Source organism: Mustela lutreola, chromosome 3 (assembly GCF_030435805.1).
Source record: "Mustela lutreola isolate mMusLut2 chromosome 3, mMusLut2.pri, whole genome shotgun sequence".
NCBI classification, from domain to species: Eukaryota; Metazoa; Chordata; class Mammalia; order Carnivora; family Mustelidae; genus Mustela; species Mustela lutreola.
Genome location: NC_081292.1, coordinates 34,366,406 through 34,504,155, shown reverse-complemented (window position 1 = coordinate 34,504,155; position 137,750 = coordinate 34,366,406). Strand labels below are relative to the sequence as shown.

At 46.0% G+C, this 137,750-nt stretch overlaps 1 protein-coding gene and 1 pseudogene across 1 annotated transcript; both read left to right on the top strand.

The window, feature by feature from the left end:
- The first annotated feature begins 44,604 nt into the window (after positions 1 to 44,604).
- BAALC (BAALC binder of MAP3K1 and KLF4) lies at positions 44,605 to 134,429 on the top strand. The gene is made up of 3 exons (XM_059165873.1): positions 44,605 to 44,920; positions 120,269 to 120,435; positions 133,103 to 134,429. Exons 1-3 carry the CDS (start codon positions 44,761 to 44,763, stop codon positions 133,211 to 133,213), a joined length of 438 nt encoding a protein of 145 aa, XP_059021856.1. The 5' UTR covers positions 44,605 to 44,760; the 3' UTR covers positions 133,214 to 134,429.
- Positions 134,430 to 136,042: 1,613 nt separating this feature from the next.
- LOC131826520 (ubiquitin-conjugating enzyme E2 N-like) lies at positions 136,043 to 137,260 on the top strand (annotated as a pseudogene).
- Positions 137,261 to 137,750: the final 490 nt, after the last annotated feature.

Below are 137,750 nucleotides of genomic sequence, written 5' to 3'. Positions count from 1 at the left end.
ATAGTATTCTGATTCGGGATATTTTGTTATAAATTAATGTTACTAATATAAAGTTCTCAGAAAGTTCTAGGTAACTTCTATTCATTGTGACTTACTCCAGACTGTGTGTCTGTGTGCATAGAAGCAATATTTAGAACCCAAACACTGGTGCTAGCCAGTGATGTTTTCCCCAAAGACAAAATGAAAAAAGTAAGGCTACATCGACATGTCTGTCCATCTGTGTGCACCTATGTTCATTTATTCAGCAAATTGAGCACGTACTATGAATCAGGCATAGTTTCAGTTACTGGGGGTGTGATGCTGAGCAGTTAAAAGGCACAGTGAGATGTGGGAAATGAGAAAAAAATACTGTAATTAGTGACCTGTGAAATCAGATGTCTGAAAACATCCCTGAGGATATCTTTCCAGAAAGTCAACCTGTAATATCAGTGAGTGAAGAATAGACTTTGTTTACACCCCCCTCCCCAGCCCCGAATACAACCCTACAGTTGGCCTGGTTCAGCACTGTCCAAAACAATTTTCCATGATGATGGACATTCTGTATCTCTGCCACCCACTGTGGTAGCCTCTGCCACATGGGGCCGTAGTCCACTTGAAATGTCTCTGCTGTGATTGAGGAAGTGCGTTCTTAATCTTTAATTAATGCAAATAACTACCTGTGGCCAGTGGCTACTGCACTGGCCAGCACAGGCCTAGCTGGTCATAAGTTTGAGTCGTGAGCTGCCTTGCCTTTGAGTTCCCAATATGCCCCATGTCCTTTGGCTTTTTATGTTCCCGTAACTGGAAGAGCCAGCCTGGCTTCTGTTCACCCTGACTGCCAGATTTGATTTCCCTGCCAGCCTGAGACACGAGGACGGGATTGCTTTCTGAGTCACTGTTGATGGGGCTCAGATTGCTACACAGACAGCTTTCACTTCAGTCACAAGAGACGACTACATACACTTTGTGCCTTTATGTGCATGAGGGTAAACTGGTTGCAATATTGAAAGACCAAAAGCTGTTTCTGATGGGAAATATTGAATCCGCAGAATTGGAAACACAGCTGTGTGGTTCTGAAGGGGATGTAATTTCTCCCATCAGTCAGTGCTCCCTGAGCACTCACTGTGTGCACGGCATTCGCTCGCCAAGCTCTGTAGGGAGACTTCAAGGAGATGCTCAGCACACGTTCTTGAACGACATCTGTTCGGTCTCTGTTGACTCCCTTAGGAATTTAAGAAGTTCATAGACTAGGGAAGAGGTCCAAGCTAGAAGCTCTTACTAGAAACTTCTCTAGCAAGAAGAGTGACAATTTACAGGGAATCTCGGAAAGGGGAGAGTTGTATGTGAAAGGATAGGACCCATCTGCGGGTTGTTTTCGTCGGTGGTGTGTTGGCCCGGATCTTGCCTCTGGCGGCGCTCTGCAGGACAGCTGGCCTAAGGAGGTGGGGGCGTGGTCAAAAGCCAGCCCCTCTCCCAACCCTGGGCTCCGCCTCTGCTGTGTGCTCATTGTCTCTCCCACATTGCCTCATTGCGGCCAGGCACTCAGGCCTTCTGGAGCTCCTCTCCTGTCTGCCCTTCCCAGGCCTTTCTCTCCCCAGCTTGTTTTGAGAGCCTCCTAACTGGCCTTGTTTTCTCTCTACTAACCTTCCTATCACCTGGCACCGCTGCCAGAGGCCTGTCAGGTCACTGCTCACAAAGCCTGAAGAGCTCCTCCTCATTTACCCACAGAAGAAAGTCCCTTTGTTCAAACTGGGCTGTTCCCTTCTTTTTAATTTAGCCTCTCTGTGTGTTTTCTGAAAGGATATTGTTCAATGTTTGTTTTTAATTCTGTCTGCAGTTTCTTCAATGGGGGAATTTAGACCATGGGTAATTGTTCTGAGTGCTCTAACGGTCTGCCTTTCTCTTCTGGCCCCTTGGAGCAGACCCTATCTGCTGGGCCGGGTCCGACTGGGATCTAGGCAGCCTCCCACCCTGGGTCTGACTCCATTTCCTCATTTACAGCAGAGGGGTGAGGGTGACGGTGCAGGAATATTGTGAGGGTTCAACCTCATGGTGGGTTCAGATTTTTTGACAAGATACATGCCTCGAAGAGGGGGTTCAACATGCTAATGGCCACTTTTGTTAGTAGTTATTTTTTATACTGCTTGATTTTTGTTTCTCTTTTGTTTCTTGGTTTCTCTAGCTTATGCGAATTGAAATTAGTTTCCCTTTAACTATATCAATTTAGAAGGCAAATTCCTTCATTAAAAACCCACCAGGATAATAGCTATGATGGGCAGATTCCAAGGGGTGTGTGTGTGTGTGTGTTTCCCCAAAAGAATTGAAAACAGAGATTCACACAAAAGCTTGTACATGGGGGCGCCTGGGTGGCTCAGTGGGTTAAAGCCTCTGTTTTCAGCTCAGGTCATGATCCCAGGGTCCTGGGATCCAGCTCCACATTGTGCTCTCTGCTCAGCAGGGAGCCTGCTTCCCCTTCTCTCTCTGCCTGCCTCTCTGCCTACTTGTGATCTCTGTCTGTCAAATAAATAAATAAAATCTTAAAAAAAAAAAAAAAAGTGGCCTGAACTCTTGTGAGCCCATTTAAAAAAAAAAAAAAAAAGGAAAAAAGCTTGCACATGAAAGTGTGTAGCAGAATTATTTATAATAACCGAAAAGTGGAGACCCAAGTGGCCATCCACCTATGATGAATAAATGGGTAAACAAAAGATGGTATGTCCCTACAAGGGAATATTACTCAGCCATGAAAAGGAATGCAGTCCCGATCCATGCCACAACATGGCTGAACCTTGAGGACATTGTGCTGAGTGAAAGAAGCCAGGGAGAAGGTCACACAGTGTCTGATTCCCATCACATGAGATGGTAGGATTAGGCAAATCCAAAGATACACAAAACAGATGAGTGGTTGGTGGGGAGCAGAGAGGGAAGGAATTTAGAGCAGCTGTTAATGGATGCAGGGTCTCTTTTTGGAGGAATAAACATGTTCTGGGATTAGATAATGGTGATGACTGGACAACCTTGTAGATATACCAAAAGTCACTGAATTATCAAGAATAAATTATGATCTATGTATTATTTTTCAAAAAACCTACGAAGCACAAACTCAAATTTTTAACAAATTTTCTCAATTTTTGGCTCATACGTTTATGTCAATGTAGTTTTTAAAATTAATTTGAATTCCCTTTGCTGTTTTAGGGTTTTACTCCTTTCCGTAGCCTCTCTATTCACGGGGAGGTTTTATGGTCTCCTTTCTGTTAATCTCGGTTTATCTTTAGTGCTTTCCTTCGTTCCACTCTTTATCCAGTGAGACGAGGCTGCAGCAGCCGCCAGAGCCCTCCTCTGTTTCCAGGGCGGGTACACAGCTGCTTCAGGGAACTCTGATGTCACGGGACACCGTGTCAGCGCTCAGCCCGCCTTTCCAGTAGTCTCCAAGGAAAAGGTCCATTCACTGGCCTGGTTTAGCGTACATGTGCCTGATGACTTGTCTAGATAAAAGAATCCTTTCTTCCTTCACTCCTTTCTTCAACAGCCAGTTACTGATGCGTTCGGGGGCGCTGTGAGTTCCTGAGGGTACAGTCCTCATTCCCCCCGCCCACTCTTGTTGCTCAGTACCAGTTGCCGGAGCAGGAACAGGAGCAGGAGTGAGCAGGGAGGGGAGCTCACCTGCTGGTGGCTGGTGCCAACAGACCCGGCCACCTCTGAATGTGGGAGGTGAGAGTGACCTGGTGGGGAGGGGGTCAGGAGAGCTACAGCAGATGGTGGGGGGGGAGAAGCTGGCCAGAACAGGGGGAGAGTATCCCTGGCTGAAGAAACAGCAGATGCAAAGTGCCCCATGAGAGAACTAGCTCAGAGAGTCGACATGGCTGGTCATCGCGGCGGAAGCTTCCCGAGCCAAGGGGGTGTCAAAAGGGCAACACGTGCAGGCAGAGCAGGGAGTACAAATGTGGTGAACTGAGACTTTGTTCTACAAGGGAACCCCTTGTAAGGTCTAATTGACGTTTCTCAAGGATCACGCCAGCAGCAGGCTTACTCATGTGTTTCTCCTGTCATGTTTGGCACATTCATAGCAGGTTGCTGGGTCATCCTGTGGGGGGGCCTGTGGGGGTGTTTGCCACACCAGAGAGGTACCCGACGCTGCCCCCAAAAGCTCTTCACCTTGGCACTCTCTCTCTCTCTCTCTTTTTTAAGATTGATTTTATTTGACAGCAAGAGAGAGAGAGATCACAAGTAGGCAGAGAGGCAGGCAGAGAGAGAGGGAGAAGCAGGTTCCCCGCTAAGGAAGGAGCCCGATGGGGGGCTCGATCCCAGGACCCTGAGATCATGACCTGAGCCAAAGGGAGAGGCTTCACCCACTGAGCCACCCAGGCACCCCTTGTCACTGTCTTTTTCTTTTTTAAACCACTTTTTTTTTTTCTTTTAAGGTTTTATTTATTTCTTTGGCAGAGACAGATCACAAGTAGGCAGAGAGGCAGGCAGAGAGAGGAGGAAGCAGGCTCCCTGCCAAGCAAAGAGCCTGATGGGGGGCTCGATTCCAGGACCCTGAGATTCCAGGACCTGAGCCAAAGGCAGAGGCTTTAACCCACTGAGCCACCCAGGCGCCCCTTGTCACTCTCTTAAGAGTGTTTCGTAAACATACTTAATACTCTCCTGTGAATGTCCGTGAAGATACCAGGACCTAACAATTTATACACTTACTACTGATTTTTTTTTTTCAGCTTCCCTGATGTCTTCAGAATCACGGTCATTGCATGTTTATAAAATAAGTTGGCATTTTAAATCATCTTTGATACATAACTGGCTAACTGGGCACCTGGTAACTAGCAGCAGAGTCATCCTCTGCTGAGAGCCAACATGACAGCAGAGCTTTTGGGGATGGAAGGGTTGCTCTGGGTTCTAATTGATTTTTTCCAATATTTGAATTTCTTGCTTCCACACTCCTTCAAGGGGAACATTGTCTTCTTTTTTTTTTTTTTTTTTTTTTTAAGATTTTATTCATTTCTTTTAGAGAGAGCACGAGCAGGGGGATGGTGAGGGAGAGACTATCGGGGAGGCTTCACGCTGAGCACAGAGCTCCATGTGGGGCTCTGTCTCAGGACCCTCAGATCTCCACCGGAGCAGAAACCCAGAGTCCGATGCTTAACAGACTGAGCCACCCAGGTGCCTCAGAAAAGTTGTCTTTTTGTTGGCTTCAGACTGCTCGGGCCTTTTCCTGGGAGACCAGAGGCTGTGATCGCCATCCACTAACTTAATGTAGGAAGTGAAAATCTATCACGTGATTTGCCACCGCTCTATCTTCCGTCTTTCCTCTGCCTCTTCAGTCATTCAAGGCATTCGTTTGGCTACAGCAGATCCCCCACATTCCTCAGGGGAACTGGTGCATCTCTGGAGAGACGGGAGCCCTGCGCGTGGACCGCTTGGGAAGTGTGCGTGTTGGTTCTGGAACGGGGCCTGTGTCGTAGGTACTTACGCTGAAAGGAAGTGTCAAATTTTCCATAGTCCGAGCTTTCCAGAACTTAGTTGGCTGCTTGCCCCTGAGTGAGAATTTATTTTCTAAAATAAATGATTTGGAACGCTCTTATCTTGCCACCCAGACACAGAGCTACAGTTCCTACTGCCTGGGAAAGTGAACTCCCCAGCTGTGCTACGGTGCCCGGCGTCGTCCTGGTTTCATCAGCTTCCAAAAACTCATTAAAACCCCACATTAAAATTGTAGGGCAACAGCAACGTTGATTAGACTTCTCTTCCCCCTCCCCTGCCTTTGATGCCACTGGTTTTTTTGGTGTTTGTTTGTTTGTTTGTTGCTTTTTTAATTGTTTTTGTTGTTTTCTGGTTTTACCCCCTATTCTTTCTTCTTAATTGTGTTTGGTCAAAATCTTTCTTTTAACATTTGGGCTCCCTTTGGACTGTCCCACTTTGGTAATTCCTCTGCTTATTCTTTCTTCTGTCTTCGCTCTTCGGTTCAGAATACCCCTTTCCCATGAACCTGCTTCTTCCTCCTACAAGGATTGCCGTTGAAAAGAAAGCTGAGTTGCCTGGAACTTCATGTCGCTATACAGCCATTTCACATCCTTTCATAAGCCGAGGGAATGAATGATAAGATCATGCATTAGGTGGTGTATTCGTCAGGGTCTCCAGAGAAACAGAACCAATGTGATATACAGGTGATCCTTGAAAAATGCAGGGGTTGGAGCCACTGACCCCCTGTCCTATACAGCTGGAAATCTGTGCATAGCTTTTTTTTTTCTTTTTTTTGTAAGATAATTTATTTGCAAGTGAGAGATGGGGGCAGAGCAGGGAGGAGCAGAGGGAGAGGGATAAGCAGACTCCACAGGGAGCACAGAGCCAGATGCAGGCCTCGATCCCACAACCCTGAGATCATGACCTGAGCCAAAACCAGGAGTCAGAGGCTTAACTGACTGAGCCACCCAAGTGCCCCCTGCATATAACCTTGACTCCCCAAAAAGTTAGTAGTCTACTGTTGATCAGAAACCTGTTGATAACATAAACAGTTGACTAACACTTTTTTTTAATGTTACATGGATTATGTACTATATTCCTTACAATAAAGTAAGCTAGGGGAAACCTTACTAAGAAAATTATAAGGAAAATATATTTATAATACTGTACTATAAAAAAATCCATGTAAGTGGATCTATGCAGTCCAAATCAACTGTGTGTGTGCATATACAAAAGGGATTTATCATAATGCGTTGGTCCACAGGATTATGGAATCTGGAAAGTACAGAATCTAGAGGATCCACGTCCCAGTTTGAGTCCAGAGGCCAGAAGTGCTGTAGAACCAGAGCTGCTGTCCTAGCTGGAAGGCCATGAGGCAGGAGAATTCTGTCTGACTTGGGGCAGGTCAGCCTTTTGTTCCATTCAGGCCTTCAACTGATTGGGTGAGACCCACCCACACTAGGGAGAGCAATCTGCTTTACACAAGTGCACCGACTAAAAGGCTAATCTCGGGCAGAAACACCCAGTATTGTGTTTGACCAACCGTGGGCACCCTGTGGGCGCTGTCAGATTGACACTAAAATTAACCATCATGGCAGCTCCTGGGTGGGGGAGCTGTATGTTGTTGGACACATACAGAAGCTGCCTCTGGTCAGAGCTGGGACATCACTTTGTAGTTTGACACCACTCTGCTCTTACATTTCTGGTCATGCACCCTCTTACCGTGTTTTATACACGCTCTTTTTACTGGTCGCTGGTCAATGGCCTCTCGTGCATCACAGGAATTGCTCTAAGTTTCCTCATTTTTCAAGGTCTTTTCCTAACTCCTGCCCCTCTGTTCCCTGCATGAGATCTGGCCCCTTCTTTCATGGACGGGAGACACACACTTGGACAGGTCTGTTACTTTGCCCAAGGTCACAGGGCTATTGAATGGGCAAACTCAGATGGAACTTGAGGCAATGGGCCTTGTCAGTCCTGGGAGCCCCCAGGGCACAAGGCATTATGCCAAGTGCTAAATGACCTTGTTTCCTTAATGTCTCCAGCTTTGATGCCTCCGTCCTTCCCATTTCTGGAAGGGTGTGCCCTGTTCCAAGCAGTATTTCCCTGCCCCTCCACATTCAGCACTGCTCAGATCTTACTGTCTAGTGCCCACTTCTCAGTGCACAGACTCTGGCACTCCTATACGTTTCTCCCCTGTTTATTTTTCCCCTTTATATTTGAGGCATTAAAAATATAATTCTGTTTCATCCTTAAAAATTCTCCCTTGACCCTGTGTCCCTCTCAAGTTACTACTGATCCTTTCTCTTCCTTTTACTCCCCATTCTTTATTTTTAACTCCAAACAGTCCTCAGCCTGCTGAGAACCAAGCTGCGGCCACTTTCTGCCCATCCACTGAAACTATTCTTGGCAAAGTCGTGGAAAGCATCGTGTTCCGTCCCGTGTCGTGGACGCTCTGCTTGACTCCATAGCATCTGTCACTGCTGACCATTTCTTCCCCCAGGAATTCTCATTCCTTCTCTGCTCTTCCTCTGCTTCCCCCACCTTCTGCCCAACCCCTCCACCACGGTTCTCATGCTTGGCTGCACGACCATCACCCCAAGGGTACCCCAGTTGGTGCCCCCACCCCGGGGATGCTGGTCTAGGTAGGCCCCATGTTTTTGCATCTAACCGGATTCCAGGTGATGCTGCGGCTGCTCTAGAGACCACACTTTGATACTGACTTTGCAGGTTTTCCAGAACATTCTCTCATTGTGAGTTCTCCTAAGTGTCATCCAATCTCACGCATTCTGGTGTCATTGATTTTCTGAAGTTCAGTCTTTCATTTCCACATCTTGGGGGTATAGCTCAGTGGTAGAGCATTTGACTGCATTTCCACATCTTTCTGGTCTGGGAGGTAGATGTGCCTTGAGATTGTCTTTGGTATTTCTTGGAAGGGCACTTTTGGCATTTGGGATATAACCGTTCTCTGCTGAGTAGGACAGTCCTTTGGCAGGAAGGATGTTTGGTTCCACCCAGTCACTGGAACCACTTAGACAACTCCCACCCCTGCCCATTTCCAAATGCCCCCAGGGCTGTGCTGCTGCCCCTGGTTGGGAAGCGCTAGGTTCCCCCAACCTGCACCTCCTGTATTCTAGCCCAAGCCTCATCAATCAAGCAGAGACCTCATGCTTCTACCTCAGCCTTCCTCCCTTTTAATTGGTTATCAAATTCCATCCATTTATTTCTAAAATAGCTCTTTCTTTTTTTCTTAAAGATTTTTTTTTTATTTGACAGACAGAGATCACAAGTAGGCAGAGAGGCAGGCAGAGAGAGAGAGGAGGAAGCAGGCTCCCTGCCGAGCAGAGAGCCCGATGCGGGATTCGATCCCAGGACCCTGAGATCATGACCTGAGCCGAAGGCAGCGGCTTAACCCACTGAGCCACCCAGGCACCCCTAAAATAGCTCTTAATTCTGCTCCCTCTTCTGTGGTGAAAAGCTCAGGTTTTAACATCTGGCTCCTTGACAGGAGTTCAAATTAAAATCCTAACTTGGCCATTTAGGAGCTGTGTGACCTTAGGCAAGCTAACTATCCTCTCTAAGTCTGTCTCTTCAATCCATAAAAATAAGGTAACTCCTTCATAGGGTTATTGTGGGAATTGGTGGCAAGTACCAAGCACTTTCCCCAGACACAGACAGGACACTCAGCAAATAATGGCTCTCTCTACAGGCCTGGTAATTTCCACCTTAGACTGGTGCAGGGCCCCCCCCCTGCCTGCCTCCAGTCTCCGAGCCCCAGCCCTTGCTTGGTGCTGCCCAAGGAGCTCTTAAAACATAGCCCGGCCAGGCCGCTCTCCGCTTAGGAATCTTCGTGGATACCCATTGCACATACAGTTAAGCTCCTAAGCATGGCCTACAAAGCCTCTTGGAAATACGATTCCAACCCCATTTTCCAGCCTTACTCTTGTCTGTCAACCTGCTTCTTCTGCTCACCACCTCCCCCCCACCCCACCCCAGCTTGTGTCCCCTCTCTCTCTCTCTCTTTCTCTCTGAAGGACTCACTGCCTCCAGGCCGCCTTCACATCTGCATGTTTCTCTTTTGCCTAGGAAGGGCCTGCTCCGTCTAGGCCTGCTCAAATGAACCTCTCTCTTGCCCTGTGAAGTCTTTCCCCTGTGCCTCCTTTGGCCCTCGGCCCCCGCTGTGGGATGCGTGTATTCTGGCATGTGTGTTGTCTTCAGCCCATTTCCGGTCTCTCCTGCACTTGCTGAGCATGGTGTGGTAGAAGGAGCTCGGGCGCTTTCCCACGACACACACCGCGGGCTGCATCCTGACTCAGCCTCTGCGGGGGCGTGCGACGTTGGCACGAAGCCCCTTTGTTCGTGAGTAGTGTTTGCGTTCTCCTCTCGGCCTCCCTGGCTCGGGTGAGATCACATCATTAAGGCACCTGTTGCAGTTCTCAGTGGGGAATCGGTGGGCAAAACGCCCCTGCGCCTCTCCGCTGCCCCTAGGCCTTTCCCGTCCGGGAGGCGCTAGCCAGGGCCATTCCAGTTGTATTAGTTTTCTGTCACTGCCATAACCAATTACTGCAGACTCAGCAGTTTTGACAACCCAGGTTGATCATCTTACAGTTCAGTAGGTCAAAAGTCGGCCGCAGCCTCACCTACCTAGTGAAAGCAAAACGTCTGCAGGGCTGTGTCTTGGAGGCTCTGGGGGGTAATCAGTTTCCTCGCCCCCTTTGTGTCGGCAGAATCTCCTTCCACGAGGTTGTACAACTAAGATTCCCATTTTCTTGCTGGCTGTTGACTGGGGCCCCCCCTGGAGCAGATAGCAGTCTGTCTCAGGTCCCTGCGTGGGGCTCCCTAGAGCTCAGTGCCAGCCACGGGACAGCACAGCTTCTCACTGCCCCTACCCCTGACCCATCATATCCATAAAGGCCCTTGTGCCCTGTAAGAAAACATATCCACAGTCCCAGGGACTATGGTGCAGACATTTTGAGGGGCCCTTATTCTGCCTGGGACACCTGTCATCCCTCTTAACTCCCTAGAATATCACTGTGAATGTTGTTCCCCTTCGTGACGATCCCGTGGTCATTGTCTGCCAAAGAATCCTTTGTTCTGCAGTATCAGACAGTTCGTCCTCCACACGGTGAGCAAGGTGTCTGTTGATCATTTTTCATAGCCCTGATCTGGTCCTCCTCCTTTGGGTAATGATACCCCGGTCCTCCAGCCCCTGTTCTCGGTGTGTGTGAGGCGCTGCAGAGCCGGCCGGCCAGCTGATGACACAGCTTAAGAGCCATGGGGTCAGGGATGGGGACCTGCCCCACCTCAGGCCCCTGAGACACTGACCTGGGACATTTGCTGGAACCATTGGTCAGGAGGCCTTTCTCCTTCCAGTGGGACAGATGACTGGATAGAATGGCCGCCCGTAGACAGAGGTGATTATCTTGACATGAGCAGGAGAGGGAAGAGCCTGCCAGAAAATGAGGCCAGCCTGGAAAATCAAAGCAGACTGAAAAAATGGAAACCAATAGATTTCAGCTGACCTAGTTTGAGACCCTGGATTTAGAATTTTCTGAAGCCTGATGTGTACCTGGACTTTTAAGTTATAACATATCAATAAATTCCCTTTTTTGGCCTTAGCAGGGTTCAGTGGGATTTGTGAACACCTTGTGTCCTGAGTATAACCGAGATGTAAAGGGAAATCAGCTGAAGAGCACATAGGAAAGATTTTCCTCTCCACTAAAAAAAAATATACACCAGAAGAATCTTCCTCTCCTGTCTCCTTGCATTATATCTTTGGATGCAGTTGTATGAGATATGATGCTTGGAGCTATGGCAGCCATCTTGCATCCATGAGGTGACAAGCCTAAAAAAAAAAAAAAGAAAGAAAGAAAGAAAGGGAAGAAAGAAAAAAAAAAAAAAAAACAAAAGAAAACAAAACTGCCCAGTCTTCTGAGGTAAGAGAAGAAAAAGCCTGGATTTTAAATAACATTATGTTGCCAAGCGAACCTTAAGATTTCTTTCTTAGGACTTTGTAGAAGATGATTAGTTGTCTCTGTTGTTATGTTATCTTTAGACAGATGCGTTACTTTCAGCCAGAAGTATTGTAACAGGAAGTCAATTAGAAGAACATCCAGTGAGCTCCCCAGCCCTGGTGTGTCTGGTGGCCAGTGGGGTAGAGGCTGAGGATGGTGACTTAGCTCCTCAACCAAAGGCCCTGTCAGGTACAAGGGCCCCATGTCTTGGGTTCTTCTCCCTATTCCTGTTGCCCTCCTACTCTCTGCCCCCCAAAGCCTGGAGAATCTTTTTCTAATCTGAGTGTATGTAAATCTGGCCTATGTTCACCCTGATTTTTCTGTACTCTGAATTTTCTCAGGGTCTAGGCTTTTAAAGCTAAAAATATTCCTTTACTCTCCTCCCACTGTAGCATTTTTCACTTTACAAAATGGTCTAGATACTTAAATGGGGGGGGGGGAAACCTGTAAAAGGATGTGTATGTGTTGTAGGGGAAGGCAGAACTGGGGTGGAGCGAAGTGGTGGACAGGATGTGGCACGTGAAGGAAGGATAAAAAAACAAACAGAAAACAGTATTAGTTAATATTTTAAGGCTTGTACCCATTTTAAAAAACTCTATTTTTTTTTAAACGATTTTATTTATTTGACAGACAGATCACAAGTAGGCAGAGAGGCAGGCAGAGAGAGAGAGAGAGAGGAGGAAGCAGGCTCCCCGCTGAGCAGAGAGCCCTATGCGGGGCTCGAGTCCAGGACCCTGGGATCATGACCTGAGCCGAAGGCAGAGGCTTTAACCCACTGAGCCACCCAGGCATCCCAAAACTCTAGCCTTTTTAGAGATGCTTGTGATAAACACTCATAGTATTAGTATTTCAAGGAGGACATGGGTTAAAAAAAATCACGAATAATATTTTATTATTATTTTTTTAAGATTTTATTTATTTATTTCACAGAGAGAGAGATCACAAGTAGGCAGAGAAGCAGGCAGAGAGAGGAGGAAGCAGACAGAGAGAGGGGGAAGCAGGCTCCCCGCTGAGCAGAGAGCCAGACGTGGGGCTCGATCCCAGGACCCTGAGATCATGACCCGAGCTGAAGGCAGAGGCTTAAACCACTGAGCCACCCAGGCGCCCCACGAATAATATTTTAAAACTCTTCAACTTTGTTCTTTTGTAATCTCTCAAAAAGACAAAGTGACCTTCAAATCTGATACATAATTTTCATCCATTTAGGAGGTATTTTCAGAGCCAAGATCTAGGTGCTAGGGATAGAGCAGTCAGTGTACAGGAAGAACGAAGTCTCTGCCCTCAAGGAGTTGACATGTAGTCGGGGAGGACAGGCCACAGGCAATAAAAGAAAACGGAGAGTCTAAGAGGATGATAAGCACGATGGAGATCGGGGGAGGGATTTGTAGTTTTCAGTAGGAGGTCGGGGTTCCTGAGAAAGAGAGATGTGAACAAAGGAGATAAGGAGGCAGCCAGCTCTAGGGATGCCGGGGGTGGGAGCCTCCCAGCAGAGGGAGCAGCTCAGGCAGGAGATTCAGGCAGGAGATGGCTCAGCCGGGATGAAGACAGTTCAGGTCCATGCGGCAGGAACGGAGGGATGGAGGGTGAAAGTAGGAACAGACCCGGCTCAGAGCTCACGGGAGCCAGACGGGGGAGGGCCCCGCTTCGGAGCGGTGCCTCTTTCCTGATGCCCTTAGGAATGCCTGGCTGGCAGTTGCCGTGTCCTGTAATCGGTTGTCAGGGGTCCCCACCTGCCTGGGTTGTCCTGTGCCGGGATAGACAGCAAAGCGGAGGAGGACTCCCTTTCAAATTACCTGCAAGTCATCCAGCGCATGTGCATGGATTTCTGGAAAATCCTGAAAATTCAAAAGGCATACCCTCACCTACCAGGCCGTGGAATTTTGTTTGGCTTCATTTGGACTCAGGCCCTGGTACATTTTTGTCAGCGACATTTCCCCCTCCCCAAAGGCAAGAGTGACACTGAATATTTGGGACTCTCTTAAAGGAAGCTGAAGTTTGCATTTTTAAAAACTTGTTAAAATAACATTTGATCAATGTATTACAACATTTGTTCATGTATTATCAGTTATTTTAAAAGTGCACTTGGCCCCTCCAGCACCTTCAACTCTCTCGAAGCATCCATTACCTACATGAGCTCCCTTCGGGTGACTCTTCAACCTCCCTCTCAGGGGAACAGATTGTGCAGGTAACCCTGCTGCCTTCTACCTGGTTTGTTTCTCCCTTTGCACTTTTCTTCCTTGGGTCTTTCTCATGGGCATGTCGGTGGCAGCTGGGGGGGTCTGACTGAAGAAGATGGGTTCAGGGCTGGGGGTGGGCAGTGCTCCTTCTGGCCCAGACTCCCCACCGAGCATGGAGCCAGAGTTGGATCGCACGACCCTGAGGTCATGACCTGAGTAGAAACCAAGAGTCAGATGCTTAACTGACTGAACCACCCAGCCACCCCTCAAGCCTAATATCTTTTCCCACCGTTTATTACTGACCCATCATGGAATCTCTCGTCAAACTTTGACCTGGTGTAAAATCCTGGAGCTGACAGGGCTTCTGTAGGGCAGCCTGTGTCTGCCCCTATCAGGAACACTTGCGCCTTCACGTGGTCTTGGCAGATGGATAAGGAACTTGTGATTCCCCCACAGTCTCTCAACTCGGCTACAAGTCTCGTGTTCTGGTTAGACATGCCCACCAGTGGCTCGTGGACTACATACCGAACCTGGGTATTCTTGAAGGGAGGTCCGAGTGCACTGACCAGGACGATGCTATCATTCATTCTTTTCCTGAGGAGATGTTTATTCAGCGCCTGCTGTGTGTTGGTCACAGGAGCTGCAGGAGATAGAAAGCCAAAGAAAAAGATTCCAACCCTGGAGAAACTCATGGGCTTTTTCTTTAGCGGTATTGCAAGGATCCAAAATATCATTTACTTTCCAGTTCAGGGGTCCCTTTTGGATCTTCCCTTGTGGACTGAGGATCTTTATGTTCTGCTGGGGCCAGAGGATGTGATGGCCATTGCTTAGGGTAGGTAAGCTGGTGATGATCTAGAAAGCTGAGGCCCAGAGAAGGCACGTGTGACCTCAGGTCACCTGGTGGTCTGGTGATGGTGTTGGGGAGGGAGACCGGGCATTGCAGGCTGGGGAGCAGGGCGGGGGAATGTTTGGGGGGGGGGATGCCTGAATTCCGAAACAGAAGAAAGGCTGCATTTCTGTGAAGCAGGAGCATCTCAGAGGAGATGGGAAGGGAGAGATTCCAAGTTTGCAGATATTTGGGAAAAGAGAAAGATCTCTCCTTTCCTAGCCCTCTCACCTGCCATGCTTCCTCACCCCGGGACCTGGAGGGAATGCAGACTTCTGTCCATTCTGGGGCCTCAGGACAGAACTAAAGAGTTAATGTAATGTATGTAATGTGCTGAGAACCATGTCTGGCCCAGAGTGAGTGCTCTATGAATCTGTCTATTGTTGTGATTCTGTTATTTTAGTCCCCAAATGATCAGACGGGTGGACCTAGACTTTTCATGTGAGCAGTCTCTCATCCTCGGTGGGAGCGCTGGTCTGAATTCTAGGCAGGCCACTTTTGGGCCCATCTCTGCACCAACCCATGCTAAGGTCATGTGACTAGATCCCTCTGCTGCCTCTTTAGAACTTCCTTTCTGAAATGTCAGAGGCTGGGAGATGCTCCCAAGCCCCATTCCTTCCTCAGGGACAATGGGGTGTCTGCCATGAGTAGTTCTGGTTGGCATCCATGGAGCAAAGAACCCCCAAAACACCTCGGTTCCAGAGGTCCAGCGAGGGGAAGCTTGACTCTGTGAGAAGACGAGGAGGACGGAGCTTCCTGTCTGGAGAGGGGGCTCTGGACTATTCAAGAAGCATCGAGAAATCCCAACTCACCTCACTCTTGGCGAGCATGCCCCATTGTTATGCAGGGGTGGCGGTTCTCAAGTTCTTAGCAGTGTGGGAACTGTTCACGTGGGTTAGCCAGCCCTCCTGAGACGGCAGGAGTCCTTGGAGGCTCCCAACAGTTTGTCTGGAAGTTGGATAAAAAACAAAACAAAGCAAAACAACAAACCAGGTAGTTGGGGGCTCCCCTGACAGTAGGTGGCTCCAGTCACCCATAGGACAAATGTAAAATAAACATTTTATTATAGGAGCTTGTTCTGGTAGCATGTTGGACAGAGTTTAAGACGCATGCTTAAATATCCTTCCCTAAAGAGATCTTAAGGGACTCTCATTGCAGAAACTGCTTAAAAGTATGACTGGGCCATTATGTACAGTACCCAGTATCTAGCAGATAGGTAGCATGAGGTAATTATTGAAAATGTGTAACATTATCATCAGCATTTACGAGAGTTTAATAAGTGCCAGACTCTGTGCTTAGTTATCTCCTGTCACCTTCACGGCAGCCCTGTGATGATGATAATCTCAAGTGACCAGGTAGAGAGCCACAGTCACCTGTCCAAAGCCACGCAAGCTGGCTTCAGCCCCCAAACTGTGTACTTAGAACCATTCGAACTCACTGCTTGGGAAATCGTTGTTTTCCTTATGAATAGTCACAAGGGTTCTGGAAACCAGTCACTCTTGTGAGAGGAAAGCTCTTGTTTTGGACTTTGAGGGGCAGGGACAGAATATTTATCATAGTCTGAGGTATAAGGAAGAAGCGGAAACTGGTCTCCTGTCTTCTGAAATCACATGTCAAGTGGTCAGATCATTTCAGCTGAAGTGGATTTTTGTCCCTGTTCACTGGGCCCCGCCGCTGGTGCCCTTTGGGGGTCCATGCTGTCAGACCCAAAGCCCCTTTCTCCTCTCTTCCTGGTTCAGGATTCGGCCAGCCCCAGATTGGCTACCCCAGGGGGAGCCCCTCAGCCGCCCCCACACTGAGCCTTCTTGCGTGGGAAGTGGGGGACCACACGGCTGCCCTCAGAGCTCGAGTCGGAAAGGTCAGGTGTTGCACAAACGTGCCACGTCGCGTCACTGTTGTCAGGAGGTTGCAGAGGGAGCATTTAAGCACTGGACAGAGACGTGGCTGGGAGCAAGACCCACTCAGGCATCCTCTAAGGCTGTCTGAGTGCGAGAACAGGCGCGCTGCTGAGGGGACAGAGCTCCACAGAGAGGTATTTTTGAGACTGATGCAAAATCCCAGGCAGTGACGTGCCAGTGACTCAGCCCAGTAGGTGGAAGTGATTTTAAATAATGACAGTATCAACCGTCTTCCTCCTCCCGCGGTGTCACACATCACCAAACACGAACTCTCAGCCCTGCACACCCCCGCTGAGTCAGCCGCTCTGTGGGAGACGGAAAAGCCTGGAAGGACCCAAGTGCATCTCAGCGTGTCCCCCTGAGCCGCAGGGGTGAAGGCCGGCATCTGTTGAGCGGTGACCTTCCCATCCCCCGAAACAAGCCCAGATAAACAAGGGGTGACAAAAAGGTGACTCTGTACACCCCCCAAGTCTCAACCGTCCTCTCAGAGTGAAGTGAGCTCTAATTACAGCTGCCACCATGGGGCAAGAGGCCCCTGCAGATAATTAGAATGGGAAGCCGCCTAAATTCAGTTAAAGACATTTAGAAATCGTTAGCATTGGAGGGAAGAAGACACTGCAGTAATTGGATTGACTGCGTCAGATGTCTCTTTGGAGACAGAACAATAGGGGGATCAGCTCAGGAAAGGGGGTGCAGGTCATGCCGGGTTTGCATCTGATGAGTTCCTCCTGTGACCTGCATAGAGGCTGATTCCTTGAGCTCAGATGGTACCCAGCCCCCAGCCCTGGTTTCCTTAACCTTGGGCGCCCCCAGAGGCAAGGAGTCCATCAGGGACTTTGCTGGGACTTCTGGAGGATCCCAGGGACCCAACAAAAATCAAAGCCCCTGGACTGGGGCGGGGGGAAGGAGGGGAGGGTGGTTTCTTAGGCACAACCTCCTAAGGAATAAGAATGAGATAGGAAGGGTTGGAGAGAAGAGTCCGGCGACAGAGTCCAGCATGGCAAAGGTTGCTGGGGTTTGAAGCCTTTAGCTGCATCCCTCCGCTTTATGGGGGCCAAAGTCAGAGGCTCCAGCCTGGGAGTGGGGACCAAAACTGATTTATTCCGGGTACATCATTTTAAGGAACATCCAGGGTGTACTGTCAGGACCAATAGAAATTAAAAGCAGGTTCAATTCTTTCTGCTAAAAATAAACGAAAAGATTTGCTTTTCTCTCGCTCTCTTTTTTTCTCAACCATTGACTTTAGGAAACTTGCCACCGTAAGTACCTTCTTTTGTCTTTGAAAGATACACAGATGGTTTGGAAGACGAGATGGGTGTTCTGTCAGCGCTATGGCCCAGGAGTGTTATTCTCCAGGGCCTGGGCATTATCTCTTCGAAACATGAACATCAAGGGAGACAGTGTGCTGTCTCTGAGCTTAGGTGGGAGGGTAAGAGCCTAACTCCAGTGAGCACGTCCCTCTGAGCTGCAAAATAACCTCCTTTTATGAGGTAGGAGAAGGTGGTCTGTCCTCTGGGTAAAGCCCTTTAGCTAGCGCAAAAGGTCCTCGATGACCAGGTAAAGTCAGAATGAACCGTGTGTGACTAGTGGTGCTCTGAAGTCTCCTCACTTGAGGACTAAAAGTGGTTCATCTTGAGACAATGTATGAAACGGTGGAGTCTGTGTGGGTCCGTGACAGGGTGAGCCAGCTTGCTTTCTCTGCCATTCCTAGTGGGTTGTCTAGGCTGCCCTTCCCACTCTGGCTTAGTGCTTATTCAGTAATAAAACTGATTTTGTTTTCCATACTCCCTTTGTGGAGAGCATTTCTGGGTTGAGAGAAGATTTTGGTTTTGAGTGTATTTCTTCAACCAGTCTCCCCTCATGTCTGTTCCGTGTCTGGCCACCCCCACTTTGTCCATATTTATAAGTACAAGATATGTCAACCTTGGCCTTTTATAGCTGAAGTTCTCTAAAAGGACCTAAACGTTTGCTAGAAGATGATTTTAAAGCTCAGTGAAGGAAGGAGCTGATAGAAATACTTTCCTTTGGTGGTGGTCGCAGAAGAGGCTCATTGTCCAAGTTCACGGGACTGGAGAAAGGTAAGGAAGAGTTAACTCCCTGTTACTCCAGGACACTCCAGATCTGTGGCCGTGTCCCCCAGCCCCCAGGATCCCACACCACTTGATTTGCACTGTGTTATATTATAATTTTCTTTTCTTTTCTTTTTTTTTTAAGATTTTTTTTATTTATTTGACAGACAGAGATTACAAGTAGGCAGAGAGGCAGGCAGAGAGAGGAGGAAGCAGGCTCTCTGCTCAGCAGAGAGGGGCTCGATCCCAGGACCCTGGGATCATGACCTGAGCCGAAGGCAGAGGTTTTAACCCACTGAGCCACCCAGGCACCCCTATAATTTTCTTTTCGAATCATCTGCTATATTCACATATCCCCCAAGTTCCTGCATCATCACATTTGATGAATTCTTAAAAATGCAACTTGCGGGGCACCTGGGCGGCTCAGCTGGTTAAGGTCATGATCCCAGGGTCCCTTGATCAAGCCCCACATAGGGATCCCCACTCCCCACGGGAAATCTGCTTCTTCCTCTGCCGGGACCTCCCCCACGCTCGCTCCCTCTCTGTCAAATACATAAATAAGATCTATAAAAATGGTAATTTGCTCTCCTTCTAGACGCATGTGTAAGAGAAAGAAGAGCGTATTTCCCCTGAAGGGCTTGTACAGTAATGTTCGTGACGGCCAGAACCTGGGAACAACTGGAACGCCTATCAGCAGGTGAATGGAGAAGCCAGTTGCGATGTATCTGTACAATGGGCTACCCCTCAGCCACTGCACTCAACCCCTGGTCCCTGCAGTGACTTCAGTGACTCTCAGAAACATGCCGCTGAGCTAGAGAAGAGCGCACACCATGTGATTTCACCTCCACGGTGTTCTGTAATGAGCAAAACCGATCTCTAGCGATGGAAACCAGCTCAGGGCACGCCTGGGTTGGGAGGGGGAGGGAGAGGCTGACTGTAAGTGGGCACCTGGGGAACTTTTGGGGATGGTGGATATGTTCTATTTCTTGATTAGGGTGAAGGAGGCACAGGTATATCCCTTTGTCAAAACTTGAACTATAAGCATAAAACGGCTGTCATTAACTCTAAATTCTGTCAAGTTTATTCAAAAAATAAATTTTTCTTTGTGCCCCAACTGCAGTTTGCCTTCCCAGCAGCGATGACCGACCCGGTTCCCAGGATGCCGGGACGCTACCCCTCTGCGGGACAGGCTCGGAGCCCACGATGAGGTTGTGCGATCGATGCACAGTTGCGAACAGAGGCGAGCTAACAGGACCGCGCCCCTGGTAGGGGTGTATTCCCCAAGCTCCTCTCCAGGGGCAGCTGTGCTGTCAGGAGAGCCCATGACCCACCACGGGAGGGTTTCTGATGGAGACTGTGTTCTTGCGGGAAGGAAAGGCAGTGGTTCCCACCTGTGGCACTGAGGGGAATAGTAAGAGCTCTCTTCCCCACGAGAGGGGGGAGCAGAAAACTCTCTCTCTTTCAATATTACATTAAAAAAAAAAAAGAATTTATTTATTTATTTGGCAGACAGAGACAACAAGAGAGGGAACACAAGCAAGGGGAAGGGAAAAGGGAGAAGCAGGCTTCCCGCTGAGCAGGGAGCCCGATGTGGGGCTCAATCCCAGGACACGGGGATCATGACCTGAGCCGAAAGCTGATGCTAACGACTGAGCCACCCAGGCGCCTCAGATTTCTTTCTTTCTTTCTTCTTCTTTTCTTTGGAAATGTCATTTCAGCTCCTCTGCACTGACTCATTTGAGAGACATACCAATCAGGTTTTATAGGGTTAATTAAGTCAAATCCTTCCTCAGACCAAGACAGTGTAGGCACAGGGGCGTCACCTGACTCTCGCCCATCCATGGTCACTAAATGCAGAGGGAAAACCCACCTCGCTCTTCATCCGTGAGCCAGGCCAAGCAAAGACAGGCGATGTGGCCCTTCTCTGATTGGTTTTCCCACCCTCGAGGGTCAGGCGGGGAAAAAGAGCCTGAATTGTAATTTGTTGTTTTAAAATAGACATCACCAGGCTGGGAGATACCAGAATGGGATCCTACGGAGGTTTTTAAAGAGGCTTCTGTGAATTTGTCAGATTTCCATCCGCCTAAGGAAGGCTTGGGGGAAGAAAGGGACGAAGCAGAGACGGGACTGATGGACCCAAAGCCGGGGGACAGGATTTCTGCTGTCACCAGAAGCCAGCAGAGAGGCGTGGCATGGACTCTCAGAAGGAAGCAACCTGTCAGCACCTGATTTCAGCCTTCCGGCCTCCAGATCCGCAGGAGGTGGGCAGGGGACACATCTCAGCTGCTTTGGCTTCCAGCTTATGCTACTTTGTTCTGGAAGCCCGAACAAGCTGGTACTGAAGCGTGGGGGGTTGGTGGGGAGGAGCCGGCGTGTGTGAAGAAAGGTCGCAAGGCCATCTAGGTCGAGGTGACAAGTGAGAGGCAGGCCTCCACCATTTCTCCGGCTGGGCTGCGGGCGGCGTGTGGGGATGAGTCTCGCAGCCCCAAGCTGGCCTTTTATCACAGAAAGACCATTCAAGAGACTGAGCATTGAGATTGAGAGAGAGCACTGGGGCCCATGTCCTCTGGCTGCCGGTCACTCTGGAGCTCACCTTTCCACCTTGCTCGTCTGGAACATGGCGGGGACAAGCATGACAACACCTGGCCTGCCCATCTCTCCAGGTGCTGGCAAGAGACAGAGGAAACTGTGTTTGAAAGCATCTTATGAATCTCATGCACCAGGATTTTTTTTTTAAGATTTTATTTATTTATATGTCAGAGAGAGGGAGAGAGAGCATGAGCAGGGGGAGCAGCAGGCAGAGGGAGAAGCAGGCTCCCCGCTGAGCAAGAAGCCCGATGCGGGACTCGATCCCAGGACAGTGAGATCATGACCTGAGCCGAAGGCATATGCTCAATGGACTGAGCCTCCCAGGCACCCCTGAACCAGAATGTTACGTGCACCTTCTGTTTCAAGAGTTTCGGCAGAGACCCCAAAGGGAAAGAGAAATAGGCAGCTGCTTATCTATGCAGGACTCAGTAAGGCTTATGAAATTAGCTCTGAGACCTTCAGCATGTCACCGACCTGGAGACCCTAGAAGACAAGGCTGGGGGGCAGCAGGGCAGCACAAGAGAGGTGGAGAGCAGCTCTTCAGTGGGGGAGCTGTTGTGGGGGGCGGGACTGCTTCTCCCCCTTGGCCTCTACTGTCCCTGCAATAAGCCTAGTGAGACCCTGGCTTCAGAGTGCCCACAGAAAGCTCGCCAGGTGCTCTCTGGAGTTGGAAGGATACGGGGACTGGTACTTGAGCCACATTTCAAACCACGAATGCAGGGCCCGGTTGGAGTAGCTCATGGTGGCAGGACAAGGAGAGAGGTACAGGGCAGTAACTGCACTCATGACCATGGGGCTCAGAGGGTTCTGACAGCTGCGTGAGGCCCCCACAGGGTAGAGCTGCCACTGGGTTACCTTAAAAGGGACACTGGCCTGAAGGACCAGCTGTAAGGCATGGTGACCCCAGCAGTGTGACTCAGGATGGGGTAGACATCAGAGACCAGGGGCCAGGGACAGTTATAACTGGGCAGCTCGAGGAACATCCCCAATGTCTAATATTCCCTCACAGAGAGACCTTTGGGAATCCGCAAGAGCTCCCTGTGGGAGAGACTAAGCGTTCTGGCAGGCCACAACCCTGGGTCCTGTCCTGAAACCGCCTGTGCTGATCAAGTACCTGACTGTGGCTGGCTGCCCTTGGCCACTGTCCCCTCCCTGCTCGGAGTCTGCTCTGAGAACAGTATTTGAGTGAAGTGAGAAGTGGGGGAGAAGTCCACGACGCTTCTCTCTTCTGTTTAGAGCTCCTCAGCCCAAGTCCGTCCTAAGTTTCACACCGGTTGGGGGGTTATAGCTTCAATGGTAGACTGACCTGGACTTTCCAGTGTCTGAAGAAGGAGACTAAATTCTCAGAATTCTAAATTCTCAGAATTTATCCTGGAACAGGGAAGAACAACCAGAGAGCAGTTGCTTAAGGCAGCAGCTGTCAAAAAGAACCAAGATTTGTTTCTGTTTGTACCGTATTACAGCTCACTCTCTTTTAAAAAGATCTTATTTATTTGAGAAGGAAAAGGAGCGCAGGACAGAGGGCCAGAAACAGAGGGGGGAAGGGCAGAGGGCGGGTGAGAGGGACAAGCAGACTCCCTGTAGAGACCCAACCTCAGGACCTCAGGTTCAAGGCCTGAGCCAAAGTCAGATGCTTAACTGACTGAGCCACCCAGGCACCCTGTATCTTACTCTTTCAACAAAGAGGGTCTAGTTAGATAAATGTAAACCCTGGAACCTCCTTTCCTGGGAACAAAAGGATCAGTAGAGCCCACTCTCCTTATTGTAGCTAAGTGAATATCCACTTAAAGGCACGTCATTAATTTTATTTAAAGTGAATCCTGAGTTACCAATGAACACAGGTTTCCATTAAGGATTTCTGTTTGCATTCAAAGAAGGAAATGTGACTGTTTTTAAGTTGTACTTTGCATGATGTTTGTGAGATGAGTGGATAAGATTACAGTTAAGTGATAAAGGTCTTCAGGCAACTTGAAACGGATAGGAATGCATTAAATCATAAAATAGCGATAGAACAGCCTTAGAGTTCACAAAGATTCTGATGTACCTTGAGTACCACAAACTCTAGTGCTTGACTCTGGTAATATATTACTCTTGGTGTTAGTCAAGACTTCTCTGGGAGTAACAGAACCCAACTCAAGACTGGCTTCTGAAAGAGAATGCGTTGGTTCATGTAGCTGGGAGGTCCGGGGGTGGATCTGGTTTCAGACATGTGCATGCAGGGCTGCTTCTTTCTCTCTCAGCTCTTCTAGTGATGCTTCCCTTCATGCCACCAACTTTCCCCATATGGTGGGGAAAATGTCTCCCGGCCCCCTCTATCTCCCATGCTCAGCAACCAAGGTAGGAAGTGAACTTGTCTCACCAGTGTCCCCAGAGCTATAAGCCCCAAAGGCAACCAGGTCATATTCCACCATGAACCAACCTCTTTGGCTAAGAGATGGGAGGCTCTGACTGGCCAGGTGGCTCATGTGGCCATCTCTCTCGAAGGAGGCTGTTGCACAATGGTTGGCAGTCCATGAAGACCTCACAGAATGGTCAAGGATTTATGGTAGAAGGGGGTGGAGTCGCAGGCTGCCTTGGCACATGGCATGCCCCGTTTTCCTTTTTATTCACAGAGACTCTTCAGTGGGCACTTCCCAGGTCTGGAGTTGAAGTGATATCCCTTCACCCCATGCCACTGTTGTCTGCTTCCACTCAGAGTCAGCCTGCCCATCTGAGCCCAAGTCATGGAGGGACTGGCCTGGAAAGAGAACCCATTTTGAGCATACGTAGCTTTCGCCTTAAAGCACCAGGGTTTTTTGTTTGTTTTTAATCCATCTGTCATTTATTGGTACATTATTTATACTTGTTTCTAAGTTTCTGTGAAAACCACTCATGTAGTTTCTGTTTTCCTGACTGGCCCCCAATTGACTGAAACACATCCCTTTGAGACCGATTACCACCTCTAGGGCTGGCTGTGAAAGATGAAGTTTGTTCTTGGATCAGTGACACCTGCTTTCCAGGCTCTGACTCCTGGATGTTCCTGGAAGCCCCAGGCTCCACCCCACCCTGCCAGCCTGCTGTTCTTTCTCCTCCGTCACCCACACCCCAGGGGCTGCGTTCTGCTAGGTAACCGTATCTGGTCATGGATGTTGGTAAGATCGCCCAATCCTCTAGTTTGCTAGCTAGTTGAAATGTTTCCCTCCCAGATAACCTACTTCCTTGGTTTAGATTAAACATGCTTCTTAAGAAGGCCTTTAGGCGAAGTCAGAGATGGAGGAAATCTCAGCCTTAGGGGCGAACCAGAGGCTTCCACGCACATAGACATGGTCACCTACTCTATCCACGTGTGAGGCAACACGAGGATGCTTGCGTGTTGCTTCCTCCTTTGACACCTTCCCATCTGGGCCAGTGGGAAGGTTAAAGCACAATCAGGCTAATGCATTCTAATGCTGGTTAGCATGAATGAGAGGGCAAGGTGCCAGAGCCTCGAAGATGTTATTTGTTAGAAATAGGACAAATTGTTTTTAGCTGGTACAGACAAATTAGTTTAATTTTCTCAAGCAGTCAGTTTAAACAAAATTTGCTGGGCTTTGTTTTGAGTAATTCAATGCAATCCGAACTATGAATTATGTGTAACTGTTGTACATTTGGTTCCCCTTTTGTGGAAAAGGATTTTCTCTTCTGTGATTCTTTTGGATCTCTCATAGCATGTCTATTTTCATGCTCCACTCCTAAACCTACAATTTATTCAACCAACCTAGTGCTTTATAATATTTCAAGGTGGTATATGGAAATCACAGAACGCATGGCAGGTGCTCAGTAAATGGTAACTGTACGAAAACTGTGTCAGATTGTATTTTCCAAATATGGTCATAGCAGTCTTTCCCCACATATCCTTTAAGAACCTTGCCACTCCCCCCATCAGGGGGACGAGGCTCCCTCCCTTTGAACTTGGATGGGCTTTTGTGACCCTTGACCAGAAGATTATGGACGAAGTGAGGCCCTGAGACTTTTGATGCTAGATCAGAAAAGGTCAGTCTCTCTCTCTCTCTCTCTCTCTCTCCATCTCTCCACTTGCACTGGAGCCCTGAGCCTCCATGTGAGAAGTCTGGCTACTTGAAGTCACCATGCAGGGAGAGTCCACAGAGCAAATATCTGTATATCTCATGATACAGAAACAGAGGGTGGTGGTTGAGGAGCCCTGCTGTTAGGCCATTAGCTCTTGGAGTCTTCTCAGCCCGGTATCAGGCACACGGGTGAACCTTTGGGGGGGTTCTAGCCCCACTCACCATCTGACTATAACACAGGAGGGACCCTCAGGGAGAATCCCCGGGTCTGTGAGGTGGTAGTAAATTATTGTTGTCTTTGACCACTAACTTCTGGGATGATTTGTTATGTCACAGTGGCTGATATAATATCTAATATTTTCTAGTACTGACTGAGTCAAGCATGGTGCTAGATACTTGATGGAGATTCCCTCACTGAATCCTGACTATTCCTCTGAGAGAGACATTTTCACTCACCCTCCGAGAAAGTCAGTGATCTGTCCAAGGTCACGAGACAGTGGATGACAGTCTGAACTGGGGTCCAAGTGCCCAACCACTAAGACCGGCATGTGCAGCATTCCCTTTGTCCATGCCTTTTCTGCTGGGTAGTCGCATCGCTTCTGACCTCATGCACATGGGCTATGTCTCCCAGCAGCAGAGAAGCAGAGTGTGCAAGCCAAGGAGGGGCCGGTGAGGCCTTGCAGATCCAAGATGATCACTTCCAGTCAGTGCCCGAACCCCAATGCTATAGTTTCATCCCTTTAGCTTTCAGACTATGTGTGGTGTTTTAACAAATCCCCATGGGTGGTGGCATGGGTGGGTAGAGACCTATTATATCATGGTACTCATTCATACTCGGTGAGGCTGAGCTTTCCTGCTGGAAGATTTTAATGGCAGCTGGGGGTAAGGGAGCAAAAGAGAATGAAGGAAGGAAAGGAGAGAAGGAAGGAAGGAAAGAAAGAAAAATGTGAAAATGTGGAACAGACACTCAAAAAGGAAAAGGGTTCAGATATTGGGGTCCCGGAGACAAAGATTCATCCCTGTATGAATGTATTTATTCATTGTCATTCAAAAATTGTACTGAATGTCTACAACATGCCAGGCTGTACATTTCCTACCTCAGCTCATAGGAATAGGCTTACGAATCCTTATTCCTCGATAGGCAGAGAGATCAGGGAAGGCTTCCCGGAGGAGGTGACAGCTGAGCTGAGGCTTAAAAGACAGCCATTCACCAGGGCTATAGGAGGTGGAAGGTATTAAGTGGAGGGAACCGCATGAGCAAGGACATACAATGGTATATATGGGGGCCATGAGCAGTTCTGAGGTACTAGAAGGCAACATACAAGTCAGGTTGTGCTGAGAGATGAGCCTGGCTTGCAGGTCACAGGGAGAACTGTGGCAGTCATTTACAGAATTTGAATGTTATTCCTTGGATGATGTGGAGCCACTAAAATGTCTTCAGGGGGCTCCAAAAAGTCACTGTTCACCAGCCTTCCCTCCTCACTTCTGACAAGCCCTACCCAACAGGATTTGTTGCTCGAAATCTACACATTGATGGTCCCCTCCTCCTAAAAACCAAACTTGTTCAAAATCTAGTGGCAAAACCAATGGGTAAAATGACCTAGCAGGGTGAGGAAAGTTTCCCCGTGCTGGGGTAGCTGGCTTGGCTCCCTTCACTCCTGAGGTATGGGGACTCATAAAGGTAGGGTGGTGGCTTCGAGTGTCCATGGTCCCCTTCTTAAAACTTTTCTTCTTTGAATTCCCTTGGCAATAATCCAGTCACTCATTTGGCACTTAAATGGTTAGTTGGTTAATTGATTTTTAGTATAGAAATACTAACTCTGGAACTAGACCATCAACTCCTTCAAGGTAGAAGTCTTGCTTTGACTATTTTGTGCCCCATGTATCATGGGTTCAAAATGAGGTATGCCAGGTAGGGTTCTAGGGGCTGGGTGGGAAGAAAAGAGAGCAAGTCTGCCTTCAGGGGGCTCACAGTCTGCCTGGGGAGATAGGTAAGTAAACAGAGGCTGTTGGCTCTATTTGTTTTGGCTTATGTGCTCATGATTTGGGCCATCCTGGATCTCTCTCTCCACCTTTTCTCTTGAAAACCATGTCCTGACCAAGAGGTTTTCTTCACCCAACTTCAGAGGAGGCATCCGTGGTCTAGGCCTCAATCCTGTACTCACTTCCATGATTAGGCCTGCTGAACTTGAACCTGGGAGGGAGGAAGGTGGGAGCTGCTATAGCAGCATGCCTCCTGTGCCTGAGCCTATCACGCTCCTTCAGTTCTAGCCGGTCTGAGCCAAATTCTCTTGAGAGACCAATAGGAAATATAGAGCGGTGTTATGGGGGAGGGGCGTTACAGGATCATACAGAATTATGTGTCACAAATGTGTGTGGGTATGTGGGTGTGTGTGTGAAAGAGAGATACTCTGTGTGTTTGTATGTATGTGTGATGGTTTCTGGAAGGACGTGATGCCTGACCTGAATCTTGAAAGACCGGTAGGAGTTAACCAAAGCTCTTCCAGGCAGAGTGGCAGGCCCCTGCTTGCAGCCTGCCATCAGAGTAGGTGAAATTCCAGGCTTTAGGGCCTCTGCACTCTGTTCTAGCACTTCCCTGAACATCTATGGAGGGAAAATGATTTCAGAAGATGTTACCGAATGGGGGGCCTGGGTGGCTCAATCGGTTAAGTGTCTGCCTTGAGCTCAGGTCATGATCTCAAGGTCCTGGGATGGAGCCCATATTGGGCTCCCTGCTCAGCGGGGAGCCTGCTTTCCCTCTCTCCTCTGCTTGTGCTTCCTCTCCCCCCTCTGTAATATATATATGTGTGTGTGTGTGTGTGTTTGTGTGTGTGTGTATGTGTGTGTGTGTGTATATATTTTAAAGAAGATGTTACTGAATAAATGTACAGAGAGAAAACTGAACAAATTGCTCTCCTTTCAGCATTGCTGGTTTTCTCTGGGCCTTGACTATGTTAATGTGCATCCAGTAACAGACCCCTTGGCCTGCAGAGCACAAATCATGCTTTCTTCACTGAACAGTTTTCAAAAGTTTATAAAGTGCACTTTTCTGTGAGATGTGGAGTAATGAATCACTCCGTGACACTTACATCCTGGGTTTGTAATGGGTGATCCTGTTGTAAAACCAAACTACATTGTACCAAAGACAATGTAAACGTGTTCAAGTGGGTAAGCAAGAGCATGGTGGGTTACTGGAGATGAGTCAATAGTTCCCGCATAATTCAGCCTTTCTGTGTTGCGCAGGAAGGGCACTCATGCAGGCATTATCTTGTAATTCACTGGAATACCGGGTAGATGGCTTGGATCTGTGGAATGCCCCATGACGGTGGACACATCCTGGCTCAGTTACTGGAAAGCTCCAAGAGATGGGCCCATTGTTATTATGTGATGACCTTTCGCAGAGATAGGCCATGGCAGGCTCAGCGAGTGGAGATTTCATCCTCAAGGTTATAGGAAGCCTTTGGAGGCTCTTAATCCTCTTAACCAGTGGGGTGTGATAATCAGATGTACTTTAGAAGGCTCCTTCACAGAGAGGATTTCAAGTGGGGGGCTGATGCTAGAGACAAAGAAAATAGTTAGGAAGCTGTTTCAGTAATAAAGGAAGCAGTCACAGAGGGCTGAACTGAGTGGGTGGTGATGAGAACGGAGAGAAGGGAGGGCCTGAGCGCCATTTAGGAGGCAGAACTGATTCACTTGACTCTGGGGACAGAGAGGAGGGGAGGGGGGAAGGAGGACCCGCCACCTCTGCAGTGTGAACAGCTATGGCCCTACCGGTGTCAGACAGCCCAGTAGAGAGGGAGCACTGCTCAATAGAGCTCAGTTTGAATCCTGGCTGTCAACTACTTAGTGCCGTGGCCTCGTGCAAGTCAGTGAGCATCTCTGCGCCTTGGTTTCTTCATCGGTAAAATGGGATGATTGTACCGCTTCGCTGCCAGTCTAAAATGGCTTGAGAAGTGGGAGCTACTGCTCCCAAGAGAGGGAGCAGAGAGGAGAGACAGTTTAAGGACACAGGCAGTCTCATTTTAGATTTTTTTTTCATTTACTTGACAGAGAGAGGCACAGCCAGGGAGGGAACACAAGCAGGGGGAGTGGAAGAGGGAGAAGCAGGCTTCCCTCCGAGCAGGGAGCCCGATGCTGGGCTCGATCCCAGGATCCTGGGATCATGACCCCAGCCCCACGTAGAGGCCCAATGACTGAGCCGCACAGGCACCCCAAGCATTCTCGTTTTAGAGATGTTGCCCTTCTGGTGACTTGGCTGCTACCTGAGGGTGCCCAATAGGTTCTGAGAGCTAGGAGTATGGGACTCAGCAGGAAGGCCCGGGTTGGGCCGAGAACCGGGGGCCATCAACCTCTCAGAATTAGACCAAGGCAGGCCAGTAAACGGGAACAGGCGGAGAATACAGACAGGGAGGGGAACGGAGGACCTAGCGGAGGATACGGGCAGCACCACCATTCGGGAACAGCCAAGAGGCACGCACAGAAACCCCCTTATCCGTGGTCTCCCTTTCCGCGGTTTCACTTCCCCACCGCCCACCGCGGCCGGAAGCAGATAGTCCTGACCAATCATCACCGGGTCCATAGTAGCTTACGCCTGCGTCCGCACGTCTGTGTCCGCACGTCTGCGTCTGCACGCCTGCGTCTGCACGCCTGCGTCAGTCACGTGGCTTTATCTCCTTAGGGAGGCGTCTTATCTCACAACCTACGAAGAACAGGGTGAGTACCCACTGTAAGACACTGGCGCGAGAGAGGCCAAGTTCACGTAACTTTTATTACAGCATACTCTTATAATTGTTCTATTCTGTTGTTGTTAATCTCCTGCTGTGCCTGATTTACAGGTGAAACTGCATCATAGCTTCATGCGTCCAGGAAACAACATGGGGTTTCGGTACTAGCCCTGATTTCAGGCATCACTGGGGTCTTGCCATATGTACTCTGCTGATAAGGCGTGGGGGACTACTGCAGGGACGAGGAATTGGAAGGAAGCACAAACTGGAGTCACAGGGCCTGGATTTGAGTCTCAGCTCCATGGCTTAATGGCTCTGTGATCCCGGATAACCCACATAGTCTCACAGGCCTCAGTTTTCTCATCCATAAAATGGGAATGTTACTGATACTTCAGGAGACTTTGGTGAACTAAAGTATGTGAGCTTGTTTTTTTTTAAGCTAGGGAGCTTTATGAGTGGTTCCATGTGATCGTTTTTTCCCCCTTCGATTGAATCAGCCTGGTTCTAAGAACAAGGTGACTTTAAGAGGCAGTCTGTGATTCTGGCCTCAGTTGTTTGGTAGGAGTTTCAGTCTACTTTAATGCCTCCCAAGCAGTTCTGACATCGCTGGGCTAGAGGTACTGCAAAAGCATCTGTTTTGCTCTGAGCAAGGAGCTCCAAGCTCTTCCAGGGAGATGACCCATTATGCACATTCACTGCACCACCTTTGCTACAGCTGGTGGGACTAAGGGTGAGGGTGCCTGATGGACCAGCAACTCCCCAAGCCTCCCTGAGGGCCCATGCGCTGGAGATCCTCCCCTCTCCTGTGCAGATGGTTTGGATGCAGGTGCCTCAGATGGGAGTGGGAACTGGAGGAGCAGAGTGACGAGACACACCTCACCCACTTTGGGCACAGAGGTGCCTGGGAGAAGCAGCTCTGCCTCCTGCTGTTCTGCAGCTGTTTTCAGTTTCCTTTCTTTCCTGCCTTCACTATAAACCTGGTTAAGGTAACCTGGGAGTGTTGCTGTGTCTCTCAGCTTAGACGAGCCTGATGCCATGGGAGACTCTCAGGGTCCCTGCAGAAGTGCAGAGTTTGCTCAGAGTAAAGTGCATCAGCTACTCTATTTGAAAAATGGAAAACGTCATGATGTCTATTGAGTGGGGGCTGGTAAACAGATCATAGCATCCACACCACCATGAGATCCTACAGCTGGAAAACAGTACAAGGAAACCCTTTATGTACCGATAGGAGTGATCCACAGGACATTTTCCTTAGCGAAAGTGTGAGGTTCAGAACAATATGTATAATCTGCTATCACTTGGGCAGCGAAATGAAATTCATAAAAAATCTCTGGAATATCACACGTAGTCTAATGACACTAGTTGTCCATGACGAGGGGAGCTGGGTGGCTGGCAGCAGGGGTGAGAGAAGGATTTTTCACTGAACATCCCGTAATGACCTTTCTAAATCTAGGACCCTGAAATAACCATTTAAATAATCACTTCAGAAAAAAAAGTCTTAAAAATGTGCTTTATGAAGTTGAGCAGTCCTGGCTTCAAGTTTGGCCCCAGAATTTACTGCTGTCACTCAGCATCTCTGAGCTTGGCCTTCTCATTTGTAAAATAATAACAATAATGCCAGCTTGATAGGACTGTTGCAGTACTCTACCCTGTGTGGCCCACAGTTGCCATTCAGCTTTGATTGGCTATTGTCATCGCCAATTTTCCTGTAAGGCGTTTAACATTACCCTCTTAGCCTGTCCCATGCTCCTTAAGATGCAAAATTTCAAAGCAGTGATGTGTTTTGTTTGCATCTTTGTCCTTTTTGTTTGTTTTTGTCCAATATTCTCCTCAGACTAAGGTTTGTGGAAGTCGGGTCAAGTAAATTAGAATCAGCCTCCCTTGTGCTCAGAATTAGTCTTCTATTTGAAATGGGTTCATTGTCTTTGGACTCAGCCCGTGCCTGACTCTCTTCCTTTGGAGCAAGTTCTTCCAGTCCCTTCTTAGTCCCTTCTGCAGAGTCGCCTGACAGCCCATCCATGGATTCTCTAAGCACTTTTAAATGTCTGGTGAACACATTAAGCTATGATGTTAGTTATTATGGTCCCCACTTCCCATCCTCTTCAATCACAGTATTTGATGCACTGTGGTCATCAAGTGTGACCAGGATTCCAGCACATTGATGGCTCTTGGGGCTCAGGGACTGGTTAGGGCTCAGGGGCCATGTTGCTTGTAACAGGAGACAAACAGAATCCAAGCCAACTCGGTCCATTTATCTTGCTGGCACTAGGGGGCACTATCTTGTTTAGCTATTTTCTTAAGTTTTGCTTTAACTTTTGAATGGATGGGCCTGCTGTCATCATATCTTGAGGAGTGGACAGTAAAACCTACAAGAATATAGTTAGGAAAGGAAGTCCAGGTCTGTGTGTCTGGTCTTCTGTGAGGAGTGAGTGTTAATGCAGATTCCCAGGGTCAACCACCAGAGCCTCAGCTCAGTGGATCTGGTATGGGACTCAGGAATATGCATTTTAATAACTTAGGTGATACTCGTATGTGTGTTCCAAAAGCCAGATTTGAAAAAGCAAAACACAGCATTGTTTGTTTGCTGGTTTTAATTTCCTTTTCCTATCTTTTCATAAAAATGTGTCTGCTGACTCTCACTCATGGTGGTGTTGCCCCTCCAGGGCCTGCCAGTCTCTGAGTGTATACTCATATTTGTTAGATTGTCATATGTGGGAATCTCCCAGGTTTAAAGTGGGGTTGCTCTCTTCAGGAAGGATTTGCATCTGTTTCTGCCAAGCGCTGCTAACTTAGAACCACTCAGAGAACTTCTAGAATGGTAGCCTAATGGAAGAGTCCAAGGCTTGCTCCTCCTCCTGGCCGCAGGCTCAGGGGCTGTATCTGGCTCATGCCCCTGCTGCCACCATTTGCTCGGAGGACAGTTCTGTTTTCCCCTGCCTGATCACTGCTTGCAGCTTGAATTTCCACTTCCGATCTGCTCCTTTTTCTGGAGAAGGGTCCTTGGCAACTTCGCCAATTTCCTACAAGCCCAATGTTGCATCTAGAAGTATACTTTCTCTGGGATATAGTCGTTTTGCAGCAGGAGGACCCCCCCAGAATATTGAATCCAGCACATGAAGTCTTTCTTTTCAAATGTAGATGTGCTTATTCCTGTGAGAATAAAGGGTAACACATCTATCATGAGAGAGTTATTCACCCAGCAGAGGCAGTTTGGCATCCCACGCTGTAGGAGGGTTGAAGGAGCCAGGAACACGCCAGGAGATGGTATGTGTGTGACTTCTCAGATAATTGCCAATGTATTGCACTGGGTTCCACCCTGGGTATCTTGTTGAGGCCTGATAAGGCAAGAAGTTGGGTCCCAACAGACTCTACAGTGTTATTTATGTCAGCACCTATCTTCCTCTTCCCTCTCATTTTAGGGAAGGAGGTGTTCCTCCCATATCAATGTCTGTCCGCACTCTGTAGGTTTGGAATTCCATCCCTCTAATTTTCTCAGGGACTTTGTTCCTTCTGGAATCCTCCCTCTGCTACACCATCAGCTTCTCTCTCTGTCCCCCCATGCCCCATTGGTAGACAATCTCATGCCAAATGAGCTCCATTTCCCATCTATAAAAAACCCAACTTTGACCCAAGCTACCCTACCCTCAGTATTCTCATTCCCTTTAGAACCAAATATCTTAAAAACACTGGCTATACATGCCGCCATCACTTCTTCACTTTCCATTTACCTTTATTTCTCTTTGCTTTCTATTTTTAGTGAGGTGATTCACACACATTTTTTAGCCAAATAGTTCTATAAGGCTTGTTATGAAAAACAGTTCTGTGCTCTGCTTCCCTCATCAAAGACAGCTATTTAGAACTCTTTTTGCTGATTTTCTTTTTAGCATTTAACTCTGTGTTTTTCATATTTTACTTATTTCTTTTTGTGCCTGCGCACTAGAGAAAGAGAGTGGGTGAGCTCAAAATGGTGGGGGGGGGGCAGACAGGAGGGATAGAGGGAGAAGCAGACTCTCCACTGAGCAGGGAGCTAGATGCGGACTGATCCCAGGACTCTGGGATTATGACTCAAGCCAAAGGTAGACACTTAATCAACTGAGCCACCCAGGCACCCTGACTCTGTGTTTTTAAATAAAATGCTAGTATCAAGTTGCTTCCTGATCCCTCAATTTCAGGCACTTTTAGGCAATTTTATCTATGACTCCCCCTTAGAGAGAGTGAGGATTTGACTGTCATTTTCTCCATCATTCCTCCTTCTTCCCACAGCACTCATACTCTTACATCAGGGTAAAGATACAGGTACATTACAGTTTTGCTTGATTCAAAAATCAGTGTTTATTTTATTATGATATTGAGAACCGAACCATGTCGTCAATCTAGATGACTTTTTCTTTCTTATAGAATCTTTAATTTTCCTTGGGAATGCCTTTTTTTATTTGCTTAGTTTCCATGTACTTATCACCAATTCAACTTCAAACTGTCACTATTTAATTCTCCTCTCAAATCTTTTAGATTTAGCTATCAATTTTGTTTATCCTTTTGAGTAAATCTCTTATAGAACCTTCTGACCTTTGCAAATTTCGCTCTATTCCTCACCTGGTGTAGATGGCACTGTCTCTTAGGAGGTCCCATCACCATCAGCTTGGGGATTCTCCTCAACTTTTTCTTTGGTCCTGAGTCCAGAATCTTCTTTCTTCCTGTTTTTGTGGGATATATTTTCTAGTACTTCTTGAGATAAGTGGGCAGGAGTTAAGTTTTGGGGGACCTTGCAAATGAAACTGCCTGTATTTTAAACTTTCACTTAATAGATGATTGGGCTGGGTATAAAAAGAATCTAGGTTGACAATAACTTCTTCAGAATTTTGTAGGCAATATTCCTCTGCAATCTGGCTTCCAGTGTTATGATTGAGAAATCCAAAGAGATTCTGATTCTTAATCCTCTGATATCACCTACTTTCTTTTGGGAAACCTGTAGGCTCTCCTCTTTGCCCCCAGTGTTCTGAAATTTTACAATGATGTGCTTCAGGATAGGTTTGCCTTCATCTATGTTGACAGTTAAACTCTAGGAATTTTTCTTGAATTATTTAATTGATTATTTCCTTCTTTCTGTGTTTTCATATCTCTTTATAGGAGTCCTGTTATTGGGGTATTGGAACTCCTAGACAGATCCTCTAATTTCTGTATATTTTCTGTCTTCCATCTCAATGGCTTCTTTTTTTTTTTTTTTGCCTAAGTTTTATTTTTCTAGCCCTTCTACTGAGTCTTTTGTTTCTACCATCCTTAATTTTTAAGGACCTTAGGTTGTTGTTTATCCTCTGAAGGTCCTATTTTACCTGCAGTCTGTTTTTCTTTTATGGTTTTAGCATCTCCTCTAATATCCCTGAGGATACTAAATATATACCATTTTCTGGAGGTTTTCTTCCTCATATATAGTCTTTATTTTCTCCAAGTAGCTCTTTCTTATGACAGGATTTCTTCAGATATCTTGTAGTAGTTGTTGTCTGCTTACACTTGACAGGGGGTCCAAAAAGCTGGTTTGAAGCTTTGTTAACATGAGCAGAGCTTATCAACTGTGAGCTTTACAGGAACACAGTCTGGCCTGGCTGTTCACTTGGGTAACCCTAATGCAGGTATCTTGCCTCTGGACCAGACAATTTCCCAACAGGATCTGCCTGTGTTCTGGAAGGTGAGGAGAGGAAGAGCCCCAAGGAGTCTCAATGCACGTAAACAAACAGTCTCTTCATCTTATTGCTTGGTACCCCAGCCTAGAGACCCATTGGGTTTTTTTTTTCCCAGAGAATGAAGCCCATCTGAGGGAGAGCAGTAAAAGACTATTCAGGACATGCTGTGGGTTCTGCAGATACAGTTATTTTTAAGACTGCTTTCAACCAGTTTTCCTTGTTCTAATGCCAGTTCCCAGCCCCTTTGCCTTACCTCCACTTTTAAAGTTTCCTGGTGTCGCTAGTCTCTGAGACTTTGAAAGTGTAAACTGTATTGGTTTGAGCCTTCCTCACTACTGAAGGAACTACTACTGGAACCCACTTTCTTCAGTCTGCTTCATCAGTTAAAGCTTATCTCTGTGATTTTTAGCTTTCAAAATGTGTGATTGTTCCCAGCCCACCCTCCCTTTTCCCCATCTCTACTCTCTTCTGTCAGGAACCCCACACTTTTATTCTCCAACACTGACCTTCCTTGATCTCCCATCTTCTCTCAACTCCCAGACATGTTTAACTTCAAGCCTCTAAACCAGAACTCCTGATATGTTTCCTTGAAATTTATTTCTTGTCAAGTCTTCCTTACCTACCCCACTACTCAAGCAGAAACCAGAGACATTCTTGTTTTCTTCCTCTTCCTTACCCTTGGCATCCAAAACATCAGCTGGCCTTCCTAACTCTACCACCATCCATAACGTGCCTCCAGTCTGTCCATTTCCCATCTTCACTGCCACCTTCCTGAGCCTCTGAGCCGCTCTCATCTGTCTCTTGCTTTGATGATTGCAACAGTCTGTGAACCGGTCTCCCTACTTTTTCTCTTGGTTCCCTAAAATCAGTCTTCACACAAATGATCTTTTAAAAACCGAAGAGCAGATTAGTTTCTCTTCTGAGGAAGATACTTTGTGTTGTTCTTAGAACAAAATCCACTCTTGTTAACATGTCTCCACCAGATACCGTGGTTTCTCCACTGGGCACCCTTGTTATTTCCCTGGGCCCCACCACTTCTAGGTGCTGTAGTCTCCAGGAACACATACCTCTCCTACTTTACTGTATGTTTCGTCTGGTTAGTAGAGTGCTAAAAGAATGAAATTTATGCCCTAATATCAGAGAGCTGTAAAATTTTTAAAGTCTTGTTTATTGAGATATAATTGACATGTATTAGCTTCAGATGGACAATATTGTGATTCTGTATCTGTACATATTGTGAAATGACCACCACAAGAAGTCCAGTTACCATCCATTTGCTCTCAGCAATGCTCAAACAGGCAAAACGGTATCATTAGCTATGGTCAGCATGCTTTACAATACATCCCCAGGACATATTTATTTTAGAACTGGAAGTTCTACCTTTTGACCACCTTCACCCGTTTCACCCACTCTCCACCTCCATCCCCTGGCAGCCGCCACAGACAGCTTCGAGTGGAACTATTTTCTCATTTTGCTTCCAACTGCCTCCTTTCTACAGGCTCTGGGCACAGGGTCACAGAGGAAGAGAGTTTGGAAGCCTGGGGACAGGCGTGGGGCAGAAGGTGAATCTGGATAACCACCGTGAGGCCACGCTAAGAGCCTTCCTTCTTTCCGACAGCTAAGACCTTGCTTTCTGAGCAAGCTTGCCTTCCCCAAATCTTATTCCCAGGAGGCTTTCAGTCTCTGAAGCAAGTAGAGCTCCCCTGAGCTTCGTCCAGTGAGATTTCGATATTTAGCTTTATCTTCTTCCTCACAGTGACCATATACTTTTCTTGAATTCTCTATCTTCCCACCCCATATCTTTTCCCCCTAACATGTCTCCATACATTTTTGAGGGACCAAAAGGGATATACCATTCTTTCTATATAGGGCTTATTCAGGAGGGTGTCTTGTCTCTTCCCCGCACTCCACAATCCTAATTCTGTTCTTATTTGAGATGTCTTGATAAGCATGAAACCTCCTACTTTCTGACCTGTGATGGCAGCTGTTCCCTGAGATTCCTAAGTGAGTTTCTTGCTGTTAGCTGAGAACTTGAAATACACATCAGTTAATTCAACCTTATGAAGGAATCTATCAGGAGGTAAAATCAACAATGCAGATAATAAAAATATTCTACCAACCCACACACAATTTTTACTAGCTTGTTTCTCCCCAGCGCTGCCAGGATAAACACCCTATGCAATATAGACAGTCAACATAGAAATCAAATCATTGTTCTCATATTCATGGCTTGTTCCTGGATTTGGTCACATGACTGTTTACAAGGGAGTTCTAAAATGTGGAGTATGTTTCATCTATTTCCAGTAACTGTTCTATCATCCTCAATTCTGAATAGGATTTCTAACAGCATAGACACTGCTTGGAACTGGAAAATTTCTTCCTAGGCCCTAATAATCTTCATTTTTCCTCCTGTGCATGTAGCTTTTCCAAATGGGGTTGTCTTTGGAGAAGACCTCTCCTTAGATGTTTGCACGCAGCCAGCCTCCTCTGAACAGCTCTCAGGTGGAAGACCAGCAGTGTGATCCGTGGGTGCGCTTTGATGTCGCATAGACCTGTGTTTAAATCTTGACTTTGGTATCATGGTTGACATTGGACAAGTCATTTAACCTCTGTAAATCTCAGTGTCTCAGTATAAAAATGGGGCTTTTAATAGCACCCACCTTCTAGCATTGCTTTGAGGATCAAATGAGCTAATCCATATGCAAATTGCCTATTATAGAGGGACTGGGATGCCTAAGTGCTCCATAAATGTTAGCTAGAATTAGTCTCAGGAGCTGGGTAGAGGACCCTTGCCTCCCCGCTGAATGTACCTGCTCCAGTCTGGGAAGCCAGTGGGTATGCATCAAAGGTCTGCCTGATGCACTGTTTATCAGAAAGGGTGTCCTTGCAGGGACGGCCACCCGCCTCCCCGAGTACCCATTTGATTCCCATGGTCACCTCTGGGTGCAATATGCAGCTGCCTCTGTGCAGAAAGCTGATCCTGCCTCTGAGCTCTGCCTCTCTGGCCAAAGTGGAGACACGAAGGGAGAGGCACCTCTATGCATTCAGAGCCCTCTTGGGATTCACTTAGCTTGTTCCCACTCTGTCTTGCTCTGAGGAGGCCAGGGCTTTAAGGACATTGAAGGAGGACATGTAAGGTCAGCCCTGCAATGTCAAAAGCAGGACAGAAAGAAGACCTGGCTGTCCCAGCCAGTCAGGGAATAACAATGACGAGAATAAAACATTTTTGAAGATTGAAACAAAGCTAGCCTCTGCTGCGCACTCGCCGTGTGTTAGGACTTGAGTTCACTGTGTTCACTGTCCACTGTCCCCCGCAACACTGTAGCAGGTACTGTGCTTATGTCCATCTCACAGACGAGGGCAAGGCACAGAACAGTGCCTCTGCTCTCATGTGAGTAAACATCACAGTCGGAATTGGAACACGGGTACGCTTGAGGGGGAAGAAATCCAAAAAACATTCCAAGTCCATGATTAAATGACCCTGAAATGCAGGCACAGTCAGAGAGACGCCCTCTCCCGGGCAGGGTATTGAGAGCTTCATTGCGTCTGGACCGCTGCTGTCCTCAAAATGCCCCACAGCTGCCTCAGCTGCTCTGCCATCGGCTCCTGAGCCACCAGCTCTCTCCGGAGCCAGTGTTTTCGCTGGGTTATTACAAACGAAAAACCTGGTGTCTGCCCTCCTTATTGTTTCCCTTCCCTCTCTGTACTATGATCAGGAAATCATGTTTTTCATGGAGGATAAGGCGACTACTTTTCTGTTGACCAAAGACTAGCAGAAAGCAAACGGAACCTCCTTCCCATGTTCATTTTGCAGGGACAGGACTGAGGGGTTTCCTGACTTCCCTGCGTCTCATGCCTGTCTCTTACATCTGTACCTCTTCTGATGAAGGCGGTCAATCCCAATGGTAACAACCAAGATGGCATCAACAAGAGTAAATGACTGGGGTCCTTTTTGCTTTCATCTGGGAAAGATGAACAAAAGTCACCTTCTGTTCCTCTGAGCTTTGCCATGCTGTGGTCTAACGTTATACATAAGTTCCGTTACCTGGGCTACGTGAACATTTCTGTGAACGGTCAAGAACCCCAAGCCACAGTTTGCCTCCATGCTCCAAGCCATAGTCAGGGGTGAGGAGAACATTCTGTTCCTGTCCTCGAGCTTTGCCTTAAAAACCCAGACCCCGGGACACCTGGGTGGCTCCATTGTTAAGCGGATGCCTTTGGCTCAGGTCATGATCCCAGGGTCATGGGATCGAGCCCCACGTTGGGCTCCCTGCTCAGAGGGAAGCCTGCTTCTCCCTCTCCCACTCCCCTTGTTTGTGCTCCCTCTCTCACTGTGTCTCTCTCTGTAAAATAAACAAATAAAATCTTAAAAAAAAACAAAAACAAAAAACCCAGACCGCGCACTCCGGGACTCCTGGCATGGTAAACTCACGGTACTCTGCCAGCAGCAGCAGGCTGACTTCTCTTCCATCTCTTCCGGTTCCTCTCTCTTTACCAGATTATGTTCTGACAAGTGCTTACTGACTCTCAAACTACTTTTCCGATTCACATGCTGTCAGCATCTTCCTGGGTTCAAGGTGAAGGCTCGATCAGAGAGAGCTAATGGTCTTATTAAGACCATTGTTCTTAATAAACACTGCACTTTAAAGACAGCAATATGCAGAGCCATAGAAAAATGCTCATTCTCCAAACTCGGGAAGAAGTTACAACCTGCCCTTCCTTTGCTCTAAGGAGAAGGAAGCCGCTCCGTGTACGGACCGAGAGATCTAGGGTCTAATCTTCCTCTTCCTGACATTTAGAGTAACTTTGGCAAATGATTCAACCTTTCCTTGTTTCAGGTGCGGAGGAAGTGCAGGAACAATATGAATTCAGCCGGTGTGATGGGAGGGGCCATAGATAATGAGGGCTTGATGTGCTGGGTTCTGCTGTGTGGATGCTTTATCAGAACCCTCTGGGGCTTTCAGAATTGTCTCTGGAATCAGTCCTGTGGAACTGTGGCTCTCTGGATCTCTTCTCACCTCTAATTCCTCTCCAGGCCATTTCCGGGAGAATGTGGCTCATTCTCCTCATTGAGAGAACAGATTGGTTATTCATCACACCTTCTCAGTGAGCTAGTCCTGCACAGAAAGGAGATATCCTAAAATCAAAAACATGGAAACAATAGCAACTGCTTTGTCCTGGGTTTTCCTTTGGGTTATAACAATGAGCCACAGGACATTTGTCCAGACGCTGAGATAAATTCTGAGAACATTGAAGAAATTTGCTGAATCTCTTTAGAATTAACCCAGAGGAGCTGACCTCTCTTCTTCTGAGACTTACTGGCTTAAAGATTCTTGGGGGAGAACTTACAGTGTTTCGTTTCACATTTAAATTTAATTTCCTATATCCATGTTTTGGGGTAGCATGCAACTCTTTTTTTCTTTTTTTCCCCAAGTTGCCTCTTTCACCCTTTCTAACTCTTAAACCAAATCCAATCCTCATTTATCTTCTTGCTTTTTGACTGTTTCGGTTTCTCTGTCTTGTTTTTAGTCCAGTTTGTCATGTTCACCTTGTATGACCTGAACTCCAGTGCCACACAGTTCCCCAGGGATGGCGTCATTCTTTAAAGGTGAGAAAGGAGGAAGTGGGCCCATGTGGCACTTTGCCAACTTTTTTTTACCCAGATGTGAGGCATGCAGTTAGATTTTGTGCTTTGGGGTGCTAACGTGGAGCTCTTTCCCTTTACAACACAATTACAATGTGCAGATCCATGAGGACGTGTCAGCTAGTCGAGATTGGGGAACAGGAGGGATGCTCAGTGGAAACTACTTGAGAATCTTCCAGACAGAGGGTGTGGGGCTCCAGGTCTGCTGTGCTCACTGAATTCAGAGTCGTGGGATACTTGCTGAAGTTAGGCATTCAGGACAGAATTTCCCTGGGGTCTGAATCCTGTGGGCCAGAGTTACTGCTGCTAGAGCTCCTCAATTGCCTTACTTTTTCCGCTTGGAAAATTTGCAACTTAGAAGGCAATGAATCCATCTGTAATCTGGATGATTGGTCCTGAGGGTAGGCTGAGGGTCCTGCAGAGCTTCTGTTCTGGCCTGGCCTGTGACTGTCTCACTGAAGGTCTCCTTTCTTTAGCTTGTGACCTGTTGGGCAGAGCCCTGTGATGCTAGCCACATAAATAAGATCTGGAGGTGGAAGGGCTTTGGTCCCTAAAGCCCTTTGCTCCAGTTTCCATAGAAACAAGCCAGGGTTGATACCCACCACAAGGGCTCTTAAAGCCACAGATACTTTATTCCGAGAATCCCATCATGTGAAGAATACCACTGGGCAATAGTTTTTAAAAGCGTAGTCTACTTCGTTGCTCTAGATGGCTTTGGCTAAGGCTTTCGATTCCTTGTTGCAACCCTCCTTCCTTTAAAATAATTGGTTTTTGTTGTTGCTTTTATTTTTTGTATGTGTGTATATACATATTTATGTATGTATGTAGGCTCCACGCATGGAGCCCTGTGCAGGACTTGAATTCACAACCCTGAGATCAAGACCTGAGCTGAGGTCAAGAGTTGGACACTTAACCCACTGAGCGTCCCTGTTGTTGCTTTTAAGCTTATAGAAAAAGGTGACCAGTTCATGCGAGTTGAATTACAGACTCGGAACAGATGGTTTAAGATAATTTATTATAGGGTGGCTCAGTGGGTTAAAGCCTCTGCCTTCAGCTCAGGTCATGATCCCAGGGTCCTGGGGTCAAACCCTGCATCGGGCTCTTTGCTCAGCAGGGAGCCTGCTTCCCTTCCTCTCTCTCTGCCTGCCTCTCTGCCTACTTGTGATCTCCGTCTGTCAAATAAATAAATAAAATCTTTTAAAAAAAGATTATTATATTTTATATATTTACATTGAATTTATTACATTGGTTTCTAAAGTTTTGGGAGAAAATTTAGCACCAACTAAAGAGTTGAAAGAGTACAGAACCAGCAGTCAGAGGCCCCAAGCACAAGGATTGAAACTTCAGTTCTTCCAAAAATCACACTTTACTTTGTGATTTGGGGTGACACCCCAAACCTCTCTGGACTATGATTTTCCAGTTGGTAAAATTAAAGGACTGGATCAACTGATCTTTAACTTTTTCTAGGTCCAAAAAGTCTCTGAATTTGTGGTGTCATGTAACAGCAGAAGAGATTCCATGAAAAAAATAGAATGTTGCTCTGTTGATGATGATTATGTAGGAATGGTGGTAAGAAATTTGCAGGACGGTTACCAGTAACATAATGAAGGAAAAGGGAAGGAGGGAAAAGAAAAAATGTGATTTACCAAACTTTCTTCTGTATGCTAAGAAATTCACAGACATTATCTCATATAAAAATATATCATTTCAGTGATTTACTCCTTAAGGGTAGAGCTGCCATGTTTCTTTCTTCTTGCCCCAGATGTGCATGATAGCTAATATTGAGTGCTTCCTCTATGCCAGGCACTCTCCCAAGCACTTACACATTTTAGACAGTTTACTATCTCCATTCACAAATGAGGAAACTGAGGCACAGAGAGCTTAGGAAACTTGCCCAAGGCCATCCAGTTGGTAAGTGGCAGAGCCAAGCTCCAAACTCAGTGTTGGGCCCTAGATCTGTGCTCTTAACCAGATCCCCATATTGCTTCTTGTCATTCATTCATTAAGAAAATATTTGATAAACACTATTTGAAGGCAATGCCCTAGACTTGGTCTATTTACTAGATGCTGTGTATTATGGACAGTGTCTACATTCTGTACATTATGTAGGGTATAATGAATACTATACCTTTATTCTATATACTTTGTAAGCTGTATTAAACAGTACACACTACAATGTATATATAATGGGTAATATACACAGTATATTATATATATACTAGCAGTGTTCTGCTATAATAGGTACTTAGTAAATACATGTTGAATGAATGAAAACAATACTCATTCAACATCATGTTCTATTCTGGCAGAGCTGGGTCACTGAGGATTTATTCTTCTAGTTCTCCTTTCCAGACCTCTCCTTTAAGGGCAGTTTCCTTCTTTTACCAGGTGTTGTGGCTTCTTTTGGACAGGTAAATTCATTGGCCCACCCAAGTCTGAACTCTAGTGTTCAAATTGCTGAGTGTGCAACAGGGAATGAATGAAGGGCTGACAGCTGAGCAGTGGACACAGGAATGTCAAGGCTGCCGGTGGGCTTGGAGGAGAGCCAGCCCTGCCTCCCAGCCCCAGGGAGAGCTTGTTCTGTTTCACTTTCTTGAAAACAAAGTTCAAAGTCACAGAACTGGAAAGGTGTTAGTGATAGAGTCTAGCCCAACTCCATCAGAAATCATAGGCCCCACTCCTACTCTCCAAACCAGCTAAAACCAGAAAAGGGCGCTGACTGTTCCTTCTTTCTTTCTTTTTTTTTTTTTAAGATTTTATTTATTTATTTATTTGACAGACAGACAGCCAGTCAGCGAGAGAGGAGGAAGCAGGCTCCCCACTGAGCAGAGAGCCCCGATGTGGGGCTGGATCCAAGAACCCTGGGATCATGACCTGAGCTGAAGGCAGAGGCTTTAACCCACTGAGCCACCCAGGCGCCCCTGTTCCTTAATTCTTAATGGCATTACTTTCTGCCCATTTTGAGGGGCTTGTCCTCAGCTCTACTGCTTTTGAAACAAGTGGCCAGAATGCTTGGATTCCTTCCCAAGCGCTCCAGTTCTGAATAGATGCATGGAAGGAAGGGAGGAAGGTAGGGAAAAATGAGGAAGGACAGAAGGAAGGGAGGGAGGAAGGGAAGAAAAGAGGGAAAGAAGGATGCTTGCATGAATGGGTGAACGGATGAACAGAGGAGTGTGTGGATGGATGGATGGATGCGCAGGACCCTGGGAGCGTAATCTCAGCCCGTGGGGCCGAACCTCTTTTGGGACCCCCGCTGTCCTCACGTTCTCTGGTAGCTGCTCCTGCGCCCCCGACCAGCTTCGGTGCTCCGAGGGAGGGAGGGGATGGGGGAGGGGAGAGCAGGGCACGAGGGAGGGAAGGGAAACGCGGGAAGGGAGGGCCTGGGAAGCGGGGAGGAGGGGCGCGGGGAGAGGGCGAGGCGTCGGGGGCGGGGGGCGAGGCGGGAGCTGGGCGCCTGGTTGCCGCGCGGGCGGGGACGCGATGTCGCCGCCGCCGCCGCCGCAGCCGCCTCCTCGCCGGCCTGGGCTGCGCCGCCGGGGCTGAGCCGCCTCTGCCGCCGGAGCCGCGAGCCGAAGGGCCGCCGGGCGCGCCCGCAGCGCAGGAGGATGGGCTGTGGCGGGAGCCGGGCTGATGCCATCGAGCCCCGCTACTACGAGAGCTGGACCAGGGAGACCGAGTCCACCTGGCTCACCTACACCGACTCGGACGCGCCGCCCAGCGCCGCGGCCACCGACAGCGGCCCCGAGGCGGGCGGCCTGCACGCGGGTGAGTGAGCGGCTGCCGCGGACCCCGGGCGCCGGGAGGCCGGAGCCCAGAGACCAGCGGGAAGGATGAGGGGCGCCGGGGCAGCCGGAGATTTCCGTGCGAGTGGTAGGGGGTCGAGGGGATGTGAGGACGGCATACCGACTGGACCTGCCTGCTGGCAGACCGACAGACCCAGGCCCAGCGAGTGGGGTCAGCGCGACACCCTTGCAGACACTGAGCCAGTCCCGGGAGCCGCGGGCGCTCAGTCCCGGGACCGACGCATCCGCCGCGAGGACAGCCCACCTGGCACGCACACCTGCCCCTCCACCCACCCGCGCCCCGGCGTGCTGGCCTTCGTCTCCTCGCCCCCTCGCCCCCCTCCCCCGCCAGCCCCGGTGGACCCACTCCGGCCCCCTCTCCAACCCCCCGCCACGCCACCTGGACTCTCTCTGCCTTGATTTATAGACAGGGCGCCTGACCCAGATTGCCTGGTTGGAGTCCTCCTCTTCGCTTCCCCTTCTTTCCTTCGGGCTGCGAAAACCAGAATCCTAGTTCAGGGCACAAAGCACGCCCGCTCGCCCCACCATTGGTTCTGCACTGAAGCTCACTTCTCCCCAGCAGGTGTTCCAGAGTGAAGACTTTTTCCCCACCCTGCGGTGCCTCCGTACTTCCTAGGAGGCAGGGCACGGATGTGGACTGGGGCTGTGCATTTACACACTCTTACCATTCATGCCCCACTAGCAGAAATTTAACAGAAGGATATGCAGAGAACTTTCTGGTCCAGTCACCTAGCAGATTTTTTTTTTTTTAAAGCAGACACTAATGATTATAGAGATGAAGATAATCTGTTACCGCAGACTGACCTTTAGTCATAAATGTGCTGGTGGAAAAGGAGAACACCTCACTACTTAGTATATGGATGTTGTCAAAAGCTAGATCATTATTTGCATAATATGCTTTAACTCTTTCCAGACCTGTTTATGTTGTTGGCATTTTTAAATGAATTCTGAGATAGAAAATGAGATTAATTTGAAGCACACTGTATGTTATCAGGAGGAGGAAAGAAATGTGAAATACTCTTAGAAAGTTCAATACTCCTAAATCCGTGCTTCCTTCATAAGGGCTGCTGTTTTAATCTTAAGAATCAGTCTCTCCATCTTTTAGGCCCAAAGCTGGCTCCCTTTCCATACGAACTTGGTGAGTCCCTTTTTAAAAAAACCAAATAAGCAAACAAACAAAAAACCAAAAAAAAAGGGAAGAACTGTCAGTGAAAATGGTTCAAGACAGAACACTGTATTTGTCTGTAATGTTTCGGACTCACTGCAGTGATCATAATGGTTTCTTTGTGTCATCAGGGCTTTCAGCAAGTTTCCAAATTATGTGTTGGCTCAATTCAGTGTCAGAAATGAGGATAAGACATGAGCCTTCATAAGGGACCTGGTAAATGTTAGATTTAACAGCATTTCTTGGGAGGTGTGGTACTTCACAGAGTCAAAGGCCAGAGCTGCACTCCAAGGAAAAATGGTTGCAAAGATCTAGTATGGAAAAATGAAAACAAAAACCAACAGAGTACAGCTTCAAGGAATGGTTGCCTTGGGAACTGGGAGTATATTGTGTGTGTGTATCTACCTGTGGGTATGAGATGGTTATTATGGGATGGCTAAATATTCATTTCCAGTACTTACTCTTTTTTAGTCTGCTATCCTGACTCCTATCCCATTGTGCCTCATCAGAGTGGTCCCTGCAACAGGTAGGGCCTGGGATGAGCATGCTGATTTGTGGTTCCTTGCCAAAGATGGGCCAGCCTTGCCAGGCAGGTGATCCTGAAGGCGTCCTTGCTACCTAAGTTTGCCCACTTGGACCCCTTTAACCTGGATTCTTCAAAGTGCCTTTCTCATCGCACAGTTGCTCTTTTTTCTTTTCTTTTTTTTTCTTTAGAGAGAGAGAGAGAGAGGTTGAGCAGGGACTCTGGTAGGGTTAAGGAGGGGCAGAAGGAGAGAGCGAATCTTAAGCAGGCTCCACGCCCAGCGTGGAGCCCCAAGTTGGGCTCCCTCTCAGGACCCTGAGATCAAGACCTGAGCTAAATTCTAGAGTCAGAGGTTTAGCCACCTGAGTCACCCAGGTGCCCCCCATAGCTGCTCTTTAAAACTCCACCCTATTCCATTGAAACACCCAACCCAGTCCAAAGTTTCCATTTCTTCTGGTGCACTGCCCCCCCCCCCCACCAACTCCATACTCACGTCTACTGAAAAGTCCCATTTAAGCATGTCTGCTTGTAAATTTTACTTCAGTTTCTTAATGCAGTCCAGACTGGGGGCATGTCACAGGAGAGTGTTTGATAAATATTTGTTGGATGAATTCTGCATTTTACTGCAGGATGGGGGGGGGGCGTGTTTTTCTGCCAGTCATACAAAGGAAAGGACTTTCTTGCCTCCCTCTTACTCAAAAAGTAGATCCTGAGCCTCTGGTTCCTGTTTTGGGAGATCATCTTCACTAGCCAGCAGAGTTCAATTAGGTTTTTAGGTTCAGCTGTTACGTAGGCTGGAATTGAAGACTTAGCCCAAACCACAGTATCTGATAGCCTGTTGCTTCCCTGTGTCATAGCAGCCTGTCTTGCTGTCACAGGAGGAAATTAAATTGGTCTGACATGATTTAGTCCTCATAAAATCAGTTTGCTGGATTGATTTTTACTTCCGTTGTCTGCTGGGGATCTCTCCAGGAGAAAGGGAGTCTCTGAGGTTGCCCTGCCCAGCCAGCTCAGCCATCCTGTACGTGAGTAACACCCTTGATTTACCTCAATTTGATCACAAGTCCCTTAAATTACAACCTTAACTATACTTTCTTGTACTGTGAGGTATTTTCCTAATTTCTCTAGGAAATAGAACATTTCAAGTTTCTCTAAAGTCCTTCTATTTTACAGTTTTAAATTGCTATAATAATTGCTTTTATAAATGCACGATTGAGGATTACAAAATTATAGAGACTCCCAGCAAACAGTTTACCCAAATAAATTGAAATAAGCAAAATAAAATGAAGAACACTTACTATTACTATCAGCTAGTGTTTATTGATGACTTACCAAGGGCCGGGGACTGTACGAAGCAGCACTTAACAGAACTCATCTCACAGAAGTTAACAGAACTTCGTCCTCATGGCCAGGATGAGGTAGGAACTGTGACCATCCTTCTCTTACTAGTAAGGGAATGAGGCATGGAGTGTGCTAGTGACTTTCCCCCCATCCAGTTCTGGGATCCAGCTCTGCTTGAATCCAAAGCCTGTACCCCTAAATACTGCCTTCTTGATTGATGGAAGATTAACTATAGAATTCTTGCTTTTACGGTTGATGGGACTCAAAATCTACTGTGGTCTCTTTATATTTTGGTCTTGGATACCATAGTTTTCTTCTACTATAGATGGGACATGTCTTCCCTGGGGAAGGAGGTCCCTCATACCTTAGTGGAGCAGTTCTCCTTGTGAGAAACTCTTCCGGCTGCTTTGTAATTTCTACCTGGTGAACTCCACGCCTTTGCAATCAAGTCTCGTATAGACAACTCTCAATATTTGAAGAAAACTGTCGCATCTCATCTGACCTCTAGTTCTCCAGTCCAAACACATGCAGATCTTTCGGTCATCTGTCAGACTTGTGGGGACCTGACCGTGTTATTCCAGATATGCTATGTCCCTTGCATATCAGAGTCCCTCTTGATACCAGAGACCTGTGGTTAGCTCCAAGCTCTTATGTGGTAGTTGGGTAGCACAGGGCAATGTGCAGGCACTGATGATCTCTCGGTGCAGGTAAAATCAGGTTAGGATTTGTTTGTTTTCCTGCTCTTGTTGCTGCTGTATTACCTCAATGACTCACATTAAACTTGTGATTGATTAAAACCTGTAGATCTTTTTTTCTAGTTGAATTTAAGTCTTGTCATCTCAGAGATGTTGTCTGTGCTGAATATCTAGCTCCTGGAACAGTGACTGGAATATAGGTGGCACTCAGTAAATGTTGGCCAAATGAATGGCTTCCCTCCACCCCGCAGCCACGAGTCCTGCAGTCATACTACTGATTTCAGTCACCCAAAGTGGAGGTTTTTAAATTTAGTCCTATTAAAATGTACCTTGTTGGTTTCAGTGTAATGCTTAAATGTGCTGACCTTTATTCATCTCGATAATGTCATTAAGACAATATTCTAGGTCTTTGTTTCCCTGTGTCCACAGACAAAAGATAAAAGACGTTTGCTCTCTTATTCATTCAATATACATTAGGCGCAAAGTTGAGTAAGATACGTTCCTTGAACTGTAAAAAATGAATAATTAGTGGAGACAGACACAAAGGTAGACACACTTCAGGTCAGCCTGTGGACCATCCTGGAACATAATATGGGAAAGATGCTGGAGGAGTGCAGGGGCTTGGGTAGCTCATTTTGCTGGGGAGTGGGGGATGGGGAGCTGTGTGCCTGCAGACAGCTGCAGGAGCATGGCAGAGGAAGCAGGACTGTTCCTGAAGGCCCTCTTGGGTGTGGGGGGTGGGGTGGTGTTATCCTGCCTCCTTCCTTGAGAGGGAGTACCAGGAGAGAGCCCACCTGGGGCTTTCTGATGGATAAGGCTCCTCTCTCCCTCCTTCCGGCCCTCTCCCAGCTCCTTCTATCTACCTGTTATGCTTGTGGTTATATTTTCAGATAATTTATCAATGGATACCTGCCCCTCAAGCATGACAAGCTGTATTACTTTGATAGGGGGTCTTTTTGCTCACCACCAGATCCCCATGCCTAACACTGTGCCTGTATGGGACCCCAAGTGACCTTTCTTTAATGACTAAATCTCCTAGCACTTCCTGTGTCCATTGTATTCTCCTGGAGTCCCCAGAGATGATGTTTTCTTTCCTCAGAAGTTCCATCTGCTCGTTCTCTCTGGGTTCTTGTCTACCTGATTGGTTGCATAGCAAGAAGACATCCCCACTTTCCTCTGCTCCCTTTGCCAAACACAAGCCTCTTTGTTACCAGGGTCATTTTGCAAAAATCACTACAAAAACAGGTGGGAGCAAACCCAGGCAGTTCATAAAGTTTAGGAAGTCTCATGTGCTTGTGGCCCAGACCCCACCTGGGCAGAGTGACATACATCGTGTCACAGGCTCTCCAGGGACTGTGCAGCCCCCTTGTCGCACCCGTCATACCTCGTTACTGTCTCTCCAGGGAGCCTGGGAGCTCTGCCGGCTTGGGCGCTGCGTGATGGACGGTCGCACACCAGCCTGTAAAAATGAAGAGTTGGAGAAATGATCCCGCTGAGCAAATGAAGTTTTATCTTAGAACCTCTTTCCCAAGTCTTACCTTAGATAATTTGTCTTGAAATCAGTCCAGTGAACTGTGTCTTTGTTGGACACCAGATAAACTACTCTGACTCTAACCAGAGATGAATTTAGGGTTCCAGACTTGGGCCCACTCAGAGGAACATAGTCCCCTCTCAGTCGGCATGGAGTCTTTTCCTGGCTTATCCTGTACTCAGGCTTAGAGTCCCTCAGGCTTAGACCCCTACTGGCCCTGCCTTTGGTTTGGGGTCTATGTGCCCACAACCCCTTCCTGCTGATAAGGCCATTCTGCCGGTTAGTGCATTGGACATCTGAGCCTGTCGTTCCTGGCTGATGGACCTGGGCTTGCATCCCGGGAGCCTTTCTGTGTAGGTCCACAGCCTCTAGCCACTCTCAGAAGATCCTTTTGCTTCTATTGCAAAATCCCATCTCTCTCGGGACTCCTGCAGAGATTCTCTGGCTAGTCTGAACACCTCCTTGGCTTTCATCTGGAAAGGAGATGGATGGAGTATCCTGAGCCCACGTTATGATCTAGCGCCTTCTGCCTTAGCTGCCACCAGTGTTCCTCTTACGTGCTCGCCTCCCACTCTGCCCCACAACCACCTCCACTGCTCTGTTGTTAGGGCCCAGTTGTCTGCCCCCACAAATTTCTGTGTTGAAGTCCTAACCACCAGTACATCCAAATGTGACCTTTTTGTAGATAGGGTCTATACAGAGGTTAAGATGAGGTCATTAATGTGGGCCCTAATCTAGTGTGACTGGTGTCCTTATAAAAAGGGACATTTGAACACACAGACACCCCAAAGAGAACCCCATGTCAGTTGAAGATGGAGGTCAGGGTGAGGCTTCTACAAGCCAAGGAGCAAGCCACCAGGAGCTGAGAGAGAGGCCTGGAACAAATTCTCCCTCACAGTCCCTGGAAGGAGCCACCCCAACCTCAGATTCCTGATCTCAGACCTGTGCGACAAGAAATTTCTGCTGCTTAAGCCGGCAGTTTGTGGTCCTTTGTTACAGCAGCCCTGGAAAACAGATACAAGTGTCTTTATGAGCACTAACAATGTGAACGTTTGGAAATCCTGAGAGGGTGTCTATCGTCACTGCCTCACCCGTCCTTCAGAGACTGGGTCTGTTCCCTTGTCATTTAAATTCAAATAGCATTTATTGAGCACCTAATGTATTTTTCTTTGGGACATTAGTTTCCGTAACTGTCTAAACAAACCTCATAAACCATCGCAATCCCCATTTACCAGATGAGGAAACTGAGATTCAGTGAGATGTGGAGATTGAGTAAGGTCACCGGCTGAGGGAGTGGAAGAGCCCGTGTCGGAAACCAGGTGTCTTGTTTCTAAATCCAGGGCAGTGTCCGTTATGCTGTAACTGCTAAGCGTGGAGTTGGCGCCCTCCTCCACCCCATCTGCCTTCAGCGGTTTGGAAAAGGACTTGGCAGGGGGAACCTCCTGCCAGCATTGGTGAGGTTGAGGACAGGAGGCCTTGAGCAGACCCGGCAGCCCTGAGGCACCGGTACTGGCCCCCCTCCCTGGGCCGAGAGCCCCAAGTGGGGCTGCAGACATGCCCCCAAGATCACCTGCATCCCAGGCACCTGATTGCCTCCTTAAAGGTGATCAGGCTTGGGGCAGAATGGTTTTTTTTTTTTTTTTTTTCTGATTTCAAATGCAGAGATGTGGCTTAAGAAACTTTAGAGAGTGTTAGAGAAGCACACAGAAGTAACACGTCTGTCAGCATTTGGGACTTTTATGCCTCAGGTCCGGCATCTAGGTGTCTATGGAACAACTTACTTCTTCTGTGGGGATTATGTTTGAGGTTTGGGGGTTATAGAAGAACTTCCTCAAATTTCTTGGAAGCTCAAAGGCCAAGAGAAAAAAAGAGTAGTTCTGTTTTTCTTTGTGTTTAGGAAAGTATTTGGAGGTCGTGGCAGCCAAAGGCTAGTTTGAACGGGGGACTGGGTGAGGGGTGGGGAAGGCCGTGGGTAAGTGAAGGGATTTTTCTCCATTTTTTCCTTTCAGTACTAAGCAAATATAATTGAATTCAGGTAAATTATATACGAGGCAAATGCATATTGTGACTTCACTGTTTATGATAATCGTGGCCCTCTTTCACTCCCTGCCACCCCCTACAGCTGGCTCAGGCTGAGTTTTCTAGTCTGCCCAGCCGTTTCTGGGATTTGTGGTTGCTTTGTGGAGATGGTAACATGGCCTGTGAGGTGTGTGTGTCTAGGGGCCAGCTCTCTGTCTGGGCCTCAGATGCCCATGAGGTCACATAGACTGGCTGCCCAGTGTTGTGGTTCGGGTCTAACCCCATTCCCTCCCAGCCCCGGATCTCTGTGTCCAGTGCAATAGTACCCAGTGGCTGCCTACATTCTGCGTGTGGTGTCTGTATAAGGAAGCAAAACTGGAAGCCTTAGATTTTTCTTAATCCTACTCCATCTTCTTTATGAATAGTGCCAATTTCTCCCAGAGTCTAGGATTAGGTTGTCTGTTAGTCTTCCTTTTGGGTGATTGTGATCCTTGGTCTTTTTCTGTCTTCGTAGACATTTTAGTGGGCAGCTGGCAAGACAGAATGGGTAGCTTGTGGCCAGATGCTCTTCAGCCCCAAAGCCCAACCTGGGCCTGCTGAGCTTCCCCAAGCCACTGCGCACCAGCCTGTAACACTTCTTCACGCGTGAGACCGCGCAGCCTGATCTGCTGTCGGTTTATAGTTTCATATGCTTCCTCTCCTTCGACAAGCCAGCTTCTCACACCCATCATGACCTCCAGTCTCTGGACCTTTCTGACTCTCTTCTTTATCATCATCATCTTCCTTGTCGTTTTGTTTGAAGATTATAGTTCAGTGGGAATTAGACTCTGACAGTGATACTGACCAGCTTTGTGACCTTGAGCAGGTTTCTTAGCTTGTCTAGGTTTCATTTACCACGCTGTAGGATAGGAATCATTGTAGAACGAGTGTGTCCACAAATATGAGGTGTATGGCCTCTCAGAGCTGCCATTCGGGTACCTAGGTTCTCTTCCCCTCTTCAGTCTTGCCCTGGGCTCCACCTCAAACCTGGGGTCTATCTTCCCCGGTGTCCCTTACGTCCCCTGTTCTGAGCTGCCTGCCGTTGCTGAAGCAAGTCATGGGTGTTGGTCTTTGCGCCCAATAGCAGTTCGTTCTCCAGAACCTCAGTATTCTTACCACTTCTTGGCAATTCTCTTAATTCCTTTTTAACATGCTGTGACAGTCCCTGTGTAATAGCTCCCAACGCTGTTCTTTCCCTCTGAATACTTAAAAAAAAAAAAAAATCAAAGACTTGCTGTGAATTCTCCCATCATTCTCTCCAGTTACCTGTTGTATGTTCTTCTGGGCACCTCAGCATTTAAAAAATGCCTTAGCTACCCTGTCCTCATCTCTGCCTGTTTGGACTCTTTAAGTGCACTGATGAGGTTGTTCCTTAATGTCCCTACAGATGAGGACATCCCAGGCAGTGCCGTCCACAGGGTGAGGGCTCCTCTGCGTCTCCATGGCCCTCCCAGAGCCCAGGCCGCTGCCATGTTTTACTTGAACCTCAGCTGTATCCTGCTTCTCTTCTTGCTCTTCACAAGTCATTCTTCATGTTAAGAGGGAGAAAACACTTTTAAAACATATATCGGGTCTCGTCCCTCTCTTGCTTAATGGCCTCTGCTAGCTTCTTAATCTGTTATATGTAGAATAAAACCCTAGCAACCCCTTTCCTCGACCTGCATAACCCGGTTCCTCTACCTCTCTGGCTTGGCTTATCCTGCTCGCTCTCTCTCTGGCTCACAGTGTTCCAGCCACACGAGCACCTGGGGCACCCGCTGTAATGTGGCCCCTCCCCCACTCTTTACCTCCTGGACCCCACCTCAGAGAGAACAGCCTTCCCCAGTCACCTGATGATCCTTTTTTTCTTCTGATCACCAAGCCTGTCACTGTCTTGCTCATTGACTCTTTATGTCTTTACTCCTTCACTCTGGGAGGCGATTTGCTGCTGGCCATATTCGCCACTCTTGCCCAGATACTTAGCATGGTGCTCAGCCTGGAGTAGGCGCTCAAAGCATATTTGTTGAGTGGAGGGAACCCTCCTCATCTTTTGTATCAGTTAGGAACTGCTTTTGGTGGCAAGAACCAAAACCAGGGGGAATGTGGTTTAGCAGAGAGGCTCTAATGTCTGCACTTCACAGAGCATCTGGAGGGAGGCAGCTGCTCACTAGGGAATGCTGTCAAGGACGTGGGTTTATTACTTGGCCATCCGTGCCGTGTGGATTTCATCCTCGTAGTTGCAAGGTGTTGTCGTGTCTTACTTTAGATACGAAGAAGGGGGAAAGGCACATTCTATCCGAGTCGGTCCTTTTTATCTGCAAAATGATAGCTTTCCCAGAAGCCAGTAAGCTTTGCTTGAGTCTCATTGGCCAGAACTGTATGACATGGCCATCCCTGGCTGTGAGATAAACTAGAGGATCGGGACTGTTAGTTGGGCATGCACCACGCTAACAGTATCATGGTCCTCTTGGCAAAAAGAAAAGGGGAAGAACAGATGTGTAGGCTGCCACCTGGGTAACTGGACCTTTCATCCTCAGGCTACTTCTGAGGGGAGACGAGATTGGTAGGAGAAGGGGAAGGAGAAAAGAAAGGAAGGGTGGCTCAGTGGGTTAAGCCTCTGCCTTCAGCTCAGGTCATGATCCCAGGGTCCTGGGATAGAGCCCCTCATCGGGCTCTCTGCTCAGTGGGGATCCTGCTTCACCCCCTCTCTCTGCCTGCCTCTCTGCCTACTTATGATCTCTGTCTCTGTCAAATAAATAAATTAAATCTTATATTAAAAAAAAAAGAAAAGGAGGAGGAAAGGAAAGCGAGGAGAGGAAGGTCTGCTAGAAACCAGAGCAGCACAATTATTGGTATGAAGATTTTATAATAATAGTAATAGTGTTTATAGTATTACCACATGTTAAGTGAATTCACAAAGGTTGATATTTATTGGGAAAGTGCTAATATTGAGCTGGTTTTAGAAATAGTACAACAATAGCTTAAACTTAAATCTTTTGGAATAGTCTTTTAACATCAGACTCTGTGTGGTGTCGTGACATGTGCAAGGGGTGTTTCTTTGTTTTCTGCTTCCTTTTCCTATAGAGTTAATGCCAGCCGGAAACTGACGTGCCCGCTGATACTCTGTGGCGCCAGTGACCAATCGGTGGGGACGTTGGTAGAGGTCCGCTGTGCGGGGTCGTGCTGATGCTCAGGCTGGGGCCCTGTAGGAGAAGCCACAGACAGCCCATTGGCTCATTTAAAGACTTGACAGTATTTCCTGCGAAAATCTAAAAAACCCACCCTGCTATTGTCTCTAGGGCTTGTGGACTTGAGGGCGAGAGGAAACTGAAAGGATTTGAGGAAAATAGCAGGGCTGTTTGGGAAACGGTCGTCATAACAACAGGGCACAGCCGTGGCTACAATGGAAGTGGCGATTGCCTGCGCACCCTTCATAAGGGGGACGATTTGAGTTGAAGCACGAAACTGAGGCCTCATTAAATTACTACGTGCAAGAACCGCTTTTCAGGACAGTCTTCTGAGCAGCCAGGCTCAGGTTTGCTCAGCTGGGGCGGTAAGTGGTGTGTGTGCAAACACGGATGAACACCACCCTGGCTCCCGAGCGTGGCTTTCCTTAGCTGCGTGTGCAGTGTGTGCCCGGCACGGAGTGTTTATTACCTGATTCTCTTACCCCCGTTTTACCGATGGGAGAAGTCCGAGAGGCCAGGTGACCTGTGCCAAGGCTTGAAGGCTGTAAGTGGCTGCGGGGGGTTGGGAACCCAGCTCTGCCTTCGTTCGGAGCCCTGTGCTCTTTCCTTCATGCCAGCTGCCTAACCGATCACTAGCTCTGGCCCTCATTGCCTCGCAGCTCGACGTCTGCAACGGCGCTTTGACCTGTCCCCCGACCCCCAGTCACTGCCACTCCAGGATCCTTCATACCATTGCCAGGCGAATATTTCTGAGGCATAACTGGGACCATTACTGTGTTATCTCCTGCTCAGAGCCTTTCATGATTTTTCTTTGCCAACTGAATGCAAATGTCTTAGTTGGCATTTAAGGCTTTCTCTTCAGCCTTAGCTTCCACTGAGGGTCTGCAGGTCCTCTCCACTCAGCCCGACTTAGGGTTTCCCTTTGCATGAAGTACCTTATCCTCTTACCCCCCTCCCACCCCCTCTGAAAGCCCCACAGCTCCCATGTGCCCCCTCAGTCACATGTTCCCTTCTAGCACACACCTAGCGCACTTACTCGGTTTTGCATTTTCTTATTTATGGCCATGTCCTGTCTAATGTCATATCATATACTCTTAGAGACTGTCAGGAAATAGACTGAGGTGGACTCTTACTGGGGCCACCTGTGAGGGCCTGGGCTAAGGGAGAAGTTGAATTGCTGGGGATGGTCCTTCAGGTATGGTAATGACAGGCGCCTGGTCACCCTGTATCAGGTTTCAGCTGCTGGCTGCCCCCAGCCTGGGGAAGGGAGCTTGGGGGGGGGGGGCACTTCCTTCCACAGAGGGCAGTTCCTAGAGAGGCACTCAGCCGTGAGTCTTCCCTGGGCACCCCTCCCCGCTGCTTGAGGATCTGGTGTTAGTCCTGCAGGAGATCCCGATCCCAGAGGGACCATACTCCGTATTTCCCAGTCAGCTTCCCTGGAGGCTACACATCAGATTCACTTGGGCAACGTAAACAAAAGGCCCCACTCCCAGGGCTTCTGTCGGGGCCAGAGGCCTGCAGGTTTGGCTAGTTCTCGGGGTCAGGGCAGAGTGGACTTTCCTAGGTCTGAGGTGGGGCTTAGGATGTTGCATTTCTAACAAGGTCCTGGGTGATGCTGGTCTTGCTGGCTCGTGGACCTCGTGGAGGAGCGGGTCCTAGATCACAGGGTGACCAGCCTTCGCTGTGAAGGGCCAGTTATAAATATTTTAGGCTTTGTGGGCCACATTACCTTTGTTGCAGCTACTCAGCTTCCGCTATTTTTAGTCCCAAAGCAACCAAGGTTGGTACATAAACGAATGGCCTCTGCCAACGGCCACTGCTGTCCTAGGTAATACTGAGGCTCGGCCAGGCTTAAGAGCCACAGTCTCTAACCCTCAAGGCAACGTAGAAGAGAGACGAGAACAGGGCTTGCAGGTATGAGTCCCAGTCCTCAAACGCTACTCTAAAGAGCTTAGCACACTGAGCCCTGAGCGACATTGGTGGGCCGACCAAGAAATGGGACCAAGAGCATTTCTGACCTTGAAGGCAATTTTGAAGGTTGTTAAAATATCTCTGATAACATTAGGTCACTGAGGCATTAGATAGTTTATTATGCAAATCGTGCTCCTGAGTGGAGTGGGGTCTGGGAAGTGGACTGGATCCTGGCCCCACCCAGAGTAAGGAGCCTGGTTCTCTGGGGAGCTCTCCTCGCCTCGGGCTCAAGCACCAGACTCCTCCATCCCTTCAGCACAGGGCTCGAGGATTCCGTTGATTCTGTGCTGTGAGTGCTGCCTCCAGACACCTCTCCCAGCTGGCAGTTCTTCTGAGGGTGTGGAGCTGAGTCCCGGTCGGTCGGAGGAATAATCCTCTTCCTGGGGTTTCTCTGAGCTTCGCTCACCTTTCCTTAACTCTCAGTTTCCCCAGAGCCTGTGACGCCGTTTCTGGGAATTTATAAAGTTGCACACGGGCGCCTGGCTGGCTTAGCCAGGTGAGCATCTGCCTGGGGCTCAGGTCATGATCTCGGGGTCCTGGGATCGAGCCCCACATGGGGCTCCCTGCCCAGCGGGAAATCTGCTGCTCCCTCTGCCCCTCCTCCCACTTGTTCTCTCAGTCTTTCTATGACTCTCTTTCTCTCTCTCTCAAATAGAGTCGCCACACGTCTGGTTGGTTGTGAGTCTGGGCAGCAGAGGAATGGGTTGCTGTTATAATGTTTGCTTTTCTGAATCAGGTGTTCCTTTGTAGAGACAGGGACTTCCAGCGGTTACGTAAGGCTGCAGAAAACACCCAGTGAACTTAGAGAAGAGGGATTATTTAAATAGAAGCTGCCAAAAACGTTAACAAAGAGACCCAGGGAGAGTGTGCCCAAGCTGGTTAGCTTTATTTTTTCTTCTTTAGCACAGGGATTCAAAATTCAAACACTGCTTCTTGTTAGAACCCCCAAATCCCACAGCCACAAGCAAAAAAAATCAGTGAGAAATAGAATGAAAACTTATATGAGAAGGTGATTTAAACATATGTGCAGTCACACACACACACACACACACACACACACACAAGCAATTATATCTTCAACTGAGCATTGCTCTTCCCAGGGACATCAGCTGCTTGCAGTTGCTCAAAACAATTCCAGAATCCCTTAACTGTAACCTCAGGCGTTTTAAAAACATAACATTTCAAATACACACAATAGTTTAAGACCTTAAAATGACACACAGATATTTCAAAAATCTATATACAGGTGGGTATAACAATGGTATAATAAGCCCCCATGTATGTTACCAGCTTCAACAATTATCAGCGCATGGTGAATCTTGTTTCCTCTCGACCTCCATTGCCCTTCGTTTGGACAAACTCCAGAAATCATGAAACTCTATTCAAAAATACTTTCGTATGGATTGTCAGAAAATGGGGACCCTTTTTAAGAAGATGTAAGATTGAACCAGATGAAGTGGTCATTTCTTTCAGTTGAAATGGTGTAATGTCAGCAGTTCTAAAGCTTCAACCTTATAACCACAATGCCATTATCACACCTAAAAATTAATGAAAGTTCCTTAATTCTCTAATATAACCGAAATTCAGTCATGTCCAAATTTTGTTGATGGTCTCATCAATGTATTTTCTATGACTAGTTTGTTTGACTTGGGATACAAAAGATATCCACACACATTGTATTTCATTCACCTTTTTTCTTAAATTTCCTTCAATTTATAGATTTCCCATTTTCCTCCTCTGTCCTTTCAATTTTTATTTGTTGAAGAAACCTGCTTTTTTGTGCTGTAGAGTTTCCCATTTGGGGGGATTTTGCTGATGACATGCCTATGGTGTTGTTTAAAAATGTGTCCCTTTGTTCCTTGTAAACTAGTAATTACAACTGTCGGCTTGATGAGATTCAGGTTCAGTTTTGGGTGCAAGAGTGCATCGTAAGTGATGATATACTCTTCTCGCTGCACACATCAGACAGGACAGTATCTGGTTCTCTCTCACTGCTGTGCGGTTACGATCAGCTGTGCCAACCCGCCCCATCCTTTATAAAGTATCTCTGCTTCCTGTTGCTGGTAATCATCCCCTATATCAATTATTTTATTAGGAATTGCAAAAACAATACTATCCTAACATTTCTTCAACATTAGCTGGAATTCTTTTATAAAGAATACTTTTGCTTGTTTCCCCTTTGGTTTCCCTGAAAAGGTGGAGTAAATGCCTGCTTCCCTTTGATGATCAGTTTTCAGTGCATTCCCTAGTTTCTTCAAAGGGGATCAACAGTTTTTTGTTTTGTTTTGTTTTTGTTTTTTAAGATTTCATTTATTTATTTGAGAGAGTGCATGCAAGAGAGAGCACACAAGCCAGGGTGGGTGGGGGGTGGTAAGAGGGAGAAACAGCCTCCCTGCTGAATAGAGAGCCCAGTGCAGGACTTGATCCCAGGACCCTGGGATCACGACCTGAGCTGAAATTCAGAGGTAGATGCTTAACTGACTGAGCCACCCAGGTGCCCCTAGATTGCTATATTTTAATGGTTCATATGTTTTATTTTGCTTTTGTGGTAAACTTGCCTTTTTTTTTTTTTTCATTTAAATTTTGTCCGGTCTTATATTTAAATAAAGAATTTATGTGATTCCAATCGCAAGTTACACTTAAGTCTCATTTTCATCTCTGCCTCTACTCCCCTCCCTTTGTTCTCCTACAAATACTCATTTTATTTTTTGGTTTATCTCTTCATTAAATACAAGTATGCACAGGGGCACCTGGGTGGCTCAGTGGGTTAAAGCCTCTGCCTTTGGCTCAGGTCATGGCTCAGGTCATGATCCCAGGGTCCTGGGAGCGAGCCCTGCATCAGGCTCTCTGCTCAGCTTCCTCCTCTCTCTCTCTACCTGCCTCTCTGCCTGCTTGTGATCTCTGTCTGTCAAATAAATAAATAAAATATATATTTTTTAAAGTATGCACACATACTACATCCTTTGTTTCTGTACCTTTTCACTCAGTGTATTCCAGAGATATTCCAAGCAGTCTGTAGATAAGTTCCTCCTCCTTTTTTATAGCTACAGCTATGTGATGCTCCATTGCGTGGATATGTCATAGTTTATTAAACCAGTCTCCTGTTGTTGGCCATTGGGATTGTTTCTAGACTTTTGCTACACAAATAGTCTTACCCATGCATTTTTTCATTTTTTATTCAATCTTTAGGTAGATTCTTAAAAGTGGGATGGCCAGGCGAAAGGCTGAATGTACTTTGCTCAATATTGCCAAATTCCCCTCTTCAGGCCATGTGTGGTTTTCACCCGCAGTGTATGAGAGTGCCCAACATAGTAGATTGTCAAACTTAGGGGATTCTGTCACTTTAATAGGTAAGACACTGTAACTCAGGCAGTTGTACTGTGCATCTGTGTGAGTAGGGTTGCCGTTTTCATGATTATGGGCACATTGGCGTTTCCCTCCGGAATACAGTTTGTTAAATCTCTAGACCTGTTCTTTTGATTGTATTTAGTAGTTGCAAATCTTTGTATTTTGACATTGACTGAGATATTTTGAAAAACAAAAAAGTCCCTAACGTTATTTGGCAAATAGGGTTGTTGGGTTTTTGCTATCAGATGGGAACAGCTGGGGGCTGGCTGGGCATCTTTCTCTTCTAGTACAGTCCCAGGGCTGCTCCATATGGTCTTTCTGCATGGACTAGTTTGGGCTTCCTCACAGCATGGCGGCCTCAGGGCAGTTGGACTGTTTATGTAACTGCTCTGAGCTCCAGCACAGTCCCAGCTAAAAAGCAGAAGCTACATTGCCTCTTATGACTTCAGCTTGGAATTATGCACTGTCACTTCTGCATTCTTTTGGTTACAAGTGAGTCACAAACCTGCCTGGATTCAAAAGGAGGGAATTAGAGCCCACCCCTGATGAAGGGATGGCAAGATTCTAGAAGAGCATGGCCGTTTTAAGAACTGTGAAGGGGCTGAGATTTTCCTCGACTTGTTTTCCTGTGAGTTTCTTGGAAGCGAGTGAGACACGAGACTCCTGGGTCAGAGACAAAGGTCCAGCAAGCTTCACAAGGGTTAGCATGTTTGCTCTGATCCCTTTCCCCAAGTCTCGCAGGGGCCACGGAGATGGGTCCAGGTGGACGTCTGCACATGCAGTAGACTGCGTTACTGCAGATTTCTGCACCTGCTAATCTTCGGAAACTCTTCCCAAGAAGAGCGGTCTTGTAAATGCTGTCAGTGCTTCCCGCGAGCTCTCTGCAGCTCTTAGCACTGTGGATCTGGCTCATCTCCTCTGCCCACACCCTCTTCCCCAGTTTGGAAATTGGCTTTTCCCCTTGGTTTCACCGCCCCCACTGCTGGTGATTTTCTCTTCTACCTCTGATTATGTTCTCTCTGCCTCCTCCTTTCTTGGTCCCCTCCTTCCTGGTTCCCCCTCGCCTGCACCCATGGAGATGTGACTCCTCACCCTCTTCTCCCAGTAGTCTTCCCTCATTCAGCACGAGCTCATCCACACCCCTGACTTCAGTCTTCCCCTGGTGGTGGCTCCATGATTCTCTCTTTCAACTCCAGACCCACATTTCCAGCTGCTCATGAGACATCTAACTGTAGTCAGCCAGGTGCATCAAATTCAGCTTACCTCAGGCCTGATTAACCTCTTCTTCCACACATCATCCCTGCTGCTGTGTGTCCTCTCAGTTCACCACAGTCCTCTAGATGGAGGACAAAAATACCTACTTTGCAGGTATTCTACTTTACTCCCTCTTTCTCTTTCTCTCTGCACATCTAATGTGGCATCAGATCCCACAGGCTGTCTCTGAAACATCTCTTGTTATGAATCATTTCCATCTTTCCAGCCCCAGGAATATTACCCTAGTTCAGGCCCTTAATAGTGTTCATCTTCAAATTGTTTCCCATTGGCCTTTCTGGATGTAAGGCATCTTGATAACGAGGAAGGTATCCCCCTCCTCTTTCATTCTCCTGCTTATCTCTCCCCAAACCAGAAGTTCAGTTTAATCTTACGCATTTCTCAGAGAATGCTCTTTTTTTAGCTCTTTCCTTCCTTCCTTTCTACAAATATTCTTCAGCACCCAGTGTGGGGTGGGCACTGTTTTAAATATTGTAGCAGTCAAGAAGACAGCCAAGACTCTGCTCTTGGAGCTTACATTCAGGTTGGGGGCAGTGGTGATGGACAGAGAAAATAAATAAGATAGGTAATTTTAGATACTGGTAAGCACCATGGGGGGAAAATAATGAAATAGAGAATAACCAGGAGGAGGGTGGGAGGAGTTAACAGATTGAGTGGTTAGGGAAGGCCTCTATGAGAAGTGGTATTTGAGCTAAGCTGTGAGTGAAAAGCAGGGGCCTCGTAAACGTTAGGAGCCAGAATGCTTCAGGAAGAGTTATCAGCAAGTGCAAAGGCCCTGAGGCTGGAATGAGCCTGATGTGATTGAAATGGAAAAGCTACATGGATGGGGAGAGGGAGCACCTGAGGGTGGTTACCATTTTCTGGTATGGCCAAGAATACTGGTAAGGACACGCCCATAGCCAGCATGTTGTGAAGAGGCAGATAAGTGTTTACTGTTATTCAAAAGTACCTGGTTTTATTTATTTATTTTTAATCTCCAGAGTGCTTAAATAAATATATTTGAATATATCCCTGGGTTGTTGAATTTGTTCAAACCCAATGAACACATTAACCATTAATGAGGCACTTGTACCTCTTTGAAAGCCAAGGAATAATCTTCTTAAAGGGAAATCATACCCACTTAATCTCTTTCTTTGTGTGTAATGCTAAAGACAGCATCTAAACTGGATTTATACTCCACTGATGCCCAAAGAGACTTAGCTTGCCACAGTCACAAGGCATGTAAGGATGCTTTATTTTTTTTAAAAAAGATTTTATTCATTTTTTTGACAGAGACACAGTGAGAGAGGGAACACAAGTAGGGTGAGTGGGAGAAGGAGAAGCAGGCTTCCCTCCGAGCAGGGAACCTGCTGCAGCGCTTAATCCCAGGACCCTGGGATCATGACCTGAGCTGAAGGCAGATGCTTAAAGACTGAAGCACCCAGGTGCCCCTGAAAATACATGTCTTAACACTTAATTCTAATGATTAGTTCAAAAGACAAATCAAGAATCTCATTCTAGGAGTGATAATCCTTTTGAAATGTATAATCTTTTTGCCTTCATGAGTCACTTACCTACGCTGTTTTGGCTCGAATGGTGTTACGAGTATTTATTTAGTTACCTAGGTTTTAATTTTCTTTGGTCCAGGTGTTGCTTTTGGGTGATACAGGAATAGGTGGAAAGGGCTGGAGACAAAGACAAATCAAGTATCTCTATCCTTCCAATTACAGAAGTGACCTTACTTTTTGCTCTCTATAAATGAATGAATTTCTTTATTAAGAGATCACTTAGGTAGCACTTTCAAAGCCCTTAATGTAGTCTTAGGCAGTCAGGAGAGATCCATGAAGAGCCCTTGGTGGAATTTACAGTCTAGTGCAGTGCTGTCCGATAAAACTTTCTGTGATGATGGAACATTCTGTATGTGCACTGTCTGATACCCTAGCTACTGCTCTGCATCACTTGAAATGGGGCTAGGACAGCTGAATTTCTCATATTCTATAAATGTTAATTTAAATTTACATAGCTCAAATGTAGCTGGTAACTACGTATTGGAAAGGGAGGCAGAAGAGATAATAACCTGATTCACACAGTTAATAACAATTGTTGTAAATGTTACAAAAGAGAAGACAGGTACCCTGGCAGATGAAACGGAAATGTAACTTAATCTGAGGCTTGGCTGAGACTTCTCTGAGATATTGATGTTTCTGTTAAAAACTGAAGTGCTTGGGATTCACTAGGTTGGGGTTGGTGTGGGCAACACTTAGCAAAAGGAAGAGCATGGGGGGTGCCTGGGCAGCTCAGTCAGTTAAGCAGCTGCCTTCAGCTCAGGTCCTGATCTCAGGGTCCTGGGATCAAGCCCTGAATCAGGCTCCCTGCTCAGCAGGGGGTCTGCTTCTCCTTCTTCCTCTGACCCTCCTCCCTGTTTGTGCTGTCTCAAATAAATAAATAAAAATCTTAATTAAAAAAAAAAAAAGAAAGAAAAAAGGAAGAGCATGCACAAAGTCTTTGCAGGCAGGAAGAGCTTCGCGCTCTCTAGCCAGGTGATTAAATCCTCATGAAAGCATGCATGAGAGGAGGCAGAAGAGGGGCTGGAGATCTGGAAGGGCTGGGGGTTGAGGAGTGAATAGGCAGGGCCGGGTCACATTAGGACCCCAGAGGCCACATTAAGGATCTTGAACGTTATACTAACAGCCCTGAGAAGCCTTGAGCAGGGAAGTCACTTGATCCAATGATATATATTTTTAATGTTAAATATTTTCCAGTTATATACATGCACAGATTTTAGAGTCAAACAGTTTCTACAGGGCTTACTATGAAAATCAACAAGTCCCCTGCTGTACTTCCCAGTTTTCAGTTCCCTCAAGCTAAATATTTCCATTTCTTCCAGCTGATTCTCTTGGTTTTTACTTCTGTGTCTCTAAATACTATGCAAGTGTTACTTTCTCCATGTTGCAGTTGAAGACCTGGTCTGCTGATTACCCACAGGGAGGGTGAAGATGTCACTCTTTCTCCTCCACCCGCCACCACTCCCAGTAGAGTTGTAACATAATTAGAGGTTAGAGGGGTGGTCAATGTTTGTATTATTATGACTTTATAAACACTGTTCACAGCTGAAACATATGATCTATCCTGATTACTTCTCCTTTCACACACTATTTTATTTTTGCACTAAGAATTTTTTTTAAAAATTTGAACTCATCGCTAACTCATATTAAACTATCCTCTGGTTGTGTAAATTTCCTTTTAAAATGTGTAAGCACATTAGGAATTCTATCAATTTTTTTTTCTTCTTTTTGAAGAAATTGCCCTTGGTGATTTGTGACCTGCTCCGGTCTGGGCTGCTTAATTTCCAGGCTCACTGCATAGCCCTTGGCTCGGAATCTATCTTCACCATTAACCTGAGGACCCTCTTAGCCTCTGTCTTGTGTTGAGTTGATACCATATTTCCTGGATCCTATGTCTTCCTCTTTCTTGGATTTTTTTTTTTTTTTTTTTTTTTTAAGCCAAGAACATGGTCTAGTAGCTTCCTGTGTGGGAGATAACACTTGAGACTGCATTAAAAAATTTCTTTAATGCTTTCTCTCTTCAGTTGATAGTTTGGCTAGATGTAAAAGTCTAGTATGGAAATCCCGTTCCTTTAGAGGTATGAAGGTATTACTCCTTATTTGCTAGGGTCCATTGTTGCTCCTGAGAGTATTTCATATTTCTTCTTCTGCTTCTCTTTGTCCTTGAGGGATCTCTTGCATGTGTTTTTGTGGGATTGGGGAGTGGAACAGAGCTAATTGCAGTTGCAATGATAAAATTCTTCGTTTAAAGATTGGAATTCAATGAGCCTGATTTTGGGTTTTGTTTTGTTTAAAAAAGAAAAGCACCTCTGTTATGGTGTAAAAAATGGATTTGGTATTTCCTGCTCCTTGTGTATTATATGAAGTACTGGGTAGAATTTGTCTCCCAGGAAGATACGTTCAAGTCCTAATTTCCAGTGCCTGTGAATGTCATCTTGTTTAGATATAGGGGCTTTGCAAGTGTAATCAAGTTAAAATAAGGTTATACTGGATTAAGGCAGGCCTTAGTCTAATGATTGATACCCTTATAAGAAAAGGAGATTAAGACACAGACAGAGAGGAGAAAGCACCATGTGAAGACAGAGACAGAGATTGAAGTGATGCAGCATCTACAGGCCAAGAAATACCAAGGAAGCTAGAAGAGAAGCATGGAACAGATTTTCTCTCAGGGCTTCTAGAAAGAACAAGCTCTGCCCACATTTTGGTTTCAGACTTCCAGCCTCTAGAACTGTGAGAGAATAAATTTCTATTGTTCTAAACCCCCCAGTTTGTGGTATTTTGTTACGGCAGCTCTAGGAAACTAATACAGGTGAGTATTAAATTACCCAATTTAATGTTCTTAGAAATGGAAAGTGCTTGGAGAAGCTTTCAGTTTTCCTAGAAATTGAGTGTGCCTTCGGAAATGAAAGGTTATTTTCCCTGAAATAGGAATTTGTTCTCTATATCATTTACCTGTCAGTTTCATTGAGGATATGTCTTAATTTTTCTTGAATGTTATAAAAATTGTCCTAGTGTATAGCACACATCTGTATTATTTTTCTCGCTAGCTTTTCAAATGCCTGATTTCTTTGGAAAACCATCAAGTAAAACAGCCAGCTGAAGTGTAGGAAAGCCAATCTGAAAAAAAGAGAGAGTCCAAATATATCTCCATTCCTCTTGATCCAACGCTGGATCTTCCAGCAACAAGGAATCCAGTAGGACTTTTTCCCCACCTCCTACTGCCTCTTCCTCCTGAGATTACTGGGAACCCCCAGAATCTAAGATGGGTCCCCCAAATTCTTCCATGCAATCCAGATTCTAGTTCTTCCACATGGATTTTTCTGAGGACCTGATATTATCTAATTCTGCCACCATGACCAAGTCCCTTACTACTGGTGGCCATCCACTAGAATTATTCAATTGCCTTGGGAACCCTCATTTTATTTTTTTATATTTTAATTCCAATATCGTTAACATACAGTATTATATTAGTTTCAGGGGTACAAGACCGTGAGTCAGCCTTTCCATACAACACCTGGTGCTCATCGCAAGTGCACTCCTTAGTCCCCTTCACCTATTTCTCCCATCCTCCCACGCACCTCCCCTCTGGTAGCCATCAGTGTGTCCTCTATAGTTAAGAGTCTTTTTCTTGGTTTGTCTCTTTTTCCTTTGTTCATTTCTTTTGTTTCTTAAATTCCACATATAAGAGAAATCATATGGTATTTGTCTTCCTTTTACTGATGTATTTTGCTTAGCATTATACTCTCTAGCTCCATCCATGTCATCGCAAATGGCAACATTTCATTATTTTTTAAGACTGAATAATATTCCAGTGAATATATATACCATATCCATTTATCCATTCATCAATCAATGGACACTTAGGCTTCTTCCATAATTTGGCTATTGTAAATAATGCTGCGATAAACAGGGGTGCATGTATCCCTTCGAATTCATGTTTTTGTATTTTGGGGGGAAATACCCAGTAGTGTGATTACTGGACTGTAGAGTAGTTCTATTTTTAACATTTTGAGGAACCTCCATACTATTTTCCACAATGGCTGTGCCAGTTTGCAATCCCACCAACAGTGTGACCATTTTAAAGAACACATTAGTAAATGCTGGGCAACCACAGGGACCCATGAAAAGCAGAGAGCAGCAACAAAGAGATAGGAGGAAAGATCTCACCAGCAGATTTTGGGTGTCCCCCACCTCTGTTCACCTCTCAGGTCAGAGTGAGGACCTGGCTGAACTCAGGAAACCTGGGCAAGATGAGCTTTCCATCCCAAAAGGAGATTGTGCACGAGAGAGGAATTGACTCTCAGTCCAAAGGCCAGTTCTTCACAAGTCAATTCGCCAGGTGGGAAATCCACTGAATGCCCAAGAACTTTCCCCCACTTGCGGTCTTGCCTCAAATTTGCTGCGGCTGCTTTGTCTTGGAATGGATAGTCCAGAATTGTTTTACATACATATAAGTGGGATTTCCCTTAAACCCTTGTGCTGTCTGCCCTCCCTCTTTGGACTGCTGCTGGGTTCCTGTATCCATTCCCAACTCCTGCCCCTGCCCTTGACTGCTCTCCCGCTGGATAGGACCACATATAGTTCCAGCAAACTTTCCTAGACATGTAAAACTGTTGTCTGATCATGCTTGGGGGATTGATCATTGGGCTTCCCCCCTTCCCTCAACACCCCCCCACACACCCATTGAAAAGAGTATTTGATCAAATAGTTTTTGGCAAATTGGTCTTTCAGTGAATTGATTTGGGGTGAATTATTTTTTGTCAAAATGACCTAGAGGCTGTCTTTTGCTTTAGGAAATCAGTAGAAGGTTATGAGGATTGGGTGATTAGGTATCCTGAATTCTGTTCTGCTTTGCTTCTTATTACTGAGGCAAATTTCCACATTACCTAAGCTCCAGTTTCCCTATAAAATGGGGTAATAATGCCAACTTCCCACATATAAAGAGTGATTGACCCCAGAGATAACCTGAACAGGTTTGGTTTTTTTTTTAATTATAGTCTACTTAAGAATGCACATATTAAATTAGGTAAAGCTACCCCTTACAGCTCAGTCATAAAACAAAAAACAATTTACAAAGGCAAGACCTACAAACTAGAAAGCCAGTAACATTGTGAATAATAGTATTAATTTAGCAGATAATTTTGTTTTGTAGAAAATGAGTTATAACATTGATTTTAGTGGTAGAAAGATATTTTCACTTGTTTTCTATTTCACTTTTGTGCACTTGATGCTTTTAATTTGGGGAGCACAGTGGACCAGCTGATGAGTCATCATCATTATCTCAATTATTTTTCTTTTTAAAAGTGATGCCAGTTTCATCATCCAGCACATTCCCTGCAAGTCAGTACCTTGAAAGTTGGGAACTGCGTACCACATCTGCTTACAATGGGATGCCATCATTTCCAGCGTACCCCCCCTGTATTTCCTTGTGCTGGGTGATTATTCAACTCTCCCACTCTCTTCTCTGTTTAAATGACTCAAAAGTTTTCATCTATGATGTCATTTCCCTTTTACATATGCAGCAGTCTCATATATATATATATATATATATATATTTTTTTTTTTTTTTGTATTTCAAGACTATTAAGGAAGTTGGTGCCAATACAGCCTTACAAACAATACTTGTGGGGGCACCAAAATCATAGAATACTACTACGTTCATCTGGATGACCTTAAATTTGCATATTATAATTTTTTTCTCACAATTATCATCTAGATGGAAACATGAGAATATATCCTCAGTTTCCCCAGGAGTTTGCTGACCCCTGCATTTTTAGGCACATTGGCCAAAATGTAGGAATGCATCTGGCAGGTAGAAGTCACTTGGTAAAGGGAAATTGTTGTGAAATTTACATCAGAACTGTCCACTAAGGCCAGAGACTGCCAACCTGTATTTTTAAGGTTAAATCAACTGGATTTCAATGACTTCACTTTCCAAAAGATTAATAACATATTAGGAAGAATATTATTCAAATTAAACCCTGACAGAGTTGAATTTTATTCTAAAGTAACTGATAACAGGGGTGCCAGAAGTGGTTAAAGTGATCCGAGGAAAGCAAACTTAGTTATGCTTCTTGTCCCACAGTCTTGCAGTTCTCAAAGTCACTAGGAGACCCCTGAGAAATTTCTTTTAAAAACCTGTCACATGGGGCATCTGGCTGGCTCAGTCAGTGGAGAGTACAACACTTGATCTCAGGACTTTAAGTTTGAGTCCCATATTGGGTGTAGAGATTACTTAAAAACAAAACAAAACAAAAAACCTCTTTAAAAATCCCTATCACTTCAAGAAGGAAGATGCTGTGAGCATCAGCTGTCCTTGTGGAGAACACTGGTCCCTCCTGTAGAGAGCACTTGATCCTTAAGTGATCCAGAGAATTAAAAATACTCAGTGAGGACACCGCACAGCTTTCAGGGGAATAAAACTCCAGGGGTGGATGGCTAATTCGTCTCTGAAAGGGGGCTTGATCTTGAATCTACTCCTCCAGCTTTCTTCCCCAAGATGGACTTTTTCTATTAGAAAGACTCAGTCCAGTCTACCTCCTGTGTGTTTCCTTTACCACACACACAGAACACTTTACTCCTCAGAGTTCTGGTCACCAAATGTGTGCACTGATAACAGTGTTGGAAATGAAGACCTATCTCTTCTGTGAGTTAAAAAAAAAAAAAAAAAAAAAAAAAGGCCCATTCTTGGTGACTTGGTCTTTCTTCTATGGCTAGACCCCTGGGAGCTTCAGAAGAGCTCTGCTTAGGAAGAAGAGAACATTGTTGGATTAGGTTACTGGCATCCCATCTCCATGAAATCATGGTCAACCAGAGACACTCAACTGCTGCTAGCTGGAAAGACATTAGGTCACTTTTATTAATAAACTGTTTGTTCCAGCATAGTTCTCACCACATTGAGTATAAGGAATGTTTTATAATATCAAAAATATTTCAGTGTTCAGTATAATGTCCCAGACTTTCAGTATTCACTGATTGAGAAAAATTGACCCAAAAATTTGACAAAAGGCTATTATGGATGCAGTAATGTTTTAAATGAATTTTTTCTTTGGGTCTATATCCTCCCTCCCCAAACACTAGAAAGCCCAGAGACCTTTCTCTCTCTTTGCTTTGACTCAGCTCTTTCTCAAGCTGAAGCCGCTCTCTCTCTCCACCTCTGCCTTTACCTTCCCTCTGTTTCTATCACCCTCCATTTACTCATTTTCCTTTATTAACGTAATTCTCAGATAGCATGAACTCCAGTGAAAGGTTATACTTGAATGAAAGCAAAACATAAAAAAAATTAAAAATGCATGCATATCAAATTGCTGTGAACGAATTCCCATTTTCTTGCTTGTGTTCTAGTTTCAGGATGATTTTATCATCATTTCTGAAATAATGCCCATGGTTCGTGACCTGATTCCTCTCTTTCCTAGTTATACTGAGGGTCTCAGAAGTCACCACCTTTATGTAAATAGACTGACTCCAACAATTTGGAAATGGTACTTTGAAACTTTTTGATTTTATCATTCATATTTATGGCAAAGGAGTTGTATACTAAACTATTATTAGCTTGCTTGAATGCCAGGAAACTGCCTTGGGGTGGCCTTTGTCCAGCTTGGCCCCCTTTGTTGGGCTGTGGACCTTGAGTGCAAGTGCACCCCCTGGGTGAGCTTCTGAGAGCAGCTTTTGGTGGATAAGGCCTGTGTTGGTCATGGCTGAGCACAGAGCTGAGGGTCATTTATTCATTGAACTGAACTTACTCTTACCAGTCCCTGCTTTATAGATGTCATCCTCTCAATTACTAGTCCCATTTTGTAGGTCATGAAATGGAGGCTTAAAAGCAGAAAGAGGGGAGTTCCTGGGTGGCTCAGTTAGTTGAGTGTCCAACTCTTGGTTTCAGCTCAGCTTGTGATCCCATGGTTCATGAGATCAAGTCCCATGTCTGGCTCCACGCTCAGCAGGAGTCTGCTTGGATATTCTGTCTCCCTCTGCCCCTTTCACCCCTCTCTCTCTAAAATAAATAAACAAATCTAAAAAAAAAAAAAAAAGGTGGAAAGGAACTTGCCCAGATCACATAGCCAGTGGAGACAGATTCAAACCAAGCCTTCCTTCCTCCAAAACCCTTCGTTAGGATGATAAGAGTCTCAGACTTTCAGATTCATGGGCCAGTAAAATTTTTTAAAAAAATGTTTAACTTAAAAAAGAAAGAGAGGGACGCCTGGGTGGCTCAGTTGGTTAAGCAGCTGCCTTCGGCTCAGGTCATGATCCCAGCGTCCTGGGATCGAGTCCCACATCGGGCTCCTTGCTCCGCAGGGAGCCTGCTTCTCCCTCTGCCTCTGCCTGCCATTCTGTCTGCCTGTGCTCACTCTCTCCCCCCCTCTCTCTCTGATAAATAAATAAAATCTTTAAAAAAAAAAAAAAGAAAGAAAGAAAGAGAGATGTGTGTGTGTATATGCTAATACAGAGTAGCTAATTTTTTTTTTTTTTTTTTTTTTTTTTTTTGCTATTAGGGTGTGGAAAAGGCCTATCATTTTTTTATTCCTACCATTTTGTTGGAAAGAATATTTCTGTCTCTGTGTGTCTCTTTTCTCCCTTGTACACACAAAAAACATTTCTAAATTAATTCATCAAGCATTTTTTGAGCATCTGTTATGTGCCAGGCACTGTTCTAGGCACTGAAGAATATGGCAGAGACAAAAATCAACAAAAATTCCTCGTTATTAAATTCTAAGTAAAGCATGATGCAATTTAAGAAAAGACAAGAAAGCACATAGTATGTTAGAAATGAGAGCTGTAGGGGAAACAATAAGGCAGGGAAGAGGGATATGAGGATGTGGGGAGGAAGGCTTACTGATGGTGGGGGAGCACACCGTTCTTGCTGAGAAAGGCTGTATGTAGTCCTAGCGTGCACACACCCACTACATGATATCATTTTTCTCATGGGACCACACACTGGGGAACTCACCTCTAGAACATGACATGTGGAACCCCCTACCCTGTGCTGTCCGAGCTCCATAGAGGTGGGGATGGGAGGCTTTGGTGAGGGCGGTTCCGGCTCTGCTGCTGGTACATTTCCCCCCAGTCTTTTCGAACCGCGGGCTTTCATTTCCTAGGCCACTGATTGGCTGAGATTTTGTCTAACTAAGACATGGTCCAGGAAGTTTCTCATTATGCCTTAGAGTAAATCAATATTACCAAGAAAGAACTATAAATCAAAACGTTCTGCTTTTTGAGGCAGAGGTTCTAGGGCCCTGTCCTGCCCTTTGTGCTACCTCCCTTTGCTGGACTGCCACGTGAGCCTGAGCCAGTGAGGACTGGTGTATTTGACCCACGTGTTTCCCGCTTCCTGGGGGAAGAAAATTTATGCAAAATATCCTTTCATTCATATTAGGAAGGTTTTTCTTTGGGTTTTCTTATTGAAGTTTTTGTTCACAGGTGTTTCTTACACTAGATATAAGAAGGTAGAGGTGTTCCGATCTCGGAATTCAGTTTCTCACTCTAGTTACCCAGCTCATGCAATGTTTCCCACCTTCTCAGCAGCCTAGGTTCCTCTAGAACCCGCGTTTCTGTCGTTTTCCTCAGGTACAGTTGTCTCAAATTCTCACGAAGTGCGTAGGTCCACATGGCACTTAGAATCACAGAGCTCAGAGTTCTAATCCTAGCTCTGCCGCTGACGAGGTTGAGACCTTGGGAAAGTGACTTGAACTTTCTGAAACCTGGTTTTCTTATCTGGTGTGATGACATAATAAGAGTGTCTACCTCATAGGGTTGTGTGGTTATTAAATGAGAGCAACTGCGGTAACTAAAATGGATTGAGAATATATTAGGCGCCACACGCTAGTCTAAGTGCTTTTTGTGTATTAACCAGGTAAATTCTCCACAAACTCCTTCCAGTAGGAGCCTCTAATGTCTCCATTTTACAGAAGTTGGAGCTGAATCTCAGAGAAGTTAAGTAGCTTTCTCAAGATTACTCTGTGTTCCCCACACAAAGAATGATGGTTTTCATTAATACAGCCTCTGGCGAAGAAATTAGGAGCCATCTGGTCTCTGCTTGTCTTCAGAGCTCCGCCTGGAGCTGTTACTTAATAGAGTAATTTCATTAATGGCAAAGGAATATATCAAGGCATGTTTCTCAAATTGTTAGAAACTTAATTCTCAAAAAACAAAACAAAACAAAACAAAACAAAAAAAAACAACAAAAGAACAACAACAAAAAAACCCCAGCTTAATTCTCATGGAAATAAGACCAGGTGTCACTGTCTTGTGGACTCATTAATGAGGGTCACAGCAGGATGGTAAAGCTGGGTCAAAAGAGATGAGGGGCAACTGGGTGGCTCAGTGGGTTAAGCCTCTGCCTTCAGCTCAGGTCATGATCTCAGGGTCCTGGGATTGAGGCCCGAGTCAGGCTCTCTGCTCAGCAGGGAGCCTGCTTCCCTTCCTCTCTCTCTGCCTGCCTCTCTGCCTACCTGTGATCTCTGACTGTCAAATGAATAAGTAAAATCTTCAAAAAAAAAAAGAGAGAGAGAGAGAGAGAGAAAAGATGAGGGTATGGTTATTAAAAGGGTTCCTTATCCTGAAGGAACTATTCTGTATCTTGACTGTGGTGGTGCCTACATGGCCCTACTCATGTGATGAAGTTGTATAGCTTGAAACGCAAATACTGAGGTCTGAGAAATCTGAGTAAGCGGGGTGGGGGCGGGGTTGGTTTCAGCATCAACATCCTGTATCTGATCTTGTCCTATAGCTCTGGTGGGAATCGCCAAAAGGCATACAGATCTTTGTGTATTATGTTACAACTCATCTCAGATAAAAGGTTAAAGACAAAACAAATAGCTCAGGAAAAAGAGAATATGAGAAACGTGTTGGTTTATTTTAAATAGGCTGTGGAAAGAAGGAAAGCTAAGATAAGATTGCTACATTAGATACAAAACTCGTTCTATATTATGGGGTAAAAAAGAAACCCCATCATTTTTGGGTTTATCTTCTCTAGCAGATGGAAAAGAAACTCATCACATGTTATCAGTTTACAGAATTGTAATATACCTGGGTCACAGTCAAATGTGCGAACAAAGTTGCACACTCTAGAACAGGGTTTCTCAACCTCAGCGCTATTGACATGTTGGATCTGGAGAATTCTGTGTTGTGGGAAGCTGTCCCATGCATTGTAGGACATTTAGTGGCATTCCTGGCCTCTATCCACTAGGTACCAGTAGCTTCTCCCAGTCAATAACCAGAATGTCTCCAGGTGTCTTCTGGGGGTATAGTCATCGTGGTTGAGAGCCACGATGCTAGGCCCTTAGGGCCCACAGAGCAAGAAGACCTTTAGGTGAGCTTGTTATTAAGTGCTCCTAGCATGACCTGAATCATCTTTTGGCATTATTCCCAAGTTTTTGGATAATTGTTCACAAGTAAACCCACCAATTACAGGGTCATTGTGCTGGACAGAAGCACAAGGCCCTCTGGCTGGAGGTACAGACGTTTAGCACAGCAGGAACCTTGGAGAGTCACTGGGCTCCGTCCAGGCTCCTCATGTCACGGCTGAGGAACGTGAGTGGAGACAGCTTCCCAAAAGGCCGACAGCTAGTTGGTGGCAGGAGATGTTCAGTGAAACCCTCCCTTGTTCCAAAATGGATTTGTGGCAGTTTTTATAGAGTTATTAAAGCTTGGTGAGCGCCAATTAGGAGCCAGGGACCGCGCTAGGCTCCAGGCTGGGGCGATGACTAACACTTGAGGTTCTGTCCCCAAGGTATTGGGGTCTTACTGGGGAGATTGGGCTGCAGGCAAGTCATGACTCTGAGACTTGGAAGTGGAATTGCGGTGGATGGGGGGTGGTAGAGGGTCACCATGGCCTTGGGCTCTCGGGGCTTAGGGAAGCCTAATGAGGCCTAGAATTCCCAGATCCTCATCGAGGAAGGGTGGTAGTATCCCGGGCAGGAGCCCGAAGTTGTCGCTCCTGGCCCAGGGGGACTGTGAGGTCTGACAGGGATCTGCCCACAGGGATCTGCCCACAGGGATCCAGAGAAGAATGATGAGAGAGAGGATGTAGAAATGGGACTGGGATGAGCAAGGGGGAGAAAGGAGCCAATTTACAGCCGAGAGAGAAGGCCAAAGATAGGACAAGGTGGGCTAGTGGGAGGAAAGCAATCCCTAGATGGAGACAGAAGGCAGCTGGAGCCGAGGAAGTAGAGAATGGGGTGAGGCCACACAGTGTTTGGAGCAGGGCAGTGCCAGGGGCTAGCTGTTACAGCCGTGATGGGGTCACAGGGAGCTGACGGCACAGGAACCTGAAGCCAGGACTTCCATGCTGGCTGCACCGGGGCTCATGGGGGCGCATCCGGGAGGAATCGGCCTCTGGAACCATGACCCTCCAAACAAAACCCTGACAAGGATGGAGCGTGGGGGCTGGTGTGGGGGCTGCTTCCCAGATACCTTACACGCAGACAGAGCATTAACTGCTCCCACCGTAGCAGCTAAAGGAAGGAGGCTCCCGCCTTCCAGCCCTTGCCTCCTCCCTCCGGATTCACTTCAGGGTCACCGAGAGGCAAACGGGAAAATAGCCTCCCCTCGCCACAGGATTTCTGGAAAAGATCAGACCGAATCAGGGAGTGGGAGAGGTGGCAGGTGAGACGCTGCCTGGAACTTCTCTGGCGGGCAGCAAGCTTTCCTGGGGGAAGATCCTTTCCAGAAAGGAGGAAAATAACAGACTGGGAAACGCAGGGATTAGATGAGGATAAAGATAACACTGCAAAGGAACCAAGATGAAGATTTTCCAATCCCCAGATTTTTATCAATCCATTCTTTTTTTTTTTTTTTTTTTTTTTTTTAAGATTTTATTTATTTATTTGACAGACAGAGATCACAAGCAGGCAGACAAGCAGGCAGAGAGAGGGAGAGGAGGAAACAGGCTCCCTGCTGAGCAGAGAGCCCGATGCGGGACTCGATCCCAGGATCCTGAGATCATGACCTGAGCCGAAGGCAGCGGCTTAACCCACTGAGCCACCCAGGTGCCCCCTTTATCAATCCATTCTTTAAGGCTCTGACTAACCAAACATCTGCCATCTATGCAGTGATTTTTCTACTTTCTTTTCCTTTCTGGATACTTAGATTAGAAAACCCTGGTAGGGGACGCCTGGGTGGCTCAGTTGGTTAAGTGTCTGCCTTCAGCTCAGGTCACGATCTCGGAGTCCTAGGATTGAGTCCCACACTTGCGGGAAGGGGCTGCTCAGTGGGAAGCCTGCTTCTGTCTCTGCCTGCTGCTCCCCGTTTGTGCTCTCTCTCTTTCTCTCTGACAAATAAATAAGTAGAAATATTTTTTAAAAAAGAAAGAAAGAAAACTCTGATATACCTCAGTAACAGCATCCCCGAAAACAAAGCTTGACAGGGGAAAAGGGGAAGAGACTTGGTTTTCCCCACCTTAAGATAGAGGATGCAGCCCTTCTTTTGGAAGGATCCCTCTAGGCTACTCCCCTTGTCTTACAGAAGTGGGTTGGTTGTGCTGTGGGGGGTGGAAGAGGCAGGAATTGGTTGATGGAAGCTATAAGTTTGAGCATTTACCTTTGCAGAGATTTCCTGGGTGGGTCAGGCTGTGACTGGGAAATCGTGTAAATGGTTTGTGGTTAACTCCATGCTCAAATAAACTTCCCCATGTGTTGTGTGTCTGTCTGTCTGGCATCTATCTATCTTAATGTATATTGATTTCCCAGGACCTAGGGGCCACAGCTACCATGGATTTGGACCTAAAAGGCATAACAGAATAAGAATTTGGTTAATAATAGCTAATATAAATACTAACATTTCTTGGCATTTTCTGTTGGCCAAGTCAAGCACACTGTATGGATTATTTCATTGGATTCTCACAGCCATACCATAGTATGGTGCTACCATACACTCATTTTATAGATGAGAAAACGAAGGGTTAGCAAGACGGAACAATTTGCCAAAATATGTGCAAAGTAACTGGAAGAGCCAAAAGTCAGACCTTTTAGGAATGGTGGTTCCTTTGCTGCTTGGAAGAGGTCACAGTTATCTCTTGCTTTGTCCCACTGCTGTGGGGCTGGGCCCACCAGACCAGGATGAACCTTGTTCAGACATTGCTCTGGGCTGCTGCTGACTGCTGATGGGGCCCGCTTTGGTATTGGGCTAACCTGGGACTTTGCAACAAAGGGAAGCTGAGAACCTCTGAACCTACGTAATAAAATAAACCCTGTTAGCTAGACGTGAATACATGCAACCATACTTTATTTATTTATTTATTTTTAAATTATTATTGTTATTTTTAAAATTTTATTTATTTGATAGAGATCACAAGTAGGCAGAAAGGCAGGGAGAGAGAGAGAGGGAAGCAGGCTCTCCACTGCAGCCGCTCAACCCACCAAGCCAACCAGGCGCCCAATCATACTTTTTTTTAAAGAAAAGATTTTATTTATTTGAGAGAGAGTGAGAGAGCACAAGCAGGGGGAGGAGCAGAGGGAGAGGGGAGAACCAGCCTCCCTGCAGAGCAGAGAGCCCAATGTGGGGCTCAATCCCAGGACGCTGGGACCATGACCTGGGCAGAAGGCAGGTGCTTAACCAGTTGAGCCATCCAGGCGCCCTCTGTGTAACCATGCTTTCTCTACCGGCTGGATTTTGCTTTGTCATTCTGGGGCCAACTCCTGATCCCTCCTCACAGAGATCTGGGGTGAGGTACTTAGCTGAAAATGAAACATGGAATTTCCTTTTTGCTCTGTCCAGAGATTTCTCCTTTCATCCTCCTCATTCGGCATTATTTGTGATCTCACAGCCCACCCTAGTTTGCCACGGAATAGACTACCACCACTGAAGTCTCCGTTTCTTCATCTGTAATCATGCAACACCTCCACTCCAGCCACCATGTCCAAGGCTGTTTTATGAGGCTGCAGGCAGCTCCTTTCCTAATGTGCTGTTGTTTGGATCCACGAAATGCAAGAACATTTGACCATTTACCCTCCCCTTTGAGGTGAACTCTGCAAAGTGCCTGCTTCAGCCACTGTTATGCCCACATGGCCTTTCTTGTTCTCTTCCTCATCCTGCGTTGTAAAGAGGCACAGAGAGGCTCAGCGGGTGATCCTGTATGAGCCACTGGGGGCTTTTAAGAGCACAAATTTGCCATCAGAAAATCAATGATGTCTGGTAGGACTGAAATGTGAATCTGGGGCGGAGGCACCGGCCAGTGAGGCAAGGACCAGAGGATCCATACTTTAGGAAAGACCCGTGGCCCAGGTGTCTCTGGATATCTTTCCCAGCAACAGGTGGGCATGTAGGCTTGTGCGCCGAGGCCACAGGATTGCCAGCAGTGCTTTTCCAGCAGAGGCTGGGATGACGAGCTGTGCAGCCCCCTGCCCCCATTCCATGTTGCCCAGTGTGAAGGCATCTGATCACCCAGATCGCTCCCAGACACCGAAGTCAGGGTTGTCATTGGAATACCTAGCTTTGCAAAGCAGGATGGGAAAACTCCCCTGGTGCCAGTATATTTGCTTCCTGTTATCATTGTAACAAATCAGCACAAATGGAGCAGCTGAAACATAATTTGTTCTCTTTCAGTTCTGTAGTATAGAAGCCTGACTTCCTCTCACTGAGCTAGGAGATCAGCAGGGCTGTGCTCCTTTCTGGATGCTCTAGGGGAGAACTCATTCCTTGCCCTTCCTAGCTTCTGGAGGCTGCCCACGTTTGGTTCATGGCCTTTTCCTCCCTCTTCAAAGCCTGTGACCTTGCACCTGTGTGTGTTTCTTTCATAGTCCCATCATCCTTTGCTTCTCGCTCTTCTACCTCCCTCTTCCACTTGTAAGGACTCTTGGGATTACACTGGACCCACCTGGGTAATCCAGGCTCGTCTGTTTTATTAAAGGACAGTTTAAAATTGCCTTAATTCGGTTGGCAACCTTAATTCGGCATACAATCTTAATTTCTCTTTGCCAAGTGACTTAATATATCATAGGGTCTGGGAATTAAGAGTGCACTTCTTGGGGTGGCTGTGGGAGGCATTGTTCTGCAGATCCACCATGTCCCTAGTAGAGCTGCGGTCAAGCAGGGCTGCAGGGGAAGAGGTCCGCCATGTACCAAGTGCCCCCTGGGTGTCAGACAGCAACCTGGGCACTTTATGGACAACCTCATTTCGGTTCCCAACAGTTAGTCCCTCAGTTACAGTGAGGAAATCCTGGCTCCAAGAGGTTTAGTGATGTAGCCAGAGTCCATAGCTGGCAACTGTGGAATTCTGTCTGTATGTCCTCCAGTCCATGCTGCCTTCTGTTACCCTTTTCTTCCTCCCAAATAGGCCCAGAGGCTTCCAAATGGATGTGAGCACGTGGGGGGTGGGGTGGGGACAGGGGAGGTGGGTATGTGAGGCTGAGGGACAAAAACCCAGTAAGAAGTCACCTTCTGAACTTGAAGCTAAAGAGAACCAACTTGAAATAGCTGAGCGCAGCAAGCAGATGCAGTGAGTCATCCGAAAGGAATTGCTGGCTGTCCAGCTGCTGGCAGCAGAGGGCGGGGCAGGGCGTCGGCCCAGGGGACCCATCTGGACGAGAGCACAGAGAGCTGTCATTTACTCAGTTAGTTTCTAACTTGCCTGATGCAGGGGTACCCTTGGAGTCTGATCAAGGCCTAAGAATGAGGCATAAGGAGGTCCCTGGTTTTTCTCTAGCCCTCGGTAAAGGGAGGGCACAAGTGTCACGAGGAAGGGTAGAATAGTCCTGTCCGTAGTGTCACCTCTCCCAACCTGGATGGAACCGCCTCAAAAAGCTCTAAACCCCTGTGCTCTAATTCTCCACTCACCAGGCAACCTTCAGCCTGATTTGCATTTTCATGCTGATCAGCTCTCTGGCAAAGCCAGGATTCTAACCCTCGGCCCGGCCCTGGTTACTGGGAGTGGATCACCTCCATCCTCTCATATAGTTATGTTCTTCTGTGTGGTGGGACTTTTATGAGTTACTCTCTTAGCAACTTTCAGGTACACAAGACAGTATTGTTGAGTACAGTCACCAAGCTGTCCATTACACCGCCAGCACTTCCTCCTCTTGTAACTGGAAATTGGACCACATTCACCCCCACCCCCTGGTTTCTGCGAGTTCTGCTTTTTTTTTTCCTTTTTTTTTTTTTTTTTTTTTTAGATTTCACATATAAATGAAATCACACAGTATTTGCCTTTCTCTACTTATTTAACATAATACTTTCAGGATTTATTCATGTTATTGAAAATGCTAGGATTGCTTTCTTTTTGTGGCTAGTATGCCATTGAGTGAAATGTACGTATTTTCTTTATCCATTCACCCATTAGTGGTTACTTAGGTGGTTTCCATTTTCTTGTCCATTGTGAGTAATGCTGCAATGAACAAGGGGTACAGATATCTCTTCAAGACAGTAATTTCCTTTCCTTCAGATACATACCCAGAAGTGGAATTGCTGGATCATATGGCAGTTCTAGTTTTAATTTTTTGAGGAACCTCCCTGTCGTTTCCCACAGTGGCTTCACCAATTTTCATTCCTACCAGCAGGGCCGGTAGGAATGACAATTCTCCACATCCTCACCAGCACTTGTTATCTCTCTATCTCTCTTTTTTATAGTAGCCATTCTAAAACCTGAGAAGTAGTACCTCATTGTGGTTTTGATTTGCATTTCCCTTATGATGAGTGATGTTGAGTACCCTTTCATGTACCCGTTGGCCATCTGTAAGTCTTCTTTGGAAAAATGTCTATTTAGGTCCTTTGCCCATTTTTAAAAATTGGGTTGTTTGGATTTTTACTTTTGAATTGTATGAATTCCTCATATATTTTGGATATTAGCCTCCTATCAGATACATGATCTGCCACTATTTTCTCCCACTCCACAGTATGCATTTTCATTTGTACTGATGTTTTCTTTTGCTGTGCACAGGCTTTTAATAGGATTTAGTCTTAGTTATTTATTTTTCTTTTATTGCTTGTGCTTTGGATGCCAAATCCAAAAAATTACTGCCAAGACCCATGTCAAGGAGATTCTCTCCTGTGTTTTCTTGCAGGAGTTTCATGGGTTCAGGTCTTACACTGAAGTCTTTAATCAGTTTTGAGTTAATTCTTGTGAATGGTATAAGACAGAGATCCAGTTTCATTCTTTAGCATGTGGGTATGCAGTCTTACCAACACCATCTGTTGAAGGCTATGATTTCTTTTTTTTTTTAATTATTTTTATTAACATATAATGTATTATTAGCCCCAGCGGTACAGGTCTGTGAATCGTCAGGCTTACACACTTCATAGCACTCACCATAGCACATACCCTCCCCAATGTCCATAACCTAACCACCCTCTCTATTACCTCCTCCCCCCAGCAACCCTCAGTTTGTTTTGTGAGATTAAGAGTCTCTTATGGTTTGTCTCCCTCCCGATCCCATTTTTGTTCCATTTTTTTCCTTCCCTACCTCCCAAACACCCACTCTGCCTCTCAAATTCCTCATATCAGGGAGACCATATGGTAATTGTCTTTGTCTGATTGACTTATTTCATTCAGCATAATACCCTCTCATTCCATCCATGTCATTGCAAATGGCAAGATTTCATTTCTTTTGATGGCTGCATAGTATTCCATTGTGTGTGTGTGCGTGTGTGTGCACATCTTCTTTATCCATTTATCTGTTGATGGACATCTAGGTTCTTTCCATAGGTTAGCTATTGTGGACATTGCTGCTATAGACATTTGGGTGCACGTGCCCCTTCGGATCCCTATATTTGTATCTTTAGGGTAAATACCCAGTAATGCAATTGCTGGGTTGTAGGGTAGCTCTATTTTCAACTTTTTGAGGCCCCTCCATGCTCTTTTCCAGAGTGGCTGCACCAGCTTGCATTCCCATCAGCAGTGTAGGAGGGTTCCCCTTTCTCCACATCCTTGCCAACATCTGTTCTTTCCTGACTTGTTAATTTTAGCCATCCTGACTGGTGTGAGGTGATATCTCATTGTGGTTTTGATTTGTATTTTAATGATGCCGAGTGATGTTGAGCAGTTTTTCGTGTGTCTGTTGACCATCTGGATGTCTTCTTTGCAAAAGTGTCTGTTCATGCCCTCTGAACAAATTGGATTATTTGGTCTTTGGGTGTTGAGTTTGATAAGTTCTTTAAAGATTTTGGATACTAGCACTTTATCTGTTTTGTCATTTGCCAATGTCTTCTCCCATTCTGTCAGTTGTCTGTTGGTTTTGTAGATTGTTTCCTTTGCTGTGCAAAAGCTTTTGATCTTGATGAAGTTTCAATAGTTCATTTTTTACCTTGCTTCCCTTACCTTTGGCAATGTCTCTAGGAAGAAGTTGCTGCAGCTGAGGTTGAAGAGGTTGCTGCCTGTGTTCTCCTCAAGGATTTTGATGGATTCCTTTCTTACATCGAGGTCTTCTATGAGTCTGTTTTTGTGTGTGGTATAAGGAAATGGTCCAGTTTCATTCTTCTGCATGTGGCTGTCTAGTTTTCCCAACACCATTTGTTGAAGAGACTTTTTTTTTTCCATTGAACATTATTTCCTACTTTGTTGAATATTAGTTGACCATAGAGTTGAGGACCTATTTCTGTACTCTCTATTCTTTTCCATTTATCTATGTGTCTGTTTTTGTGCCAGTACCATACTGTCTTGATGATGACAGCTTTGTAATAGTGCTTGAAGTCTGGAATTGTGATGCCACCATTTGGCTTTCTTTTTCAACATTCCTCTGGCTATTCGGGGTCTTTTCTGGTTCCATATAAATTTTAGGATTATTTGTTCCATTTGTTTGAAAAAAATTGGTGGTATTTTGATAGGGATATCATTAAATGTGTAGATTGCTTCGGGTAGCATAGACATTTTCACAATATTTGTTCTTCTAATCCATGAGCATGGAACGTTTTTCCATTTCTTTGTGTCTTCCTCAGTTTCTTTCATGAGTACTTTATAGTTTTCTGAGTATAGGTTCTTTGCCTCTTTGGTTAGGTTTTGAAGGTATCATGGTTTTGGGTGCAATTGTAAATGGGCTTGACTCCTTAATTTCTCTTTCTTCTGTCTTGCTGTTGGTGTATAGAAATACAACTGATTTCTGTGCATGGATTTTATATCCTGATACTTTACTGAATTCCTGTATGAGTTCTAGCAGTTTTGGAGTGGAGTCTTTTGGGTTTTCCACATAAAGTATCTTATCACCTGCAAAGAGTGAGAGTTTGACTTCTTCTTTGCCAGTTCGGATACCTTTTATTTCTTTTTGCTGTCTGATTGCTGAGGCTAGGACTTCTAGTACTATGTTGAATAGCAGGGGTGATAGTGGACACTGCCATGTTCCTGACCTTAAGGGAAAAGCTGTCAGTTTTTCCCCACCGAGAATGATATTCACTATTGGTTTTTCATAGATGCCTTTGATGATATTGAGATATGTACCCTCTGTCCCTACACTTTGAAGAGTTTTGATCAAGAAAGTACAGCATCCTTTCTTGGATCCTTTTTCAAGGTCCACTGAGAGTATTATATGATTCTTGTTCTTTCTTTTATTAATATATTGTATCACATTGATTGATTTGCAGATGTTGAACCAACCTTGCAGCCCAGGAATAAATCCCACTTGGTTTTGGTGAATAACACTTTTAATGTACTGTTGGATCCTATTGGTTAGTATTTTGGTGAGAATTTTCACATCCATGTTCATCAAGGGTATTGGTCCGTAATTCTCCTTTTTCGTGGGGTTTTAGCTAGTTTGGGGATCAAGGTAATGCTGGCCTCATAAAATGAGTTTGGAAGTTTTCCTTCCATTTCTATTTTTTGGAACAGTTTCAAGAGAATAGGTGTTAATTCTTCTTTAAATGTTTGGTAGAATTCCCCTGGGAAACTGTCTAGCCCTGGGCTCTTGTTTGTTGGGAGATTTTTGATGACTGCTTCAATCTCCTTACTGGTTATGGGTCTGCTCAGGTTTTCTATTTCTTCCTGGTTCCGTTTTGGTAGTTTATCTGTCTCTAGGAATGCATCCGTTTCTTGCTGGTGTATAGTTGCTCATATGTTCTTGTAATTGTTTTTATTTCTTTGGTGTAGGTTGTGATCTCTCCTCTTTCATTCATGATTTTATTTCTTTGGGTCCTTTCTCTTTTCTTTTCTGATAAGTCTGGCCAGGGGTTTATCAATCTTATTAATTCTTTCAAAGAATCACCTCCTAGTTTTGCTGATCTGTTCTACTGTACTTTGGCTTCTATTTCATTGATTTCTGTTCTGATATTTATTATTTCTCTTCTCCTGCTTGGTTTAGGCTTTCTTTGCTGTTCTTTCTCCAGCTCCTTTACGTGTAGGGTTAGGTTGTATATTTGAGAACTTTCTAGTTTCTTGAGAAAGGCTTGTATCACTATATACTTTCCTTTCAGGACTACCTTTGCTGTGTCCCACAGATTTTGAATATTTGTGTTTTCATTTTCATTTGTTTTCATGAATTTTTTCAATTCTTCTTTAATTTCTTGGTTGACCCATTCATTTTTTAGTAGGACGTTCTTTAGCCTCCCTGTATTTGAGTTCTTTCCAACTTTCCTTTTGTGATTGAGTTCTAGCTTCAGAGCATTGTGGCCTGAAAATATGTAGGAAATGATCCTAATCTTTTGGTACCGGTTGATACCTGATTTGTGACCCAAGATGTGTTCTTTTATTGATTTTGAGGGGGGGTTCTCTGTGCCTTCTGGATTTTGATGCTTGTTCCCTTTGCCATATTGGGAAAATTCTCTACTATAATTGCTCCAGTATACCTTCTGCCCCTCTCTCTCTTTCTTCTTCTGGAATCCCAATTACTCTTATATTATTTCGTCTTATGGTGTCACTTATCTCTCGAATTCTCCCCTCATGGTCCAGTAGTTGTTTGTCTCTCTTTTGCTCAGCTTCTTTATTCTCCATCATTTGGTCTTCTATATCACTTATTTTCTCTTCTGCCTCATTTATCTTAGCAATAAGAACCTCCATTTTTTATTGTACCTCATTAATAGCTTTTTTGACTTCAACTTGGTTAGATTTTAGTTTTTTTATTTCTCCAGAAAGAGATTTCATTTCTCCAGAAAGGATTTCCCTAATATCTTCCATACTTTTTCGAGCCCAGCTAGCACCTTGAGAATCATTATTCTGAACTCTAGTTCTGACATATTACCAATGTCTGTATTGATTAGGTCCCTAGCCATCAGTACTGCCTCTTGTTCTTTTTTTTGTGGTGAGTTTTCTGCCTTGTCATTTTATCCAGATAAGAATATATGAATGAGAGAATAAAATACTAAAAGGGTGGCAAAGGCTCCAGAAAAATACGCTTACCAAATCAGAAGGGACCCAAAACCAGGGGGAGAAGAAAGGGGAAAAAAAGAAATTAAAAATAATATATATATGTGTGTGTATATATATATATATACACACATATATACATATATGTATGTGTGTGTGTGTGTGTGTGTGTGTATAAATTAGACTGGTGAATAGAACAGAGCCACCTACTTGATTTTGGGTCTATTTTGGTCTCTTGGAAGAAACTACCTCCCAAAATGTTAAAGAAGGAAAATCTTATATGTATACAAAAATAAGGGTAAACATGGTGAAGGGATGGAATATGACTGTAAAGATGAAAAATTTTTTTAAAATTCTAAAAAAGGAATTGATAAGATATGTTGGTTGGAAAAAGAAGGAAAATATATGTATACAAAAAATAAGGTTAAATACAATGAAGGGATAAAATATGTAACAATGAAGGTTTAAAAAGTTGTTTTTTTTTTTTTTAGAAAGGTATTGTTAAAATAAACTAGGTAAAAAACGTTAAAAAAGAGGAAAGAGGAAAAGTTTTTAAAAAATGGAATAAGAAAAGATAAAATTAAAAAAAATTTAACTACACAAGACTAAAGGATCATGGGGAAAAAGCATGAATTCTATGTGTTGCTTTCCCCTCGTTCTGGAATTCCACTGTTCTCCTTGATTGATGAGCTTGGTCTTCACTGGATGTTCTTGCTGATCCTCTGGGGTAGGGGGAGCCCCTTGCAGTGAGTCTCAAATGTCTTTGCCCTACATGGAATTGCATTGCCCATGCAAGGGGCCAGGCTAAGTAATCTGCTTGGGTTTGCTTTTAGAGCTTTTGTTCTCTGAACACTTTCCGTACCACCTTAGAGGATGGGAATGAAAATGGCTGCCTCCCAATCCCCAGCCTGGAAGAACTGAGAGCTCGGGGCCCCACTCCTCAGTGCACCCTCAGAGAGAAGCAGTCCATCCCTCCCATCTCCCTAGTCTCCAACTGCGCTCTGAGCTCACTTGGCCTGTGACTGAGGGTTTCCATCTTCGGCACAAGGCCCCGTTTGGAGTCTCCAAACCCAGCAGATTCCTGCCACACTGCTCCTCCTAGAAGAGGAAGGTGAGTCTCCTTGGATCTGTCACTTGTGGGGACCCTGCTCGAAGCGTAGTGGCCTGACTGTGCCTTGGATCACAGTTTAAGGTAACCCCGATCTGAAAGCTACTCCTAGGCTCTGTCTCTGTAGCCGGCTTCCCCACTCTGATACCTGCAAGCTCTGCTACACTCAGACACTCCTGAACTTTCTGTGACCCCACGGACCTGAGACCACAAGGTGTCCATTAGGTCTCCACTCCCACTTAGCTTCTGGATTGATGTCCCTTAGTGGAGCAGACTTCTAAAAGTTCTGATTTTGTGCTCCACTGCTCCGTCGCTTGCCAGAAGCTGGCTCCTCCCACCGCGGTCTATCTTCCTGTCACTTCGGATTCACTTCTCTGCACGTCCTACCTTTCAGAAAGTGATCAATTTTCTTGTTCCTAGAATTGCTGCTCTTCTTTTCTATCTCCTGTTGAGTTTGTAGGTGTTTGGAATATTTTGGTAACTATCTAGCGGCATTCCTGGGGTCTCATGTCATTTTTGTCTGCTACTCCTCCGCTGTCTTGCTGCTTTGTTCCTTCTCTCTTTTCCCCTAATAAAGTATTATAATTTATGCCAACGTCTCCCCACCCAGCTGGCCTGCTCTAGTGTCTCATAGGTGGCCTGGGAGAAGAGAGACTGGTAGCCGTCCATCAAAAGCCAAGTGTGCACCCTACCCCTGTTAGGGGGTCTGTTCTGGAAGGACAGCTGCATATCTATGGAAAACATCTTACCTCTAAGGAATAGATAGGTTTTGCAATACCATAGGTACCATGTATGATTACCAGGGGCTCTGTTTTAGTGGGTGTGCCTAACTTAAATTTGTGTTTCTTTGGCTTTCCCAAGTCCACCTATTATAGTGTTTTTCTTAGAAATAGTTGACTAATGGGGCATCTTAATCCCTGAGTTTTCTTATTCACTAGAACTGGAATGGAAACCCATCCCTCATCCCTAAAAGGAGGAGAGCAGACAAGGGCAGTATCAATGTCACACCCTGCCTGCATCATTCAATTGGCTAGGAAACACCTTTCTACAATTCTAAGAGCTCTGCTAAGATCACTTTTTTAAAATCTTTTTAAAAGATTTTATTTATTTATTTGTCAGTGAGGGGGAGAGAGCATGCACAAACAAGCAGGGGGAAGGGACAGACAGAGGGAGAGGCTGCCCACTGAGCAAGAAACCCAATGCAGACTCAATTCCAGGACCCCGGGATCATGACCTGAGCTGCAGACAGATGCTTAATCTACTGAGCCACCCAGACGTGCGCCCCCTACCACGAGATCATTTTAATAACAGCTTTTAAGACAGGGAAAACACTGAGCAGATTAAATATGCACATCCATTTATACCAAATTGATTGGATATCAAATATCCCAATTTTACCAAATATACCAAATATACAAAAAATACCAATTATATATACCATAATTTCAGAAACAAAAATGTGTTGTTTGGAATTCAAGATATACATTATTTTGGCATATCTTCTAAGTGCTAGTGCTTCAGTTAAAATGGAGAAAAGTCAGACACAGTTCTTACCCTCATAAGGCTTTATCCTCTTACACTGGAGACAGACATTAACCAAGTTGTTAATCAGAGAGTCACAAATGTACTTGAAATTCAAGGCATTGTGGGAAGGGCCACCACAGGAACCTTGCGTTCACTAATTCATCTCCTTTCCCATTTAGTACACGCCTACAAAATGGGGCCCACTTTCCATCTCTTTTTCTGTATGAGACCTCACTTGTTGCTGGGGTCTCGCATTAGTCCTCACTGGACCCCATGCACCCCATTGTATACTTGCACACAATTTAAATGTTTGTTGACATTTAAACATGTGGGCTTAAAGCATGAGATGTCAGGCTCCTGCAGCCCGGGGGGCCAAGCCTCATCCACCTGTGGTCCTTGGGTCCTGCCCCAGAGGCTGCCAAGTAACAGCACCCATAAGCATCGTCCACTGAGCCCATGTCCAAGAGTCACTTCCGGCTTCCTTTTAGGGAGGGTCAGTTAGTGTGTGGTGGGACACCTACTAAGCAGCAGGCCTGCTCTTGCTCCTGCCTTAGATGAGGAAACTGAGACTTTGAGAAGGGACCTGCCTGAGCTCGTGCAATAAACAGGGGAGGGTGAAGGGGTTAGATCTCAGTTCTATCTGGTAGCAAAGCCAATCCTCATCACACTGTAGTACCTTGGCACCAGATGGAGGAGGTGAAGAAAACTGCGGTGAATGAAGGAATCTTTAGAAGATTCCAAAGGGCTTTGTTTCTTGTCACCTACCTGCTTCTGTTGCCCACAGGGATTATTTTCCATCTGCCTCAATGCCTCCTCTTCACCCAGGTGGGTCTCCCTGCTGTCCTGGACGCTCTTTTATTTGCCCTAAAAGTTGCTCTTAAATTTGCCCAGAAGACACCTTCCTGCTTTCTCAGTCTCCCGGCACCCACATCTGAATGCCCGGCCCCAGAAGTGGAGTCTGGAATGTATCCTCCTGTGGCCATGGGGAAGTTTACTTGTGACAGAGGAGTTGAGGGTAATGGTAAGCTAGGCTATTTGATAAGGTTCAAAGTTACAGTATTTGTCTGAATTCAATTCACATATCCTCAGGTCTCACTGGTCTCTGGGGACAAATCAGCTCCTATGAAAAGCAAAGAGCCTGTTTCACCGTTTCTTGCCGCCACTTCTTCTCTTAGGGAGAAGAGAAGCTCTTTCGCAGTTTGTCACAGTAGTTCAGGGGTCCCCAGGGTGTGGTTCACTGGGCAGATGAGCCAGCTGCTCTCCTGCTCCCATGGGGCTCTCTCTTTGCTTTTTGTCTTTGACTTTCTGAGTTGGAAACTGTCTTCTTCCTCACTGTTCCCTCCGCCCTCCCCTCCACACACAGCCAGGCCCTGGCCCCTCTTCCAGGCACATTTATTTCTATGGCTGGGCCTCGCTCCTGCTTCCAGTCTGCATTCCTTCCCTCCTGGTGTCACAGCCACCAGCACTGCTAAAGCAGCTGCTCTCAGCCAGGCTGGTTGGCTCACTAGGAGGCATTGGACGAGATGTGGAAGCATTCTGGGTTGTCACCACAGGGGAATGGGCGCTCTTGACCTCCAAGTGGACAGAGATCAGGGGTGCTGCCAAATGCCCCACGATGCTCAGGACAGCCCCCCAGAACAAAGAAGAATCTGTCCCTGAAAGTCAGCGGTGCTGAGGCAGAGAGACCAGGCCCCAGAGCCGGGATATTCCAAATAAGCAGAGTTATACAGTAGGAAAGAAACCTCACTCCCCACTTTGTGTGATGCTGTGACGTAATGCTGCTTGGGCCCTATGTCTTCAATAATTTTTCGAAAAGGAGCTTTTTGAATTTCTGCTTATGGCCCATGTCCTCTCCTGGGGTCAGGTTGTGGACAGCAGACAGGTCTTAGGGACAAGCAGTGATTGCCTTTAAAAGTTGTCCTTCCTCTGACCTTGAGGCTTGGCTCTTCTCCCTGGGTAAGGCCTGTGGGGCCTGGCTTCTCTTTGCTTAGGGCAAGTTATTTTCAGGAGGTTCCTCAGGCCCTGATGTAGATGTGCTGCTGGCCCCCAACAGTCTGTCCCGCCATGTCTGCGCTCCGGTGTGCATTCCAACTTCAGCTCAGACAAGAGCACTTTCTATGAATCAATGCCCAGGTGCTACAGAACAAAACACTAAGCAAAAACAAGGGACTGTGTTAGTTTGGGGTGAGGCTGGATTCAAGGCTCACACGGTGCCAGGAACCCGTGTCTCCCTCTCCTTCTCTCAAGCGCATTCTTCTGCGTGGGCTCCATCCTCTGAAAGGGCCTCCCCTTGCACAAGGTCAGGCCGCTGCCACAGACCCACCGTGCAGTTCCAAACTCAGCTCTACCGGGGAAGAGACAGACTCAGGATAGCTCCTGCAGGGGTCCTGAGAGTTACTGGCTGGGGTCATGTGCGGTCCCTGAGAATACAGAGTGGGGATTGGCTTTGCACTGGGTCACGTGCTCCTACTGGACTGCCAAGTCTGAAAGTGGGAGGGTGGGGTTCCTGGGAAAAAGATATCCTACGGTGGAGAAAAGGTCACCACACGTGGTTTAGAATCTTAGGTGCTATCAGACAAATTGTGGGAATGTTAGGGAGATCCGGAAGAGACTCTCTAAGGAAGGATATGTCTTTTTATTTTATTTCTTGAAGATGTTATTTATCTGAGAGAGAGAGAGGGAGCGTGTGAGCAAGTAGGGAAGGGAAAGAGAGAGGAGAGAGAGAGAGGCATAATCCTCATCCTCAGAGGATCCCATCTATGGATACTGAGATCATGACCTGAGCTGAAATCAAGAGTCCATAGCTCAAGGGACTGAGCCACCCAGGCCCCCTAAGAATATATCCTTTAAAGATGAGAAAGGAGGGGCGCCTGGGTGGCTCAGTGGGTTAGGCCTCTGCCTTCAGCTCAGGTCATGATCTCAGGGTCCTGCGATCAAGTCCCGCTTCGGGCTCTCTGCTCAGCGGGGAGCCTGCTTCCTCCTTTCTCTCTCTCTCTGCCTGCCTCTCTGCCTACTTGGGATCTCTCTCTGTCAAATAAATAAATAAAATCCTTTGCTTATCTCTGTCAAATAAATAAATAAAATCCTTTGCTTATCTTTAAGCAAATTGAAATGCACGGTGTGGGGAGCTAGTGGCTAGGACGGTGTAGGGAGTTCTAAGGAAACTTTGATGGAAAGGAGATAGTACCTGCATGTTCCTCTAGTTATGCTTTTTATAGCCGCATAATTTGGAGTGTTTTTCCCTTTCCCTTTCCCTATACCTTTCAGTACATGAAATTTGTAAACACTTTGATTTTTGCTTGATGATGTTCCAAGATGTATTTGACTATAACGAGTACTTACATTTTTCTATATCGTAATTTATTCATGTTTCAGATTTTTCCTAAAACTGCCTGTGAAATTTCACATCGTGATTTCACTTGGCAACTTTCTAAAACAATGTTTCATTATTTTCTTTGTAAAGTCAAAATGTGGCAATTAAAATGTTTTTAATTGCCATCAGACCTTAAACTGCATTTCTTCAACTTCATATCCAAGTACTTCATATCTGTGCTTTTTTTAAAGCATGATTTTAAAATAAAAAAAATACTTTCAAGGAAAAAAAAAATGTCTTTGCATCTATCTCAGGATAGTAGTGAGGCTTTTGAAAAGCCAGGCACCCAATTCTGTGCCTGACATGCAGTGGGCTCTTTATAAATAGACACTCCCTTCTGCTCATTTTTAGGACCGTTAAAAATTTCTGATAAAAAAAAGTATTCACTGTAGTTTGCAGAGATGGTGATGTTCACGTAAGCCAAGAGGGTTCAAGACTTGAACCTGCCTTGTAGTTTCGCTTTACATAAAATGTATTATTTAATAATTAAAAATGAATTAAAGAACAAATTGTAATAATTGGTCACAAATTATTGTTATATTTCTCATGCTCCATTTGAGAATAATATAGAAAAATAAGAGCAAAAACCAAAATGCCAAAACTCCCTGGAGATTTTCTTCTTCCCGGGTTGGGAGCAGAAGCTGGGCAAAGTCAGAGATTTTGTTCCTGAATAAATGAATAGCTTCATTGGGGGAGAAAACATGGGCCCTTGGAACAAGGAGGGAATCACTGAGCGCTACTTTGTGTGATGTTGACTGCAGATGCCTAGGTTGTGGAGAAAACACCTATCAGTGTTGCCCCACGCCAGGCTAGAACGGTGAAGGAGTGAGGAAGAACCCTGCAGGTAGAGGGTCATCCTGAGTAGTGACGCCAAAGTGGGCGGGCAGGGCATGAAGGACACCATCCTGCCTGGAGGGTAAGGTATGTGTATGTGATGAGAACCAAGCCCAGAAAGTCACAGTGAGCCCCTGCGATGGCGCGCTTGAAAGCCGGGCAGAGATGTTTGGATCTGATGCAATGAGGAAGAAAGCCGTGTTTGAGGAAGATTCATCTTCCTATCATGGCCTGCACATTCCAGACAGTGGAGAGAGACTGGAATCAAGGAGGCCAGTTCCATGCTGCTGCAAGAATCTGGAAGTGAGGTGCATTGGAGCTCTCCAATGGGCATAGGTGGGGGGCTGAGAGCTCTATGGGAAGAGGTATAAAAGGAAGAAGTGACAGGGCTTAGTGTCTGACTTGATTACAGGGAATGAAGGAGATGGGAAAGGAAATAAAACTAACAGAGGCTAGAAAGAGGCCAGAGGCTAGAAAATTAGTGGTATGACTGACAAGAGGGGAGAGAGTCGAGGAGAACCAGATTGAAGGTAATAAGTTCAATTTGGACATATTGAGTCTAAAGTGACTTGAGGGGCTTCCAGGTGGGAAAGTTAGACTGCAGCCGGTTCTGCAGAACTGTCTGCATCTCTGCCTTGAATCCCTTCTCTTCCCCCCAATCTCTCCACACATCTGTTCCCCATCCCATTGCTCGAGTTGAGATCCTCATCACCTCTGGCTTCCAGGTAGTGTAGCAGTCCTGACTGATTTTCCTTCCTCCAGTCTCCTTATCTTTAATCCATCATCTCCCACATCTTCTGAACTTCTCATCTTATTTTCATTATGCCCATAACTTCATTTTCCCAATTACTAATTCAGTATTTATCTAGGAATAATATAAGTTGTTGCAGGGGATTATAAAGGAAACTCTCTTTGCTTTTCTCTGAGAAAGGCAAATAAAGGATTTAGATTACTTTCTGATAACTCACAAGTGTGGACCATTGTTTTCTTCAGTATAATGTCATTCTGAGACTGGACCACGAGGACAACTCCATTTATAAGGACCACGTTGATTTCTGTTTTGGACGTCTCACTAGATGTGAGGACTTGCAGGGTGAAGTATGCCTCCTCTGTGAGTCACCAGAGCCTGGGGAAGTGCCTGGCATGTGTTGGGATTCAGGGAATACTGGTTGAGATGAACCAAAAGAAGCAGAGAGTTGGGTATCCAATGTGAGCTACGCAGTGAGGATGAATGTAGTTTCTGAGAGAGGAATGTACCAGAGAGTAGGGAACAAGATTTTTAGATAAGTGGCCATTTTCTCAGTGATGCGTGAACCACCAGGTACTGGTTTTTTGTTTTTTTCTTGAACAGAAACTACAAAGCCATGGGGGAGGTGGGGAGTCAGTAGTGTGGGGCCTGAGTAAGCCAGTCCCCGTACTGCATCTGTGGTGTCCCTGTGTGAACCTGGCATTCATGAACTTTTCCTCGGGGCTAACTACCTTCTCATACATCTCTGAAGTCTGATCCAGATATTTTGAATGGGAACGCTAAAGAAAAATCAGTTTTGCGATTGTTTTACACGGAAAAAAGACTGTCTTAGGGGAAAACCTTGGAAGGAATTTTAATTTGTCTCAAGCTACCCATCCCCTGGTTCTAGTATGCTAAATTAAGCAAAACTGTTCCAAAATGGATTCTGTGCATTTAGGGTGGGATCAGGTAGTACAGACTTTACAGATGGTGGTGTCCAAACATCATTGGAAAAGCCATCTCCTCCTGGAAACATAAAAAATGGTAACATGATTTAAAGTGAAGCCAGCTGCACCTACTCCCAAAACCTTGCAGGGACTTGTCGAAAGGGGGAAGCTTGAACTTGACTTCTTCAGATGAAAAAGGAAGCTTAAACCTGCTTTTATCTGGGGAAAGCTGCTCAGACAGGAACTGAGGATTCCAGAGCCAGTTACTGCATTTCCAAAATACAAAATCAAACTGGACCCTTTGGAGGCTTTAAATTTATGCTTCCTACAGAAACCCCGCAACTTCTCAGTCTTATGTGGCTGCCACAGAAGAGGTTTTTGGATATCACCAACTACTTAAACATTGAGCTACATAGTGAGTGGGCTCTCAAGATTCATCCTGTTCATTCTGGCTATGTCCTTTTGAAATTACTGATATCCTTTTCATCGAGATTGTGGTTACACATGATTATCCTAGTTAATTTACTATTATTTTTCTCTTTTTCCTTCTTTCTTTCTAAATACTCCATCGCACTTGTCAGATGCATATTTTGGCATAACCCGTCACTCTCAAGCAGCATAATTACCAGTCACAGCCTTCTGAGAATGGTTTCCAATTTGGTGAGTGCAACTGTGAAGATAATCATCTCAAAAATGGATTCAGATGGCTAGGGAAGCTCTGGAAGGAGGCAGATCTCCCAAGGAAAGGCTCATCTTCCTGGATTCCCTGCCTCCAGGCTTGAGCCCTTCTTCACATGGGTCCCCACACCGTCCCAAGGCTGCTGTTGCCCACAGGACACCATCTAGACTCCTTAACAAGGGACCGATGGCTACCCATGATTTACCCTCTGCTTCTCTTTGACCTGCTTTATACTTGGCCACCAGCAATACCCCCTGGACATCTCTCTTCCCCACCTCCCAAATATCACCACCAAAGGGCAAAGATAGTACCTCTCCCCTTCACTGCTGCATCCCAGCCCTCGAACAGAGCCTGGCACACTGAAAAGTGCAGGAAATACACATGGCGGCATGACCCGCTCCCCCATGGTCAGTTTTTCTTGGCTCCGTTTCTATTCAAAGAAGGTGAGGCACAGCAGGTGCTTGTGAATAGTATGTTTTATGCTTGTGAATAGTATGTTTCATCTTTTACCTACGCACATGTGTCCCGTATCAGCCCTCTACTAGCACACAGTGAGCACACCCTCAGGAACAGCAATCTGGGGCTCCCACTTTAGCTCAGCCTTCCGTCCTCTTGACTGGCCTCCTGAGGCCTCCCAGCTCTGGGTCTCCAGTCCTTCAGGAGTTGCTACCCTCTGACCAAATCTGGGACGAAGTGGTCCATGTGATAAGCTGCTCTTTGATGACACTGTTTTGTTGCTGTGGCTCCTCTGCCTTCTTTTTCATTCACCCAGGGGCCCTCCCTTGCTCTCCGGAAAGGATCTGAACTCAGCCTTTGCACCTGGCTGTGCCTGGGGGTGGGGAGTTGTGAGATCAATGCCTACCGTGGGCCAGCGGCACCGACTCTGCTCTTTGATCACTCCCCTTTGATGCCAGTATCCAAATTCTCATTTTGTATCCGCGGAAATGGAGGCTTAGTGAGGCTAAGTCATGGGGCAATGACAGAGACAGTGGATGGGAACAAGATGTCTTTGGAGTCACAGAGTTCTGAGTATTGAGTCCTGGCCCCGCCATTGGCCATTTGTTCCTTTCTAAGCAAGTTGCTTGGCTTCTCTGAGGCAGTGAGTAAAATGGGAGTCGTCATCGTAGAGAGTTTGACAAACAGTGAATGCTATTATTTTGTTACTTCAAGAAAAAGCTTGCAAGAGGCAGAGCTGAGCTTTCAACCCAGGGCTGCCTGGCTCCAGATGCATTGCCTGCCCCACTGTGGCACACTCCTCCTGGGCGAACTCAGTCACCAGGCCACCCGTGACATATGTTGAGTGAACATACATTTAAGTCATTCAGCACATAGACTCTTAGGGCCCCAAGAGGTTTGGTGTGAAAATCGAGTCAGGTTCAGGGTGTCTGGGTGGCTCAGTCAGTTAAGTGTCTGCATTCAGCTGAGGTCATGATCTTGGGGTCCTGGGATAGAGTCCCACATTGGGCTCTCTGCCCAGTGGCGAGTCTTCTCCCACAGAGAGACCTCCCTCTGTCTCTGCCCCTCCCCCCACTTGTGCATGCTCACTCTCTTAAATAAATAAATCAGTAAAAATCTTTTAAAAAAATAGTTTCAGAGATATGAAATAAAGAAAAAAAGTAATGCAAATCTTGTGTCTGACAAAGAAAACTATCACAAGGGAAGGAGTTTGTTTTTTTAGCTTTACAAAGGTAAAGCTGACAAAACTATAAGATACTTATTTACTTATTTATTTTTAAAATATTTTTATTTATTTATTTGACAGAGACACAGCGAGAGAGGGAACACAAGCAGAGGGAGTGGGAGAGGGAGAAACAGGCTTCCCACTGAGCAAGGAACCTGATGTGGGGCTCCATCCTGGGACCCTGGGATCATGACCCAAGCCAAAGGCAGCCACTTAACGACTATGTCACCCAAGTGCCCCAAAACTGTAAAACTGTTAAAATGTTTGGGGTGCCTAGGTGGCAGAGTCAGTTAAGCATCTGCCTTTGGCTCAGGTCATGATCCGGGGGTTCGAGACCCATCTTGTGCTCGAGACCCACGTTGTGCTCCCCGCTCAGCTGGGAGGCTGCTTCTCTGTCTCCCTCTGCTCCTCCTAACCCCTCGTGCTCTTTCTCAAATTAATAAATAAAATCTTTTTAAAAGATATTTAAAGTGTTCAGTATGATTTGAAATCCATTATAAAAGGATCCCACCATTGAATTAATTAGCACATTCATCGGCTCATGTATTTACCTGTTGTTTGTGTGTGAGAGAGAACACCGGCGTCCTACTGTCTTAGCAAGTTTCAGTGATTCAGTGCAGTGTCATTGGCTACAGTCACCGCGTTGCACTTGAGATCTTCAGACTGCTCACCTCACAGCGAGAAGTTTGTGTCGTTTACCGGCACTTCCTGTTTCCCCCACTCCCAGCCCCTGGTGGCCACTTTTCCAATCTGAGTTCAGCTTTTTCTTTTATTTCCTTTTCTTTCTCTGTATCCTGCTTTTTTTTTTTTTTTTTTTTTTCCCCAGATTCCACAGAGAGGTGGTGGTACTATGCAGGATTTGTCTGTCTCTGTCTGGTTTGTTTCATTTAGCATAATGCCCTCCCAAGTTCATCCCTGTTGTCACAAATGGCAGGAGTTTGTAAGGAATTTACTTTTGATGTACAACAAAACGTCTTGGAACTCCTCTGACTCTCAGACATTTTTTTTTAAACAAACCAGGCAGTGGTTCCACTCTCCCCAAGTCTCTTTCCTCTCTCCTTCTGCCCATACCACACTTTTCTGCTTCCTGTTCCTTTTCCTCCCAAACCCTACGAAATTAATCAACTGAATGTCACTCTTTTCTTCAGTTTCCTTTCCACTGTTGTTTGTTTGTTTGTTTTACAGAGATTCTTTTTTTTTTTTTTTTTTGAACATTTTTATTTGCTTGACAGGTCACAAGTAGGCAGAGAGGCAGGCAGAGAGAGCAGGGAAGCCGGCTCCCTGCTGAGCAGAGAGCTGGATGAGGGGCTCGATCCCAGGACCCTGAGATCAAGACCAGAGCTGAAGGCAGAGGCTTTAACCCACTGAGCCACCCAGGCGCCCCTGTTTTACATGGATTCTTAAACCCAGAAGCAGCCGTGAGGTCATTCTAGCAAAAAAGAATCCTTCCTGCTCTGAAATAATTGGGAGACATGGAGAGCGGTGAACTTAAGTTATCATGTCCCTCTCCTGGAATTAACTAAATTTTTTAAATCTTACTGCTAATTGTAGTGTAAAGAATACCGTCCCCAGGTAAGGAATTTCAGGCATCAGCAGAAAGGAGGGAACATTTTAGAGGCTGGGGCGTCCTTCCTTTTCTACACCAAGTTGTCCTTGGAGACTTTCCATCCTGGAATCAGAGGCCCAAGGGTCAGGCCGTCAGCATGATTCCAGAGCCCCATCCTCAAAGCTCCCCTTTCTAGCATCAGTGAAGCCATCTGTAGAGAGAGGAAGGGACAGCCCAGTGTGACTCACCTCTTGCCTGTACCATCGCCAGCCCCCCCAACAGCACTGGCCAGCCCTGTCGCACCAACCCTTCTTGCTCCTCAGTGCAGCATGACCTTCCGGAGATTGCTGGAGAGCTGCTCCCGCCAAAGGGTTGTGGTGTTCACAATGAGATATCATCCCTCCTTTTAGCAGCACAAACCTCCACGGTGGAAATGGAGTCTGGGGAGACCTACAGTACTGTCTTCGTCTTTGCATGGAGCCCTGAATCCTGGAAAGATACCAGCCTTGACTGGGGGCCCTTAGGAGCCATAGCAACCTGAAAAGGATGTGGGGAGAGTGATCTGCGTCATAGACAGGTCTGTTGGAGGCTGATTTCACTGTTGACGTGCTCTCTTTGCTTAACTGCGCAGTAATCAGAACAGCAAGCCTGGTTCACATTTGCGCTTGCTTCCTTTGGAATTTCAGCCTTTGGGCACAGAAGGGAGAGAACACTCAACATATAGAGGTCGATAATGGCAGCTTCTTCTGGCAGTGATGGTCTGAGCTCTGGCATCTGCCTCAGTGGTTCAGGACCCTTTCAAAAACATTTCTTGAATGCCTAATATAGGCCACGCTTGGTGATGAACCAGATAGGCATGCCCCTTGTCTTCACGGAGCAACCAGACTAGTGGGACAGGCAGGCATGGAACAAAAAACTCCACCCAGGTTGGATGCTCCAAAGAGGTAGGGGGTGCTCTGGGACAGAACTAGAGGAACCCAGCCTAGTGCGAGGAAGGAGTCTGGGAAGCCCCCTTGCCCTCCTCCTGCAAGGAAGTCATGTTCAAGTTGAGGCAGAGAACTAACCAGGCCAAAGGAGAAGCATTCTAGTAGAAGGGCTGGCGTGATAAGGGCAGTGAGGTGCCTTCGATGTCCGGTAAGGCTGGAACACAGAGAATGGTCTGGAGAGCACAAACTCACGGAGCCAGGAGAGGCAAGACTGCTCACGTGGAGCGCTGCAGGACGTGTGGGGATTTGGGACTTTTTTTTTTTTTTTTAAGATTTTATTTATTTGACAGAGACACAGCGAGAGCGGGAACAGAAGCAGGGGAGTGGGAGAAGCAGGCTTCTCGCTGAGCAGGGAGCCCGATGCGAGGCTCGATCCCAGGACTCTGGGATCATGAACTGAGCTGAAGGCAGATGCCCAATGACTGAGCCACCCAGGTGTCCCATAGCCACCCAGGCACCCCGGGATTTGGGACTTTATCCCAAAGGCATGGTGAAGTCGCTGAAGGGATTGGCTAGGATCAGATGCCTAGTGCTCAAAGATTGTTCTGGCTGTGCAATGGGGAGTGGAATCCACAGCCTCTCTCTCTCCCTTTGTTCTCAGCCCCTCTGTCCCCTTGATTGGATCACCGGGTGTCTGCAACGGCCGGTTTTGTTTGCGTTTCTGGAATTCTTTCCCATCCTGGAGTGAGTAGTTGGGATCCCGCCTGGAGTACAGATTCCCTGAGGCCACCTGGCTGCGCCTCTGAAGCCAGAAGGTGTTGAGTGCAGAAAATGAGCCTTGGCAGTGGCTTCTGATGTTTGAGGACAGTGATCAATGTTTAGTAGGTGACCTAGAGGGCTGAGGACCAGGCAGAGCAACAATTTCAGGGTTCCGAGGGCTAGAAAATGCATCAAGGTAGTTTAATTAAACACTCATCTCCCTGTCTGTACCTCATTGCCACCCACGTGAATCTGCTGGCAAGTTTCTTGGATTCTAAGTACTCTTTTTGTTTGTTTGTTTTTTGAAGATTTTATTTATTTATTTGATAGAGAGCACTAGCAGGGGCAGCCACAGGTCGAGGGAGAGGGAGAAGCAGGCTCCCCACTGAACAGGGAGCCTGACTCAGGGCTCCATCCCAGGACCCTAGAATCATGACCTGAGCTGAAGACACAGGCTTTACTGCCGCAGCCACCCAGGCGCCCAGATTCTAAAGACCAGCTCCACCCTGAGGAGCAAGACCTTTAAGATATGGATTATCTTTTAAACAACAAACAAAAAGGCTTTCGTTTATTTTGATGATATCATACATCTCTGTGATTGCCTGGCCTTGAAAAGGGAGAACATGATTCATTGCAGGTTTTCTTTTTGTTGTTTTTGTTTTTTGAATGATGTGAATAAACACAAATGCATTGAAAGCAGAGGTTGTAGAGTCTGACGGACCTGGGGTGGAAGCCTGGCTCCAGCCCCAGGGGCAGGACCTCAGGCGGAGTCCTTGAGCTTCGTGACCCTCACTTTCCTCTTCTGAAAAAAATAAGGGATTGGAAGACCTACTTAAACTGTTGGTGTGACAGGGAAGTAGAGTTGGGAACCAGATTCCAATGCCGTGCTCTTAGCTACCAGTCCTTTTAGGAGGCCTCCTGTCTTTATATTCTTGGCTCTTAGCATGGGCTGGCACTCAGTGGAAGCCCACAAATGGGAGTTTCATTTCATTTCTTCTATTATCTTCACATCAACAATTCCCAGTCTTTCCTTCTAAACACTGTGCAAGAATCCTCTCCCCTGTGGGGACTAACCATGCCTAATTTCCATCATGTAAGTGATCCCCAGGTTTTAACCAACAGCTGTGTTAGTTCCATCCACATTCACTAATACAATGCCCAGTGAACTGATGGCCCTGCAGTTACACATCTCATCCCTTGATTTTAAAACGGTCGACCTTTCTTCGTAGCATCGACGAATAGCAACGCGTCAATGCTTGTGTCCTGTTATTATTCTTGTGTGTCATTCTATTTGATCACTATTTTTGATAGTGTATTTGATAATTAAATATGATCTAATACTAAAAGTTAAATAGCCAGATATTCTAGGTGGGTTCAAAGCCATTACCAATGGGAGAAGGCAGAATATGACATGGTTCTATTTTTTAAAAATCATTTTTATTTCAGAAAGAATATATTTAAAAAGTAGACATGTTATAGATAAGGCCCTGCATTAACCATCCTCTGATCTTGGTTCCCTGCCTTTTCCTCAGAGGCAAACGTCATTATCAGCTTGTTGGGTGTGCACATACATACGTATATACATACACACAGTGTATGTATAACAGTGTTTTTCCTACATAAAAGCTGTCATTTTTCCATATTTGTCCTTTACTTGCCTTATTCCACTCATTATATATTGGATTTCTGTTTGTATAAATTTTTATGCTTTTAAATTAAATAGAATTCTATAGTATAGGTAAAGCAGTTTATTTATTAATTATCCAGTTGCTGATTGGCTCTGTTGGTTCCATTTTCCACTCTTTCAGTGGGATAAAGAATGTCCTCAGGAGGCCTCTTTGTGCAGTGGTAAGAGGTTTTCCACAGTAGACAGGCCTGGGATCTCTGACTCATAAGTGCTTGAGTGTTTTAAACTTGAATAGATTCTGCTCATTGTCCTCCTAAATTGTTTTATTTGTACTCCCACCAGCAACCCGTGAGGGAACCCATGAATCCACACCCTTTCAACATTGAATATTATCAGACTTAACTTTTGCCATTCTGATAGTTAAGAAGACAGACATTTTGGTTTTTAAATTTTGCATGGCTCTGTTTTTCAGTAATTGTTAAAGATTTTATTTATTTATTTGGTGGACAGAGATCATGAGTAGGCAGAGAGGCAGACAGATGGTGGGGGGAAGCAGTCTCCCTGCTGAGCAGAGAGCCCGATGTGGGGCTCGATCCCAGGACCCTGAAATTACAACCTGAGCCAAAGGCAGAGGTTTAACCCACTGAGCCACTCAGCCGCCCCTATTTTTCAGTGATTTTTAAATACTACTGTGAGGTTTCCAATTAAGGGATGGAAGCATAAAGAATTCAAGTAGGCAGATATTTTATATCCACTTAGAGCAGCCCAGTGTTAGACAGTGTAGGCACTTAGAGATGCTAGATGATTGATTGATTTCTTTGGGTGATTTTAAAATGTCAAGAATTAATACAATTGACTTAAATCTCCTAGTTCTGCTTGCCTCACATATACTTCTTCTATCTAATAAGGATGTATCGCCTAATTTCTGACATCAACCTACAAGGACAATTAAGGGCCCACTACAGCCAACCTGGAAAGAGCCCACTGGAAAAACTGTTGCACTAAACTCAGAAAAGGGCAAGGAAAAAAAAAAAAAAAGGCATCCTGGAAACAAGCTGCCCCTGCCTTAAAGGGCTAACCATCCCTCAAAATGAACCAAAGAATAGAAACAGAACCATAGCATAGAAACAGAACCAAACCATAGAAATAGAAAACAGAGAGGAAAATTTTACTGGGAGACTCTTTCCTTAAAGAAAAATTTCACTAAGTAAAAGAGGAAGGGCAGGCCATGAAGACTAGCATGGGACCAGGCATCTTTGGAGTAGTCTTAGGTGCAACCCTGGGCTGTTTTCAAATCCCTTACTGATTAGATCTGCCGACTTTGTGGGAAGGAGTCAGGCCACAAGCCAGCACACTTTGTCTGCACACATAAAGAAGCGGGGTAGGAATAAAAGATCAAAGTAAGCCTCCCCATTCCAGCAGAAATGGGGCCATGATGGACAGGGCTGTGGCCAAGGAGGGCAGCAGGCCCTGGGACTCCCCGCTACAACCCAGGACTTCCTTCCCAGCCAGCGATTTGTCCCCTAGGAGAGGGGGCACTGCTTGTCAGGCATTGCGCAGGCAAACAATTCCCTAGAGAGTCCAGTTTCAGCCTGAGTAAGAAGGTGGGATCCGGCCAGTACAGGGGTTGCTTGGATGAGGAAGGGGAAGTTAGATGCTTGCGTGGATATGATGCATTACCTTCGAAATGTTCGCCACCTTGCCTCACCCTCCATCTGTCATAGATAATTGTCAACGCCAGTTCCAATCCTTCTCTTCCGCCTCCCCCTGCCAGTGGAAATTCAGCCTTTGCCATCCATCTCCCATTATCCTCGCCCCTGTGGAACGGGAGGGTGTAGTGCAGACTGGAGAGGCAGGAAGAAAGGGAAAGTGGGTGGAGGGAGGATTTCCCTGGGAGACTGCAGGCGGCCTGCTCCGTAAATATGGGTGTAACCCAGCTCCCGCCGAGTGGTTGGCACATTGTAGGCACGGGAAAACTGTTTTTCAAATGACTGGCTAATTCAAGGACAGAGCATAAAAGAACAGATAAGTGATCACTTAAGATGATGAGGAAGAAGCGAGTGAAGAAGGGATCAAAGGGAGAGAGGGACGAGCTAGAAGGACAGATTCCCAAACCATCAGCACAGAGAACGAGAGTGAGATCTTGATCTTTCCTTTTGGCTGCCTCCCACTTCAGTCAGCTTGTTTGCTGTCCTTGGGTGTGTCCTTGGGGAAAGAAGAATCCAGACCTGCCTGAATTCACTGAGGGCAGACAGGACTCCCCCGGCTTCTTCCTGGGATCTTTTCAGTCCAGCTGTTGCCCTCAGCAGGCGTCTTGCTTGCGTGCTGCAGGTACCAGGGGGAAGCCATTTGCACCACCAATGCCCATGGCCAAGGGCAGATGTGATAGGCTGGCAACTCATCTCAGGGAACAGGGGCCCTCCAGTTCCCTCCCAGTCAGGAACCATGGCCTTGGGCAACTGTTAGACTTGAACTGCTGTTATCCCCTGTAGACTGGACAAGTCCATTGGCCATTTTCTCTGCCCAACCATAGCTGTTCAAAGTCAAATGTGCTTCTTTCTTTTCTTCAGTCAATATAACATTCCAAAATGTGTTGCTAACATTTTTTAAAATTACAACTTTATTGAGCTATATAATTCACATACTGTGCAATTGACCTGCTTAAAGTGTACAATTAAGTGGGTTTTAGTCTATTCTCAGAGTTGTGCACAGTCAGTTTTAGAACATTTTCATCACCTTAAAAAGAAATTCTTCGTCTGTTAGTAATCATTCTTCATTTCCCCCCCAGCGCCCCCAGCTCCGCACAATTATTAATTTATTTTTCTGTCTAGAGATTTACCTATTTCTGCACATTTCATATGAATGAAGTAGTGTACTATGTGACCTGTAACTGGCTTCTTTCACTTAGCATAATGTTTTCAAGGTTTATCGCTATTGCAGCATGGATCAGTACCTCATTTTGTTTATTACCAAATTCTGTTCCATTGTATGTATATACCATGTTTTATTTATCCATCTGTCATTGTTGGATATTAGGGGCATTTCCGCTTTGGGGCTACAGTGAATAACCCTGCTGTGAACACTTATGTACAAGTCTTTCAGTGGACGTGGGTTTTCATTTTTCTTGAGTATATACCTAGAAGTGGAATTTCTGAGACATATGGTAACTCTCTGTCTAACCTTTGGAGGAGTTGCCAGACTGATTTCTAAAGTAGGCTCACTATTTTTACCAGCAGTGACTAAGGGTTCCTAATTCTCCATATCTTTACCAACACTTGTTATTATCTCCCTTTTTCTCTTAAAGCCATTCCAGTGAGTATAAAGTAGTATTTCATGGTTTTGATTTATATTTCCCCAATAGCTAGTGATATTGAACATCTTGTCATGCGCTTATTGGCCATTTGCATTCTTTTTTGAAGAACTGTCTATTCATATCCTTTGCCTATGTTTTCATTTGGTTATTTGTCCTTTATCAGATATAAATTTGCAAAAATTTTCTCCTCTTTTGTGGATTGTCATTTCACTTTTTTTATGATGTCCTTTGAGACGCAGAATTACATTTTGGTGATGCCCAATTTGTCGATTTTCTGCTATTGTTTGTGCTTGTGGGATCATTTTAAGAAACCATTGCCTAACCCAAGGTCATGAAGATTTCTGCCCGTTTTCTTTCAAGTGTTTTATAGTTTTAGCAATTACATTTAGTTGTTGTGTTTTTTTGTTTTTTTGTTTTTTATCCCTTTTGGGTTAACTTTTATATATAGTGTGAGATAGGGGTCTAGTTTCATTCTTTCAAATGTAGATTTCCAGGTGCCTCACACATGAGTTGAAAAAACTATCCCTGGTCTGTCCCCTGGCCAAAGGAAAAAAAAAAAGAAGAAAAGAAAATACTCTTCCCCCATTTACACCCTTGATCATAATCAATTGACAATAAATGTAAGGGTTGCTCACCATTTTATTTATTTTTTTTTATTTTTTTTTTTTTATTTTCTCTGTTATGTTCTTTTTTTTTTTAAATTTTTTTTTTAAATTTTTTTATTTTTTTTTTTAATTTTTTATAAACATATATTTTTATCCCCAGGGGTACAGGTCTGTGAATCACCAGGTTTACACACTTCACAGCACTCACCAAATCACATGCCCTCCCCAATGTCCATAATCCCAACCCCTTCTCCCAAACCCCCTCCCCCCGGCAACCCTCAGTTTGTTTTGTGAGATTAAGAGTCACTTATGGTTTGTCTCCCTCCCAATCCCATCTTGTTTCATTTATTCTTCTTCTACCCACTTAAGCCTCCATGTTGTATCACCACTTCCTCATATCAGGGAGATCATATGATAGTTGTCTTTCTCTGCTTGACTTATTTCGCTAAGCATGATACGCTCTAGTTCCATCCATGTTGTTGCAAATGGCAAGATTTCATTTCTTTTGATGGCTGCATAGTATTCCATTGTGTATATATACCACATCTTCTTGATCCATTCATCTGTTGATGGACATCTAGGTTCTTTCCATAGTTTGGCTATTGTGGACATTGCTGCTATAAACATTCGGGTGCACGTGCCCCTTTGGATCACTACATTTGTATCTTTAGGGTAAATACCCAATAGTGCAATTGCTGGGTCATAGGGCAGTTCTATTTTCAACATTTTGAGGAACCTCCATGCTGTTTTCCAGAGTGGCTGCACCAGCTTGCATTCCCATCAACAGTGTAGGAGGGTTCCCCTTTCTCCGCATCCTCGCCAGCATCTGTCATTTCCTGACTTGTTGATTTTAGCCATTCTGACTGGTGTGAGGTGATATCGCATTGTGGTTTTGATTTGTATTTCCCTGATGCCGAGTGATATGGAGCACTTTTTCATGTGTCTGTTCGCCATCTGGATGTCTTCTTTGCAGAAATGTCTGTTCATGTCCTCTGCCCATTTCTTGATTGGATTATTTGTTCTTTGGGTGTTGAGTTTGCTAAGTTCTTTATAGATTCTGGACACTAGTCCTTTATCTGATATGTCGTTTGCAAATATCTTCTCCCATTCTGTCAGTTGTCTTTTGGTTTTGTTAACTGTTTCCTTTGCTGTGCAAAAGCTTTTGATCTTGATGAAATCCCAGTAGTTCATTTTTTCCCTTGCTTCCCTTGCCTTTTGCGTTGTTCCTAGGAAGATGTTGCTGCGGCAGAGGTCGAAGAGGTTGCTGCCCGTGTTCTCCTCAAGGATTTTGATGGATTCCTTTCGTACATTGAGGTCCTTCATCCATTTTGAGTCTATTTTTGTGTGTGGTGTAAGGAAATGGTCCAATTTCATTTTTCTGCATGTGGCTGTCCAATTTTCCCAGCACCATTTATTGAAAAGGCTGTCTTTTTTCCATTGGACATTCTTTCCTGCTTTGTCGAAGATTAGTTGACCATAGATTTGAGGGTCTATTTCTGGGCTCTCTATTCTGTTCCATTGATCTATGTGTCTGTTTTTGTGCCAGTACCATGCTGTCTTGATGATGACAGCTTTGTAATAGAGCTTGAAGTCCGGAATTGTGATGCCACCAACGTTGGCTTTCTTTTTCAATATCCCTTTGGCTATTCGAGGTCTTTTCTGGTTCCATATAAATTTTAGCATTATTTGTTCCATTTCTTTGAAAAAGATGGATGGTACTTTGATAGGAATTGCATTAAATGTGTAGATTGCTTTAGGTAGCATAGACATTTTCACAATATTTATTCTTCCAATCCAGGAGCATGGAACATTTTTCCATTTCTTTGTGTCTTCCTCAATTTCTTTCATGAGTACTTTATAGTTTTCTGAGTATAGATTCTGTGTCTCTTTGGTTAGGTTTATTCCTAGGTATCTTATGGTTTTGGATGCAATTGTAAATGGGATTGACTCCTTAATATCTCTTTCTTCTGTCTTGCTGTTGGTGTAGAGAAATGCAACTGATTTCTGTGCATTGATTTTATATCCTGACACTTTACTGAATTCCTGTATAAGTTCTAGCAGTTTTGGAGTAGAGTCTTTTGGGTTTTCCACATATAGTATCATATCATCTGCGAAGAGTGATAATTTGACTTCTTCTTTGCCGATTTGGATGCCTTTAATTTCCTTTTGTTGTCTGATTGCTGAGGCTAGGACCTCTAGTACGATGTTGAATAGCAGTGGTGATAATGGACATCCCTGCCGTGTTCCTGACCTTAGCGGAAAAGCTTTCAGTTTTTCTCCATTGAGAATGATATTTGCGGTGGGTTTTTCATAGATGGCTTTGATGATATTGAGGTATGTGCCCTCTATCCCTACACTTTGAAGAGTTTTGATCAGGAAGGGATGTTGTACTTTGTCAAATGCTTTTTCAGCATCTATTGAGAGTATCATATGGTTCTTGTTCTTTCTTTTATTGATGTGTTGTATCACATTGACTGATTTGCGGATGTTGAACCAACCTTGCAGCCCTGGAATAAATCCCACTTGGTCGTGGTGAATAATCTTTTTAATGTACTGTTGAATCCTATTGGCTAGTATTTTGTTGAGTATTTTCGCATCTGTGTTCATCAAGGATATCGGTCTATAGCTCTCTTTTTTGATGGGATCCTTGTCTGGTTTTGGGATCAAGGTGATGCTGGCTTCATAAAATGAGTTTGGAAGTTTTCCTTCCATTTCTATTTTTTGGAACAGTTTCAGGAGAATAGGAATTAGTTCTTCTTTAAATGTTTGGTAGAATTCCCCCGGGAAGCCATCTGGCCCTGGGCTTTTGTTTGTTTGGAGATTTTTAATGACTGTTTCAATCTCCTTACTGGTTATGGGTCTGTTCAGGCTTTCTATTTCTTCCTGGTTCAGTTGTGGTAGTTTATATGTTTCTAGGAATGCATCCATTTCTTCCAGATTGTCAAATTTATTGCCATAGAGTTGCTCATAGTATGTTCTTATAATAGTTTGTATTTCTTTGGTGTTAGTTGTGATCTCTCCTCTTTCATTCATGATTTTATTTATTTGGGTCCTTTCTCTTTTCTTTTTGATAAGTCGGGCCAGGGGTTTATCAATTTTATTAATTCTTTCAAAGAACCAGCTCCTAGTTTCGTTGATTTGCTCTATTGTTTTTTTGGTTTCTATTTCATTGATTTCTGCTCTGATCTTTATGATTTCTCTTCTCCTGCTGGGCTTAGGGTTTCTTTCTTGTTCTTTCTCCAGCTCCTTTAGGTGTAGGGTTAGGTTGTGTACCTGAGACCTTTCTTGTTTCTTGAGAAAGGCTTGTACCGCTATATATTTTCCTCTCAGGACTGCCTTTGTTGTGTCCCACAGATTTTGAACCGTTGTATTTTCATTATCATTTGTTTCCATGATTTTTTTCAATTCTTCTTTAATTTCCCGGTTGACCCATTCATTCTTTAGAAGGATACTGTTTAGTCTCCATGTATTTGGGTTCTTTCCAAACTTCCTTTTGTGGTTGAGTTCTAGCTTTAGAGCATTGTGGTCTGAAAATATGCAGGGAATGATCCCAATCTTTTGATACCGGTTGAGTCCTGATTTAGGACCGAGGATGTGATCTATTCTGGAGAATGTTCCATGTGCACTAGAGAAGAATGTGTATTCTGTTGCTTTGGGATGAAATGCTCTGAATATATCTGTGATGTCCATCTGGTCCAGTGTGTCGTTTAAGGCCTTTATTTCCTTGCTGATCTTTTGCTTGGATGACCTGTCTATTTCAGTGAGGGGAGTGTTAAAGTCCCCTACTATTATTGTATTATTGTTGATGTGTTTCTTTGATTTTGTTATTAATTGGTTTATATAGTTGGCTGCTCCCACATTAGGGGCATAGATATTTAAAATTGTTAAATCTTCTTGTTGGACAGACCCTTTGAGTATGATGTAGTGTCCTTCCTCATCTCTTATTATAGTCTTTGGCTTAAAATCTAATTGATCTGATATAAGGATTGCCACTCCTGCTTTCTTCTGATGTCCATTAGCATGGTAAATTCTTTTCCACCCCCTCACTTTAAATCTGGAGGTGTCTTCGGGCTTAAAATGTGTTTCTTGGAGGCAACATATAGATGGGTTTTGTTTTTTCATCCATTCTGATACCCTGTGTCTTTTGACAGGGGCATTTAGCCCATTCACATTCAGGGTAAGTATTGAGAGATATGAATTTAGTGCCATTGTATTGCCTGTAAGGTGACTGTTACTGTATATGGTCTCTGTTCCTTTCTGATCTACCACTTGTAGGCTCTCTCTTTGCTTAGAGGACCCCTTTGAATATTTCCTGTAGAGCTGGTTTGGTATTTGCAAATTCTTTCAGTTGTTGTTTGTCCTGGAAGCTTTTAATCTCTCCTTCTATTTTCAATGATAGCCTAGCTGGATATAGTATTCTTGGCTGCATGTTTTTCTCGTTTAGTGCTCTGAAAATATCATGCCAGCTCTTTCTGGCCTGCCAGGTCTCTGTGGATAAGTCAGCTGCCAATCTAATATTTTTACCATTGTATGTTACAGACTTCTTTTCCCGGGCTGCTTTCAGGATTTTCTCTTTGTCATTGAGACTTGTAAATTTTACTATTAGGTGACGGGGTGTGGGCCTATTCTTATTGATTTTGAGGGGCGTTCTCTGAACCTCCTGAATTTTGATGCTCGTTCCCTTTGCCATATTGGGGAAATTCTCCCCAATAATTCTCTCCAGTATACCTTCTGCTCCCCTCTCATTTTCTTCTTCTTCTGGAATCCCAATTATTCTAATGTTGTTTCGTCTTATGGTGTCACTTATCTCTCGAATTCTCCCCTCGTGGTCCAGTAGCTGTTTGTCCCTCTTTTGCTCAGCTTCTTTATTCTCTGTCATTTGGTCTTCTATATCACTAATTCTTTCTTCTGCCTCATTTATCCTAGCAGTTAGAGCCTCCATTTTTGATTGCACCTCATTAATAGCTTTTTTGATTTCACCTTGGTTAGATTTTAGTTCTTTTATTTCTCCAGAAAGGGCTTTTATATCTCTCGAGAGGGTTTCTCTAATATCTTCCATGCCTTTTTCGAGCCCGGCTAGAACCTTGAGAATTGTCATTCTGAACTCTAGATCTGACATATTACCGATGTCTGTATTGATTAGGTCCCTAGCCTTCGGTACTGCCTCTTGTTCTTTTTTTTGTGTTGAATTTTTATGTCTTGTCATTTTGTCCAGATAAGTGTAAATGAAGGGGCAAGTAAAATACTAAAAGGGTGGCAACAACCCCAGGAAAATATGCTTTAACCAAATTAGAAGAGATCCAAAATCGTGAGTGGGGAGAAAGGGGATAAAAAGAGGTTCAAAAAGGAAGAAAGAAAAAAAAAAAAAAAAAAAAGAAAAGAAAAAAAAAAGAAAAGAAAAGAATTTTTAAAAAAAGAAAACACCTAAGAAAAATGTAAAAAAGAAAAAATATATATATTAGATAAACTAGTAAAAAATCGTTAAAAAAGAAAAAGGTAACAGTTAAAAAAAAAAAAAATTTACCCGAAGGCGAGAAAAAAAGAAAAAAAAATGAAAAAGAAAAAATTAAATTAACTGCAAGACTAAAAAAAATCACAGGAAAAAAGCCATGAGTTCCGTGTTTGGCTTTCTCCTCCTCTGGAATTCTGCTGCTCTCCTTGGTATTGAAACCGCACTCCTTGGTAGGTGAACTTGGTCTCGGCTAGATTTCTTGTTGATCTTCTGGGGGAGGGGCCTGGTGTAGTGATTCTCAAGTGTCTTTGCCCCAGGCGGAATTACACCGCCCTTACCCGGGGCCGGGGTGAGTAATCCGCTCGGGTTTGCTTTCAGGAGCTTTTGTTCCCTGAGCGCTTTCCGTAGAGTTCTGGAGGACGGGAATACAAATGGCGGCCTCCTGGTCTCCAGCCTGGAGGAGCCGAGAGCCCAGGGCCCCACTCCTCAGTGCGCCCACAGAGAACAGCGCCCAGTCACTCCCGTCTGCCTGACCTCCGGCCGCGCTCCGAGCTCACCGAGCCTGCGACCGGTTCAAGGTAACACGGAGCTGCGAGCTTACTGTCGGCTCTATCTCTGTAGCCGGCTTTCCCGTTCCAATACCCGCAAGCTCTGCGACACTCAGACACCCCCGATCCTTCTATGACCCTGCGGGACCTGAGGCCACGCTGACCTCGCGTGGGCTTCGCCCCGGTTTAGCCTCTGGAGCGATGTCCCTCAGCGGAACAGACTTTTAAAAGTCCTGATTTTGTGCACGGTTGCTCCGCTACTTGCCGCGAGCCGGCCCCTCCCCCCGGGGTCTATCTTCCCGTCGCTTTGGATTCACTTCTCCGCCGGTCCTACCTTTCAGAAAGTGGTTGTTTTTCTGTTTCCAGAATTGCTGTTCTTCTTCTCTTCGATCTGCCGATGGATTTTCAGGTGTTTGCAATCTTTAGATAAGCTATCTAGCTGATCTACGGCTAGCTGAAGCAGTCTCAGCTTGCTACTTCTCCGCCATCTTGACTCCTCCCTCGGGTTGCTCACCATTTTAAAAGGGCTTCCTGAAATTAGTCTTACAAAAAACAACATAGCTTCTTACACATAGTGTGTGCTCAAAAATCACTCATCAGACTGAAGAAATGACAGATGCCCCTCCATTTGAGCTCATTTTGAAAAATATGGAGACCAATTCTAAGTGGCTGCGTGGTTGTGGTTCAGCTAAAATCATCTTCAGCTGGGGTGCTCAGGGCCTGAGCCCAGACACCCTTGAGCCAGAGTTTCATCTGATGTGACTTGAGGAGATTCTTCCCAGAGAGACAGCTATTGTCTTACACTTCGGTTTTCAGGCATTGAGGGTATGACTTTCAGGTGGTTTCAATGACTTTGGACGCAGAGATCACCTTCACCAAAGAAAACCAGGTGCTTGGGTTACGGAGCAGTTTCCCCTTGCCCTGCTCTCCACATGGCTTCCAGCAATCATTCTTAATTTGTCTGTGCTGCTCCCTTCGCAGCTCATTTCCAAAATAGCAAGAAACTGGCAAGAAGTCCTTGGTTGCAACTTATCAGCGAGCTTTGGACACAGCTGTTTCCCATCTTTTGGCAAAGTCAGTGATTTGGTTGGTCTTCTGGATAGAATAAAAATGTTGTGAAGGAAGTCAAACAAAGACATACCCCCCAGGGCACACAGATGTCCCTCAATTTACTACTATGAGTTCACTGTGGAAAGAAATATAGTTGGGCATTTTACATGTAACCCTCAAGCATAAGCACCAGTCAGGAGCCTAAAAGTGCAGTCTTTAGAATTCCACGTCTCAGAATCACTGGAAGTGGGTAGAGTGGGGGGAACTTATCATAATGCATGCATATTCCTGGGCCCCTACTGAATCCAGAATTCTGGGGGTTGGACATAGGGATCTGCATTTTAATGGACACCCCAGGTGGGTCTCATGCCCACTAAAGTTGGAGAACTGCCTACTTGTTATTTTTTCTTTGAAGGATATGTGAATACTTGCTAAGACCACAAGCTTTGGAAACATACAACATGCATTAAATTTCAGCTTCTTCTCCTGTAAAATAAGAGTCACTCTCCCATCTTTCAGGCTTGAGAGGGCTGGCATGGAGCAGAGTTGCAGGTGCAGCTCAGAGTCTACTACACTGCAGCTTTCACAACAATGACCTCCCCCCCTCCCCCCGCAACCCCCGACTGGGGTGCTTGGCACGTGGTAGGGTTGCCAGATAAAATTCAGGAATTTCAGAAAAACAACAATACTTTGTTATTACAAGTGTGGCAGCAATGCTGAGGCCAGGTTCCAGGGTGTAGGGCTTGGTAGGACAAGCTCCATGGAGGGATTTGGGACATTGTGCCTGGATAGATAACCTCTATGCCTCATCCTCCAACCCTCCCAGAAAGTCTGAGAGCCTCTCAGACCATTCAAATAAATTGCTTTCCTACTTTAACTCACTGGAGTCAATTCTGTTGCTTGTAGCTGAGCACCCTGATCAATGTAGCATCTGTAACTTCCTACTCAACAATGTGCCATCTGTCCTCCGTTCCCACCACTCTGAGCCTTCCCAGAAGTCATCAGAAACCTAATTGCACGGTCTCTCTGGCTTTTCTTGGTTCTGTACATTTTTTTGGTGGAGGAGTGTATAGAGGACACAGTGCACCCACGGTGACCCTGCAGGGTGGGAGCTGGGGGAGCAAAGACCTGACCTCAGTGTGCTTCTCTAGACCCCTCTGCTCGCTAGCTGGTGCTGCCCATTGGCAAACCAGAATGGAAGTCAGTGGATGAGGGAGTCTGTTGATGTGGTTCATTCAGGTCAGTGTTCTGGAACATAGAACAGGGTAGGGAGGAGGGGAGAGTGAGTGTAGAGGAGCGGAAGGAATATATCCAGCATGCAGGCTTTACACACTGTCCTAGGTTTGGTTCTCTGGAAGCAACGCCCAAGAAGGGGATTTTATGTAAGTGACTCCTGGAGACACTATTGGGAGGGGAACTGTGTGAGAGAAAGAATAGGGAAGTAGGACCAGCCAGGGGAAGGAGCTGGGCAGAGATGTGGTTTCAGGATTAGTCTAGCCTCAGCCTGATCCAGCCGGTTGCTTTGGAGCAAAGGGACAAAATTGTCCTGCTCAGAGGCAAGAGGACTGCACTGTTGTACATTCCCCCCTGTCAATACACTTTTAGTTGATCATTGGCCATGGGCTGTACCTGATGTAACTGGTCAGGCCTGTCCTGGTAAGGGGGCTTCCTTCAGCCAATGGAAAGCCTCAGGAGAAGAGGGCAGCCAAGAGCTACTAGCCACTGACATCCACAGTGGCTGGGGGGGTGGGGGCAGGGGCCGGGTAGGTGGACCTGGATGGACACCAATAGTGTCTGCCAGAAGGACATTTAGCATTTTGTTAATAGGAGATAACTCTGGGCAGTGAGGTAGAAATTATTCTTCCTTTGTAGTTTTCTATAGCTCACAAACTTTCTAACATTGAATCTATTATTTTTGGAACTAGCAAATACCAGTTCACCTAAAGCCATGCAGCAAAATCACCTAGTTTATGGTAGGTAGAAATAACAGTATATGCCCCCCTCTCCTTTCCTGACCCTCTGTTCATACCTCCTGAGTATATTGGGCTGATAATCCCGCTCACGGTTAGCTTCTCTGCTTACTCATCAGGCTCAGTGGGCCAGTCCTTTAGCATGTCGTATGACTCATAAATAGTATGTAACTAATGCAGCTAATGGAGGAGACATTAGTGGTATTAGTGGTATTAGGCCATATAAAAATAAGTACAATGTATGTGCCAAACATGTTGGAACCTTTATATATGTTATCTTATTTAATCCTTACAATGGTCTATAAAGTTGGAATTGTTGTTGTTGTTGTTGTTGTTGAATTGTTATTCCTATTTAATCAATGAGGAAGTCCCTGGATTGGGGAATTAAGAAACCAGAGTTCTGGGGCGCCTGGGTGGCTCAGTGGGTTAAAGCCTCTGCTTTCTGCTCAGGTCATGATCCCAGGGTCCTGGGATCGAGCCCCACATCAGGCTCTCTGCTCAGAAGGGAACCTGCTTCCTCCTCTCTCTCTCTGTCTGCCTCTCTGCCTACTTGTCATCTATCAAATAAATAAACAAAATATTAAAAAAAAAAGAAAGAAACCAGAGTTCTAATTTTTGATTAGCCACCAATGAAAACTGAAAACACTGGATCAAATGAATGATTTTCCAGTTTTCCTAGGAACCCTGCGGCTAAGCAGAGATGCCCAGGGAATGGAGGGGCTGCTGAGAATGCAGGAGTGGCCATTTGTACCTTAGCCACAGCTACTCTGCTTTGATCTTTAAGTGTTGGTAGGACTGGCTTCATGGGTGTGCAACCTGTGCTACCGCACAGGTTCTGCTGAGCTTGGAAGGGGCTCTGTACTTAGGATTTAATGTTCTGTGGCATTCTTGAAATTCTTAGTAATTTATCTTTTATTTTGTGGTTTGTAAGTGAAATCCTGTGGAACAATAGGGCATTTACCAGAGGCTTGGAGCTTTGATTCATGCTTGGTTCCACTTCCTGTTGCCTTTCTACCTCCCTGGGATGTTTCTCCATTGCCTGCTCTTGGCACCTGTCCCCCAGCCTCCTTTTTCTGCCTTGCCTTCCTCCTCCCGGTTTAGCAGCTGAGTTGCATTGGTGGGGAAGGGAGCCAGCCATGAGCATGGGGAGGATTGGGGTCAGATACATGTCTTGAATATCTCAGAGTAAGACATGGGGGTGGACATCCCTACCACGCCGGAAGCACCATGGTGCATTCAGTGGATTGCTCAATAGGGCCTCTTACCTACCTTTAACCCAGATACCAAGTCATGGACAGCACAGAAAATGGTAACATTCTTATGGCCCACTATGGTAAACAGTGAAGGTAGTACTGGGCTAGCCTTGAGTTTCACTCAGTAGCCCCAAGAGCTGAAGGCAGTTCAACCCTGGACTAAAGTAGGTGGGGCTTCTCTCTTGGGCCTATGTTCCATTTTCTGCCCCCACACCACTTGGTCCCACTCTTCCCTACGGGGCAAGGGGACATACCTGACAAAGTCCCCAGCCCTCCTTCAGGATCAGTTGCTTTTTTTCTAAGTCCATCACAGACAAATGTGTGGTCTTACTGCTGTGGCTAATACCCAGCTCACACCCCCTTGGGACTCACTCTATGAGTCTGACAGCCCTGGAACTGACCTATCTCCTATTGAGTTAGAGAAGTTCAGTCACACAAGTTCACCCTCTGATGTCCCAGTAATGTCAGGTGCCATAGACGTTTCTAAATGCTTGCGTTCAGTTTTTATTCTTAAGCCACAGCAGACCAGTAACAACAGTTTGGTCCCTGGGCCACACAGAGAAGCTCTGTTCTAGATTCTTCTGTGGGTGCTGGGACCCTGGAATTACCAGCTCAAATCACGCCAAGCCTGCTTCCAGGTTTTTCATGGGCCTCTTCTCCTGATTCATTCTCCAGGTTAGCACTCCCAATGGCCACGGGGCAACTAGAGATGGAGATTGAATATATGTGCTGCAGGGGGTGGGGAGGTCCATATACATATATTCGAGGCCCTTTAGGTATAGGATGGAGGGAAGATAAGAAAAGACAGCTAATGGAGGAAGGGTGCCCCAAAGATGTGGGGCAAGCCGAGCTGAAAGAATGCATGTCTCTGCACATCTGGAACATGTCCACAGTGCCCTGATGTACTACAGCCTGCCAGTAAGGAAACTCCAGGCCCGCCATTTTCTATTTCCGATATTTTGATTTCTGATCTCTGTCCCATTGCCACAGTTGAGAGCCTCTTAGCATTTTGTGAAACAGGTGGGTGCCCTGTGGATGTGTGTGTTCTTTGGATCACTGCTTCCTCAGCCGCGTTGGGACTGTAGCCTCACCAGCTCTGTCTAGTCAACCAGCCTTCCTTCTCTTTGTACCTCAGACCTGCTGCGCTTCTGATGCGTGCCTCATGGCAAGTAAGTTCTCAACACTCTGTGAAAGGATTTTGTTTGTTTTCCTTAAGTTTGATTGAAAGCAAACCCAGGCTAACACCCCAAAAGAAAGGCACATGACTTGACAATTTAAAAAAAGCCCCACATAATTAGCCAATAAGGCACATAAATAATATGGTATCTCTAGTAAATCAAGCGGTATAAATCCAAGCAGTGAGATACTTTGTTTTGCCTCTTAAATTGGCAAAGATGAGGAACAAAAGAGAAAATATTCAGGGTTTGTGTGGGTTTAGGGAATATTGCCATTTCATTTACTATTGGGAGAAGGCAGTAGGGTAATTGGAGATTTCTAGAGGTAAATTTGGCAATGCGGAAGACTTTGCCAAGTGCATATCCTTTGAAATCTTGAAGTCACTGTTCCATATTTTCTTACATCCATTGGTTGTTGATAAAAAGTCTAACGTCAATCTCATTCTGCTTTTTTGTGTTTTTTTTGCCTCTTCTAAAGCTTTTCTTGTTATTTGACAGTTTTTGAATTTTCACTAAGATCTATCTAGGTTGGATTTTCTTTTCATCTCTCTTGTCAAATCTTTGTAGGCTATTTCAGTTTGGGGTTTCACATCTTTCTTCATTCAGTTCTAAGAAATACTTTTATTTCTGTGGATATTGCTTCCTTTCATTTTTCTCTACTCTCTCCTTCTGGAACTGCTATTTGACTGAGGTTGTAATGGATTTTGATCCTTTGTTCCCAATGTGGTTTTCATCCCTTCACTCACTCCTTCAGGAGTGAGTTGATTAATTTGCTCTTTATGTTTGTCCTGGTATTCAACTTCTCTACTGAGTTTTAAAAAATTCATTTCAACAGTTAAAATTATTATTTCAAATATCTTTAGCCACTGTTGTCCTCGTTTTGTGCTTACCTTATCTTCCCTCATTTTTCTGGGCATTTATTTAAAATTTTCTGCTGCATACCTTGTTAGCTACCTTTTCTGAGGTCTCCACTCTAAAGTTTGCTGTCTCTCTTTTATGGTGTTGGCCTTCTCCAGATGTTTGTTTAATCCTGTTCTGTGCTAATTGTGCAGCTGAAATTCCCTGTAGAATTTCAGCTGCACCTACTTCTTTTAAGAAGCACTTGGAAGGCAAGGATGGAAACTGTTGGCCTAATAACTCTTGGCACTGTTTCCCGTGAGCCAGCCTTCATGGTATGGATTTTCTCTTCCTCTTCCTCTCAGGTGTCACAGCCCTTGAGAGAACCTCCCTCCTCTCTGAGCCAGGCCCCTCTCAGTGCTGTTTCTACTTACAACACTTGTGACACCAAATGTGTGGGATTTTTTTTCCTACGACATCAACCAATTCTCCAACTTTCTGGACCAACTGCATGTTCAGTTCAAATCTGACAGCAACTATGTACAGTCAGCACACCCCCCAAAGGTGAAGGCCTCAGTCCCACAAGACTGCCCCCCACATTTCAGAGGCCAATCCCAGATCCCAGGCTTCCCCCTGTACGTCTGACCAACCAGCTGTAAATTAGAGTTCTTATATCCCCTCCTCAGCTTCAGTAATTTGCTAGCATGGCTCACGGAACTCAGGGACACCCTACTAATGTTTGCCAGTTTATCATAAATGATATTATAAAGGATACAAAGGAACAGCCAGGTGAAGAGGTACATAGAGCGAGGTCTGGAAGATTCATAAGTGCATTCTGTTCCTGTGGAATTAGGAACAGAATTGTCACCCTCTTGTCACCCTCTTGGCACATGGATGCTTTCACCAACCTAGACGCTCCCGTAACATTGTTATTTCAGGGCTTTTTTAATCGGAGGTTTCATCATGTAGGCATGATCAAATGACTCAATTTCTAGCTCCTCCTGAGTTTGGGAGGTGGGGCTGAAAGTTCCAAGCTCTTAGTCAGGATTAGGTCTTCCTGGCAACCAGTGCCCATCCTGAAGCTATCAGGGGGACCTGCGAGAGTTACTTCATTAGAATAAATGGCGGTCCTGTCTCTCCTATCACCCACAAAATTCCAAGGGACTTAGGGGTCTCTGTGACATGAACTGGAGCAAAGACCAAATGTTATAACAAAAAGATACTCCTATTACCCTGTCACTCAGGAAATCACCAGAGTTTTTGGAGGTCTTTGGCAGGAACTGGAGGAAAAGACCAAGTATGTATTTCTTGTTCTATCATAATATCCCACCTCACAGAGGGCTCCGTGACTGCTGACCGGCCTCGGCGGCTGGAGCAGTAGAACGGCTGCCCTGGCCTCCCTGTGGCTACTGCAGAACTTGGGCGCACTTCCTGTCTCCCACCTGCTATTCCCCCTCGTGCTTCCTGGACCACCTTTTCTCTGTTCAGTCGGGTCCTCTCCCACCATGTAGTTAGTCCTGAATGTAGCCTCTTGCTTTTCAGGGACGCCATTTATTAAACCTCATTCTGTCACTTCTTGTCGTTTGTTATTGGAAGAACACACGCTCAGTCCAACACTTTGAGATGGAATGCTGTAAAAAACTGTGTAACCTTCAAACTTCAAACCAGTAACTCTGCTTGTAGGAATTTATCCTAAGGAAGTAATTAAGAATAAAGCTTTAAGGGGCGCCTGAATGGCTCAGTCAGTTGAGCGTCAAACTCTCGATTTCAGCTCCAGGTTGTGATCTCGTGTGTCGTGAGATTGAGCCCTGCACCAGGCTCCATACTCATTGGGAAGTCTGCTTGAGATGCTCTCCCTCTCCCTCTGCCCCTCCCCTGCTCTTTCTCTCTCCCTCTCAAATAAATAAATAAATATAAAAAAAAAATAATAAAGCTTTAAATGTAAGGCTTTTCAACCACAGTGACGTTTATTGTGAAAACAAATAACCAGCTAGAGGGGATTAAATAAATGATGACAGGGAGTGCCTGGCTGGCCCAGTCTGTACAGCATCCAGCTCTTGATCTTGGGACCACGAGTTCAAGTCCCACTTAAAAAAAATTAAAAATAAATGGTGACACATCCATATGATGGCAAACTAAGTAGGTGAAAACTAATATGGCAGAATATTGAATTGCATGGAAAAATGTCATTGATGTATGGTTAAGTAAAAGTTTCAGGTTACAAAATTATTTTAAAATCTTGTTTTTGTTAAAAGAAAAAAATACACACAACAAGGGACACCTGGGTGGCTCAGTCAAGTGTCTGAGTCTTGGTCTCAAGGTCATGAGTTCAAGCCCCACATCAGGGTCCACACTGGGCATGGAGACTACATATATATATATTTAACCCCCCCACACACGTGTTCTTTTGGAAAGGGTAATTCCACATGGTGGGATTGTGGTGATGTATTTCTTCTTTGTGGCTTTCCCCCCATACTCTGGGGAATTGTTTGCAGCATCTTTCATGTGTAAGACTCCAGTGCCATCCTCTGCTTCCTTCCCCAAGGTGCGCTGGAAGATGGACTGTCCTCCAATGGTGTGCCCCGATCTACAGCCCCAGGTGGACCCTCCAACCCAGACAAGAAGATGAGCAGTGGGACCCAGTGCCCGAATCCCCAGAGCCTCAACTCAGGCCCTCTGACCCAGAAACAGAATGGCCTCCGGACTACAGAGGTAGGTCACAGCCACAGAACCCACTTGGTTCTGGAGAAGAGGGGAGAAGCTTACTTCGGAGCAGGGCCAAGCTGAGCTGGTACCCAAGGAAGGAGCAGTGATGCCTCACCATACCAAAGGGAGATTTTTCTCTTCAACCCCATGGGAAAACTTTTGCCAAGAAAATAGCAGGACCCCACTCCCACCCCATCCCTGCCTCAAGGGTCGCTGTGTTTTGTTGAGTCAGAGGAAATGGGCCCTTGCTGTCTGCACTCTAAAGGAAGTGTGTGTTTGCTTAAATACAGCTTTGTTCCAGGCTCCCTTCAACACAGCTCTCACTGTCTTGACACTGAGGACAGTACTGGTCACAGGAACCAGTGTGGGGCCAGACAGTGCGCAGGGCTCAGGGTTGGCAGGGAAGGAGAGAGAGGACCGGTGGGGTAAGAGTCAGGCTAGGCGTTTTTACCTCACATCCTCCGCCCAGGGGGTCAGCGGGAGCGTCCCCAAGGGGGGCTGTCATTGCCAAATGTGGTGTAGCATCACCCTCAGACTGTTAGGGTTGAAGAAGAGGTAAGGCTGCGGCACCAGAGGCTGGCTGGCCTTTGCAGTCTTTGCTTTCTCCCAGAGCTGTTGTAGGGAAGCACTCCCCCTGCTGGCCCTAGCTCCTCCCTCGGGAAAGACTGCCGTTGGCCCACCAGGGGTCCGCCTCCCCCTTCTACTCCCTCCCCCACTTCCTCATCTGCACCAGCACCCCCCCCCCCCACACCACCACCAAGGTCTACTGCTTCTCTGATGCTGATTTTCCAAACACATGTCCCCTACTCTCCCATGTCAAAATTTACTGGTCCTGTCCCCTCAGGCCACTGCCACCTGTTTCCTGATGCTCCAGCTGGTTCTTTAATGATGGAATTCTTGCTCACTCGAGTGAGTTACCACCCTAACCCTTGGTTAGAAAACCTGTTGTAAATTCAGCTCTAACGCTTGTTAACTAAGTGGCCTGGCAGGAACCACTTACTCTCTCTGAGTCTCAGGCTCCTTATGCACACAATGGAAATAATAGCCCAATGAGAGAACAGATGGGCCTGTTCTGTGTAAATGGAGAAGTGTTATAAGTCAGCCAGTGGGGAGGAGCAGGGGATGGTTAGTCCCACAGCACCCAAAAGGATGGAATGAAGCACTGACAGGCTCTTCAGACTCAGAAGAAAGACACGGAGGGGGAGGGGACTGACTTGAACTTGAGGGTGGCCCTCCCAGGGTCCTGGACTGACTACTCAGCTTGTGCATGAGCTGGCCTTCTAGAGGCCTAAGCATCATTGCCTCCCCCAAGGGAAGGCCCCACAGAGCTAGACTCAAAACCTGGGAGACTGCTTTAGTGCAGGGCTTGACATCTGTCCCAGAGCCTCCTCCCCACATGTGTGCCCTCCCCCTTCAAGTCAGGCTGGGTCGTGGGGGACAGGAAGCAGCTCTGTCTGGTGTGTGGCGTGATCCACACACATTGGCTTCCTGCCCCCCATCATTCTTCCCTTGAAAATAGTGCTCTGCAATTTACAAAGTGCTTTTAGGTCTGCTGGGGCATTAAATCCTCCCAGGAGCACTGTAAAGTAAGCATCGTCCCCAGTTTATAGAAAAGGAAACTGATTCATTTGACTTAGGACATGAGTTGTCATGAGTCATTCATGTAAGTGCTGGAGGTGGGTGCCAGGGACTGGAACTTGAAACAGTCAACTATTATAACGATGGAGCATAGACATGTGGACAGACTTTTTTACTGAAGAATAAGGTATTAGTCCTTTATGGCCACATAATGCTGCATACCAAAGCACACCAGCGTTCAATGGCTTCGAACAATCTTATTTTTCCTGCCACAATCAGCTGCGACTTGAGTGGCTAGGCCTGACTTCAGCACCAGGCTCCGCATGTAGTTCAGGCTGTTGCATGTATACTATTTTGGGAATCAGTCCAGAAAAGCAGCATCTCTGAGGCATATCTTCTCACGACTGTGGTAGAAACCCAAGAGGGCAAAACCAAACTACAGTAGGAACACATTTCACGTCTCTGCTCATATCCTGCCAGCTAACCTCCTCTTGGCCCAAGCAGGTCACATGGACAAGCCCCCCATCAGGAGGGCAAGGAAATCCTGACTAGAGAGACAGCAAAGGATTGATTAAGGGCAGTCGCGCTTTCTACAGCGTGGAAAGTACGTTCAGAAAAACGCCCAAGTCAGTCCTAAGTGCAAAGAATCTTTACAAGGCGACACAATGAAATCTTTACAAGGCGACACACCCACATGATCATTAACCACGTGAAACCCAGAACGCTTTCCGTGCCCCAGAAATGTCCCTTTTGCCCCTCACCGTGGTGACTGGGACGTGCCAGTCACTGTCCACCTCTGCAGACTAACCACTCTTCTGACTTCTAGCCTTCTAGACCAGTGCGGTTCGTTTTGTAGACGTTTATAGATGGTGTCACATGGTGTGTGCTCTTTTGTGCTTGGCTGCTCGTGTCCAATGTCAGGCCAGTGAGACTCACCTGCGTGGATGTCAGTCGCATAGATTTGTTCATTTTCGTTGTTACATCTGTTGCATTATGTGAGTGTAACTTATTCCCCCTGAAGGACATTTGGGTCGTTTCTGGCCAGGCCATGGTGAACAATACAGCTGCTGACATCCGTGGGCATGCCTGCTGGTGGACGTTCATTTCTTTTCAGTATATTCCTAGGAGTAGAATTCCTGACTCATGGGATGGGGATATATGCGACTTTTATAGATACTGACAAATCATTTCCCACACTAACCAACTTTACATGCTAACCAGCTGCGGATGAATTCCAATTGTAGAACATTAAAATTTAAAGCCAGGAAGTTGGGGCACCTGGGTGGCTCAGTTGGTTAAGCGACCAACTCTTGATTTTGGCTCAGGTCATGATCTCAGAGTCTTAGGATCAAGCCCCATGTGGGGAGACTGCTTGTCCCACTCCTGTCCTCCCTTGCACATGTGCTCTCTCTCTCTCTCTCTCTCTAATAAATACATAAAATCTTTTTAAAAAAATAAAGAAAGCCAATGAGTTGTACTTAGTCTTTCTTAGACCTGTGACAGCAGCCTTGTAGGCAGGCTGAGGATGCTAAGCACTTTGTTACAGAGTCTCACCGTATCCTCACGACAGCTGTAAAACACTGATATTGTCCCCAGCTGACAGGTGAGGACGGAGACTTGGAGATAGCCGGGAAGCAGTCCCCCCCAACACACACACGGAAGACACCGACCCCCACCCTCCCCGGCCAGGCGGCAGGGGACATGAGGAACAGTCCCACCAGTACAGCCCTGGGAGCGGTGGCCCCACTGATCGGCCATCCACACAGGTGGTTTTCGCAGTCCAGTGAGCGATGGCTGCCTCGTAGCCTCTTCCCAAACAAGATCAGGGAGCAGGTGCTTCGGTCCTGAGTGTTCGGACAGGTGCTGAAGTGCCTCAGTGGTCTTTGTGTCCTGCGGTCTCACCAGCCACTAGGCGTCTTGTGTCCCCAGAAGCCATGGCACAGGTTTCCTATCCACAGTGGGCTTTACGAGCCAAGCTTACCTCTCCCTGAAGCTCCTATCAGCAGAGCTATCTCGTCCCCACACAGCTCTCAGCGGTGAATCTACTCAGGGAAAATCGGTTGCTTCCTAAACACTCCAGGGCCTTCGAGGGACCACCTCTTCTGTGCTGCCCGCCTGCACCCTGGGCTACAGCTTCCTGCATTTTCGGTGACCAGCTCGGCAGTAGCCACTCTCCCCTTCCCTCCCCCTCTGCTCCCCCAAGACGTTCCACAGCACTCTCCTGTGCAGCATCCAGCCCCTGGGCTGATGGGCTTTGGGCATTTTATTTTTTAAAGATTTTATTTATTTGGCCCAAAGAGAGAGAGATCACAAGTAGGCAGAGAGGCAGGCAGAGAGAGAGGGGGAAGCAGGCTCCCTGCTGAGCAGAGAGCCCAATGTGGGGCTTGATCCCAGGACCCTGAGGTCATGACCTAACCGAAGGCAGAGGCTGTAACCCACTGAGCCACCCAGGTGTCCCTGGGCTTTGGGCATTTTTAAAGAGCTTTCTTTCTCCAGAAGAACCGTTCACGAAGCAGGCATCTCTGGGTACCTGTCTGCAACCCGATGGACAGAACAAGCCTGTGTGCTGAGGCAGTCCTTGTGAGGCCTGGTAAACGTTCTGCTCAGGTCCTCTATGCACTCCTTAGATGCGTTCGTGTTCTTCCCCGAGTGCCATCGAGGTGCCAGGCAGGGTTCTGATGCCAAAGATCCGGAAAAGGAACACGTGTCCTGTGTGCTGAAGCGACTGCCAGGTTTAGTGGGGGTGAGGCTGGGGCATCAGATAATACAGGGTAAATGAACACAGGCTTCCCCGATTTGAGGTACTGCTATTTATTTCAAGGAAATGAAAGGCCACATAGAGGGGATAGCAACTCCTCCCTTTCATAGAGATGCCTCCCCACAGTTCGGATTGCTTTCTGGAGGGTTCTGGGGACAGCTAAGGAATGGCTGTGAGCAGCAGCGTCTCCTGTTCTGAGCCCCTCTGCACCTCATGCCCCACCAGACAAACCATAGCTTCCTTCTTTCAGTTCCCTCGGCCTCTGTCTTCCGCCGGCTTGAACAGGTGCTAACTAGTGAAAGGAAGGTGACAATAAGGATATTGTACAAACTGGAGCTGCCTCGATGGAGACGGTGTCTTGATTTCTCTGCTGTATCTTGATTTCCTCCAGTCACCTGGGGCCTTCCTGCAGCTCAGCACCTGAGCAATCCCTGCCTGGGGCTCCTTCCCCCAGCCTCTGCCCTGAGCTTGACAAAAACCCAGGAGGCAGTCCTACAGCTGCTGTTCTGTCTGGCTAATTCGACATTCAGGAGCTCCGGGCTGCCTCCAGACATTTGCTCTCCAATCTGAGTGTGCCGCTCCCTCAGCCCTAGGACTCCTGTTTTTCTCCCCAGAACTAGAACAAGTGTTCAGCCGAGGTAGAAATGTGTGTGTGGATACAGCTCTGAGCAGGCGAGACTCGAGTGGGCGGCCAGCCTCCCGTGAGCCTGCCTGTCTTCAGAAGCTGCATCATTGGGGGTGACTTTATTACTCTTGACCAAGTGGCCAGACTGTGCTGAAGAACGTCACCGATGTCCGGACCAAATCTCCAAGGAGGAGCTTCCTCGCTCCGCTCCCGAGCCCCGGAAGGACGGTGAAGCCTCACGGGGATGGCCCTGGCCAAAGAGGGAGGCCTGATCCAGAAAGAAGCACCGGATAAGCCCAGAATTGCTCCTGGGTGGCGGTGATAGGAGATATGTGAGAAGAGCATAACAAAACAAAATAAAAACGCAGCAAAACAAAAACATGACGTTAAAAGACCTTTAGATAAATAGTGAGTCTTGGGGCGCCAAACAAAAGAAACCGTTGAGGAAAGCTAGAGAGGGAGACCTGTCTTCAGGAGGCACTTTGATGCACATTGTAGTTTGAGCCTGGGAAAAGGAGGCAATGTAGCAGTATAGGGCTATGTGTGTGTGTGTGTGTGTGTGTGTGTGTGTGTGTAGTGATTTCCACTACCTCCATATATGCCACTGTCTGTTGCCTGCCACCTTACATACAGGAAGAATTGCAAGACTCACTATTCATTTTTTTTTCAGTTTTTTTTTTTTTTTTTAAAGATTTTATTTATTTATCTGACAGAGAGACAGTGAGAGAGGGAATACAAGCAGCTGGAACGAGAGGGAGAAGCAGGCTTGCGCCGATCAGGAAACCCAATCTGGGGCTTGATCCCAGGACACTGGGATCATGACCTGAGCTGAAGGCAGACGCGTAAGGACTGAGCCACCCAGGTGCTCATTATTTTTTTTTTTTTTTAAGATTTTATTTATTTATTTGACAGTGAGAAAGGGAGAGAGTAGCAGAGGGAGAGGGAGAAGCAGGCTCCTTGCTGAGCAGGAAGCCCAACATGGGGCTCCATCCCAGGACCTGGGATCATGACCTGAATTCAAGGTGGACACTTAGCCAACTGAGCCACCCGGACACCCCAAGACTCACTATTTATCTAAGGGTCTGAAGAAACACCCGATGAGAAGACTCTCAGGGCAGAGACCTCCTTATTCTTTATGCCCTTGCCCTCTGCGTCCGCTTCAGGGTTGTGAACCCAGTACGCACTCACTCACTGCTTGGGACCTTCCTGACATCTCAGCATCAGAGAAACCCTTGACTGGGTGTCCTGGATAATCCAGTGAGGCTGGCCTGGCAGTTCACTAGGATTAGGAAGGCTTCCCACAGCACCGCTCCCTCCCCGCCCCCCTCCGGCGCCCATCATATGATTGATGACTCCTCTGTGGGATCCCCAGTGCTTTTTCAAGCAGGTTCTGCTGCCTTCCTAGTGTTTGATCTATAAGAGGTTCAAGTTGAAAAGCAACAACTTCTTTTGGCACTCCCTACCAGATAGATCTAAACCCCTGCGCTGAGTAACCTAAGTGAGTACAGGGGATAATGCTACTGTGGGCACAGGATTTGCTCCAGGCTTGATAAGTTCTGGAGAGTTTTGCCTGAGGCAGGACCTGACCCCTGCCTTTGGAGCCTAGCATCCTAGCCCTGGGTGGGGTTGCTATGATCAAATATTTCCTAATGACCTCAAACGAATACCATGAAGCAGCAGTAAATAAAATCACAGAATTTGGAAAGAGCTAGATGTTATTGTCTATCTCCCTTTAATAGGGCTTGATTGAAAAGAAGAAAAATGTCTTGAGTTGCAGGTGACAAGGCTGTCTTTAATCTTTGGGGAAGAAGGAAGGGGAACTGATATTTTCAGTGGCCACTCTGAGCCAGCCACACTGCACATGGCATCATCTTTAGCCCTCACTCTAAGGGGAAGGCAGCATTTCCCACTCAGAAAAACAGGCTCAGAAAGGTTAGGTATTTGGCCAACATGACACAGGGAATAGTGATGTGGCTATGTTAGACTTAAAACCCAGATCTGTCTGCCTCCAAACCCCATGTTCTTCCTTCCCATTACCAAAAACAAAACAGTGGAAAATTCAGAGTAAGCTTTGGCAGAGTTGTGGGAGACTGGATGTGGGACCCGGGTCCACTGTCTTTACAGTTCAACAGCCTACATTGACATTGGCCTTGGGCAAGTTATGTTGGCTTGAGTGACTTCCACTGCCTCTTGGGAAAGGGAGGGTAGTACCACTTCTGGCTGTCTCTCAGGGATGGCATAAGAAATGGTCAATTGTAAGCATAATGTAAATACCATAGGGAAGTTCTAGGGCAGGGCAGTGCAAACAGGTATGCTATTCCCAGGACATTTTGTGTCTTCTTTATGCAGATTTCTTTCTTTCTTTCTTTCTTTCTTTCTTTCTTTCTTTCTTTTTTTAAGATTTTACTTATTTATTTGACAGAGATCACAAGTAGGCAGAGAGGCAGGGAGAGAGAGAGAGGAAGCAGGCTCCGTGCTGAGCAGAGAGCCCAATGCAGGGCTTGATCCCAGGACCCTGAGATCATGACCTTAGCCAAAGGCCTTAGCCCACTGAGGCTTAACCCACTGAGCTACACAGGTGCCCCTGAAGATTTCTTTTCATACATGTGTTCACCAAGTTATTTGTTTGGTGTCTATTACGTGATAGGCACTAAATTACATTCTGGGGCTATATTCTGGTGAACACAACACACTGGGTCCCTACCTTCTGGAAGTTTATAATCTGTTGAGGATGTAGAAAATATGCAAGTAAATAAGCATATATATAATCCAAATCATGGTTAAGGCCAGGAAGGAGTAAGGAATACTGGGAGAGAGAAATCATTAGCTGTGGTTACCCCTGGGGAAAGCACAGAGCATGGGAACAATGTTACTTTTCATTGTGCCTTCTCTATTCCTTGAATTTCTTTTACCATAATCATGTTTTGGTTTTATAAATAAAAAAACACAGTTGTAGAAAAATTGATGTCTGCTAAATCATAATCTCAGTAAGCTTTGCTTTTCTTCAGTGGTGTGAGGAACTGTGAAAAGGTTCAGGTGATCCCGTGTTAGGTATAGATATATTTGTGGGGTCAAAGTAAAGTTGAGAATATCTGTATTCCCATTTTGGGGGAGGCATGAGAATCAGTGAGCAGACACAGCTGCACCCCCGAGTCCAGGTGCCCCTGGAAAAGCCATGGCTACCCCCACTTCCCTAGAGAACGAGCTGGGTCATCAACTTCTAAACCCCACAAGAAATAGGTTCGGGGCTCCTGGGTGGCTCAGAGGGTTAAGCCTCTGCCTTCAGCTCAAGTCATGATCTCAGGGTCCTGGGATCAATATCCCCAATCTCTCTGCTCTCTGCTCAGTGGGGAGCCTGCTCTCCCCCTTCCCCGCCCCGCCTGCCTGCCTCTCTGTCTACTTGTGATCTCTCTCTCTCTCTCTCAAATAAATAAATAAAATCTTTAAAAAAAAAAAAAAAAAAAAGAAAGAAAGAAAGAAAGAGAGAGAGAGAGAAAGAAACAGGTTCATCCGGGTTCAAGGCTGCCAGGAAATTATCAGTCAGTCTGTTACCCTTGAGAAATGGCAGCCGATAAATTACTTTCAATTAAAAAGGCAATATCAAGAGGGCCCAAATCCATGATTGACAGAATTCTAAACCTACAGAAATGAAAATGAGGCAGAGGGAAGAATAGAAAAGCTGTAAAGCTGAGTGAGAAACAAGAGGGGGCCCATTAACAAGAGTCAGTGGTGATAAAACTCAGAAAGCAAGAATTTTAGAAGTGGAAGAAGGATTGATGGGCAGAGAGCCACAGAGGAAAAAAGGTGCCAAATAGGTTTCTCTCCTCACTGAGCTGCGAACCAGAAGATGTTTTTTTAAAGCCAGTAATTGCAAATGGGACATGTTTTCTTTTTCTGTAGTTAAATAAAGGGAATGGGATGTGAAATAAAAAGGTTTGGCTGGCTGAGAAGCCCCTCAGAGGGGAAAATGCCTCTTCTACATACGGCCTGAGGAACCAAATGGGATAATAATAGTTCCTCGTTTCCAGATAGTTCTTCTCTTGTAGGAGGGCAATGCAACTTCTCAAGAGGGCTTCTAGAGAAGATAATCTAGCATTGTGGTTCTCTTTCTCCCTCTCAGTTGGGCTTGAAATCTGAGATCTCCGGGGCGCCTGGGTGGCTCAGTCAGTTAAGCGGCTGCCTTCGGCTCAGGTCGTGATCCTGGGGTCCTGGGATCGAGCCCTACATCGGGCCCCCTGCTCAGGGGGGAGCCTGCTTCTTCCTCTCCCTCTGCCTCCCGCTCTGCCTACTTGTGCTTTCTATCCCTCTGTTCAAATTAATAAATAAAACAGTTTAAAAAAAGAAAAGAAATCTGAGATTTCCAAGTTGTAACTGGCTTCTGGCGATGACCGACCCCGTGAGGTGCTGCGCTGCTGTGCGTGGGAGGTTGACTTTCTGCAGATGCCTCTGATTTGAAAGGTGCTCTTTCCCAGAGCACCTCTCCCAAAGGAGAACTCCTTGTTGTTCTGTTTAACTGGATAGTGTTCATACAGCGTAATTCTTGGAAAGGGGACTCATTTATGGCTTAGAGCCTGGACCCATCACTGGAATACAGAACTCCGTGGCCCTTTATCCACATGCGGGCCCTGCAGGCTTACAGTCGGTGTTGTTCAGAAGGAGCAGGAGCAAGAACCATAGTTCCGGTAGAATAAGGTGATTTCCAGTTGAAATTCAGAATGTTCGACATCATCATTTTGCAAATAAAATCAATGACAGCTCTAACTGGGCTGACCAACTGTGCTGGTTTGCGGGGACCTGAGCAGGTTCCCAGGATGGAGAACTTCCATTTTTAAAATGGAAAAAGTTGGTCACTCATTAATGTGGAGTGATGTGCTTAATTCTCTCAAAAAGCCCCACAAAGAATCAAGCATTATTGCCCCATGTTTCACGTAAGGGAACTGAAACTCAGAGGTTAAAGCAACGTGTCTCACAGCAGCTAACTGGTGACAGAGCCTTGCCCTGAGTGTCCCTCTGTGGGCCCCAAAGCTTGTGCCCTAAATGCCGCCACTAGAGGGGCTTGGGATATATGGAGTTAAGAAACTGCCAAAAGAAAAAAACAGAAATTGCCCCATGGTGCCTGAGATTAAAGCCGTACACATCCTGTGGCTATTCTGGGAACAACTATTTTGTAGCTTTGGACCCTCAAATGGGTGAGGAAATAAAGAATCAGCCAACTATTGAATTTTTGCTTATATATTTAAGCTTAAAAAAGCAGACTAAAATATAGAGGAGAGCATTTTCTGTGTATAATCTTTAACAACCTTTTGTGAAGTCTTGCCAGTAACTCTACAGAAAAGCAGTTACACTGTTTGGAAAGTTTACATTTCCATTCTGGAGAGCTTTCGTACTGCCTACTGGTTTGAGGGGAAAGTTGCTGTCGAATAAAGCCTCTGTGTCTCCATGCTGAGTTGCCATGCTGGTGCAGCAACGCCCAAAATGCAAAGTGGATGGAAATGGCCTCATAATTGTCGCACTTTTCTTTAGAAGACAAACTTGGTTGTGGGATTTCAGGAGTTCTCTGCTTTTAGGGAAAAAGAAACCCATCAAAGTCACCGCTTGCCCTGGTGCCAGTTCAGTCCCGGAAAAGCTGAGAAGACTAAATCCTTAAAAACAGCATTGACTTCTGGTTGCTCAGACAAGGGTGCTTTGGCAAATGCACTGTGTCGATTCATTCATTCATCCACTAGTTCAGCCAAACTCCAGTGGAGAGGGCCTGTTCCGTCAGACGCTGCTGGGCCCTGGGATCATAAAGAGGAGAACAGTGAAGTCCTAGCTCTTGACATCAACGGAAAGGACTGAAATCGCATGTAGTCAAAATTATCCCTTAAATGCCCCGCAGATCACCCATAAATTACTCTTAGGTCAGGTTCCCTAGAAGCGGAGCCGGAGAAGAGGATTCTTGGGCAAACCATTGATGGAATGAGTCGTCTCATGTGAAGCCCATATGGTAGTCAGGAGGGAAGCAGGAGGAGCAGAGGACCCAGTTCAGCAAATGCATGAGCTTGGCTGAATCCCACAGTGGGGTCTGATCCCACGGGGGGTTCTGGAGCGTGAAGATGTCCTAGATTTATATCCCCTCGAAGCAAAATGGCCAGTGTTTTGTATCCCTGACAATCAGACATTGGCTTTGGGCTGCCTCCAGGAATCAGGGTGTGACCTCTGTCGCATTTCTGGGCCAGGTGGCTCCAGTCAGAATGAAGGCAATTTTCAAAACCGGGTGCTGCTCACACTCACAGCAGTTGGGGGATGGATGCCCCAGGCGTGTAAAGAGAAACTGGAGGGGGCATCACCAGCACCTGCTACACAGCATTCATGAGACAGGTTACAAACTGTGTATCAGCATATCAGTTAGTAAATCAAACAGGCCAGTTTCTTTTTCTCCAGTGGCCCCATAGTCCATCATGTCTTTGGATGCACTACAGATAAAATAGCTGGCTTGATTCAGGGGCCGTATTATATTAAGAATGTGCATCTATCCACACTCACGCCCAGTGTGGGGAGATGTTCCCTCAGGTGTGACATTGAGGTGACATTATATATGATGCTCATTGGGCATCAGCCCCTGTGGAGAGGAGGGATGGAAGTGGGAGTGGCTAGGGGACAAGGTGAGCCAGGCAGATGTGGCCCGAGCAGCGGCTGACCCCACCCCATGGGGAGCTCTAGAGCCCAGTGGCTTGTCAGAGCGGGCCTGCTTTGTGCCAAAAGGGCCAGATGTTTATACCCTTCACATTGGGCCATCATGGCAAGGGCAGGACCCGGGGTGAGGTGGCTTTCTGCAGCTGAGCACCCCACGGGGACATCCGGAAGGGATTTACTGACTGTACTCCCAGGAGCTAGGCAGCAGGTCCGCGTGGCTGGGGACTGGGCAGCACCCGTCTCTGTCCATCCCCTGTGGAGAGAAGTCCCATGACCCTCTCATGCTCACTCCAAGCATACAGTTGAGTAGAAGGGGCACAAAATCACTCCCCACTGGTTGAAGTTTACTCTTGAGATAGGACACATGTAGTTGAAGAACCTGAGGTTTAGTCCGTGCTTTAGTATTTAGTATGAAGTCCAGACTGTTATCATTGGCTTATCTTCACTTTGAAGTGGATAATCTGTCTTACTTTTTACTTACTAAATCTTTTTGTGTTTTTTTTTTTGTTTTTTGTTTTGTGTGTGTGTGTGTGTGTGTGTGTGTGACAGGCATTATGCTGAGTACTTTAATGCATGATCTTATTTAATTCTTACAATAATCTGGTGAGGTGGGTACTATTATTATTCCCTATATTACAGATGAGAAAACTGAGGGTTAGGTTAGAAAAAATTTGCTCCTGGTGAAATTGTCTAGTCAGTATTTGAACCACAAAGTCTTGCTCCAAAGCTGCACGCCTTCACTGCTTTACTAACGCAAACTGTGGAACCTTCCTCACTATCCTTGGATGGACCTTCACCAATCAATGCAATTCATCCATTCGACAGTGTTTTACTGAGCAAGCCTGATGCTAGGCTCTGTGCTAGGTCAGCATTAGAGTTTCAACAGAGAAAGCTTTGAAAAGGAGTTATATGCTTGTGTTCTAGCAGGTTCTTCTTCCTACCTCTGTGTGTGTGTGTATACGTAACAATCTCAAGAGACGAATGCAAATTTGGGTGTTTTCTACTAACTCAGTTCATGACGTTAAACTTTTTAACAGGCTAAAAGAGACGCTAAGCGAATGTCTGCAAAAGAAGTCACCATTAACGTTCCAGACAGCATCCGACAGGTGGACAGAAACCGAAGAATGGCGAAGAACTGCGTTAACTAGCAGGGCAGACGGACTTCTCTGTGTCCTCCACGTGTTGGACCCCACCAAGGAGACTCGAAGAAGTGGGTGGCCCTTGCTGGATGTGAAGAACGCTGCTGCCTTGAGAGACTGTACTTGGCAGCCCTGCCTGGGCTTTGGGGACGTTCCCAGCCTCCCACTTACCGCGGAGCTGTATCGGCACAGCACTTGCATAGGGTACCAAGCTGCAAACGTGCATTTTGCCTCTTTGCAGCTCCTGCAGTGTGGTTTGCTGTAAAAGTGGTGAGGGAAGCCACAGGGGGGCGGCTGAAACAAAGTAGGAATAGGTTCCCTGGTGAGACATGCTCCCGTGGGTTCTAAGCGCTCCTGCCTGGGGTCATGTGCGCTGTTTCGAGTCAGCTTATTCTTTCGTTCTTTCTTCCTTTCTGAATACTGCCATCAGAGTACTGAATACTGCGTTCACTTAAAAGTTGTCTTTCACTTGACTGCAAATCCAGATATAGGAGAAATCGAGACGCAGGAAGACTCCCAGATCTTCTTGTTTCCTTAGCTCAGCAGGAGACAGATGCAGATCCCGTTTCACACCAGCTAACCCCCCCCAACACCCACAGCGTGTTTTGGGAGCTCTCTCCCCGAGGCAGTCGCACTCATTCCTCATCAGCCTTCCATGTCCCCCCCCCCCCATCCCAGTGTCCACATCAGCCTCCATACCGCAGTATCGCTGTCACCATGGTCGAGGCACCCAACCTAGGACACCCCAAGGGCTCAGCCACACACTGCATGTGTGGAGTTTTCCAGGTCACTCTGTGCTTTTCTGGGTTTCTTCTCTCCCGGTGGGTCATTTGCAACTGTTGATCAAAGCATGGACACAGCTCACAAGAAGAAGATGACCCAGAACCCATCAGCAGCACTCACGGCTTCACTCTGGCCTCTCGGACACGGCATCAGGACGTGCCACCTGCTGTCTGCAAAGGAGTCGCCTTAGAAAGCCCAGCCCTGGTTGCTGTGCCTTTGCGTTGCCATGAGACCGATGCACACCATGTTAATCAGAGGCGGGAAAAAATATCTTGATAGATTAAAGTTATCTAACATTTCTTTAAACATGTTAAGGTGGAACTATCTTCCTCCAGATTAACGGAACATGATTTTTAAAGGACTGTTAACACACCTGGATTGGGAAAGGTAGGACTAAAGGTGTATCAGACGATACCAATAAACTCCCTGTTTAGCAGAAAGAGGTTGCCTGAAGGTGTGTGTTTATATGATATGGCCCAGAGAATTGACATGCCTAGATTAAAATTTAGAAACTCGGCCTCATTTCTTGCCAATTTGGTTATAACTCAAACACGAGCACATGGTACCCCTCCCACCCTCCCCCTTTCCTTCCTACCATAGACTGTGCATTTAGTCATTTAACATTAAATACCAAACCTGCTCCAGGCACCTTGCTGATGCTAAGAGATTTGGAGTCTGGCTGGTCACGCTGGTACATCCTGAATCTAACAGCGGACTTAATAACTAGGGGATGACCTTCAACCCTAAGGTATAAATGTGAATCGTTGCACAGTGGAACTCACTTTTACATTCAGAATAGGTTTCACTCTTAAACCCTGGATCTGGGTGTTCTCCTGATCACTGCACATGCCTTTACCCTACGTAAAACTAGTTTTTCCCCAAACCTCTGCCGTTTTGTGATTCTTTGAGAAAGGGCTTTTTAGGGAACTTCATGTTCTGAAAATGAAAGAATAATGATAAAATAAAAGCAAAACCTGTGAATCCTGTGGCCCCACTGGCATCACTCAGCAGGAGCCCCAACTGCCAAAGGTTGGAATTGATCCTGCAAGTTCAAGGGCTCATTCTCGCAGGGCATGCATGTTGTTTTTGTGTGGGGTGTTCCTGCCCCTGTCATGTGCTGTCAGTCGTAGACGACACCAGTTTCTCTTCACATCCTTGTTTTTGCATCACTGAACTGCGGCAAGTCGCTTGGAATTTAACTCGAGAGGGTGTCTCTGATCATATAGGAATAAGGTCTCACTCCTGGGGGAGAAGGGAATGAAGGGCAGGTAGAAGCTGCCCCTCCCTGGAACAATCTGGATCTCACAAAGATAGTGACCAGAAGTTCATCCACGCTGCTGCAAATTCACCAGGCAACTTTTTCATGTGTGTATGGTACAAGAACTGATTCTCACGATCCTATTAACCTCACACTTTCTATTGCCAAGTTTGTGTCAATAAAGTCATCAATTTCAAACATGGATAATACAGAGTCTTTACTGGAAGCTAAAATTTGTATTTAGGGGTGTTCAGATTTTTTCTTCTTTGATAGAAAGGTCTTTTATACACATGATCTCTGTGAACCCTTCAAAAAGCCTTATGAAGGAGACTACTGTTCTCCAATGGACAGTTACAGAAGTATTTATAGTCACTCAACTAGTAAGCGATGGAGCAGGGACTCAAGGGAAAAATGCTGCCTGCAAATCCAGTGGTTTTCTCAATATATAGCGTGGTCCTTTCCTGGCAAGAAGGTCTAACGTGCCTGGGAGACGGAGCCGTTTCACAAAGTCTGAGAGGAAGCCGAGCCCCAGTGCGAGGGGGTGCCAGCAGTGACTGGGGAAGGCTGGTGAGCTTCTGGAGCTTGGGTCTGGCCCAGGCTTCCTTATCCCTCCTGAGAGGGTGACCCTGACCTAGTGTGAGAGGGCACCTTTGGTGAAGGTCAGAAAGAGGAGCAACCTCATGATTTAGAGGAGCTTGAAATCGCACCCATCAGAAGAGCTGCTAAGACCTCAAGGTGAGCGCAGTGGGGGCAGCAAGGGACCTCCCGGAGCTGCCCACGCCCCAAGCGCTCCTTTCCCGCCGCCACCTCTACAGTGCTCCCCGCTACCCCAGGCTACCTGAACACACTTCCCTTCGCAGTCCCTATTAAAGCCCTATTAACCTTCACCTGCTTATGACCCTCACCAGCCCCACTCACCGGCTACCCGACCTGCCACAAAGCTGTATCTCATCCATGTTTGCTCCCCCAACAGGGTTCACAAACAGCAGCTCCTCTGCTGAACCAGACGGCAGACATGCTCTGTTTGCCTGTCATGCTGTTAAAACCCAAGAATTTCAAGAAAAAACCAACTCTGATATCCATCTTCCCCTTTTTCCTTAGCTGGGCCCATGTCCACTTAGAAAAAAAAAGGTTATATTTTTCAGCCTCCTTTGCAGCTAGGAGTAGCTGTACGATTTATTTCTGGCCGATGAAATGAAATAATAGTGGGGCATGGAAGTTTCTAGGAAGTCTTCTTGTATAAGAATAGTTAGGCCCGGCGTGAGGCGAGCGGAGCCAGAGTCGAGACCAGAGGCCAAACTCGGGATCTGACAAGATGGCCGGGCTGCCCCGCAGGATTATCAAGGAAACCCAGCGTTTGCTGGCAGAACCAGTTCCTGGCATTAAAGCAGAACCAGATGAGAGCAACGCCCGTTATTTTTCATGTGGTCATTGCTGGCCCTTAGGATTCCCCCTTTGAGGGAGGGACTTTTAAGCTTGAACTATTCCTACCAGAAGAATATCCGATGGCAGCCCCTAAAGGACGTTTCATGACCAAAATTTATCATCCTAATGTAGACAAGTTGGGAAGAATATGTTTAGATATTTTGAAAGATAAGTGGTCCCCAGCACTGCAGATCCGCACAGTTCTGCTATTGATCCAGGCTTTGTTAAGTGCTCCCAATCCTAATGATCCGTTAGCAAACGATGTAGCAGAGCAGTGGAAGACCAACGAGGCCCAAGCCATAGAAACAGCTAGAGCATGGACTAGGCTATATGCCATGAATAATATTTAAAATCGACCTGATCATCAAGTGTGCATCACTTATCCTGTTCTGCCAAGACTTCTTCCTTTTTTGTTTGCATTTAATAGACACAGTCTTAGAAACATTGCAGAATAAAAGCCCAGACATCTTCAGTCCTTTGGTGATTAAATGCACATTAGCAAATCTATGTCTTGTCCTGATTCACTGTTGTAAAGCATGAGCAGAGGCTAGAAGTACCATCTGGATTATTGTGAAACGTTTAAAAGCAGCGGCCCTGGGCGCCTGGGTGGCTCAGTGGGTTAAGCCGCTGCCTTCGGCTCAGGTCATGATCTCAGGGTCCTGCGATCGAGTCCCGCATCGGGCTCTCTGCTCAGCAGGGAGCCTGCTTCCTCCTCTCTCTCTCTCTGCCTGCCTCTCTGCCTACTTGTGATCTCTCTCTGTCAAATAAATAAATAAAATCTTAAAAAAAAAATAAAATAAAAATAAAAGCAGCGGCCCTTCTCTGCTTTTATTCATTTCCCCCATCATGGTTAAGCACTGTGAATGAAGGTAGTTGTCAGGGTTAGCTGCAGGGGTTTGGGTGTTTTTCTTTATTACTTTTTTGAGGGGGAGAGGTAGTTTTATTTTAATTTTATGCGCTCCTTTCCCCCTTTTTATGGTGATCTAATTGCATTGGTTAAAAGCAGCTAACCAGTTCTTTAGAATATGCTCTCTAGCCAAGTCTAACTTTATTTAGATACTGTAGATGGACAAGCTTGAT

Bases quoted from the DNA above. Each gene is read 5' to 3' on its own strand.
- BAALC (XM_059165873.1), top strand. From the start codon at position 44,761: ATGGGCTGTGGCGGGAGCCGGGCTGATGCCATCGAGCCCCGCTACTAC. The intron at 44,921-120,268 runs GTGAGTGAGCGG...TCCTTCCCCAAG, and splicing joins GGCGGGCGGCCTGCACGCGG to GTGCGCTGGAAGATGGACTG. The intron at 120,436-133,102 runs GTAGGTCACAGC...ACTTTTTAACAG, and splicing joins ATGGCCTCCGGACTACAGAG to GCTAAAAGAGACGCTAAGCG.